Source organism: Pristis pectinata, chromosome 34 (assembly GCF_009764475.1).
Source record: "Pristis pectinata isolate sPriPec2 chromosome 34, sPriPec2.1.pri, whole genome shotgun sequence".
Taxonomy (NCBI): Eukaryota; Metazoa; Chordata; class Chondrichthyes; order Rhinopristiformes; family Pristidae; genus Pristis; species Pristis pectinata.
In genome coordinates, this window is record NC_067438.1 from 5,458,413 (window position 1) to 5,602,591 (window position 144,179).

Genomic DNA, 144,179 nt, shown 5'->3' on the forward strand with positions numbered 1-144,179 from the left:
TTCGCTCCAGGGAAAACAGTCCCAGCCTGTCCAATCTCTCCATATCACTCAAGCCTTCCAATCCAGGCAACGTCCCTTTTCCCTCTTCTTATCGCTGCCCTCTTTTCGTTACTGCCATCGGGGAGGAGGTACAGGAGCCTGAAGACCCACACTCAACAATTCAGGAACAGCTTCTTCCCCTCCGCCAGCAGATTTCTGAACTGTCCATGAACCCATGAACATTACTTAGTTGTTTTTTTTTGCACTATTTACTTATTTTTGTCATTTATGGTAATTTTATGCCTTTGCGCTGTACTGCTGCCGCAAAACAACACATTTCTCGTCATATAACACAGTGATAATAAACCTGATTCTGATTCTGAACGTTCTTGTGAATCTTTTCTGCATCCTCTCCAGCTTAATCACATCCTTCCTATAGTGTGGCGACCAGAACTGCTCACAGAATTCCAAGTGCAGCCTGACCAATGATTTGCACAACTGTAATTGGACGTTCCAACTCCTGTGCTCAGTGCCTTGACCATTGAAGACAAGCACCGATGCCTTCTTCACCACCCTGTCTACCTGTGTTGCCATTTTCAGGGAACTATGAACTTGTACCCCTAGGTCTCTCAGTTCATCAACACTCCCCAGGGCCCTGTTGTTCACTATGTAAGTCCTGCCCTGGTTTAACTCCCTCAGGTGCATCATTTCACACTTGAACTCAAAATTACTCGAGATGTTTGGCACAGTGGTGAAGCGAGGAGAGCCTTGCCTCACACCTCCAGCAACCAGAGTTCGATCCTGTCTGTGTGGCGTTTGCATGTTCTCCCTGTGACTGTGTGGGTTTCCCCCGGGTTTTCCTGTTTCCTCATGCATCCTAGCGATGTGCTGGCAGGTTAATAGGGTGCTGTAAATTACCCTCTGGTATAGGTGGGGGTCAGGAGATTTGGGGGGACTGGAATTGATGGGCAGGTGAAAGGGGGGAAGGTTGTGGGGAGATTAATGGGGGAAATGACGCGGTGGATGTGCTCTGAGAGTCAGCATAGACTTGATGGGCCTAGTGGTCTTCTTCTGTATTGTAAGGATATCTGAGATAATCCTTCCTCCAAATAAATCTATACTCCTTGATTTTTGATTCTGCAACTAAGCGAAATAAGACCTTCCTATTTACACTATCAAGAGTTCCTCATAATTTTATAAACCTCTCAGCCTCCCCTATCCTAAGGATTCTTTATCCCAATCTTTCTTTACCAATGCGACTTTCTGTCCTGGCAAGATCCTTGCAAGTCGCTGTACCCTCTCCAATGCAATCACATCCTTCCTGCAATGTGTTGATCAGAAGTCTCCCCAGTACTCAAGCAGTATTGTAAAATATATTGTATACTTCATCCTAACATAACATAACCCTAATCACAACGCTATAACCACTTTGATCACTTTGCACTAAAATGTCTTTTTTTTGTTCTAATTTTGTTCTTTCTTGCAAAAATTGTGTATAATTTATGTTTAATTTATGTTTTTCTTGTGAATGTTGTGAATCTGACGCTGTGTGCCTGTGATGCTGCTGCAAGTAAGTCTTTCATTGCACCTGTGCATACATATACTTGTGCATGTGGCAATAAACTCGACCTTGACTTTGACCTCCCTGTTCTTATATTCCGTTTCTCAGTTCATTAAGGAAAAGAGCCCATATGGCGTTTTCAGCCCACTTATTGAGTTGTCCTGATTTATACGTCTATGGATGCACTCTCTGTCACTCCACCCTCTGTAATATCCTCCCATTTGCTCAGTATTTCCTCTCCTTGTTGCACCTCCCCAGTGCACCATTGAGTCTCTGGATTAAACTGTGTCACGAACCAGCAACAAAAGAAACACACTGAGTCATGATTCAGTGTTAAAAAACTATTTTATTAATCACTACTTATGATAATAAGAAAAATAAAAGTAAAAATGTTAGAATGTTAGAAGTGAAAATGTTAAACCTTGAACATTAACCCCAAGCACTAAACTCGTCGTGTGTGTGTGGCAAAGTCCCAAACTCCAAGTCCAGGAATGGTTCTTAAAGTTCGGTTCAGCAAGCCATAAGGTGAAACATGAGCAGAGGCTTCTTGAACAACCACCGTTGTCTGAAGATAAGATGTAGATGTAGAGAACATAGAGAGTAATTACGAAATCCAAATGTTCCACAATGGAACCCAAATGACACCTCAGTGTTTACTTGGCAGTGACCTCCTCACCCCAAAAAGCATCCGAATCGTGGCTGTCCACACAAATACCTGTTTCCCTCTACAGTTCATCAGCAAAGTGATCTCCACCAGATTACTTCCAATTTCCATATGTGGATTGTAGTGACAGACACAGTTATTGTTTCACATCCATTGCTAGAGAAACTAGCAGGCTGGTGTCTCTCTCCCTTTTTTCTCTCTCTCTCTTTGAATGACTTCGACTGCCCTCGACTGCCCTCTTCGACAACGTCATTACATCCTTTAACTTCTGTTGACGTAGGCACGACACACACACACACACACACACACACACACACACACACACACACACACACACACACACACACACACACACACACACACACACACTACTAACTCTATCTTAAAGGGACATTCACCGAGTCTGTAACACCTCCCACCTAAAAAGAATTTTTTTCCCAAAAAAAATTTAACCGCGCATACAGTTAGTAATGTTAATAATTATCATTCTACACAATTACAGAATATCAGATTAGTAAAGATACATGTTTCCCATTTAACATCGGGAAAGACAAAGAGCAATCACATTATCTTTGCCTTTAATGTGAGTTATCATGAGATCAAACTCTTGCAAAATTAAACTCCAGTTTAACAGCCTGCTGTTCTTGTTTTTGACTCAGCTCAGAAACACCAATGGGTTATGATCTGTATACACAGTCAATGGTTTCTGAGCGGTGCAAACATATACACTGAAATGTTGCAAGGCTAAAACAAGCGACAGTAATTCTTTCTCTATGGTGGAATAATTCTTTTGATGCTCATTAAATTTCTTTGAAAAGTAAGCTACAGGATGGTCAATATCATCAAGGTTACCCTTCTGCAACAACACAGCTCCTGCAGCTTCATCACTGGCATCTACTGCTAATGAAAATGGCTTTTCAACGTCAGGTGATTTGAGCACAGGATGGTAGCATAAAATGGCTTTCAGCTTCTCAAATGCTTCTTGACAAGGATCTGTCCAAACAAACTTTACTCCCTTCTTCAGAAGATTAGTTAGGGGAAGAGCAATATCAGCAAAATTTTTCCAAAATTTTCGATAATATCCAACCATTCCCAAAAATCTTCTAACAGTCCTCGTACCCGTAGGAACAGGGAACTCAGATACTGCTTGAACTTTTGCCTGAACGGGAGCTAACTTGCCTTGACCTACAATATAACCAAGATACGTCACAGTGGCATGGCCAAATTCACTTTTAGCCAAATTAACTGTAAGGTTAGCTTTGGAAAGTCTTTCAAACAACCTTTCTAACGCAGAGATGTGATCCTCCCATGTATCATTCCCTGTCACTAAGTCGTCAATATAGGCATCTGTACGTTTTAACCCATGAATCACTGAATTAATCATTCTTTGAAATGAATTCACCGAGTCCGTAACAACTGCATTTGCCTCTTGCTGGCCCTAATGACCACCTTCTTGCAGTCTAAAGCTTCCTTCCTCCTTGTTAACAATACAACCAATTTCTGTCTTGTCTGTAAACCCCTCTTTCAAGTCTAAATCGAATACATTTTTACTTTCTAAGCAGTCCCTTTGGATCGTAGGTGACTGGTGTCCACTCCAGTTCTATGGGTTCTGAGGAGGTTGATGAGGCCAATGAACCCGATTCACTAGGGTTTAGCATCACTATGACCACTTTAATCACTTTGCACTAAAAGGGACTGTGTGTTTATTGTTCTAATTGTGTTCTTTCTTGAAAAAATTGTGTATAATTTAATATACGTATGTTTGATTTCTTGTGAAATCTGCTTACATGATACCATGTTCCTGTGATGCTGCTGCAAGGAAGTTTCTTATTGCACCTGTGCACACATGGACGTGCATATGACAGTAAACTCGACTTTGACTTTGACAATGTAGGAATCACAGACTCTTCCATGGATGAGGAAGGAGTTGCCTGATGGGGTGGTGGTGTAGCTTGTGAGGTGGAGCACTCCCTCCACTCTTTGTGCTGGGCTTCAACTTTAAATTCCTGGGCTTTAACATATCGGGTGACCTGTCCTGGGCCCAGCACGCAGACACGATCACAAGGAAGGCGCGCCAGTGTCTTTACTTTCTTAGAAGGTTAAGGAGGTTCAGCTTGTCACTGAACACTAATGAACTTCTACAGATGTACTGTTGAAAGTGTCCTGACTGGTCGCATCCTAGTCTGATGCAGCAATTCGAATGCACAGGAACATAAGAAGCTGCAGAGGGTAGTGGACTCTGTCCAATAAATCACGGGCACATCCCTCCCCACCATTGTTAGTATCTACAGGAGGCGCTGCCTTAAGAAGACGACATCTACCATCAGGGATCCTCACCATCTGGGCCATGCCTTCTTCTCTCAGCTACCATCGGGCAGGAGGTACAGAAGCCTGAAGTCCCACACCACTAGGTTCAGGAACAGCTACTTCCTTTCAACCATTTGGTTCTTGAACCAACCTGCACAACCCTAATCACTACCTCAGTACAGCAGCACTGTGACCACTTTGCACCACAATGGACTTTGTTTTTTTCAGTTCTAATTTTGTTCTTGTATAATTGTGTACAATGTATGTGGTTAATTTATGTTTTTCTTGTGAATGCTGTGTCTCTAATGCTATGTGCCTGTGATGCTGCTGCAAGTAAGTTTTTCACTGCACCTGTGCGCACGTGCATTGGTATTGGTTTATTATTGTCACTTGTACCGAGGTACAGTGAAAAACTTGTTTTGCATACCGATCGTACAGATCAATTCATTACACAGTGCAGTTACATTGAGTTAGTACAGAGTGCATTGAGGTAGTACAGGTAAAAACAATAACAGTACAAAGTGTCACAGCCACAGGAAAGTGCAGTGCAGGTAGACAATAAGGTGCAAGGTCACAAGGTAGATTGTGAGGTCAGAGTCCATCTCATCGTATAAAGGAACCGTTCAATAGTCTTCTCACAGTGGGATAGAAGCTGTCCTTCTGGTGGTACGTGCCCTCAGGCTCCTGTATCTTCTATCTGATGGAAGAGGAGAGAAGAGAGAATGACCCGGGTGGGTGGGGTCTTTGATTATGTTGGCTGCTTCACCAAGGCGGCAAGAGGTAAAGACAGAGTCCAAGGCAGGGAGGCTGGTTTCCATGACGCGCTGGGCTGTGTCCTTGTACTTGTGCGTATGACAATAAGCTTGACTTTGACTATGACTATGTGCTCCCAATGTATTGGCTTGAGGTTCTCAATACCATGTTGGTACATTGACGACTCATAGGCCAGAGATTCCCGAAAGTCAATGACAACAGCCAAATTCAGGCAGGGATGCTGAGCCAGGTTTAACCTCATGAGTAACAGCAGATCTCTACCTCAACAAAAAACCGTGAAAATTCTGGGAATATTTGACAATTCAGGCAACATCTGTGGATAGAGAATCAGAGTTAACTCTCACGTGAATAACCCTTCATCTGATAATTGGTAATTTGTTTATTATTGTCACATGTACCAAGTACAGTGAAAAGCTTTGTCTACATGCCAACCAAACATACCATTCCATACACAAGTACATTGAGTTAGTACAAAAGGAATGCAGAATATAGTGTTACAGTTACAGAGAAAGTGCAGTGTGACCTGTAAAAGTGAGAAAGCAATCTATCGAGATAAAAGCAGAAAAATGCTGGGAACACTCAGTGGGTCAGGCAGCATCCACAGAGAGAGAAACAAGGTTAACATTTCAAAACAAATTATAAGCATCTCCAGCCTTCTGAGAAAATTATAAGCGAATAAGCATCCCCAGCCTTCTGAGAAAGGGAGCCACAAAGATTTATCAGAGACACAAGAGACTGCAGATGCTGAAGATGTCCAGATGAAGGGTCTCAACCTGAAACATCGACTGTCCATTTCCCTCCATAGATGCTGCCCGACCCGCTGAGTTCCTCCAGCGCCTTTTGTGTTGCACAAAGAATCAGAATCAGGTTTATTATCACTGACATATGTTGTGAAATTTGCTGTTTTGCGGCAGCAGTACAGTGCAAGATACAAAATTATTATAAGTTACAAAAATAAATAAATAATGCAAAAGAAGAATAATGAGGTAGTGTTTATGGGTTCATGGACCGTTCAGAAACCTGATAGTGGAGGGGAAGAAGCTGTTCCTGAATCGTTGAGTGTGGGTCTTCAGGCTCCTGTACCTCCTCCCCGATGGTAGTAACGTGAAGAGGGCATTCTGATTATCTTTCTCTAAAGTGACCGACTCCTTATCCTGAAACAATGCCCACTTTGTCTCTCATATGATCTAACGAGTGGCTACCTGACCTGAGCCCGACACTACTTGTTGGGTTCAGGGTGAGTCAAATGCATTTCCTGCCAGCACATTCAGTGTTGTGTCAGTTCATCCAACCCAGTCTGGCTCAGTACTTAGTATTACTGCAAGGGTTCTCAATCAATGTCAATGGATACAGCACAACTGGTCAATGTATTGGTATTTGTTTATTATTGTCACATGTACTGGGATAAAGCTTTTGTTTGCGTGCCATCCAGACAGATCATTCCACACATGAGTACATCAAGGTAGTAGTAAGGAAATAAGAATGCAGAATATAGTGTTACAGTTACAGAGAAAGTGCAGTGCAGGCAGACAATAAGGTGCAAGGGCCATGATGAGGTAGGGTGGGAGATCAAGAGTTCATCTTATGAAAGAGTCTGATAACAGCGGGATAGAAGCTGTCCTCGAGCTTGGTGGTACGTGCTCTCAAGCTTTTGTATCTTCTGCCTGATGGGAGAGGGGAGAAGAGAGAATGACTGGGGTGAGAGGGGTCCTTGATTATTTTGGCTGCTTTCCCGAGGCAGTGGGAAGTGTAGATGGAGTCAATGGAGGGGAGGCCGGTTGTATGATGGACTGGGCTGGGTTCATAACTCTCTGCGATTTCTTGTGGTGTTGGGCAGAGCAGGTGCCATACCATGCCATGATGCATCTGGATAGGATTCTTTCTATGGTCATTTCTTCGGCTCGTCCACAAATCTGTCCTGGTTGGATCAGGTCAGGCATGGAATGAAGTACAAGTCTTCAGGTCAGGTTAGCTTGGGATTGGGCGTGTTCGTTGCGGGTTTGGATAGATTTTAATGTTATACCCAAACAGACCTCGAAACTGAACAAGTCCACTTTCTACTTCTTATATTTTTAAAAATAGAAGCATAGAAAATAGGGGCAGGGGTAGGCCATTCGGCCCTTCAAGCCTGTTCTGCCATTCAATATGGTCATCTAAATTCACTACCTTGTTGCAACTTTCTCCCCATAATGCTCAATCTCTCTAGTCCTTCTTGAAAATATTTAATGATGCAGCTACAAATGTTTACTATCTGGAAAATTCCACAGGTTCAACATTCTCTGGGAGAAGTAAGTTCTCATCTCAGTTGTAAATGCTCACCCTTTTCCCTTGGGCCATGACCTCCAGGTCCTAGACTCTGCAGTTAGTTGAAACATCCTTCATCTATTTACCTTGTGCAGTCCTGTAGGTTTTTATGAAGTTTTCTTCTAAAGTCCTGTGAATGTAAGCTGATTTAACCCTACGTCTCATCAATAGTCAGTCCTGATCCAAGGAATTAGTCTGGCAAAGGGAAGAACTCTGGCACCCTATTACTTTGTCCACCTAAGCAGCCAGGACCTCCCGGTGGCCACCCACTTCAATTCCACATCCCACTCCCATACTGACATGTCTGTCCATGGCCTCCTCTACTGCCACGTTGAGGGCAGACGAGGGTTGGAGGAACAACACCTCATATTCCGCCTTGGGAGTCTCCAACCTGACGGCCTCAACATTGATTTCTCTAACTTCCTGTAACCCCACCACTTTGTTTTCTACCCCCCCCACTTTGTCTTCCCTTATTCCTGTGGCCCCCTTCCCCCACCTTGATCACCTGCTCATCTCCTCTCCTCCCGTCCTCCATCCTTTATTCTGTGGTCCACTGCCCTCTCCTACCGGATTCCTTCTTCTTTGCCCTTTGCCTCTTCTACCTATCAGCTCTCAGTTTATTACATCTTCCCCCCCCCCACCCACCTACCTTCCCCCCCATTACCTGGACTCACCTATCACCTGAACTCACCTGTCACCTGCCTGCGTGTGTTCCTCCCCATCCCCCCACCTTCTTATTCTGGCTTCTGCCCTCCTCCTTTCCAGTCCTGATGAAGGGTCTCGGCCTGAAACGTCGACTGTTTATTTCCCTCCATAGATGCTGCCCGACCTGCTGAGTTCCTTCAGCACTTTTTGCGTATTGCTCCAGATTCCAGCATCTGCAGGATTTCTTGTGTACCTGTGAATATTGTAGGGACTGTTGGATGATTTGAATGAAGTCCCCTTTGTTTCAAACTACTATGCATAACATTTTGATAGAGGAAGGGTGGTTGGTTTAGCTTGTGTTTCACAGAGTCTCAGTCAGGCTGGATCTAGACTTGATCTGAAAAAGGATTAACTATAATACAGACTAACTGTCCCATATCCCTGAAAAAAGTTGGCGCTAAGCCATCTTCTTGAACCGTTATAGTCTTTTCAGTGAAGGTACTCCCGCAGTGTTATTGGGCAGGGAATTCCAGGATTTAGAGCTCATGATGATTAAGGATGTTCTTCCTACCTGCTTATCCTATTGCCACCTGCTATCTATTCATTAAATAAAAAAAATCTCTCCACCCACCTCCTACAGGATGGTGATGAGGAAATACCAAGTGTGTGGGCCACTTTTAAGCATTATGACCAGGAGGATGATGATACCATGGGTTATAACCACTACATTTTAAGGATTGTTTAAGACAATATTTGTATTCCCCTAGTATGGGGAAGATGATTGACCTAGCCAATTAACACTCCTATCCTCCCACCAAAAGGGGGCGACGAGCTGGCTGACCACACACTTTCAGCACTGCGGTATCACCTCGCGTACAAGTGTGAGTCATTGGCATTCATTCGCCCCGCCCACTCCACTAACCAGACATAATCTATGATAAGTAGATGCCGACGTCACGAACATACATAATGACTGCCATAGGCATTCCAGTGGGTGGGCTCGGATAATATAGGTCCGGGGACCGCGCAGGATTGGTCAGGCGGCTGAATAATTTATGCTAATGAGCGGGAACATCGGCGGCCGTTAGTCAGCCGGGTATTTTTTTATAATTTAGGTGGGGGCGGGGGAGGGGGGGACGAGCGAGCGGAAAAAAAAGGAAAGGGAGGCCGGAGAGAGTTAGGATCCGTCTCCATCCGGACTCTTGCGTCGTGTTATTTATTGTTTGGCATCGATATACCCAGAGTGACGGCCCGAGAGAACGAGCCTGGGTGAGTATTGCGGGCGGATGGCCGGCGGGTGGACGGTTATTCGGGGAGTTTTTGAATGTCGGAGCGGCGCCGGGATGCGGGCCCCGGCGGCGGGCGCCATTTTGTTACAAGATGGCTGGTGTCTCTTCCCCCGCCCCCTCCTTCCACCCCCCCCCCCCTCCTCCTCCTCCTCCTCCTCCTCCTACTCCCCCCCACCTCTATCCACGGCACAAGTGCAGCCCAGGGAGGTTGGCTCACCTGGGGAAAGGGGGTGTAAGCAGCCAGAAAGGCCTGGGGACCCCAGACCCCCTTCTCATCCTCATCCACCTTCCTCTTCCTCCCCCCCCCCAGAAAAAAAACCTTCCAAAATAACACCCCATCCAACATAACATTAAGTGCCAGTTTAACCCCAGTAAAGGCCAGGGTTGATTTCATTATAAAGCTGGGCTGCATATTATTATCTCTCAATCACGTTTATTTCTAGCCCCCCTACCCCCTTTCTTCTTTTACTCACAGCAAGATGCTTTAGAAGCGAAAATATTCCTGGCTTCTCTCCTTTTTTTGGGGGGGGGGGTTATTTTTTTAAAAAAGATCGGTTGGCGGTTTTTGCGTTGGGGCGAAATATCCTGAGCTTGCCTCCATTTTCCTGATTTAGTTACTTTTATAACGATGGGTTAAAGAAGAAATGTCCAGATCTTTCTCTTGATCGGGTAATATTTCATAATGTAGAGACAAGTTTGCTTTTTTGTAAGTGGAGACTTTGCTGCTGTTACTTAGGTCGTATATTTTCTTTAAAAGACCCGATTAAGTATAAATGTTGAGGTTTATATGCTTTGTATTTGAAAATATTTGTTTTAGGAAGATTGGTTGACTCTCTTTCAAAGCAGAAATGGCTTGAGTTCCGCCAGGTAGTTTTGTTATTTTTCTACTGGTGTCCTGTCTGAATGTCCACAGACACTTATCTTCGTTGAAACATAATCCTTTTATTTACACTGTCCCAGCTATCCCCACTAGGGCATATTTTTAATGCAGATTATAAACACATGGGCTCCAGTGTTTTATTCTTAAAACATTTTGGCTATTAGGTGAGATATTTTGCTTTTTCTTTTGATATGTGGAGTACTGTGTCTTTCTACATTTCAAAGAGATTCTTCTGTTGCGGAGATAGATATCCCACAACCTTCTTTCACACCCCCCCCCCCCCCTTAGGTTGAATGCACCATTCACAAAGGGGCTGTGTATATTAGCACTGCACCTGCCCCTTCTCTATATAGTGAAGTTCAAACATTCACAATAACCAACTGTATCGAGTTTTCTTGCGTAGTCTGCTTCAGTGTGATTATTTTCTGCTAGAATTTTATTCATAATTGGTAAATAGTCATTATTTCTCTACCTAATATTGATTTGCAACCCCACCTCATACCCCATTCCACTTGTCCTATCGATTGCTTTCTTCCAATAAGTCCTTATTCTGTGGCAATTCTTCCACCAAATCCCCCTTCTTCAGTGCTCTTTCCCTGTGCTTTGAATGCCATGTTGTTCTGCATTGCCTTGATATTCTTTTCCTTCACCCCCTGCTGCACCTCAGCTCTCCCGTTTTCTGAAAAATGCTCCAAAACCTTTGCCATACTATTGAAATGCATGTTGTGGAATCAGTAACAGGCAGACTGTGCATAACTAAAATATTATTTATGCCTATTAATACAAGATCTGCAAACATCCTGTTATAATTTGAAAAGGTAGAACTAACTTGTGTTTGCACCTATCTTGGGATGCCTGAATGTGTTTTACATCCCATGGCTTTTGACGTGTTGACAAGTGTTATTTTGTAGGCGGATGCAATGACCAGTTTACCAGTAGTATGATTTCACAAGTAGCACTGAGATAAATGGCCAGGTAATCTAACATGATGGTGGAGCGATAAATGCAAGCTAGCATACCACGAGATTTGTTCAGCTTCTCGGGTGTGCAGTCAAAAGATCTGGTTTTCACAATTCACCTGAGAGGCGGCAACATGCCTCAACCTATATTTTTTCAGTAGTGCATTGAGCTATTAGCTGAGTTATGTGCTCGAGTTCTGAAGCTTAAACGTGGGCTTCTGCCCCAGCTGAGGCGATGTGTTTTGTCTCTACCAAGGCTAAAATCTTGTCATTCCGTCCAGAATTTTCTGATTAACCAAATGTCTTAAAACGCTGTCTGGTGCATGCGCAGAATGGTGTGGCTGATAGAGTCGCTGCCTCGCTGTTCCGGTGACCCGGGTTCAATCCTGACCTCTTGTGCTGTCTGTGTGCAGTTTGTGTGCTCTCCCTGCGACCACATGAGTTTCCTCCCATGTCCCAAAGAAGTGCAGGTTGTTAGGTAAAGTGGCCACTAAAATTGCCCCGAGTATAAGTTGATGGTAGAAATGATGGGAATGTGGGAAGAATAGGTTACAGGTGTAATTAATGGGATTGTTCTATGAGCAGGTGTAGCTTCCTGCTGCATCATCAGGAAAAATGGGAATACAGAGTGGTTGAAATTCCCCCACTTTTTAGTTCAGCAGAACACATTACTATGGGAGATGAATGAAGCTCTGGTGTCTCTCGACTAGTGTAATGTAATTGTGTCTATCCCTCTTTTTATTTTCCCCTTTCTTCTCCCCTCCCCCATCTGTGGTAATTGTGCTAAACTTTTTTTTAAGGACTATCTACCTCTTTGCCTTGTAGATTGAGCAAGTGAGATTACCATTCAACATGACCTGCAGGCCTTACTCATGGGCTTTATAAGTTATGAGCTAACCATTTAGTCAATGTAACTGCAGCTTTTCACTGTACCTCAGTACAAGTGACAATAATAAACCAATACCAATCACTAGCTTGCAGTTACTGCATATGTCAGGTTGTATTCAGGCAATTATTCTGGAGATCTTGATTTGTAATTCAGTTTGAATTTTCCATAATAGCATAATGGACTTTGATATCATCTGCACAGAACGATGATTTCTTATAACTGGGGCCATTGGATTAAATGATATGATGTCAAATTTTGGGATCAATGTGGGAGACTTCCAATCTTTACATTTTCTCATAAATATTGATATTGACTTGTATTAATGCTGTAACGTGTATTCTGACCATGCATTTAGTGAGTGAGTGGAAAATGAGCAGCCAGTGGACTGATCTGATGGAGTCTTCTCGTGTAAGGTGTTTGTCATGAAGATGAAAAACTTGACTTTTGTTTTGAGATCAGGTTCTGATTTTTTTCTGTCTGGTGGGATTGACTGTGGTTTTTCCTTATGTGACTCTTTGGGTTATCTGACTCATCCGGGGTGGTGGAGGACTGCAGTAGTTGTTGTGATGTCACTATGCAAGGTCTTTTGTTAGTAATACTGGCTGGAGACAGGAACCCAAGTTAGGGCTCCACAGAAACTTTATCTGAGTTGCTTCTTGCTAAAGTAAGCAAAGCTGAAGTTTCACCAACTTCATCTGAGTAAGTAGCTGCTTTTGCACCTCCCGGCTGTTGCTAGCCATTGTAGGTAAAAAAAATGTTGAAGGTTGTATTAGTTGTGTGTGTGGTCACCATTTACTGTGGTCTTTTCAACAGGTGTGGTCAGCTGTAGTCTTTGTGATGTATGAGGTGGGGGATCATTGTTTATGAGCCATGGCTCATTGTGACATGATCTTATATTTGTTTAAAATGCCACACCTGGCTTTTGAATCTTCCGCTTAATTTCTAAAGGCATTTGCCTATGATAAGCTATTGGGTCTTCATAGGTAAATCAGGTTCATTGGCCATGGTGTCATTTTCTTTTATGTGAAAGGCAATCCTGGTGTGGTGTTTAGTGATGTCTTTCTTTTTCCTTTTATTTATTTGGGTACCACAACCCCTTGCACCTACCATGGGAGTTAAGGACAGGCAATCAATTATTTATTGATCTTGCTACTGCCACTCCTGGATCATGCTTAAAAATAGGGTTCATGATATTCCAGCTTACCCAAGAAAGACTGAAATAGTGGCAAGTACTCTACCGTAATGAGCAAGGTATGCAGAACACAGCTTATCTTGCTCTCCTAAGGCACGTGCACTCTTCCAAAAGGTTCACTGGGAATTCTTTGGAAGGATTCCAGGCTGCTAATTTCCTTTTCCCATAAAGACTTCCAGCTATTTTAGGGCTTTCAGGAAGCCCCAAAGTACTTCATGGTCTTTAAAGCTTGGTCAATACTGCAATGTGGAGGAACAATAGAATTTCTATATAATAATAATATTATTATTTTATATATACATATATATAAAAATAATATATATATTGTGGGGTGAACTGATAGAAGTATAAAATTGAGATGAGGTAGATAGCCAGAGTCTTTTTTTCCCCCAGAGTGAAAATGTTGAATACTAGAGGGCATAGCTTTAAGGTGAGAGGGGGGAAATTTTAAAGGGGATTGACAAGGCAAGTTTTCTTTTTACACAAAGTGGTGAGTGAATGCACTGCCAGGGAAAATGATGGAAGAAGATATGATGGCAGTGTTTAAGAGGTATTTAGGCAGACACTTGAACAGGCAGATGTACGGTTTAAGTCAGCATTGTGGTTGGCACAGACATTGTGGGCCAAAGGGCCTCTTCCTGTGCTGTACTGTTTTATATACTCAGCAAGTCAGGCTGCATCTGTGGGAAGAGAAGCAGAGTGACGGTTTCAGGTCAAAGACCCTACATCAGAACTGGACTACAAGGAGGATTCCTGGCTGAAATTGGCTTGGGGTCTTCCTGATGTCAGTTTCTTAATTATACTGGACTGCAGTATGGCTATCAGATGTGCCTTAAGAAAAGAATCTTTGTATTTTAGAGAACAGCAACCTGGCAAAGTAGTTCTCTTGTATAATTCACAAACAAACAAAATTTAGAAATCTGATACTAGAAATGTGAGGTAGCTCCTCTGTTTTACGTAGTGGCTTTCATCTGAGCTCTTGGTAAATATGACTTTCCCAGGTGTTGGAACACTGCGAGTTGTTTTTATTTTGGCACGATCCTCGTGATTTTCTTAATCAGCTGGCACAAAAAAAAGGTGAGAATCTATAGTTGCATAAATTGTGGCAACCGAGATTTGAGAGTGGGTCCTCTTTAAAAGTGATCAACTTTCCTGTGGACAGGCTCGCCCCAGTTGCTGTTTCCTCTTGTGTGTTTACATTTGGGGTTATGGCTCATGCTGTTCATTGAAGAAGTAGGACAGACTTTCCCTTGGCTATTGACACAGAATGCTGCTTTTCTGTGATCTACCTGGATAATAATTGCTTGACCTGTTTTTGTACGAAGACATTCTTGTTGATTGTGGATGGGCTGGCAAAGGGTTGGGTTTGGACTCCCAGAAGAAGTGTCTAGGAGCAGCTGAGAACTTAATAGTAAACGTGGGTTTCACGGCAGACTTTGTTACAAAATTGTATTGGAGAAGTCTTTGTGGAGGATGATTGTGAATGGATAATGTGGGGAAGTGGAATCAAAGTATGGTAACTATATTTGGAGACAGGGAGACATGGATTGAAGATATCCTAAATTAGAGTACCAAAGGACAAGCCATGATTTTATTGAATGACAGAGCAGGGTTTATTTGTCATATAGTCTATTTCTTGTATTTGAAACCAGTATATATCATTGATTTCTAGTTTTAAAATAGTTTAGCAATTCTCTTATTTGCTGGAGCCACCAGCTTGTAAGTCTTGACATTTTTTGCAATGAAGGTTTATGAGGAGTTTGCTACCTTTGAAGATCGCGTACAGTTTGCAAGTATACTATGGGTTACTTGGTCAAATTTTTAAGTAGGTAAGGCACTTTTGTGATTTGACGATTATATCTTCTAATTATACATATCCTTCCAATTAAATCGTAAACCTTGCCAGAAGATCCCGAAGGACTGATTGCAAGACAGTACCACAAGTGACAGCTGCCCTCTGATGTCTTGATTGAATCTTCACATCAACTGATAGAGTAAGGATTGGTTGGGCAATCCACAGTACGAAACTAGCACCCGAGTCTCACCTCCATACTTCACAATTCCATGAAAAATCACAAGAGATGAGCATGTGGAGGGGCTTGGGCTCACTCTTGCCTCCATTTGTATCTGAGGTTAATTATAAGAGTTTATAAGGTATCTTTATTAGTTACATGTACATGGAAACACACAGTGAAATGCATCTTTGCATAGTGTTCTGGGGGCAGCCTGCAAGTGTCGCCACTCTTCCGGCGCCAACATAGCATGCCCACAACTTCTTAACCTGTACGTTTTTGGAATGTGGGAGGAAACCAGAGCACCCAGAGGAAACCCATGCAGACAAGGGGGGAACGTACAAACTCCTTACACACGGTGGCCGGAATTGAACCCGGGTCGCTGGCGTTGTAAAGCATTACGCTAATCGCTACACTACCGAACTGTGTTGGAGACCTCTAACTGAAATGCCCTAACTGTATGGACCTGGGGATTGTAGTCCAAAAAATTACCTCAGCCTTGAATATACCCAGTGACTCGGTATCCACAGCTCTGTATGTTGAGAGAAGAAATTGCTTCTCGTCTCAATCTTAAATGGGTGACCAATTATCCTGATACTGCTGCCTCATACTAGATTCCTCCATCAGTGGAACATCATCTCAGCATCTATCTTGTCAATCTCTTCAGGGTCCTTTATTTTAATAAGATGACTTCTCGTTCTTCTAAACTCTAATGAGCTTAAGCCCATTCTGCTGAATCTTCTCTCTGGAACAGGGGGCAGTGTCAGGATAAACTGTCAGAACTTGACCAAATAACCCATTACTGTACCTTCACACTATGCGCAGTCTTCAAAGGTAGCAAACTCCTCAAACCTTCATTGCAAAAAATGTCAAGACATACAAGCTGGTGTCTTCCCTCAAGATGGTCTTTCACCCAGGAATCAATATAGTGAATCACTTCTCCATTGGCAAGTCTCTCTTTATGGCATTTCAAGTGACAAAACTGCATGCAGAACTTTTGTTGTAGTCTCAAGGCTATGCACAGTTGAAGTAATATCTCCCTACTGATTTATTCTACTGCTCTTGCAGTAAAGGCCAATATCCTATTTGCCTTCCTAATTACTTGTGTACCTGGTATGCTTACACAGAAAGTGAACATATGTTAAGCATAATTTACTTTCATTGTTGGGTAGTTTATTAAATTGGTTGTAATCACATGGTGTGCTTATCACACGAGTTAATGCTCTCCCTCTTTAATGGGCCAGATCTGCTATTGTCTGCGGGCCGTTGTGCCATTGTCTGCTCCATCATGGCCCCAGGCGAGTCTTCCGATAAGAATCCGACTCCCAGCAGTTAAATATAGGTTAGTGCAACATGTGGCTGTCTCGTGCAGACAGCCTACTGCACCTCACGGAACCCTTTTGATAGTCTGTGAGTCTATGCTGCACCCACCAAGACTCCCTGGCTGGTAAAGCTATCGGTGTGGTTGGGGTGATTGAATATCTGACATTCGTAAGTACTAGTTAAAACTTGGGACGAGTTAAAATAAAAATACTGCCTTTTTTGTAACAAAGTTTGTGTCTTGCATTTAAAACACTTTTTTTGGGGGGAGAATAAACAACTGACTAAACGTCAATTTAAATCATTTATGCTAACAAAAGAATAAATGCATGCCTTTCTACCAGCATGCTGGTTTTTCCCCATTCATTTGAGGGGAGACTGTTCTGCTGATGCCAGGTTTAACCCAGCACCAGCTCAGCTTGTGCCAATCCAAGATGCCTTGGGAAGGTCATGCTCCCCTGATGTGGAATTAACCGGGGTAGCACAAGGATAACCAGTACCAGTGCTGGCTTAGCAGTAGATACTGCCACTGACTTGGGCCAGTGCTACCTCTGGATGGCAGGTCTTCCAAGATCAGGTTTGGATTCAGATTAATTTATTGTCGTATACACCAGGGTGTAATGAAATGAGTGAAATTTGCAGAGTAAACAATATACGTGGAAATGATAAATAGTGTGCAAAAGAACAGGATGGTGCAAAGATAGCAGTGCAATCTAAAGTAGTGAAAAAAGAAATGCTAAAGTGACAATGGAATAACCAAGAGGGGTAGATTTAAGAGTCTGCAAATGTGAAAGCGCAACTGGGAAGGGGCTGCAAAAGAGATGATTGGTTCAGAAGTCTGATTGCAGTGGGGAGGAAGCTGTTTGAGTCTGGTCATCCCACAATCCAGCATAACTGCTGGGGTGGAAGATCTGTTCTATCAGCATCATAGAATTGCTTAGAGTCAAGGAAATTCATTAAGCCTGTAGTGCGTTCTTATAAGAGCAATCTATTCCCTGGTTCTTTCCTCTGAGCCTTGCTGAGGAACTTTTTTTTTAAAACTTCCAAATACTTGTCTAATATATGTTTAGAATCTGTTTCCACAGCCCTTTTTTTATAACAATGTGTTAAAATTCATGACACCTTAATGTGTGGAAGAGATTTTCCAAATGTCACTCTCGACCCTTGTCAGTCACCTCTTGTCTTGATCCTTTTGTCTCTTTTTTAATTTTCTCCAGACCCAAAATGTTTTGAGCACTTGCATCAAATTTCATCTCGACCTCTGCTCTGAGCATATCCATACAACTGAATCTCCTCATCTTTGGAATCATTCTATGTGGAGTTGGGCAGTGTGGGCAAGGTGCTAAATGAATACCTCTCATCTGTATTCACCAAGGAAAAGGACATGGATGGTTGTGAGTTTGGGGTGGATAAATGGATAATCTGGTGCGGTTCAGCATTAAGACGGTGTTAAATGTCATGGGACGCATAAGGGTTGATAAATCCTTTGGGCTGGATGAGATGTACTGGAAGCAAGGAAGGGGAAAGCTGAGGCCTGTCAGAGACTTTTGCATCTTTGTTAGCCACAGGTGAGGTGGCAGAAGGCTGGAGTATAGCTAATGTTCCTTTATTTAAGAAGGGCAGCAGGGATGAGCCAGCTAATTACAGGTTGATGAACCTTGCATCAGTGATGAGGAGATTATGAGAAAAAAACCTAAAGGACTTCTGTAATTTTCGGTAAAGCAGGGGCTGATCAGGAATAATCAGCATGGCTTTGAGCTGGGAAAATATTGCCTTGCTGAATTGATTGAGTTTTTCAGGGAGATAACCAAGAAGATTGATAAAGGGAGGCCAGAAGATGATGTTAACATGGACTTTACTAAGGAATTTTTCAAGGTCCCACATGACTGGCTGGTCCAGAAGGTTAAGGCACATTGAACCCAAGGCAGGTTGGCTCATTAGATCCAAAATTGGCTTGGTGATGGGAGGTAGAGGGTAGTGTTGGAAGGATCTTCTGAATAGAAGTCTGTGACCAGTTGTGTACTGCAGGGATCAATGCTGGAACACCATTTGTGAAATATATTAACAATTTGGATGTGAATGTGGGAGAGATTAATGTTTGCAAATTAAGGTTGTTGAAGGCTACAGCAGGATGTGAATTGGATGGAAAGTTGGTTGGAGTATTGGTAGGTGGAATTTAATCTTGACAATGTGAAGTGAAGCATTTTGGAATGTCAATTAGGGGTACAACATGTACAATACATTGTAGGGTGCTGAGGAATGTCGATGAGCAAAGGGTCCTTGGGGTTCAAGTTCCCAGGCAACATGTGGCGAGTGTAGTGAAGGTGGTGTATGACATCATAGTTCAGGGCATAGAATGTAACAGTTGGGATGTTGTGTTGCACTTTTACAAAACACTGGCTAAACTGCACTTGGAGTATTTTGTACAGTGTCACCACACTATAAGGAGGCTGTGATTGTGCTGGAGAGTCTGGAGGAAAATCACCAGTATGTTGTCTGGATTGAAGGCCTTTACTTGTGTGGCGAGATTGGATAGGCTTGGCTTGATTTAGGGAAAGCTTCTTCCCCTCCGCCATCAGATTTCTGAACAGTTGATGAATACTATCTCGTTATTCCTCTTTCGTTTTATTTATTTGGTAACTTGTAGTAATTTTTACGTCTTGCACTGTACTGCTGCTGCAAAACAACAAATTTCAGGACATTTGTCAGTGATAATAAACCTGATTCTGTTTTCCCTGGAGTGAAGATGACTGAAGGTAACCTGATAGAAGTGTACAAAATTATAAGGGGCAGAGATGAGGTAGATAGTCAGAATCTTTTCCCAAAGTGGCTGTATCAAAAACAAGAAGGTTGTAGGTACAAGTAAAAGGAAACAGATTTAAATGAAATTTAAGGGTAAGTTCTTTGACATTGGTTGATATCTTAAACCTATTGCCAAAGGAGGTGGTGGAGATGGATACTGTAGCTATGTTTAAGATGCAATTAGACAGCTATTTAATTGGGCAAGGCATAGAAAGATATGGACCTAATGCTGGCAGATTGGATTAATGTAGATGGACAAAAGGGTCGGCATTATAAACAGTGGGCCAAGCGCCACTTCTGTGCTTTCCAAATCTCTGACTTTTATCTGCACTCTCTGTGGCCTTTGTGTCCTTCCTCAAATAAAGTACTACAAATTCAACACAATACTCTCGTGGTGGCTGGACTGATGTTTATAAAAGTTCAATGTGACCTCCTTACTCTTGTACTCGATGCCCATTTATAAATAAAGTCTAAGTCCAGGATGTTGTTTGCATGTTTTTTGTTTGAACCTCTCCAGCCTATCCTGCACTATTTACAAATGCGAATTTTGAAATTCAGTGTATCCCAAGTCCAAATTATTAACATTTATTAAGAAGAAAATAGCCATGATCCTGGTATCACTGAGGTTTCACCACTGTACATCTTTGTGCAGACTGAGGGGCAATTGTTCAGCATTAGTTTCCCAATCTTAAAACTTTTTATCCATAGTTGCCTCACAGGTGGATAGGGTAGTAAGAAAGCTTATGCGATGTTAGCATTCATAAGTCGTGGGATCAAGTAATGATGCAAGGTAATGATGCAGCTCTACAGAACTCTGGGTTAGACCACACTTGGAGTACTGTGTCCAGTTCTGGTTGCCTCATTATAGGAAGGATGTGGAAGCTTAGGAAAGGGTGCAGAGAAGATTTACCAGGATGCTGCCTGGTTTGGAGATTATGCATTATGAGGAGAGACTAAGGGAGCTAGGGCTTTACTCTTTGGAGAGGAGGATGAGAGGAGACCTGATACATGAGAGTTGTACAAAATATTGAGAGGAATAGATAGAGTGGACAGCCACCACTTCTTTCCCAGGGCACCAATGCTCAATACAAGAGAGCATAGCTTTAAAGTAGTGGGTGGGAAGTTCAAGGGAGATATCAGAGGGAGGTTTTTTACCCAGAGAGTGGTTGGGGCATGGAATGCGCTGCCTGGGGTGGTGGTGGAGGCAGGCATGTTGGTCAAATTCAGGAGATTGCTAGATAAGCATATGTTGAAATTTAAAATAGTGATATGTGGGAGGAAGGGGTTAGATAGTCTTAGGTGAGGTTTAAAGGTCGGCACAACATTGTGGGCCGAAGGGCCTGTATTGTGTTGTACTGTTCTATGATTCTATAGTACTACTGTCCCTTTCTATTCAGAATTCCATTCTGACGAGGCTAATAAGTGGCACTTCTTCAAGTGCCTTTTGAAAGCACACGTGCAGTGTTAACTCTCTCATACCTCAGCAAAAAGATTAAATCATTTCAAAAGAACAAGGCAAAAATGCAATTGTACTACAACTGACCAATGTACTGAACTGTGCAAGGTGTTTTGCAAATTTGAAAGAATGGCACTTGGAACTTCCATATGTTGCCTTTGGAAAGTATTGACTGGCCTTGTGCAGCATTAATCTGGTACGTCTGCTTGCTTCACCCAGTTAAAGCTTGCAGTCACACAGAGAATGGCTTTTACTGTTGTCTGTTGGTTGACGTCAGCGAGTAAGTAGGCAGCTGGCATCCTGACTCTTTTTCAGTCAGTCGTGTAGCACAGAAACAGGCCCTTCAGCCCATCACATCCAGGAAAACCATTTTGTCCAACTACACTCATCCCATTGGCCTGCATTAGGTCCATATCCTTCTATGCTTTCCCTAGTCCAGTCCATCTAAAGTGTAGTGATTTGTTTTTTTGATTTCATCACCTCCTTTGATAGTGAGTTTCGGATGTCAACCACTATGTCTGAACAAAAACTTTCCCCACAAATCTCCTTCCTCTCACCTTAAACCTATGCCCTCTTATTTTTGATATACCTAACATTGGAGAGGGAGAGGGGGAGGGTGGGGGCGGGGTGTAGATTCTGGCTGTCTGCTGCCTTTGCTCCAAGGAAAATTAGTCCAGCTTCTCCAGTCTCCCCCCTTAAGCAAAGTCCTCCAATCCAGGCAACATCCTGGTGAATCTCCTCTGCAATCTACAGTGCAATCACATCCTTCCTGTGGTGTGGCAACCAGAACTGCATACAATACTTCAAGGTCGGTTTAACCAGTGTTTTGTAAAATTGCAACATAACATTCTAATTTTTATATTCCCTGCCCTGACCTATGAAAACAAGCATGCAGTATGTCTTCACTACCTTACCTGTGTTGCTACTTTTAAGGAACAATGGACATGAACCCCAAGTTCCCTCTGTTCATCACCATTCCTTACTATATTGTTGACTATGTACAATGTCCTGCCCCTATTTGACTTCCCAAAATGCATTGCTTCGCGCTTTTCAGGATTAAATTCTCATCTGCTAATGCTCTGACCAACCTTCCATCCGATCTGTATCGTGCTGTAGCTGTGGACAACTTTCCTCACCATCCACAACACCACCAACTTTCCTCAGTGCCTTTCCTCTTTAAAATAATAACTGAAGGACTGCATTGGGGCATTCTTTAGATTGGAATTACAGGTGCAGTTCTTAATTAAAAGCCAAAATTCCTGTGAAATGTGGACGTCTGTAAAACTTCTGATTTGATCTTTGAATATTGAAAGTAAGAACTGGAAATGAGGTATTCAGGTGAGTGGAAATGTCTAGGACAAGGCATGATCATTTGGGGAACGATAGCTTCTTGTCTATAGATTGAAAGGAATTGTATAAATGAAAGTTGTCATCTTTGGATTCATAATTTGAAGTGGGCCTTCTGAAAGATACAATCAAATATGCCATGAATACACTACTCATTTCTACATGAAATTATAAAGTTCTCATTGCGTGTATGCCAGCTCCTGATGAGAGCAAGACTCATGGTTGTACAGGTGGCAATGATCTCTGCCCTGGTTAATGCTTCTGAGACCTGGGTTGCCTACATCAGGTATTTCAAGACGCGGGGGGTGGGATGGTGGGAGAAGGAAATACCACCAGCATTGTTTCTGCAAAACCCTCTTGATTTACCTGAACCAATGAGAGTGCCATGTCTCAGGCCAACATACCTAGCATTGAAGCCCTAGTTGCACTCAGCTGGGCAAGCCACATTATTTGCATACTCAGCATGATGTTCCCAAACAGACAGGCTGTTCCAAGCTCTGTAAAGGGAACAGGTTACAAAATGGAGAGAGGAAAAGATCCAAGTATGTGTTCAGTGTCTCCCTATAGGCATGTAACATCCCCATTGATTTCTAGCAATCTCTGTCCCATGACCACTCTAGGGGAAAGAAGCAGTCAGGATGGTATTTAGAACCTTGGTGTATAAGTAGCAGAAGGAGTGGGCCATCTCACAAACTACCTTTCCTATCCCCTGTCCCATCTGTGGAAGAGTCTAGTTCCCATACAATCAGTGTGGAAGAAAGTCGTCTTCGAGCCTTGGGGCTCAAGATGAGTAGGGGATTCCAATCATTTTTCTGAATGGACCTCCCATGCAAACTCTGTAACAGCACCCAGAGTCATATTACTTCTTATCTGCTCCTGATCAGTGTCTCTGTTACCTCAAGGCATGATTTTACCAATGCATTTCCAACCAGTTTGTCCTCCATAAACTTGAGTATATCCAAAAAATTGCTTCCTGTGACCTAATTTACATCATCCTGTTCACCTATTACCTGTGTTTTGCTGACCTGCTTGACTTGAAGACCTACAGCCTTTTAAAATTTTTTAAATTATCGTAGTTACTCAACGCTTGCAGATATCTCAACCCCTCATTCTGAGTACTTGGAAACTCCAGCTTTAATATCTCCATTAGGAAATGTGCCTTCAGCTAGAAAAACCCCAAATTGTGAAATTAACTCAAACTTTACAGTATCTTCTCTCATTTTCACTTTTTAAGATGCTCCTTAAAACATGTCCCTTTGATCAGTCATCAGCCCGTGTTTCCTTGTTTCTTTGTTCAAAAACTTAACTGTGAGATGCCTTGTGATAATGCTGCTACATTAAAGGTATTAAATTTTATTTTATCTGTGATAGCAACATTTTCTTCGTATCTAACGTTTGTTTGGGTAAACCTTGGAGATATGAAGAGCAAGTTTATCTCAGAGGGTGGTGGTTATATGGAACAAGCTGACGAAGGGGGTGGTAGAGGCAGATATAATTACAACACTTAAAATATGTTTGGACAAGAACGTGGAATGAAGGGAGCAGAGGGATATGAGCTGAATGTAGGCAAGTGGGATCAGTGTAGATAGGTATTGTGGTTGGCATGGATGTTGGGCTGAAGGGCCTGTTTCTGTGCTGCACAGCTCTGACTCTATGACCTTGCCTTTTGATGGAATCCCTTTCTCCCCCACCTACTCTACTATTTGATTAATATCTTGGTGGATTCCAAGGGCAACAGATCACTTGCTCAGACAGAAGGAAAATCAGAATTCCATTTGGATGCCAGTTTATTATTATTTTGGTTGGAGTTGCAGAATCCTTAAAGTGGATGGCTAACACTACCTTGACACAAGCATAGTGCTGGGCCTTGGTGACTATTTTCAAATATCTTAAAGTAACAGAGCATTTGTATAAAATCTTAAGTATTGTATGTAGTTGTAACATAAACAAGCACAGTAAGATCTCAGGTACGTATTGGATATTGACCAAGTAAGGCGTAGATTGATGACTTAGTAGGCAGGACATCAGGAATCAACCTTCTCGTCATTGAGCCACAGCTCTGCCAGGTTATCTGCAAGGTACTGTGGCATATCACTCTTAGCAAGAATTTCCCCACAACTGCTCTGTATAAGACAAGTATTGGTCTTGCTCAATGTCTTCTTTCAAGACAGTATCAATATCTGACACCAGAGAACTTGGTGATTGCTATATTGCATGAGTTGTCTTTTTCCCAAATAAGGTGTTAAAACTAAGGACCTTTTACCCAGATGTCATTCTTGTGCTACTTATCTGAAAGAAGTTGGAGAATTCTTCTAGCAACCTGCACAAACTTTGTCTCATTTCTTTTAATTTGTTCAACTATCTAATTGCTCTTTGTAGAATGTTGCTGTGTGTAAATTACCTATCTTGCAATGGTGAGGTTACTTCAGAAAATACTTGAGGCATCAAGCAGTTCTGCAAGAAATTGTGTAATTAGTTATTTCCCTTTCTTTAGTTTTTGCCTATTTTACCTTTTATTAGCCTTTGCCACCTTCAAGATTTTCTCTGGCGATACTCAGCTGAAAAGCTCCATTTTCTTGAATTTTCTGATGGCTGAATTCTTGAGAGGAACTGTGTGGCTCATTGAACTGCAGGTTTCCTATGGGCCTTCACTTTGTTATTGGGAAAACTGATATCTGGACACAACGAGGATGCTGTGTTTACTGTTAAAATGAAAGAATGGTTTGCGTGCTTTTTACTTATACTTTAATTTGGTGTGGTTCTTCAGTTTGGTATAGTTTAAAAGGCCAGCTCTTGCAGTGAAAGTTCCACTTGTAACTCAACACTTTGACCTACTTATTCTGCCTATCGTCTTGGGACAGAAGTGTCGGCCATGGCTTTGTGAGTAGTGCTCCGGTTTGACTTGAATGGTTCTGTGTTCAAACCTTTAAAATCTAGGCTGGTTTCCCAATGCAGAACTGAGGGAGTATTACTTGAGCAAGGTGTAGAGACAATGAACCACAACCTTTTTAATGCTCTCTGGTGGATTTAAGACATTCCATGGCATTATTTCAAAGAATAACAAAGTTCTTTTCACAATTCTGGCCATTATTTAACCCTTAAACCATAACATAAACACATGATAGGATCACTGTTTCTGTGCTTTTGTAGGATCTTAAATGGGTAAAAATTTCATACTGGGCTCTTTATTATCTAACTAACATTAGACATGTACAACTAACATATGGGAGAAGAAGCATTGCAAAGACAGCATCTCCTAAGAGTTCAGGGCACCCTCAGTAGTATATTGATATTTTTGTGCTCATCTCTGGAGTGGTACTTGGAACTTGTAGGCACCTTGGAGGCAAGATTGCTACCAGCAGCTGCAGCTAACGTTCCTCTCTGAAAATGGCAGGCAGGGTAAACTATCCAAGCCAGCAAGAGCAGTTTTCCTAAAGTTAAAGCATGTATTTGGGTGAATTTGAAAACTAATTCTGACCAATGCAGTACTTGCTATTTGAAGTGGTCGCAGAACGTTCTGTATTCCATATTTAGTGAATATGTTCACTAAGGCTAAGTACATAAATGATCAGCTAAATATAGGGGCGGTACAGTTGCACAGCAGTTGGTGCTGCTGTATCTCAACTCCAGGGACTTGAGTTTGATCTTGACTCTGCATATTCCACATGGACAGCATCCACATTTCTCTACGACCAGATGCTTTGGTTTCCTCCTACGTCTCAAAGGTGTGCTGGTCGGTCGATCTGTAGATTACCCTTCAGGGTACCTTAATAGCAAATAAAATTAAAGGGCAATTAATGGGCATGTGTGAGAGTAAATAAGTTGCAGGGGTACAGGGAAATAAAGGAATTGGTTTGCTCTCCCAGGACCCCACATGGATCCAAAGGGCCCTTTGGATTCCTTCTGTGTGGTTATAAGTTTTTACTTCATAAAAAGATAGGGTCTTGAGGTTACGAAGGATAATAGACTAAATGGCAATTCATTATTTCCATTGGGATAAAAAAAATTTTTTAAAAATTCATTTGTGAGGTGAGTGACCAGCAGAGTGTGATTACACCTCATGGTTTGTGGAGATTAGACGGGGACAGGATGATTTGTGATTCTCTGCTGCCATTATGGAATGCTAGTTGTCGATATGAATCCAAGATGGAACTCCTATTTCATTGCAGGTTTAACTCGTTGTGCTCTTGGATTTCAATAATCCCAAACTACAGGCTTTGTCAAATTGATGTAAACAATTTGTTGTCTGAAAATCTAGTGAAGTATTTGTAAGACTCCTTGCATGACTGGTTAAACGCTCATTGTGTATGCTAAGGTACTAGGCAGATTGAATTTCCATTAATAAAGCCTTTATGGCTGGTGAGTTTTAAGCTTGCTGCTGGATTTTATTACAGGCTTTTGGAGGTGGAGTTACACTTGACAAAGACAAACCCAAAGACTAACTTCCTTTTCAGCCCTTGACATACAATAGATTTTTAATACACCTCTCAACTCCTGAAGGCTGATGATTGTAGATGTTAGAAATCTAAATTAAAGCACAAGATGGGAAACATAGTTCATTTGGCAACTGGAGTGTTAAAATTGTCAGTTCTCACTCTGGAACTTGTACTTCACAATTTAAATTTTAAATAGGGGTGAAACTGCAGAAATGAAGCTACTGTGTGTGAGTATCAGTGGAATGATGATGCTGAATACTTACTATCTTGTACATGTGAACCTCAGCAGGTTGTTCAACCATTGGAGAGCATCAGAGCTGTGGCTGCTGCTCTCCTCATGGGCTGCTCACATACGACAGAACTTCTTGAGTTGAACTTGACGTTGGGTAAACTTTTTTTTCCAGTTTGGGAGAGCTGAAAGCAGTTCCACTGCCTCCATAATTCTCGTCACACCTCAACTGAAGAACAATCGGGGTACTAAGGAAAACCATGAGTTCTTAGTCCCAGCTGAAGTTGGGATACGCAGTTGTATGCAGATGACTTTCTGATGCACAGCCTCCCAGAAGTTAATACTATCAATCTGTTTGACTGTCATGGTACGACAAGCAAGCCAGGTCTTTGTCCTTTCAAGTTGAAAACCCTTTGTCAGAACAAAAGGTCTTTAACCTGAAATGTTAACTCTGTTTCTCTTCCCACAGATGTGGCCTGACCTGAGTATTTCTGGTATTTTTTTGGGTCTTTTAAAATCTTTTTTTCTATTTTACTGGTTTTTGTTCTTTCCTGATAGCCACATCTAGGCTGTGTGTGTGTTCTGGAAAAGAGATGGCAAATACTTAAATGGAAAAAAACTGTTGGCCTAGAGATCCAAGCCTGCACTTCCTAGACACCAGCAAGTAAGTGCATTGTAGAAAATGGGTTTTGTGCCTGACTTTAAGTTACTCAATTCTCCATTAGGTGATGTATCTGCCATGTGAGCTGCTGGACAGAGAAGTTTGTTCAAAAATCAATATATTTCCTTGTAGGGCTGGACTTTAGACCTTGTATAATATTACAGTGGCATTCTTTAGATTTTTGTGCGATCTTTAACTACCTTTTGGCTGTCTGGTTTTAATTCAATAATCCTCTAATTACAACATTCATTTAAGAGCAGAATCAATGATGCCTGATCAGTTCCACTTTAAACTGTATTCAGCTTTGCTCTTCAGAAAATTACTGGCAAATAACTGGTCCCTATGCATTATTACAATCACATGGGATTAAATGGATGTGGATCCTGTCTGCCACAGAGTGGGGTTGTGGTTTAATCTGCCACAGGCCTGGTTAGATAACTTGTGGTCTTTCATCATAGTGATAAAGATCCTGGAAGTAAGAGGAACTCCCATTTCGGTGGTTTTGTGTTCTTCCAGTGGCTGCTCTGACATTCAAATTGTTGTCTGCAGTGGAGTGTTTGTTTCTTTCTACAATTTATGCTCAAAATTATTAAACTTTTCCTCTTTTCCGTTGTACCACCTGGAGCTAAGAGAAATGACTGAGGCCATTTACAACTTGGAATTGCTCCCTCTTCCTTCTGTTACCCTTCATGCAAAGCTGCAATGACTTAGTGGCAAAATCTAGTGTGTAAACCATTCCTACTTCAATTACTGCTTTGCATTCTGTGTTCTTGGAGGATGTCACCACTGAGCTCTGCGGCCAATGAAATTTTACTGCATCTGCCTTTCTATTTGCTAGACTCTATCCACTACTGCGTAGCAAAAGAGACAGAGTATGTCACTTATCCCGGGAGGAGCAAATCAACTGAGAGTCATCCTGTTGATCACTCACTGGTGGAGATGGTGTGGTGGGTGGGAGAGGTATAAATTGCATAAGAACTAGATTGGGTGTGACTGTGGTTCATTACAAAATAGTGTAGCTTTTAACATTGGCATGAGGTTGTGTGCTAAAAGTAACCACTTAACCAAAGTAAAGTTTTCAAAATGGTTGAAAAATGATCATTCACTTTTGGCTTTGGGGGTATTATTTAGAATTTAACACTAGTGCTGGATGTTTTTTTTTACTAAACTCAGTTTTGTAATGTTGCTTCTGAGGTCTGGGGTAGATATGATAATCATTTTTTGATAATCTGCATTCAAAAAAATGTTGCCGTTTTAGAAAATGTTTGTGCTTTGGAGGAAGTGATTCCTTTTGCAACTTGATGGTGACTTTCCAATAGCAGAATTTTCTGACTGTCTTTGGTATCCTGTTTAACTCCAGGCTTTAAGAACATAATGGCTCCTTGCACCTGCTCCTATTTTTTTTATTATCAAGTGGCGGAATAGGCTCAACTGGTGTATGGCCTATTTCTGTCTGTACTAATGTTCTATGCCATTCAGTACAGTGCAATCAGTCTACAATCTCCGAATTCAGTGATATTTTCACTGCTCAAAAACATAACAAATTTGGTCCTGAATATAGTCATTGATTGTGCAAAATGGATCAGTGATGCTGCTTCAGTCCTTTCCTGTCAGTGATGCTCCTTCAGTCCTTTCCTGTCATTCCTCAAGGGTTTGTCTTGGCTTGTTGTCCTGGCATACACTGTACTTTAGCAGTATCATTCATAAGTCTGAGGTCAGCTTTCACAAACATGAAGGCAGCTTCAGCTTTGTCCCGTCATTACTCTGAACTGTCAATCATAGTGCTTTCCAGTGTAGAGTCCAGGATGAAGATAAATTTCCTACTGGCTTGATGTTAACACAACATGCTTGACTTGATTAAATGTTGCATCCACATCTCTCCTTGCACTTGGTGGTTGGGAATTGTGTTTGATGTTGAGCTTCAGACTGGGGTAATTGTGTGATAATTCCATATTTCTTTAGTTTAATTTGCTTTTTAATCATATCATTCCTTTATTCCAGGCGACAGGTGCTTGCAGATAAGGAAACTAATGCAGCTAATTAGCAAAACAGGTGTGCGCCATGGGATTCTTAATTCTGCTGAAACTCGTAGGGATACAGATTTAAAGCTTTTCCTTCCTCTTTAGTTGGTAGTTGTGGCTGCAGGTTCTGGAATGCATAATATGCAGGTTGTGTGTTTGTTGTATGGGGGTGCTTACTCTGGCAGTGAAGTCGGCCTCTTGACTCCAATTAGCAGGAAAATAGAGCCATTCTTACAAAAGATATAACCATAAATAATTCTGATTAGGGTTATGCAGGGTCACGACCTGAAACGTAGACTATCCTCTTGCCTCCACAGATGCTGCTTAACCCGCTGAGTTCCTCTAGCAGATATTTTTCTGCTCCAGTAATTCTGATTAGCTGTTCACTATTTTTCTGGAGGTGAGGTAAAATTTAAAATTATTTAAAGAATATTAAGGTATCTTAACCTAGTTTTAACTATTTTTTTCTGTTTTATGTTCAACCTGGTAAAATACAGATGAAAAACTGTATGTATATGTGTGTGTGTGTGTGTGTATGTGTGTGTGTGTGTATATATATATATATATATATATATATATGAGAGAGATCTATCTTTATTTTTTTCCTCAAGTAATGAAGACTAGGAGATCTGTTTCCTGCCTGCTATCTAGAAAAAGCCTATTTCTGACTTTTATATAAAAATCAATGTTTTTTTGATTGGTATATGTAAGATGGAAATTAAATCAAAAAATCCAGGTTGTATTATTATAACTCTTCTATAACAAACCATAGTTGTTTAATTATCAGCTTAGTTGTTTCTGTGTGACAGGGCAAGTGTCCATATATTGATGTCATGTAAGTCAATTTAGGGGAAGAAGGGAGGAAGATATTTGTTTTAATTGTCTGTGCTTTGCACTGTTTTCCATTACATTGACTTTAATACTTTTGTTTAACTAAATTTGCACCTTCCTCACTTGTCTTTGCCCAAATCACCAAACTTGCCTTCAAAGGTGACTGTACAGCAAACAGTTGTGGCTGAAAAGTGAGGTGACCGTGAAATTAAACTTTCCATTCTCCTCCCCAGGCAAAAGTGTTTGGCAGATAATTACCCTTAAACTGTATACGTGCAGAATGCGTATCAGATGTAATTCAGTGCAGAATTGAATGCTTTGACTTAGTGATAGGAGGCAGAAGATAGTGGTGGAAGGGTTTTCTTTTTGATTGGGAGATCTGTAATAAGTGGTGCACTGCAGAGATTGCTCTTGGGACCATTGTTGTTTGTCATTTATCTAAATGATTGGTGGACAGATTAGTAAATTTGCTGATGACAAAAAAAATTGGTGGAGTAGTAGATAGTGAAGAAGTTGTGAAAGGATACAGAGGAACATGGATCAATTGGAAACTTGGGTGGAGTGGTGGCAGGTGGAATTAAATCCAGACAAGTTTGGGGTAATGCTTTTTTTTTCATGTTAAGTATTAACAGGACATGTAGAGTAAATGCCAGGAATCTCAGGAGTGTTGAAGTACCAAGGGTCCTTTGAGTGCAAGTTCATAGCTCCCTGAAAATGATGACACAGGTGCATGGGGTAGTAAAGAAGGCATTTAGCATGCTTGTCTTTGTAGGCCAAGGTATTGGTATAAGAGTTAGGATGTCATGTTGCAACTGTACCAAACATTGGTCAGGCTGCACTTCGAGTATTTGTGCACAGTTCTGGTCGCCACACTACAGCAAGGATGCGGTAGCATTAGTAAGAGTGCAGAGGAGATTCACCAGGACATTGCCTGGAATGGAGGGCTTGTAAGGAGACAGTGGATCGGTTGGGTTTATTTTCACTGGAACGTAGGAAACTAAGGGGTGACTTTGTGGAGATTTATAAGGGGCATAGAGTAGATGGTCAAGAGTCTTTATTCCTCAGATGGGGATGTCTAAAACTTGAGGGCATAGGCTTAAGGTGAGAGCGGAGAATTTTAAAGGATATCTGAGGGGCAGGTTTTCCCCACAGAGGGTGGTATTTGTATGGAACGAGCTGCTGGAGGAAGTGTTAGAGAAAAGCACAATTACAACATTCAAAAGACATTTGGATAAGGAAGGAGTAGAGGGATATGGGCAAATGAGATTGGTGTACACAGGCATTATGGTCAGCATGGACGAGCTGAACCAAAGAGCCTGTTTCTATGCTGTAGAGCTCTTGACTTTTTCCTCTACTCCTTTTGCACCTTTTTACTCCAGATTGGTCAGAGCACAAATAACCTGACGAGATTTCTAGTGTATGCTTGTGTACATCTTTTAAACTGTCAGTAAACTACATTACCCAGAGAGTTGGGGGATTCTTGTGATTGGCCTCTGAATTGATACCTGGGTGGATACTGCTCAACTGGTTGAAATCAGGTAAATGAGCACAGCCATGGAATTTAACCAAGGGTCTTTGTAATATGTGCAACTCCATCTCACATTCACTTAAAATTATGCTGTCGATATATTTGAATGAATGTTTTTAGTTAATCTTTCAGCAGCATATCTGAATATTATCTCCCCTTTGTTGTAGAAGGAGGCACGTTTCGAGGGGTGCCTAAAGGAACCACCGTACTCAATGACCTTCCAGCGAGATGTCAGATCGTTTGGGGCAAACTGCAAAGGGAAAGGATGGAAAAACCAAGTACTCGTCACTCAACCTGTTTGATACTTACAAAGGAAAGTCCTTAGAAACTCAGAAGCCTACAGGTAATCCGAGAGGGAGATTACTGTGTGATTGTTAATCAAGCCTGCAAGGACTTGTTCCTGCTAGTCTTTGTTTGTGTTTATTCCTAGGAGAGCTTGTGGTCAGATAAATTATCCAGCTAGTAAATCTACTAGACTTGTTTCAGTGTGCTGTGAGGAAAAACACTTTCTTCCTCTTCATGAAAACTTCAGAAATGAAGCAAAGCCAGATTCTGGCCCTGTACACTTTCACTTCTATGGCAAGAGGTCACTTGGCTGGCTTTCTTCTCCAACCCCTGTCCCTCCCCTCCTCCCTCGGCTTTGGTATGTGTCAGTTTTTGCCATGGTGCCAGACAACGCAACAACAGCTTGCATTCAAACAGCATAATGGTGCAATTATAGTGCTGCTGCCTCACAGTCCCAGTCACCAGAGTTTGATCCTAACTTCCAGTGCCATCTGTGTGGAGTTTGCATGGGGGTTTTCCCCAGGTGTTTGGCTTTCTTATGAGTTGTGTGGAATAATGGGTAAATTAGTGACTCTAATTTTCTTTTAATTTAGAGAATCAGGAGAGATGTTCATGGAAGTGTTGGGAAAAATAATATGGGATTTGTGTGTCTGGTGTGTGGATGTAGTGGGCTGTAGGACCTGTTTCCAAACTCCTTTGACTCCATGACCTCTTTTGCATAAGAAAACATTCAATAGCACATCAAACAAAACTTGACACTAAACTGCACACGGGGATATTTGTACAGAGGTAGGTTTTAACAAGCAACTTAAGGTGGTCTAAAGAAGTTTAGAGAAGGAATTCCACAGCAGCAAAATGAATTCAGTTGATCAAGTAATTTGGACAATTGAAGAAACACATCTGGCATCCTCTGAGTCCAAATGCCACATGATATCTTGGTGTTGGAGCCCTTACAGATGTTGTGGGGTTCCTAGTCTGTTCCTCTGCTTTGCTTTTTGGGCATATTTATTGTTTTGAGACCATTTGATGCATTGTTTTAGGCTATTACTAACCACAAGGAGCCACTGGATTAAGCCTTTCATAGGAATATCAATATTGAGGATTGGAGTCCTATCAGAAAAATTTGCACAGCCTCAAAATGCATTAGATTCCTTTCTCTTTCTATTAGCATATTAGTGGTGGACTAACTGAGCCCAGCAATACAGTGAAATAAGCAGATGAGTGTGATATATAAAAGAACTTAATAAAAACACCAGCAAAGATTAAAAGATATGAAACTGGGGGAAGATCACATTTCATTAAATTGTCAAGTTCCTGTTGTCATTTTCAAATTAAATGTTATATGATGTCATTAACTAGTGTTCAAGTATCATTCTGCATATATTAATGCGTTGCAGAACGTTTTACCAAAGATAAGTGTTATAATTGTGTTTAGCCCCATCAGCTCATTTTCTAGTCTGAGTCACTAATTCTCAGTTGGGGACAAGACCTTGCTAAATGCACCTCTCCTTCCTTCCAATCCTTTTGTCAGAAAACAGGACATTTTAGCTGTTTCTGTAGCTGAGACCAAGGATAGATGAAAGCCGAGATGTTCAATCTAAACAGCTTCATTTTTGTCTGGTGGGCTGAATGGTCTTCTTTCTGTGCTATTGAACCTTCTCAGCCAACCAAGCACCATAACCATTATAACACGATGCCAATAATCATTGTGATTAATACTGTAGCTTAGATTGTCAACTCTTGTCAACTTCCACTATTGGTTCACCAACATGTCTATTCTATTAGCACATTGGTTTCCCAAGGTAGAAAGCAAGGAGACACAATCAATGAGATGCTTCCCAGTTTCAGTTAAATGGCTCTTCCTAACATCTCTAGTTTTGTTTTTATAATAAAAATATTTGAGTATCTTTTTTTTTATACAAAGGTCACAATAATGTCCTTTTCCTCTCAAGTAGTGCTCTGTGTCCTGGAGGTGAACCTACAATTTCTGGAGTCTCTGGGGTGGTTGCTTGAGAGGTTATGCTGAAACTATAAAATGCTATTTAGACTTCAGCCAAAGTATTGTATGCAATTCTGTCACAAAACTACAAGCAAGATGTGATGACACTGGAGAGGATACAAAGGATGTGCTGCTTGCTCTGGATAATTTTAGTTAAGAAAGGGGTTTGATCAAATTGGGGGGCTTTTGTCTTGATAGCAAAGGAGACTGACCTGATGTCAAATTAGGTGCTTAAAGAATTGAGGCCGGGCACAATGAACAGTAAGGACCTTTTTCCTTTGAGGAAGAGGTTGTAAGAACATAGAACACTACAGTGCAGTACAGGCCCTTTGGCCCACAATGTTGTGCTGACACTTTATCCTGCTTTAAGATCTATCTAACCCTTCCCTCCCACATAGCTCCCCATTTCTCTATCATTCATGTTGTAAGTTGGCATCTATTTAAAGTAATTGGGGAAAGGAGGGATAAAAGTTTCACTGAGGCTGGTGGGGATTAGTAACTCACTGCCAGAAAGTGTGGTGGAAGCAGATTCTCTCTGATACTTAAATAAAAAGCTCTGACCCCATGAACCACCATAACCAGAACAGACTGAGACCTGAGGTGTGAAATCTAGGCTTCATTCTTGGCTGTTGGGCTAAGTGACCTCCTTTCTATGCTACAGATTTGTATAATAAAGTCGTACTGCACAAAAACTGGCCCTTTGGCCCAACAGATCCATGCTAACCTCTGCCCATCTCTACTAATCCCATTTGCCCATATTGGGTCCATATCCTTCCAAGCCTTGCCTGTCCAATGCCTCTTAAATGTAGTGATTGCATCTGATTCCATCACCTTCCTTTGGCAGTGCATTCTAGATGCTTTCTCCTCTGATCACCTTTTAAAACTCCTTCCTCTTGCCTTAAACCTATGCCTGCTTGTTTTTGATGCCCCTACCATGGCATATTCTGGATATCTACCTATCTTTCTATTTTAATACACACTTTGGCCTCCTCCACCCTTAGCAAGGCAAGCCCAGCCTATTCACACTCTCATAACTAAAGTCATCCAATCCAGGCAAAATCCTGGTGAATCTCCTCTGTTTTCTCACCAGTGCAATCACACCCTTCCTGAGTTGTGGCAACTTGACCTGCACGCAAGACTCCCAAGTGTGGTTTAACCAGTATTTTGTAAAGTTGCAACACGATGTTCCAACTTTCATATACTGTTTCCTGACCTAAGAAGGCAAGCATGCCTTATCATCTTCACCACCCTATCTACCTGTGTTGCCACTTTTAGGGAACTATGGACTTGGACCATTGGGTCTCTCTGTTCATCACCCTACCATTTAACATATGTATGTCATACTCCTATTTGATTTCCCAAAATGCATCACCTTGCACTTGTTAGGATTAAATTCCACCTGCCAGTGGTCCAGCCAACTTTCTATCTGGTCTGTATTCTGCTGCAGCCTAAGACAAACTTTGTTATACACCACGCCACCAATTTTCATGTCATTTGCAAACCTGTTTGTCTTATGAATCCCATAGAGTTAGCAGCCTTTGAAGAATTACTATTCATTTCAATTTCATTCTCCCTCTGTGTCTGCACAGTTGCTCCACGTTATTTTGTCGAGTGGTTGAGAGGATTGAAAGTACCAAAAAGTACTAACTACTTTTAAACCTTTGCCATGTCCTGCTGTGTTGAGGCAGGAAAATGCCCTGATAGGAATGGACACCTAAAGTAACTACTTCATCTGGGCTAAAGCAAGTGATAAACCCACTTTTATTGCCAAATAATGTTATCATTTTGGTGGTTATATTTTGGCTCTGCAGTGGTGTCCTCTTACTTTAAACATTCCATCTGCTAATCTGTTATGTAGTTGTCGTCTTTTAGCTCTTTCAGAACCTGTCAGTTCATTATAGGTGGGTGAGCAGTTCCCCTTCTGATAGAAAGAGTGCCTGAGAAAGAGTTAAGTTTATTCCTCCTTTGAGGATTTTTCACTAGTGCAGCATTAACCAAACTTGCTTCATGGGTGCCAGGGGAAAAAGCTTGCACCAGACTTTTTGAATCACACAGGATACACAAGATTTGGATGCAAAATGAAAATCCTAGAAGAGCTTTGTTTTTAAACATGACTATTTAGGCACTGAGAAACTGAGTCCTGTTGGAGCTTGGATTGGCTAATGGAAACCCAGGATCAAAACTGAGTCATTGTCACTCTGTAGCTTCGTACACACGAAGCAGTACAGTTGCTTACTAAATACCAGGCATTTTCAAAAAATAGTGAGGATAGTGGGTTGTATGTAATTCCAATCAAAAAATTGCACCATTGGTTAGACTGCCACTATTTGATTGTGTCTGTCATTAACCCACAACCTGAGGGTCCTATAAGGCTGTGCCTTGTGCTTTTTAATGGCTCATGCTTGCCCCTATTAATACATTTGATATTCTGTGCAGGTCTAAGCTTCTATAATTCCGTTCGTTTTCCCAAATGAAATAGTTTTAGGACATGTCTTTTCACTCTCTTTCCACTACAGTGTTTCCTTAGCAAGGTACGTGATCTGATTGCTCATGAGTTTTTTTTGCTTTTTTTCTCTTTGACAGTCACCGCACGTCATGGATTGCAGAGTCTCGGTAAAGTTGCCGCAGCTCGGCGCATGCCACCCCCTGCAAACCTGCCAAGCTTAAAAGCAGAAAATAAAGGCAATGACCCTAATATTTCTTTAGTACCCAAAGACGGAACAGGATGGGCAAGCAAGCAAGAATCGCAAGACCAAAAGAGGTAAGCATTTTGACTAGGATTTTGTGAATGGACATACCTGTACAATTTTCCACATTGTCAGGTAGATGCCAGTACAATAACTGTACTAGAACAGCTTGACTAGAGGTGCAGCTGGTTATGGAGAGCAAGTCTGAAGTACTCAAGCTGGGATGTCATCTGGTTCCATGTCCTTTGTATCCAATGCTCCCAGTTGTTTCTTGATATCATGTGGAGTGAATCAAATGGCTGGAGACTGGTGAGGATCTCGGGAGGAACCTGAAAAGCATCATAAATTTGGAACTTGTTTTAATGTGGTTGTGAATGTTTCAGCCACTTTAGCCCTCATGTTCTGGGTTCCTCCATTGTTGAGGATGGGCAGGTCCATGGAACCAGATCCTCCTGTTGACCATTTAATTGACCACAATTCACGATTATGGTAGGATTACAAAGCTTCGATCTGGTCTGTTGGTTGTGAGGTCACTTAACTCTGTCTATTGCATGCTGTTTTTATTGCTTACATGCAAGTAGTTGTGTATTACTGCTTCACCTCACTGATGAAACATGAGCAGTCCAAGGAATGAGAAGACAATAAACCTGAAGAAGCTATCCCTTTGATCATCCCCACTCAATCTTATTGCTGTCTTTTTGTTTCCTTCCTTGAGTCAATTAACTCGTGTGCATCTTCTGCTTCAGTGTCACATCTGGTTTATATTCTCACTTGAAGTGCTGGTTTTGCAAAGTACGTTTCTTGTCACATACTCCTAACTTGTATCAATCTGCACAAATTAAAAATCAAACCAATTAGTTTACATAATATATCCGGATACGAGTTGGATTCAGTAATTTATGCTTTACCTCCATCCATTCATGAGAGTTCATTGTGATCTGTTCCTGCTCGTGTTTCTCGTTAGTTCTAACTTTCAGTTTTAAACCACTTGATAGAACCCAGATTAATGGCAAATCCAGTTTAGATCTGTAAATGGCACATTTAGGATTTATTACAAAATTTCCTCATCAAGGTGTATGAAGCTCCTGGAGAAAGCAGAGGACCTGGGAAAAGCTCTGCCTCAGTGGGAAAATATTGCATCATTCTGGATGGATGAGCTAAGCTTGATCACATAGCCATCTCGTCCATCAGAATTCATTTGCTACTTGCAAATTCCTCTTCGCTTTTGTAATCATTTGGTTTAACTGTTCCCACCTTTGCTATTTTAACAAAGTTATTATTACATTTATTTTGAACACTATTGTTAAAATAGCATGCTAGGCAGTTTCACCTTTGCTCATTGCAAAACTTTTTTTTAGTCTACATTGTTGGCTTGGGCATGGAGGATTGGCAATTGGTTTATTATTGTCACATTTACCAAGATACAATGGAAAAGCTGTTTTGCATGCCATCCATACATAAGTACGTCAAGGGAGCATAAAGGGAAAAGCAAATACAGAATGCAGAATATAGTGTTAGAGAGAGTGCAGTGCAGGCAGACAGTAAGGTGCAAGGGCCATGACAAGGTAGATGGTGAGATCGTGTTTGAACAGACCTTGATCAAGAGTCTTATGACAGCAGGATAGAAGCTGTTCTTGAGCCTGGTGGTGCATGTCTTCAAGCTTTTATATCTTCTGCCCGATGGAAGGGGGTGAGAAGAGAGAATGATCAAGGTGGGAGGGGTCTGACAGCAGGTTCAAGTCGTGCTTCAGACTCTTGTCGATTTTTACAGGTGCACTGTAGAAAGCCTCTTATCTGAATACATCATAGCTTGGTGTGGCAACTGCTTTGCCCAAGACCACACGAAATTGCAGAGTTGTGAATGCAGCACAGTCCATTATGCAAACCACCCTCCCTTCCATTGACTCCGTCACACTTCCTGCTGCCTCTTGAAAGCAGTTAATGTCATTAAGGATCCCTTCCACCCCAGTCATTCTCTCTTCTTGCCTTTCCTGTCGGGCAGAAGTTACAGAAGCCTGAGAGCACAAACCATCAGGCTCAAGAACCGCTTCTATCCCACTGTTACCAGACTCTTGAACGGACCTCTTGTATACTAAAGGATGAACTCTCGATCTCCCAATCCACCTCACTTTGCCTACTTGCACTGTGCTTTCTCTGTAACTGTTACACTATAGTCTGCATTCTGTTTTCTTTTTGCTACCTTAATTATGTATGGTGTGATCTGTTGGATGGCATGCAAAACAAAAGCTTTTCACTGTATCTTGGTACATGTGACAATAACAAACAAATACAATTTTAGCATAAAATGTCAGATTGATGTTCTATTCTTGACCTGGGGGAGTACTGCATTGCTGGCAGTGCTGGATTTTTGATGAGCCGTTAAGCTGAAGCCTTGCTAGTCTGAAGGTGGACATAATTTTTTTTTAAAAAATCCATTGGTCCTATTTTAAAGTGGAGATTTCTAGACATTTCCATATCGCTGTATTGGAAGTTTAACTGTGTTGTTTTCTACAATATGGCAGTGACTACAATTAAGTGAGTATTTTGTTGGCTATAAGGAGCTTTAGAACAGTCTGAAAAGACAACGTAAAAACTAAAGTCTTTTGTCTGTGTTTTACTACTTACTTGAAACTAAAACTTCATCTGTACTTAAACCCTTCCTCTGATCATTTGTATCTTTGAGCTCATCTCAGGATATGGGGGCAGGGGGAATTCCAAGGACCACAAGTGCAGCTGCAACTTTCTTGGCACATTTTAGCTTGTCATCATGACCCAGCAGGTATAAATCAGATCCATTTCCACTGCTCTGGAATTCTAATTTGTGGTTCAGGATGAAATGCCGAAGTAGTTACTGCCATGTTCCAGTTCTTTAAAATGAAAGCTATTTATGATCCTGGATTTGCTGGGTGGCAAATGTTGATTGCTATTTGAAGAAAAAATGCAGTTGCAACTTCTTCAAAGCCTTGTGTTGTACATCAAATGTGCTTCCCTGTTTGATGCCCCATTAATGGGAAAAAACAGTCATCATTGAAAACAAAAATGTTTTTATTCAATTATTTTTATTCTACAATTTTATGCAAATTATAGCTTTATTGTCAGATGTTGCATTGTGCAAAGCATCTGCCTTTTCTGCATAACCTAGCTGTGAATAGAATGATGGAAATCGAGTTTATTTTAAAAAGGAATCAAATCTTTGTGACTGAAGAAAATGCATTCCAGTCTCTCTTTTGCAGCAGACATTAAATTCCATTTGGTCGCATCTGAGTATTACATGCTTTAATTTGGTTTAATCAAGTTCTGGACTTATTTTTTTTCCCGGTAGAGGACAAGAAGATCTCAAACCTCCATTTGTTGCAATTTTTGATTCCAACGGGTTAAGTAACCAAAAGTTTAATTCACAATTTTAAGCATTCTTTTGGAATAAAGCATACACTTGGTTTTTATATTTTTAAAAAAAGACAATGGGAAGAGTACACGAGTGGGAATGCACACCATTTGATTTAAAGGTGCTTAGTCATTATTGGTTGAGCAGCTCAATTTACTTTGCCCATGAAGTCTGCTGGGCTGCCCATGAAGTCTGCTGGGCTGCCCTTGCTCAATAGGTTGAGGTGCTGTTATGAACCAGAAATAAAACTACAATTGTGTGTACAGTAGTCCAGTCTTATCAGTGCTTTGCTTTTCAGTTCTGCTTGTATCTTCAATGCTCTTTTAATGGTGATATGAAGGTTGGTAACTTTGTTTGCCTGCTGCTCTAAATTTGGTGTCCAGTATCTGCTTCCTCCTCCCTGCACACTTAAAATGTTAAGAATGAGTCTCAGCAAATTGAATTTGTTCTTTAGGAGGACCTCAAAACTGTGAAAACACTCCTTTCTAGAAGGTTTTTAAATTTCCAAGCTTGCCACTGCCTTATTTCAAATGAACGTCCCATTTTATTGTTCTTTTTCTGCCCCAAATTTGGTAACAGTGTTATGGGCCTTGGCTGTTACCCACTCAATTTTTTTTTAAATTCTACCTTTTCCTCCCAATTGTTTTTTTTTGCCTTTTCTCAAATATATTCAGCGATTATAGTTTGTGATGGGTAAAATCTGTACTCCGCATTTCAGCTTTCTTTTCCTTTTTCTGTTGTTTTCAGTACCGATGCATCGACATCTCAGCAGCTGGAATCGCAGCTGCCGCCGGCTTCACAGACGTCTGGCTCCAGTCAGCCGAAACGTCCAGTAGCAGCAACAGCAGTGGTAGCAACTCCACAGGAGGTATGACTCAGCATGACTTGTAAGGAAATCCAGTCTGGTTGGGGGTGACACTTGCCCATATTTCATTTTGCTTAATGCTCCTGCTTTACAAAAATGAAGCTGGTCTTTTATTTAAGAAAAGAGTGAGGGTTGGAACCCAACGCCAGCACATGGGCCCAGTCTATCTAGCTTGATACTGAAGAAGGTGCATCACTAGGTTATGCACACTTAGGATTAGGGGTTAAGGTGGGAGCTTTTCAATCTGTCCTGCCAGTGTTTGATGGATATCAGAGATCCCATACCAAAGAAATGGAAAGAGATTTATACTTGTGTTCTGCTGAGATGTTGCAGATGTAGGATGGTTACAAATATTGCACGTGCTCCTCTCTCGTTCTCAGATATCACCGCCTTTTTTAATCCTTTAAAAACATAGGTGTATAGGAATTCATATTTGCAAAGGGTTGGTGAATCTCTGGAAATTTCCACCTGGGAGGGTTGTAGAAGTATTTAAAGGGGGTAAAATTTTGAAAGATATAGGACATTGGCATGGAAGAGTTGAGGTCTAGGGCAGATTTGTCATGTTAGATGGCAGGGCAGGTTGGAGAGCCCAGGTGGCTTACTCCTATTTTTTTTCGTCTGAGAGTCACAAAATGAGAAAAGAGACCTCAGTCACTTAGAGAAACCTAGAGAGCGTGAGATCCTTTTACTTGGAGAATTAATAGATGTTGAAATATGAGGGGGTTTGGGTCAGCACAGTGGTGCATCAGGTTGTTTTATTAGCTCATGCTACAGTGACCCAGATTCCATCCTGGCCTTGGGTGCTGTCTGTGTGGATCTCCCTGTGACCACATGGGTTTCCCCTAGGTGCCCTGGTTTCACTGCACGTCCCCCTGATTGGTAAGTTAATTGGCCTCTGTAAATCTCCCCCCACCATTGTGTGTGGAATTGAAAGACCTGTGAAAGTGAATAGATCGCAGGAATACAAGTAGAGGAATGGGATTCACCTGATTCCTGACACAGACTGAGTGGGCATCCTTCAACATAAGAAAACAGTAAAATATAAAATATGAGAAATGTAAGGTATAAGGAGACATTATCTTCAGTAAGTAGAGATCATGTGTAGAATAATGTACAGTTATTGGGAGAGGGAGAACTCTGTTTACATAGCAAGTTGTGATTTGGAATGCCCCAAAGATATATTTAGTAGGATCATTGGAAAGGGAACTGGCAAAGGGTGAGGCAAGGAAAAAATGATGGCACCAAAGGAAAAGTGAGGTTGAGTGTGGAGGAGTGATACTACTTGGATAGCTCTTTGAGCAGACAGGATAGTTAAAAGTACTTCTGCCATGTAAGCTTGAAATTGCAAGACTTCCTGATTATCTATCTCCCCCTCTGCAACCCTTTCTGACTGTGTTGCTAGCTAATCTATTCAGCTGTTGCTACAGCCTGCAAGCCTCAAGCCTTGATGTCAACTTGGACTCGTTGAAAGTACCTGTAAAGCTCGAGTAACTGTATTGTAGGAAGTTGGGGGTGAGTAGTGAAGTGCTAGAAGTAAACAGCCCCAATGCATTTTCTCTTGCTAATTATAGGCCACCCCTTCAGCACAAAGCGGAACAAAATCCTGGGCACAGGCGAGCGTTACACATGGTGCACAAGGCGATGGTGAGTCTAAATCCTTGACAAGGTATCAGTTGTAAAATGAGTACTTAGTAACTCTGTGGTGGCTGACACTCATGTCTGCTGTATACATGTCTTTTGCTGTGGGTTCGGTATTGTTTCTAATGAGTTTTAAAGATTGCACTCTTATTATGCCATCTTCAGAGTTTGACGACATGTTTAATTCAATGGCGTTGTTATAATCAAATTCTACTCACCGTTGATGTCTTGGGAGCCACCATTGACGTGCCCATAAATACAAGAGTAGGAAAGAGATGGAATGTTATACAATGAGAGCCTTTCCTCTTGAATCCCAAGAGCTTGCCTGCTTCTCTAGATGCAAGTTAGGACTATGATGGAATACTCTCCACTGGCTTGGATAAGTGCAGCTCTAACAACATTGATAAAGTTAACTATCTTCCAGGACAGAGTAGCCCACTTGATTGGCACCCCATTCACCATCCCAGCAATTCACTTCTCCAGTATTGGTGTACTGTTGTTGACAAATGTACCATGACAAATGCACTGTAGTTACTCAGCTAGGATACTCCAGCACCTCCCAAACCAACCCCCTCTACCACAATGAGGAGGATAATGAGTGCATGGTAACTCCAACAGCTTTAAGCTTTGTACCAAAGTTGCACACCAACCTTGCTAGAAAATGTGTTGAAAATTCTCCTTCCCCCACATCTAACTCCTAGATTTCCTTGCCTACCAGCACTATGGAATTCCCTTCACTAAGACTGGCAATTTGGGTAGACAGTTGTTACCACCAGGACGGTTTGGATGGAGATTGAATATTGACCTTGCCAGCAATGCCTATAATCCTGACTTCCAAATAAAACTTTCTGAACTTGCACCAGTACAATCTTTCTAAGCATCTTGATTTAAAATTGGTCCTTTTTAGAGGTAGGAGGACACTTATCTGTACTTGGCATGAAAGGAGTGGCACACTTTTTTTATAATTCACTGCTCAGGATGACAAAATTGAAGGCCAGAGCTCTGGGATCAATGCACAAGTCATGTTCTTCTACTTTGCAACTTTTTTATTTCCCATTTTCTCAGCTAATTTTAAACAAGGAAGGAAAATGAATACTAATTTTCTTGAATGCAGCAGTGTATCTAGTTCCCAGAGATCAATGATCTAAGCTACTGTGCTGCCCAGTCCAGAAAGTGAAAAGATTGTTTTGCCCAATCTGTGTACCTCAATATTTCTCAAACTAGAAATAGTAACCCTGAAATTGTCTGCTCAGCAATATTATGATGTCATAATGTTGCTACCTGATTGGTTGGTTTTACTATAGTGGCTATGTTGCCTGGTGTGCAGGTGAGTACTATTTTTAATAAAAATAAACTTATCACATTCAACTCAATCTAGTTCCATTGGGTTTTCTCACAAATAATGTCCAATATCTTGTATGTTTAATTTTTAAATAAAAACACATGATCTGACCCGATGTTTGGGCCTCTCCCCACATTGAGATTGTATCTCCATAATAAATTATCTGACTATTTAATTCAGTTGAAAGAAATGCAGGTACTGATTCAGAACTTATTTTTTTGCTGACAGTTTGAACATTTTTTTTGTGTTCATCTCAGCTACCAGTTGGAATTCGGAGCTGGTATTTGCACAGACTTAGACTGACTTGTGTCCACCGGTTCACTCCCCTCTGCTTCAGAAGGCTCTGGGCAGAGAACTGACAAGTTTAGTTGCAAGCATAATCTGGTTGGCACTTCACTGTGTGGGAGCCTAGCTGCATTGTTTGAGGTGCTGATTTTTAAACTTTGGGTTACAGAAGATCACCTTGCTCTGTTTGAAGGACAGGAAATTCTCCTGCTGTCCTGAGCAATGTTCCCTCAAGTGCTCAAACGTCACTTTGCCCTTTGTAGGAAAACTGAAGTGACAAACAAGACATCCAGTGTACAATAAACATTGCATCTTTTAAATACAAAATGCACCACTTGAGGTTAGTGGAAGGGGTTTAATTATCCAGTTGCTTTATGAAGCTATTTAATTAAGAAGCTGAAACTCTAAGCAAAAGAGTGGGACTAATGAGATGTTTCTATCAACAACGTGCAGATTGCAAAGGATAGCCTCCTGTGCTGTATAATTCTTTGTATAATGATTCTTTTTATGGAAATGCAGTGCTTTGAAGAATTCCTGTTTTAAAGGGGCTCTGAACGTCCTTGCCCGCTCAAAGTGGGACTCTGTTTAGGATCCAATGGAATTTTTTAAAAAATAGGAAACACTTTTGTGCTCAGGTGGAAAGGGATCAAACCAACAGTCGCCATTCTCTCGCGAGGAATTTCCAACCCTGCAAGCGGCTGGAGATCAGGACAAAGTTGGCAGAGAAAGGGACATTGCAGATCAGTCGTATGGGCCCGGACCAAGCCTCCGCCCTCAAAGTAAGTCTCTGAACTCTGTGGATTTGTGGGTTTTTTTTTTCTTGCTTGTATGAGATTTTGTGTGATATCAGCAGGAGAACCTAAATCCAGTTCTTTGACTTTGATCACTTGGAATTGGTGGCCACTATCAGGACATGGAACTACTCTTCCATTGTTGTACCACACAAGATGTGATATTTGAGATAGCAATGAACAGGCACTAGGAATCTTCCAGGTAGCATTTACTCGCATGTGATGCTTGAAGAGAAGTCTTGGCAAGCTATTCAACTCTGGGAGAAATGCAGTCATGCTCTGCCATTCCATGTAAAGACCTCCACTTTATAGAGCTCACCAGTCCTTTTGGTGGGGTGGGGGGGGACTTCTTCACATAAAGGATGGTGGAAATTCAGAACCAATTCAAAAGCAATTGAGGATGGTAGTTGGCTCAAAAATTTCAATTGATTTTTGGTATTTTAAGGCTATAAAAGGTTTAAGCCCCAAGTATGTAAATAACAGATATGAAGCAACAATAATCTGGTGAATTGAATGGAAGAATAAGTTTAAGGGCTGAATGCTATACTCTATTCTTCACTGGCATTAGGAGCGGGGATTTGAGCAAGAGTTCAGAGCAAGAGCAGGCCACTCGGCCTCATAGCTGCTTTGCCATTCAACATGGTCATAAAGTTTCAATTAGAAACTGCACTGCTGCCAGTACCCTAGTCACCTTTCCCCCTCTTGTTTATCAAGAATCTATCTACTGTCTTAAAAATATTCAAAGAATGTTTCCATTGCTGTTGGCAGAAGAGGGGTTCAAAGACTCTCAGCTCTGAGGGGAAAAAAATTCTTTCCTACCTGTCTTTCTGTCATCAACTTTATTTTTTTAAGACCAACCATTCTCCTCCAATGGATGCTCATAGGAATTTCTGCATCTTTACTGACACCCTAGTTAAGATTAATTATACACATAGTGGGCAGCAAGCAGGTTGTTTTTTTTTTTTGATGAAGCAAACATGTATTTTGTACAGCAACAGGTTTCTAATAATTGGGGACCAATGGAGATTTTTGTCAAAGTTTCCAACAAGATGATGATGGAATGTGAATAACTCTGGCAAGACTAGTGTTGTTGCTATTCCTGGTTGAAGGGAGAGCACATTATTTAAGCAGTGGTTTAAATAATAACAAATCTTGGGTCAATAATCAGGATCTTTCACCTATTGACCATTTATTTCAATAAGGTGGCATTGTTTAATAGAAACCCTGACAGCAGTAGCAAGATAACAGAAACCTTAAAATACTGGAATTCTGAAATATGTTGAGCATTCACAACACATCATCTGAAAGACTAAATGGCAGAGTATCCATCTGACTGACCTGTACTACACAATACATTCTATCTCTGTGGAAGTTGACTGATCTGTATATTTCAAACATTTGTTTTAGATGAAATGTTCTATTATTAAACTATGCCAAGGGAAGTATAAAGTAATCGTGTTGTTGCTGGCTTCTCGCATCCAGCTACCCAAGTCATAGATCTTTCATTGAAGGATGAAATGCTCATTTGCACTAGTGGTTGGGTAGCCACATAGCCTCTAACTTTGGGGTGAGGGGGCTGGGTAGCAGGTAAATCTAGATATAAACGTGAATGTTAATCAGAAGTGAATTATGGCCACACTAAAATCAGGGCTCTGATTTTTAGAACAGTACATTGCGAGAGTTCTTAAACTAATGTTTTTCAGTTAAAATCTATTCCAGGTGCACTTATGGTAATTGTGTGTGTAAGAGGTGGGGGGGGGGGGGGGGGGGGGGGGGGGGGAAAAACATTGAATAGTTAAATTAAGTTTATATTTTAGATGAGGACGATGTAGTTAGTTTTTATAAATAGAACAAAATTGGTTCAAAAAACATGGAAACTTCCAAAGCAGAGAGGTGGAAAGAGTTTGGTACCAAGATAGAATAAGTGAGGTTACTGGGGCATAAGGTTCTCTGGATTAGGGAAGGGGAAAAGCCAACCAGGACACTCTAGATCATGGGGCACTAGACCTCGATTAGTTTCAGATTTGCCACAGTCTTAGCAGCTTGCACACACTAGCAAAAAAATCCTATAAAGAATGATTAATTTACAAGGTGCTGAAGGGTTGCAAGTTCCAATCTTATCAGAAGTCAAGAGGAATTGGTGACTTCAGGAAAGCACATTCCAATTTCCACTCCAAACAAATAAGACTAGATTTAGAATATAGAACAGGACAGGCCCTTTGGCCCACGATGTTGTCAGACTGATTAAACCAATGACTCTTAATTAATCTAATCCCCCTCCTCTGCATACTCATGTGCCTATCTAAGAGTCTCCTAAGTGCTCCTATGCTATCTGCCTCTACCACCACCCCTGGAGGTACATTCCAGTGTGTAATTAATAAATAGAAAGAACTTGCCTCGCACATCTTTGTACTTTACCCCTCTCACCTTAAATATATGCCCTCTAGTACCAGACAACCCTGGGAAAAAGATGCTGGCTATCTACTCTTTCTATGCAATTTTATAAACTTCTATCAAATTGCCCCTCAGCCTCTGCTGCTCAAGAGAACACAGCCCCAGCTTGTTTAACCTCTCCTTATAGTGTGTTTCCTCCAAACCAGGCAGCAGCATGGTAAACCACCTCTGCACCCTCTCCAAAGATTCCACACCCTTCCTATAATGAGGCAACCAAAACTGAACACAATACTCTTAAATGTGGCCTAACCAGAGTTTTATAAAGCTGTAACATAACTTCCTGTCTCTGAACTCAGTGCCTCAACTAATGAAGGCAAGCATGCCATACGCCACCTTTACCACCCTATCAACCTGTGCAGCCACTTTTAGGGAGCTATGGACTTGGAGACCAAGATCCCTTTGTTCATCAATGCTGTTAAGGGTCATGCCATTAACTGTGTACTCGCCCTTTATTTTGGGTCTCCTAAAGTGCAGTATCTCACACCTTGCCCGTATTAAACTCCACCTGCTACTTCTCTGCCCATACCGGCAACTGATTGATATCCCACTGGATCTTTCGGCAATCTTCTATGCAATCCACAACACCGCCAATCTTTTGTCTTCAAAATTACTCACCCACCCTCCCACATTTTCATCCAAATCATTTATAATACATGCACATACATGTATGATAAACAACAGAGGTCCTTGTGGAACACCAGTAGTCAGACCTCCACCCAGACCCATCCACCACTACCCTGTCTTTTATGGGCAAGCCAAATTTGGATCCAAAATTTAACGACACTACTGCACAGTCAACGCAGCTTGGTACGTTAACTTGAATCTTGCATTTGAAGCAAGCTGTTATACTTAAATTCTGTAAGTTGATTTAACAATTTTACTCTTCTCCTTCCTCAGATGTGACCAGCTGGAGGGAGGGTGGTGGGCGGAACTTGGGTGCTCCGGGTGCCTCTTTGATCGAGGGGGAAACCAAAGAGCTAAGCCCAGAAGAAGCAGCAAGCTCTATAGCATCCTCAGCCGACCAGAAGGTGCCCGCGAGGATGGCCGAACAACCACCTAGATCAGGGACCGGTGTGCCACAGCAGGCAGTTCCCCAGCCATTCCCTCCACCATACAGGGGGATGATGCCAGCTTTTGTAAGTAAATCAAGATCCTTAAGGGATGAGGATTGGAGGGTAAAGGGAACAGGAGGAAATGTCCTGATTACAGTTGTAGCAGTTTATCTTGTTGACTGAACATATTTGGTTATATGTGAACTAATGAAATGTATTGTCCATTAACTGTTCCACAGTTCCTTAAACCCAGGTGACATCTACTTTGGTGGATAAATGTGTGTGGTATGACAAATAGGCTGATCTCTAGCTCCATCACTGGGTCTGCAGGGTAGTCAAATGTTAGAACCTCGACCAGTAATCTGACTGCAGTAGGCTTGGTGTCACAAGATTAGCACAAGGATGGAAGAATCCATGTTGTCATCCAGTGACACCTGGAAGGAGCTCTGAAGTCTGGTGAATGTTGTGCTGATACTTTATCTAGTTAAATGTGTAGAAAGTTGAATGAAGAACTGGTGGGTAATTGGCTTTGGGGAAATATATCCATTAATGTCTGAAGAGAAAGAGATGTAGTAGAAATGGGGGAGAAAAAAAAACACCAGTTATAAGAAAATTATAGAAGTTAAAGTAATCTTTAATTGTTTCTGAGGGTTTATCCATTTTTCCCCAAAAGTTTTGTCATGTTGTAAAGTGAGTACATTACAGGAGTTGACATCTGTGGGTCAGTCATTTGGGTTTACTCACTGGTTGCAAATCTATCCCACAGATTTTCATAATGGATCCCCTGTTTAATAATAAGGCTATTTTTCCTGTTGAGAGAGAATTGTGTCTGCCAGTTTCTACTGTGTTGGTGTGTGTCCAGTGATTAAACTTCCTTGATAAATAGCATCACTGTTTAACTGCCTGAACCTTTTCACATTTAATGATAAACATGCTGAATGAAAGAATTGCCTCTCAACTCATAACATTTGCCTGAGCTGTTTAAGAGCATCATCATGATCTTAAAGGCTTGGTCAGTTTTGAAATATTCCTATACAAAATCAGAGATCATGCTGGCAGGGTTGCCCTGGAAGGGTTGCCAGGAAATCCATGAAGGGGCAGCTGCTGCATTAAGTTCTAACATTAGCTTTCCTGTTGAAGTGTTGGAACGAAACTTATCCTTTTATTAATTAAAGCACTCCGGTGAAGGGAAAAGACCAAGCTAGCAACCAATAAAAGAATAAAGGGCAGGTAAAGCATGATTTTAATAACCTGTAGATTGTAGAGGAATGACTAAGGAAAGATGGGCATTTCAGAGTTTTGAATAGAAAAGGTGCTGTGGGTTTTGAAACTGCCACATTCATAAATGTTATTGTCCATGGCCAAGGCTATATCACTTGTTGACTGTTCTTTGTGTGAGCTTCAAAGTTAACACAATTTCCAGTGCAGCTGGAGATCAGCTTCAAGTATTGAATGTTAAAGGAAGGGCATTCTGAAAATGCAATATCCCATGTCATCTGTGACCGAATCAAAACTTAAACAAAATAGAATAAAAAGAAGTGCTGACCCAGGTGATTTCTCTTCCAGCCTTGAGCTACATGCATTGGCTTGATTCAGTTCATAACAGTTTGACCTGAAGGCCTGAATGCTGTTTCAGCCTGGCTCTGGAAATTGCATTTCATTGCTTTGCCTTTGTGCTCAATTCTGATAGAGAGTTACCTTATGAAAAGTGCTGTGTGATTGGGGTTTCAAAGAGCAGAAGGCTCAGATTTTACTAACACATTCCTGTCTTAATCAATGCCATCAAAAGCAAATTAACTGTTATATCATTCACTTGGTGGACAAAATGACTATTGTGTTTACTGGCATATCAGTAACTCAGTTATAAATTGACTGTATCTGGTGCAATTTGGAATGTCTGAAACGTGACAACTGTACAAAAACAAATGATTTTCTTTTGAAGTACTGCCAGGTCAATGGTTACCTTTTATCTAGCTTGAGGGCTTTCATTTAAAGACAAAATCATGTGATTCAAACCTTCTTGATCCTTGCCTTTTCTTTGTATTTTTGCTCTCTTCAGATGTACGCTCCATATTGTAGTTTACCGTTTCCAGCACCTTACGGACCACAGGGACATTACAGATACCCATCACCCGATGCCAGCAAGTAAGTTTTCTATCTGGTTATTCTGAGGTGTGGATGTGATGTGGACTTTGCAGTTTAGTTCTCTTACGGACTGGTGCCAGCATTGTCCCAATGGTAGTTTTCTTGCATCTGAGCCAGAAAATTAGTTTCAATCCCCAAACAGAGGGTCCAGCAGCTAACTGTGGCTAATATTTCGTAACTGAAGTACTGCATTGACTTTCCCAAAAACTTGTTAAATTATGGTGTTTATATGTTCCCTCACTCAAATATAAAATGACCTATGTCATGATTTGAAGAACAGTTTTTCCTCAATCTCAAAAGAAAATGGTCAGCTGATCTTATTACTGTTTTTTTTAGTCCTCTGTTTCTTTGTCAAGCTTCAGTCACCACAATCCCAAAATTCCAGTCAAGATCCTTGTGCTAGAGCAATAGAGTTGTACAGCATGGAAACAGGCCCTTTTGCCCAATTCGTCCATGCCAACCAAGATGTCTATCCAAGTTAGACCCATTTGCCTGTGTTTGGCACATATCCCTGGCCCAAATGTCCTGATATAGACAATGTTCAATTGGTAGAATGCATTTTTGAATGAAACATTCAACCTCTCTGACAATTTTGACAGCAATTTATCCTGGGGTTGTGGCTTAACCAGCTATCAAAGCTTTTCCGTGTGAATTACAGTGAGAGTGCCTCACACTGGCCAGGGCTTAAACTGATTTGATTAGAGCTGCCTTAAAGTTCATTCCAGGAGATCCACAGGCAAGACCCAATTTTACTGGGAAGGCAACCTAGAAGCAACTTTGTGGAAATTTCAGGCTGTACTTTTTCCATGCTTTTGCAGTGGATTTCATTGGGCTTTGGGATTTGTAATGCATAACTAGTGCTTTGTCCTATACTAGCGTTCATGTTTCATCCAAGTGAACACGTTGTGCTGAGGGTAGTTTCTTAGTTCCATGCTTGTGCGACTTGGTCTTCTGAACAGAGCTATTGAACTGTTATTGGCCAGTTGGACCACATCATGTTGTGATTGAGCCAGTTCAATCCCAGGTTCTGTTTCTTGTGTCTATGCCAGTAGTCACTTACAGGTTGGAGCTGTTGAAATTAGGAAGGAGCAGGAGATCATCCTGTTGTTGGTTCACCAGCTGGCAAGTTTGCTTGTGAATGTGAGAACAAGAAATGGGAGCAGATCATGTGGCCCCTTGAGCCTGCTGGACCACTCAGTAAGATCACGACTGAGTTGATCATTGGCCTCTCTCCACTTTCCTGGGTAATTCCTGTAACTGTTGATTTCCCCTGTAATTCAAAAATCAGTCTGCCTTAACTATGGATGTTCCCAGTGACTGGCATCTACAGTTCCTCAAGTGGAGAATACCAGAAAGTTCACAACAGTTTTGGAGAAGGAGTTCCTCTTAGTCTCAGCCTTAAATGGGCAACCCCTTACACCCCTGAATTGTAGATTCTCCACCAAGGGAAATCTCCCAGTATCTGTCCTGCCAAGTTCACTCAATGTTGTATATGGATAAGATCACATCAAAATTACATTCACTGAACTGCAAAGAGTTGAGGGTTAGTACAGGGCTTAAGTTTCTGATGTACTTGCCACAGAATAGCCTGATATTAATCACACTTCTTTTTTCCTCCATGAACTTTGATTGTTATATAGTTGAGAAAATTGCCAATTTGTGGTGCTTGTCAACCATATCTTGATGTTACTGAGCAAGCAAAATAAGGGGAGAAAACTGAAAGAAGGTACAGGGTGAATTCTGAAAGCATCATGTTTATCTAGTAGTGGACTTGCCTATAAGATGCACCATCTTTTCTACACAGGTTTCCTCGTGTTGCAGGACCTCGATTGCCTCAACATCCAACACGGATGTCTGAAGCAGTAAAGCGACCCTCCATCCTCAAACAGGATGACTTGAAAGAGTTTGATGAGCTTGAAAATGAGACTGATGATGGCTGGGCAGGTAAACCTCCTAAGGACTGGAAGAAAATCCACAGTTACTACCTTCTGCTGGATATTTCAGTCTCCCCTGCTAATTGCAATTTAAGGTTGTAGCTCCTGGCAGTGACACTGAGACATTTGCCTTGCTTTTTATTGAAAACTGGTGTTAGCCTTAAACCATTAAAGTCCTTCAAATAAATCTAATTAGAAAGAAAATTTGCCATTTTAACACTGATTCCACCAGCTATTTTACTGCTCTTTTGTTCCCTTTCCTCTTCTTTCTTAAGAACTTCAACTAGATGGTCGAACCTGCTTGTCCTTAACTTTAGCCACTGATTTTTTTTCCCCACACTTTGATTTCCATCATTGAATTTAGAAATGAAAATTGCAGCTTTATTGATTTGAGGGTGTATCATTTTAGCACTCGGTATGCTTCCAATTTTGACTTTGGGGGGGGGGAGTAGATTCACGGCTCACGTGCTTTCATGTGTTATCACAAAGTAGGTTATTCTAAGAAATAAGTTCATAAAAAGCTGACGTAGCCCAATAGCAGAGTAACTTTTTTTAAACCGTAGTACGAGATGCACTAAATTTCACATTAATTACAAAGCTGCTACTCCGCCCATTCTTTGTACTCTGGAGGGCTTACAAAATTAGCACGGTGCTGATGTGAGTCTCTGGGAAAGACCTGTGTCATGAAATTTCAAACACGTAGGTTAGAGAAAATGTTCCTCGAATATTTATCGTAGTGTGAACTTCAACATGACCACGTTCTTCTGCTGCGTAATAGGAAGTGGGGGAAGTTTCTGTCACAAAGTTGGGTAAAGCACTCTGTAGTGTGCCTTGTTTATTCAACGGGATGAAAGATGAGCAACTGGACATTCAGCTTGTTCCACTTAATTACTCTACCTCTACTTCCACAGGAGCACACGAGGAAATAGACTACACTGAAAAGTTAAAGTTCAGTGATGATGAAGACGATGATGATGCTGAAAAGGGAAAATCTGATAATTGGTCAGTATGTCAAAGGATTGGTCAATCCAATTTTTTTTATGTATTGAATCTAAAGGAATGGTTTCTTAACACTGATGTGCTCTGTCTCTTCTGTGCCAGTTCCCCATAGCCCTCAAATCTCCCATCCTTTTAAGAATTTATCTGTTTCCTCTTTAAGTTCCACCAGCACCCCCACCCCCCTCCCCCAAAGTGATTTAGCCTTCAGAACCCTCAGGTAGAGAGTTGTAGAGATTCACCCACCCTCTGAGAAGTAGTTCCTGTTTTAAATAACTGCCCACCCCTAATCTTGTAACCGTGTCCCCTTGTTTGAGATTCTCCCACTAGTAGAATCAACTCTACAACTACATGCTCCATCAGGATCTTGTATATTTCAATAAGATCATCATTCTTTTAAACTTTCAAAAATACAGGGTTTTTTGTATTGAACTCTAGTTTGTTACGGACTAGATGTAATGGAAGCCACGTATAATATCTGCTTGTGCACGTCACTAAATATTTGTTCAATGTATTGTAGTAATTAACTAAACAAAGCAAGATTGTGGAGGTGAAGACACAAGAGACTGCAGATGCTGGAATCTGGAGCAACACACAATCTGCTGGAGGAACTCAGCGGGTTGAGCAGCATCTGTGGGGGGAGGTGGGATTGTTGATGTTTGTTGTTGAACTCCTGCATCAGGACAAAGAGTGGAAAGGGGGGGAAATGGCGAATATAAAGAGAAGGGGAGTGGTGAGATTGGGGCCAGGGGTGTTTGTAGACCAGGGAGGGGGGTGAAGGGTGCCGAGTAGATCGAGTCAGTGAGGGGTGAGAAACAAGCAAGGTGGATGATAGATGGAAGCAGATGGAGACAGCTGGGAGTGTGATAAGCAGGAATACAAAGCCTACCAGTACTGGAATTTGATAAGTAAGTAAGGTGATGATAGGAACCATTAGGAGAGAGGTTGAAGGGCAGATGAAACCGAAACTAGGTGGGGGAGAGGGGGAGCCAGTGGGTGAAACGTGTGGGTAGTAGGTGAATGGAACAAGAAGGGAATGGGCCAAAAATGGATGATGGGGGCTGTAAATAGGAGATATGGGAAAGGGGACAAAAATGGAAGGACTGGCAGAGGATTGGAAGGAGAGAGCATTACGGGGGAAAAATGCACCCAAGATGAGGGTCCCTTGTAATTGGAAAATTCAGTGTTCACATCATTGGGTTGTGGACTACCCAGGTGAAATACGAGGAGTTGTTCCTCTGGTTTGCATTGGTCCTTAACCTGGCAGTGGGGAAGGCTGAGGATGGACAGGTTCAGTGTGGGAGTGGGTAGAGGAATTGAAATGGCCTGCAAATGTGAGGTCCGGGTGGCCGTGGCGAACAGAACACAAGTGCTCTGCAAATCTGTCGCCTAGTCTGCACTTAGTCTCACCGATGTAGAGGAGGACACATCGGGAGCACTGAATGCAGAAGTGGTTAGAGGAAGTGCACATGAATCAGGAAGAGCTGTTTGGGTGTTGGATGGTGGTGTGGCAGAAGGTGTAAGAACAAGTGTTGCACCTCTTTAGATTACAGGGGAAAGTGCCAGGGGTCAGGGAGGGATGAGTAAACGAGGGAGTCACAGGGAGTGATCCCTGTGGAAAGAAGAAAGGGGTGGGGAGGAGTAGCTGTGGCTTGTGGTGGGATTTTGTTGCAATTGGTGGAAATGAAGAAGGATGATGCACTGGATGTGGAGGCAGGTGGGAGTGAAGGGTGAGGATTAGGGGGTCTCGGTCTCTTTTCTGTTTGAAGGGAGGTGGGGTGAGAACACGAGTCCAAGAAACAGGAAATGTGAGAGAGGGCTTCATCAACCATGGTTGAAGGGAAGCCACATTTCCTGGCAGATGAGTATTGGTGGTGGGGAGCTGGGTGGACCTGTGTTGCAAATGGAGGGCTTTAAGACTGGTGTGATGGAGGGGTATAAAGGCAGGACATGCATAGTGAAGATGAGACAGTGGGGGTCAGGGAATTGGAGTTTTTCAGAATGGCAGAAGGTGTACGAGCTGTCCCGGATGTAGGTGGGAAGGAACTGGACGAGGGGAGATGGTATAGAGCCAAGATATGAGGAGACGAGTTCAGTGTAGACAGAAATAGTGGGCCTACCAAGTCAGTCCTGTTTGTAGTTCTCATGCAAGAGATAGAAGTGGGAAGTGTGAGATTGGGGCACTGTCAGGTTGGAGGCTCTGGAGGGGAGATCGGATGTGCTGAGATCTGCGACAGTGTGGGAGATGGTGGCTTGTTCATTGGTCAGGTCACGGTCAGGGGTAGTTATGAGAGGTTGTCTAAATGTTGCACTAACTGGTCAAATTTCCTTCGGAGAAGGCTGTTTACTGCTTCAGTTTTTGTTTGGACAAGTATATTGGTTCCCTCAAATCTGCTTTGGGCATAGCCAGTAAGTTCTGTTCCCTGCTTGTATATTCTCCAGCCATTCAATTCTTTAGGTTTTAATGCTGCCACCACAAATTGCTTCTCCAAATCCTTATTCCAGCAATTTTGCTGCTTTGTTCTGGCTTGATGACTTTCTGGTATTGTGTCCATCTGATTCCTAAAGACTTTTTTTGTGTAATTGCACTTGTCTTAATGCAAAGATATAAGACTGCAGGGAATGTTGCTAAAAATGATCTTGTTTTGTAAAGGGACGGCCAGCTGAGTCGGCCTGAACGGCAAGAGTTGCGCAACTCTGAGCACAGGAAGGAGGCCCCCTTGGAGGAGCATTCATCCGTCAAGGCAGCCAGGGGTGAAGGTCCAGCCACTGCTTTGACAGAGCTGGGGCCACCCAGAGTTCCTGCCAACTGGGGTCCTACTGCAGATTACCAGGTACAGCATTTGTGTGTGCGTGATGGTTGCTGCTACCAATCTTGGTGTGGGGTTATTATCCAAGTAAATGAAACCAACGGGTATCATAAGCTGCAAGTGGTTTGTTTGAAGCTGATTTAATCAGTGGGATTACAGTATAGGTGCTCTGCTGTAGGAATAAACTTCGTGGTGGTTTTAAAGTCAGTTTTTTTTCTTTTTTTGCCATTTGGGCATGTTGGAATTAAGTTGGGACATTATCATTTTGCCGGTAGATGCTTAGTAAGGTGGATTATACTTATGTTGATGCATCCTTTTTCTGTAGCTGTGTCCAAGGATGGAACTACTGCTGGCGAGCATCCAGGCATTACCTACTTGGAGGGGGGAGTGTTACAACTGGTACAATAATGGAGTATGCTCTGTGGTGGGGAGGTGGGGGGGGGAAACAGCTTTTTGGGTATGGTAAGTGGCTTGTAAAGCTCAAAGTAACAAGTGGATCTCTGCACTATTTGTTGTGATACTGGTTGGCTGATGTTGATCAAATCATTTTTCCTGGTCCCTCCCTGTCAAACCTGGCTTATCTGCTGGGTGAAATTATATAGAACGAGCAAATTTAAAGACTGCAGGCTGTCAAGTTTATATTTTTAAAATAAACTGCCTGGGTACAAATTAAACCCAAACCAACCAGGGCTAATTTGAACCCAATCCAAGTCAAAGGATAGATTTTCAAGTAAGTTTTTCATTGCACTTATACATACATGTTCTTGTGCATACTACAATAAACTCAACTTTGCCTTGTATTTATTTTTATGTACAACCTGGTCCAAACACTGCCATAATCTTAATGGCTTTGAACTTGTTATTTCCCAGAATCCCATCCTATGGTCATCGGATGTCCACTTGTACAAGAGCCTTGTCGTGAAGGGTCATGCCCAAATTTTAAAACTTCATCCCATGCAGAACCCAAGTATTTTTTTTTTCTCCTCCACTCTTCAGGTCAAACTCATCAGCTGTCCTTCCCAGGGATCACCTGAGCCAGAATTGCATATCCTTGGATCTTTCCATTTCTTTTGTCAGTTTATTTTTCCCCCAGTACCTGGTTGGATATGAGACCTCCAAGAGTGATCATTTGCCTGAAGCAATGCTACTTCGCAGAGCCTGCGTGGTGACAGAGTACCTGGAGCCAAATTGTGAAATGCTGACACAACCCGGGGCTTTTTGAGACCCAGCAGGACTTGAACCCTGCACATAGTCAACTCCCGTCAGGCCAGTTGAATAACCGGGCTCTGCTACTTGCCAGTGCCCTGAATGGATTGTTGAGGCACCATTAATGTAACCCTGATGGTTTACTGGGCTAAATGCAGCATACAGTGTGGCACTGGGTCAAGATGCATAGGATTCCTGCACTCCCCTGAGTCAGCTAACCACGACTGGATCAGCAGCTCAGAAGTTTATGCTGCAATTGATGCCAGTGCAGGGATGGAGAAAGATGCTTCTAGTTGCTCTTCGCCACTTCACTCCCCCTCCCCAGGACTCCATGGATATCAGTGAAGTGCACAACTGAGTTGCTGCTCATGATCAAGTAGCATATTTCTTGAAACCTAGGCTTACAAATGTAGGGTGGTCATCTGGGAAATGTTATCTGTGTACTAATTTTCACCCCGCTTTACAATACCCCAAGGTGCAGGAGCATTGTTACTTGACTGGCATTCAGAGGCTCTGACTAATGGCCCTCAGTTGAGAGTTCAAATCCCACTGTGGCAGCTGCAAAATAAAAGTTCAAGTAATTAAGTTATTTCTATGATTGAAAAGCTATTATCAGCATTGGTGATCATGAAACTACACCCATTTGGTTCAATAGTTCCCTTGGGTAGAAATTGCCTCCCTTACCCTTTCTGCAGCATTGTGACTAACTCTCACTGGCCTTGGAAGGCCACTCGAGGCCAATTAAGGGCAAGCTATAAATCCCAACCTTACTGGCAATGCCTGTATTCCTTGAATTAATGTAACTTTTTAGAAAATTGACAGTGGGTATAAGCAGATTCTATCTTTTGTTTATAACAGCATGAGGCCATGTAGCCCATGCAAGGCACTGGGGAACAATTCCCTCCCACTGACTCCCCTGCCATTTACTTAAACTAGGGATAATCCACAGCAGCTAATCAACCCACCAGCAAGTCCTTGGGATTTGGGAGGAAACTGAACCACTTGGGGTAAGCTTGTGCTGATGGGTTACCAGATGCAAATAAATGTCCCTTATAAACAGCATCTCTGTGTGATATATCTGGCTTGGGTATCTCTCAGTGTATAACTATCTCAGTTTGATGTCTTAAACTGAGCTGGGAGTGTTGGGTGAGCCATAAAATGGGTTGGAATCCATAAAATGATGTGGATCTGTTTGATTCTGGTACTTTGTGGGAAGTGTACCCTTCGTAGTAACATCACTGAGGGGAGAAGTTTATGAAAAGTGATGCTGTGGGAGTTTAATGTGCTGCCTGTTTTGACTTATGATTTCTCCTTTCATTTCCCTTCCTCCTCTCCAATGCCGTCTACTGGGCTGAAAAATATTCTAACGTATTAAACTAGTAACTGTGTCTTTTTAGGGTCGAAGAACAGTGACAGGCATGGGCTCGTCCCATGAGCATCAGGTTGCTCAAGGGCTGTACAGCATCTTCAGGCAGGCTTCTTCCCCCAGAATGCACCAGGTTTGTAGGGTTAGCAATAGGTTAAGACAGAAGACCGGTTCGTTCAAGTTTCACAAAGGTGTGTCTCAGGTTTCAAGTTGAAACAGTTTTTAAATAACTTTTCATGATGAAGGACAGGTCCAGAGTCCAGATAAGGTTTAAGAAACTGCTCAGTATCTGTTTAAAAAAAAAAGCAGGGCGTCACTGAGAATTTTGTGAATGAGAGCCAGGAGGCAAACTTCCTGGGAGATCCAAGAGCATGTAAATCTTTTTTTGTGGTCTCTTTGATGCTGTAATCTCGTGTAAGAGACCTAAGCCTTGACCAATGAGGCAGCTGGCTGTTGAAGCACACTAGGTGTGTGGCAGAGGCTTCTTTTGGGAACAATGGCAAGGGTGATGGGGGCTACAGTTTTGCACTTCCCCAAGAGCCTGTCCAAACCTGCACAGCCCCCGGAAAGTGCTGGAGAATAAATAAGTTGATGAATAAGATATTAAAAAGTTTCAAAATAATTCTCTCCACCTTTCTCCCCAATCCTCGTCTTCAGCATTTTTCTTCCCCGACATTGGTAGCCCACCTCCCTCAATACCTTTCCCCTTCAATTTTTTTTTGTTTGTTACGGCAAATTATGTGCATCTTCTTCATCCCAAAGGCAGTGTGTGGCCTGAGACAAGGAAGTCTTTAGTGTGACTTTGCAATGCTGATCTTGACTCTGCTGGTACCATGTTTTTAGTTTGTGGACCTAAACTAGTCAAGCTGCCTTGTGCAACTCCCCTGTGTTCAGATGTCCAAATCACACCAAGAACATTGTGCCCTTCCCCTTGGCTGACTAGACTTTATGCCAGCACATTCTGATCGGTTCTTTCTGCAGTTCTAGGTTTATAGAATGTTACGTACCAGCAGCAATGGAAACACAGAACCATGTATAAGTGTTAGAATCTATTTATTAATAACTACTTGTACTAATAAGAAATAAAAACATTAGATATTAAACATTCACCCCAAAAATAAACTCGAAGTGTGTGTGTGGCAAATTCCCAAACCCCAGGTCTAGGAATAGTTCTCAAAGTTCAGTTCAGTAAGTCCTAAGGTAGAACGATGAGCAAAGGCTTCTGAAAACCACAGTAGATTGTAGAGAGAATGTAAGTTCCACAATGGAACCCATACGATACCTCAATCACCGTTGATCTCCATTGCTTTTGTTCTAAAGTATCTGCCACACCGAGGGCACTCGATTTGTGGCCGCCCACAGATATACCTGCTTTCCAGTACAGGTTAACGACAAACTGGACTCTACAGATTGCTCCAAAAATCCATACATGGATTGTATAGTGACAGTCACAGTGATTGTTCTACATCCATAGATACAGAGACTGGCAGTCAGTGTCAGTGTCACTCTCTCTCTCCGTCTCAGTGCAACAGCCAGTATGCTCCAGTTATAGTTTTTTTTCCACTTGCAGCAGTCAGATAACCTCTCCCTCTCCCTCTCCCTCTCCCTCTCCCTCTCCCTCTCCCTCTCCCTCTCCCTCTCCCTCTCCCTCTCCCTCTCCCTCTCCCTCTCCCTCTCCCTCTCCCTCTCCCTCTCCCTCTCCCTCTCCCTCTCCCTCTCCCTCTCCCTCTCCCTCTCCCTCTCCCTCTCCCTCTCCCTCTCCCTCTCCCTCTCCCTCTCCCTCTCCCTCTCCCTCTCCCTCTCCCTCTCCCTCTCCCTCTCCCTCTCCCTCTCCCTCACTCTACTGTCCAGGTGCCTTAAAGGGACATTCACCAAGTAGCAACCTGGCTCGTAACAAGAACAAGCCTACTGCTCTGCTATTTTATCCATCTGCATTAAGCTGGAGTAGTTCTAATACCCAGCCTGCTGAGGGTGGTCCCTGTATGCATAATCCTGCCATAGTGCACTAGAAACCTATCTCAATCCTTGTGCACAGCTACCTGTGGACAGCCATAATTTTAACAGGGGCCTCCCCCTTCTTTCCCACTGACAGGCTGCAGCCCCCCAGGACAAACCCAGTCCCGCCCTGGCCAATCAAAAGGCACCGGTGGGTGAAGACGAAGACGAGGCCTGGCGTCAGCGGCGCAAGCAGTCCTCCACAGAGATCTCCGCCGCTGTGGAGCGGGCGCGGAAGCGACGCGAGGAGGAGGAGCGCCGCATGCAGGAGGAGCGGCGAGCTGCCTGCGCCGAGAAGCTGAAGCGCCTGGACGAGAAGTTCGGGGCCTCGGAGAAACGTCAGAAGTCTGAGCAGGAGAAGGAGGAGGCATCGGAGGGAAAGGAGAACGAAGAGCCAGTCGGCTCCAACAAACGGCAGCGAACGGCCAGCAGCAGCAGCTTTGAAATGACACAGGGTATTTAAACCTTGTACTTTCCAATCTCCAGTTAAACACACAGAATGGTGGAAGAACTCAGCAGGTCAGGCAGCATCCATGGAGAGAAATAAACAGTCGATGTTTTGGGTCGAGACCCTTTAATTAGGACTCCTGATGAAGGGGCTTGACCCGAAACATCGACTGTTTATTTCCCTCCATAGATGCTGCCTAACCTGCTGAGTACCTCCAGCATTTTGTGTGTGTGTGTGTTGCTCTAGATTCCAGCATCTGCAAGTTCTCCTGTATCTCCAGATGAACTTGCTTTCTGTTTTCCCTCAACCCACAGAGGTCCACATTCCCCAGCTGGGTACACAAGTGACTCTCTGCTTGTGTCCTATTGTAGTGCATGGAAATAATTTGTGGACCTTTGGTCGTTTCTTCCCTCGAGACGAGGCTGCTGTTCCTGCACTTGGCGGCCTTCTTTTCTTAAAAAAAAGGAAGTGAGGAATTTGCTGCATTAGGGAAGCTGACAGCCTGTGTGTGTGCTCACATTTTGTTTAAAAAAAAATTAGGATCTTCAGCCACAAACTTGGCTCTTTTATGTACATCTCCTGCCCTGTTGCAGTGTCATTGATCTGTTGGAGTATTTCCAGATGGCTTGTCTCTCTCATTTCAGACTGCTGTGATGTATGTACATATTTTGACAGGTGTGGCCATTGCCCACATCTCCATTCCACACACTCATTTAGGCTCTGGCATTTGGTGCCCATCCTTAATGCAGTGTGGTGCTTCCTCCTAATTGCAGCAGTCCATCTGGTAAAGGTACTGCCCCATTGCTGTTGGGTAGATGTGTAACTACCAGATGTGGGCATGGGACTTGCCTGATCTGGCTGGAAATGATGAGTGGAGGGAATACAGTTAAATACTAATTACTCTATTAATTTTTTATCATCTCCAGCTGAACCCCCACCTCCCCCTGAAAAGGAAGCGGTTGAAGTGAAAGAGGAGACAGGGGTGGCAAGAGTTGAGTCTAAAGTAGAAGCGGTAGTTCCAGGGAGGCAGTCACAGACTTCACAGGGGTACTCCAAATACCAGAAGTCATTGCCGCCCAGGTTTCAAAGACAGCAGCAGGTAAGCTTTGTGCTCAAATCATCACTGGTACATTTCTTTCATCCTGAAATACAGCACCTAGTGATCACTTTGAACTGCATTGTGGTTGGTTGCCTTGGAAGACCATGCATGGAAAAACAAACATCTGTTCAGTTTTTAGATCTCGGTGTGTTTAATATCAAATAGTAAGTATTCCAGAAGTGCTACCCACACACACTTGTCTACGCAACAGACAAGCTGCTGGAGGAACTCAGTGGGTCAGGCAGCACCTGCGGAGCAGGAAGCACAGTTGACGTTTCGGGTCGAGACCCTTCTTTAAAAGCTTCATATGGTGACTCTAGTACTCGCCAGAATGGACGTGATGGATCCCATCTTGTTATTTATTTTACTGTGATGTATGTAATTTTGACCCAAGTTTTTATTTAGGTATAAATTGCATATGTCACAGTAACTTTCTTCTGCACATTGCATTTTTCAAGAGAAGTAGCCCCACTTTTATCTGAACATGTCACGCTGGCCTTAATCAAGGATTTAATTTGCTGCTCTTGGTAGAGGCAGTTTTTTTTAAATATACTGAGTCCAGATGAAGGGCCTTGACCTGAAATAACAACTACTTCCTTCCACAGATGCTGCCTGATCCACTGAGTTCCTCTAGCAGTTTTTTTTAACTCCAGATTCCAGTATCTGCAGTCTCTTGTGTCTCCAGATTCTGGACTGTTTGCAGTAAAGTACACTGCTCTGAGACCTGCTTTCAACTGTGGCATGCTATTGTCAGGAGATGCCCTAAATTATGTAAAGGTGATGTCTCAGTTGGGAGAGACTTTATGTGTGTCTGACTAAAATCTGCAACTGCTGTGAAAGTGTCAGGGGAGAAGATGATAATGATCAGAAAGTTTTGGGAAAACTGTAAAACTCTCCACTCCAGTTCTGAGGAAGGGTCCTTGATCTGAAATGTTAACTGGTTTCTCCTTCCACAGATGCTGTTTAACTAGCTGAGTTGTTTTTACTTTTTCTGCTTTTGATCAAAGCTGTGTCCGTTTACAAAAGTTTTAACTGGTTTTAATTTGATGACCCGCTTACCACTCGTCAGAACGTACAAGAGTGAACAGTGTCGGTCGCCTGTAATCTATTCACTGTATAGATTGGCGAACGAAAGTCGGTCTGATGCAAATGCCAGGTACTTCCTTGCTTGTTTTGTTCCAACAGCTGCCTCTTGAGGAAAAATTGGATGTTCCAAAGTTTTAAAGACTTCTGTTATGTGTTAACGATACCACCCTACCATGCTCCACTGTAGTCTGTCTATCTTCTTAATTTAGGAACAACTGCTCAAACAGCAGCAGCAACAGTGGCAGCAGCAGCAACAACAGCAGCAGCAGCAGCACCACCACCAGCAGCAGTCCTCCCAGCAGGCCCCACCGCAGCAGCCTCCTCTTGCCATGGCCCCGTCAGCACCCATGCACCCACAGCAACAGCAGAAGCCCATGTACACTGGCTCAATTGGCCGCCCGCCACCACCTCCCATGCCCCCGTTGGGCTATGACCCACGCTGGATGATGATGCCTACTTACATGGACCCTCGCATGATTCAAGGCAGGCCCACCATTGACTACTTTCCACCTGGTGTCCATCCATCAGGTAAGCAAAACTCGCTCACCCCTCCACCAGTTTTAACAAATGCAGGGCTTTGACCCTGGATGACACTCTTCAGGGGATATTAAGAGACAAGTGGATATGGATGTGAGGAAAATGGACCAATATAGGGTTAGTATAGGAAAGTGGTGCTAAGGTGCAGCTCTACAAAACTCTGGTTAGACCACACTTGAAGTACTGTGTCCAGTTCTGGTCACCTCATTTATAGGAAGGATGTGGAAGCGTTGGAAAGGGTGCAGAGGAGATTTACTAGGATGCTGCCTGGTTTAGAGAGTATGCATTATGAGGAGAGACTAAGGGAGCTAAGGCTCTACTCTTTGGAGAGGAGGAGGATGAGAGGTCACATGATAGAGGTGTATAAAATATTGAGAGGAATAGATAGAGTGGACAGCCAGTGACTCTTTCCCAGGGCACCAATGCTCAATACAAGAGGGCATGGCTTTAAAATAATGGGTGGGAAGCTCAGGGGAGATATCAGAGGAAGGTTTTTTTTTACGCAGAGTGGTTGGGGCATGAAATGCACTGGGGCGGTGGTGGAGGCAGGAACATTGGTCAAATTCAAGAGGTTACTAGATAAGCATGTGGAGGTATTTAAAATAGAGGGATATGTGGGAGGAAGGGGTTAGATAGTCTTGGGTGAGGTTTAAAGGTCAGCACAACATTGTGGGCAGAAGGGCCTGTATTGTGCTGTACTGTTCTGTGATTCGATGAAGGTTAAAGATCAGCTGTGATTTTACTGAATGTCTAAGTAGGCACAAGGGGCTAAATGGCCTTGTTCTTACGAGCTTGTTCGAGTAGAGAATGTGTAGGTTCCTATGAGCACCAATATGACCTGTGTTCCTGGCTGTGGTCTTCCCTCTATCTTGAGGGCAGGCATGGGTGGGGCTGAGAAGGGCACAGTGTATTTGCAAATCGGATTGGTCAGCACTGGATATCCAACTGCGTCCTTTGGTTACCTCCTGCACTGGCTGAGAGGGATGTTTTGCCTTAAAGCAAAATGAGACTAGTGTTTTTCTCTGATCCAGTAATGTGAAAAAGATGCAGTTGTAGGCAAGAGGGTGCATTCATATGTATTTTTTTCCACCATCTTAAAACCACACAGGCAATCGATTGCAGTTGTACAATGGAAACGGTAACTGGTGAACTGGTTCCTCAAAGCATCCTCATTTACATACATTTGAACAGCACAGGAACAGGCCCTTAGGTCCTCATTGTTTGTGTCCAGCATGATGCCAGATTAAACTAATTCTCTTTTGCCTGTATGTAATCCATTTTTTTTTCCATTCCCTGCATATCTAACAGCCACTTAAACACCCCCTTTGTATCTGCTCCCAGCACTACCCTCAGCAGCCTGTGGCATGCACCTACCACTCTGTATAAAAATAAAACTTACCCAGCACTTCTCCTTTTAGATCCCCCCCCCCACCTTTAAGTGCATGTCCTCTAGTATTTGACATTTATACCCTGGGAAAAAGATTCTCACTGTCTACTCTATCCATGCCTCTTAAAAACTTCTATCAGGTCTCCCCTCAGCCTCCACTCCAGAGAAGAGAACCCAAGTTTGTCCAGCATCCTCCTTGTAGCTTGTACCCTCTAATCCAATTAGCATCCTGGTAAACCTCGACACTCTTTCTAAAGCTTCCACATCCTTCCTGTAATGAGGTGAGCAGAATTGCAAATAATACTCCGTGTGTCCTCACTAAAGTTTTATGTAGTTGAAGCATGACTTCCTTACTCGTGTACTCAATGCCCCAACCAATGAAAGCAAGCATGCCACATGCTGCCTTTACATTTATAAAGGATCTGGGTAGTAACATCTCATGACAGCCTACTCGTAATGCAATCACCAAGAAGGCATGCCAGCCGCTCTACATAGTTAGGGGTTTGAGGAGATTTGGTATGTCACCAAAGGCCTTAGAGATTTCTATAGATGTACAGTGGAGAGCATCCTGACTGGTTGCATCACCGCCTGGTGTGGAGGCTGTGATACACAGGATCGCAAGAGGCTGCGGAGGGTTGTAGATTCAGCCAGCTCCATCATGGGGGCAACCCTCCCCACCATCAAGAACATCTTAAAGAGGCCGTGCCTCAAGAAGGCAGCATCATCAGTAAGGACCCTCACCATCTGGGACATGCCCTCTTCTCGTTACTACCATCAGGGAGGAGGTACAGGAGCCTGAAGACCCAAACTCAACAATTCAGAAACAGCTTCTTCCCCTCCACCATCAGATTTCTGAACAATCCATGAAACCATGAACACTACCTTGTTATTGCACAACTTATGTTTGTAATTTATAGATTCTTGTCTTGCACTGTACTGTTGCCACAAAACCAGTTTCATGTCATATGTCAGTGATAATAAATCTGATTTGAATCTGTCTACCAAACATTGTTCCATAAGATGTTCTTGAAGTTGAAGCTGTACCATGACAGTGGGGGGGAAAAAACTATTGATAACTATAAATCTATATTGAAGCTAAATTATCTCAGGGATCTGTTCTGACACCCTTACTCTTTGTGATTTTTTAATAAACGACCTGGATGAGGAAGTGGAGGGATGGGTTAGTAAGTTTGTGGATAACACAAAGGTGGAGGTGTTGTGGATAGTATAGAGAGCTGTCAGAGGTTACAGCGGGACATAGGATGCAAAGTTGGGCTGAGAAGTGACAGATGCAGTTCAACCCAGATAAGTGTGAAGTGGTTCATTTTGGTAGGTCAAATATGATGGCAGAATATAGTATTAATGGTAGGACTCTTGGCAGTGTGGAGGATCAGAGGGATCTTGGGGTCCGGTCAAAGCAGCAGCACAGGTTGACTCTGTGGTTAAGAAGGTATGGTGTATTGTCCTTCATCAATTGTGGAATTGAATTTAGGAGCCGAGAGGTATTGTTGAAGCTATATAGGACCCTGGTCAGACCCCATTTGGAGTACTGTGCTCAGTTCTGGTTACCTCACTACAGAAAGGACGTGGAAGCCATAGAAAGGGTGCAGAGGAGATTTACAAGGATGCTGCCTGGATTGCAGAGTAAACCTTATGAAAGCAGGTTGAGGGAACTCTGCCTCTTCTCCTTGAAGCGATGAAGGATGAGGGGGGAACCTGATAGAGGTACACAGGATGATGAGAGGCATTGATCAGGTGGATAGTCAAAGGCTTTTCTCCAGGGCTGAAATGGTGGCCACAAGAGGACATAGGTTTAAGGTGCTGGGGAGTAGGTATAGAGGAGATGTCAGGGGTAAGTTTTCTTTTAGCTCAGTGGTGAGTGTGTGGAATGGGCTGCCGGAAACGGTGGTGGAGGTGGATACGATAGGGTCTTTTAAGAGACTGTTGGATAGGTACATGGAGCTGAGAAAAATGGAGGGCTGTGGGTAAGCCTAGTAATTTCTAGGGTAGGGACATGTTCGGCACAGCTTTGTGGGCCAAAGGGCCTGAATTGTGCTGTAGGTTTTTCTATGTTCTAAATGGACTTCCATTTGCCAGAATAACTGGCTTTCACATGTAAAGGGAGGGTAACAACATTTTTTTTGTGTGGAAATTGTTGGAGATAAAATAAAGAGAAAGGAAGAAAATAAATGAAACCTCAAATGATTTTGGCGTTTTAGTCATTTATGACTGGAAACTCGCCCATGTCTAATTAATGTGCACACTCAAAATCTGCTGAATAGACTTTATGCCAGTTACACAAGGGATCTAATACTTAGAACACCCACTGCACATGATGACAAGAGTACGTTCAGTTTAACATGGTTCTCCTGCTTTTGTAGGTTTAATGGCTCGTGAGCGCTCGGACAGTGGTGGTTCTGGATCTGAACCCTTTGACCGACACCCTTCAAGGGGAACGCCTCCTATTGACCCCAAGCTGGCCTGGGCTGGCGATGTATTCCCATCAACAGAGATGCGGCCTCTGGCTTCACCGATAAGACCGCGTGAAGAAGATGACAAAGGCTTGAGGTCTGTTCGTGTGTGTGGTCTTTTTTTTAAAAAAAATAGCAGCATGACTGTGGGTAAATGAGTCACTTTTGTGTAGAATTCAGCCATACCAACCAGTAGGTCCCATACTTCTTGGCCAGTTAATTGGAGTCCAGAGGGCATCTAATACACATGTCTGAAGGAGGAGAGTGAAATCTTGGAAGACACAAGTAGGGAAGCAGCTGATGTATTTTCAAGGGTGACTTGGCGTGGCAGAAGCTGCTGGCACTCACTAATTCCTGTCTTGATCACAGTTTCAGTGTCTTGCTTTACCCCTATAATGGCTTCCATTTCAATACACCAAAATGCAGTTACTTGTGTTCTTGTAAGCTAAGGATAATTTGATTTTTTTTTCTCTGTTGCTACTTCGCAGTGAAAACGCAGATTTGAATTTTTAGCAATAGGATGCAATGTTCTGTCTAAACCACTAAACTTGCTACCTTAATTTGACAAGTCGTGCTTGTTGTCTTTATGAAATGATATGGTGTTTCTTCACTCAGAACCACAGAAATTTACAAAGCAAAACTAGATCTTTCAGCCAGCTCCAAAATTTATCTCGCGCTGTTAAGGAAAGAATAAATATGGCCATGTGATGCGCACCTCAATGGCTACTTGCAGCCTTCACATCAGCTTAGTCATTTGAGTAAAGAATATTCAGAATCATGACAGTCTGTTTACAATTTGCAGAGGTGGGTGTTGGTGCCAAATCTTCTCTCAGACTTTGTGTACACAAATCAGTAGTGGTTACTCAGTCCAGACACAGAGCCTACGGCCTTGCAGTTTCTAAAGATTTGTCTTAATTACTGTGAAAAGGTAAAATGATCTCTATCACAAATACTTTCCATAACTTTTTCTGTTTTGACTACATTCTAAGAAATTGCTGTCTCAAAGTTGATGGTGTTGTGGAAAGGTTGTTTAAGGCTACAGCATGATATAGATCAGCTGGAAAGATCAATGGTATATGGAATCTTATCCTGACAGTGATGAACCCTGATGAAGTGATACGACTTAAGAAGGTAAACGCAGGTAGGATGCACACAGGGAATGTTGATGAACAGAGGGACCTTGGGGTACAAGCCCATAGATCCCTGACAAGTGGTAGCACAGGTGGATAAGGTGGTGAAGAAGGTGAATAGGGTGCTTTCCTTCATTAGCTACAGCATGGGATACAAGAGCTGGGAGATGTTACAACTTTATGAAACGTTGGTTAGGACCACACGTGGAGTATTGTGTACAATTCAGGTCATCATGCTATAAGAAGGATTTAAGAGCACTGGACTAAGTGCAGAGGAGATTTGCCAGGATGTTGCCTAGATTGGAGTATTCTAGTTATAAGGAAAGACTGAATAGGCTGTTTTGTTTACCCTGGACCAGAAGAGGCTGAGGAGTGACCTGAATGGTCTATATTTAAAAAATGATGATAGGGAGATAGGAAAATAATTTTTCTATGGTGGGAGTGCCCAAGACGAGGGCATAGGTTTAACATAAAAGGAAAGAGGGATGGGGGGGGGGGGGGGGGGGGGGGGGGGGGGGGGGGGGGGAGATATTTTTTACTTAGAGGGTGCCTGAAATCTGGAATGCACTGCCCATGGTGCTAGATACTCTCATGTCATTTAAGAAGCATCTAGGCAAATACCTGAATTGCAAAATCCTCTTTGAACTTTGTTTTGATTCCACTTCCACTGCTGCAGTAACATGATCCCAGTATGTCAGGTTTATTTTATATAGACTGGTCCTGTGCAATAATGAGTTACTAACAAATGTTAGGTAAATTTTTTTAAGCTAACTTTACAATAATGATGAATTAAAGATTCCCAATTCAATTATCCCTTATGCTGCATTAAAGAAATGTGGATTTTATTTTTAAGATGACTGCCCTGCACAGCTGCAACCTTATCCCACCTTAAAAGAAACCAAACACAGGGCACCTGAGGATTCTGCAGTTTGGTTACTAAATCGTAATTACCTGGGAGGCCATAAATTTTCTCCAAAGTTGGCTAAGGTAGTACAAGTGGAAATAGGAGCAATTAGACTAAATGTCTGATTCTGTTTAGTATTTATAAGATTTGGGCAAAGATTTGGATGTGATATAGACTTCTTCCACCTCCTTGAATTGTAAGCATACCATCAGCACTCTGTACGTTCTTAGTCAGTTGGATAAAGGCTGCAAGTAGCCATTGAGGTGTGGGTCAACAGCTGTAAGTGTGTGAACAAGAAAAGGCAAGTTTAAGTTTCACATCAATGATATCTTAATGTAATTCTATCTGAAGCTTCATAAGGCATTGGTCAGACTGCATTTGGAATGTTGTTGTGAGCAATTTTGGGCCCTGGGGAGTTGGGTGGGGGGAGGAAATCTCATTGAAATGTACCGGATACTGAAAGGTCTGGATAGAGTAGACATAGGCTGTTTCCATTAGGAGGAGAGTCTAGAATCTGAGGGTGCAGCCTCAGAATAAAGGGACATCCCTTTAAAACTGAGATGAGGAGGAATTTCTTCAGCCAGAGGGTGGTGAATCTGTGGAATTCGTTGCTACAGAGGGCTGTAGAGGCCAAGTCATTGGGTGTATTTAAGCCAGAGATTGATAACGTCCTTGATGGGTAAGGGAGTTGAGGATAATGGGGAGAATGCGGTTGGAAAAAAAATCAGCCATGATTGAATGGCAGAGCAAGACTCAATGGGCTGAATGGCCTAATTCTGCTCCGAAATCTTATGGTCTGATCTTTGAAAACTGTTTGTTTAGAATAGATGATGGTTCTGAGTGTTTTGGCATATTATGCAGTTGTTTATTATTCTATTGGCTAATGCTTTTTGTTTAATGCACAGGAGTGAAACACCACCTGTCCGACACCGCGATGCTGGGCCCCCGCAGTCCTTCATGAGTGGTCTCCAGCAGGTCTCTGAGAGTGGTCCTCGGCATGTTGCCCAGATGCAGCGCTATCAGCTGGTAGAACGGCTGGATGAGCAGAGGCAGAGCCCCTGGCAGAACTCGCTGCCCAGTGTCCAGGCAGAGCTGGGAAGGGATAGGCGGATCGAGATGTCCGCCCAGCTTCAGCATCCGCAGCGCAAGGCAGACCAGGAGCCAATGCCCGTCCGCAGGGAAGCGGCCCAGTTGTCGCACGAAGACAAAAAAGTGGAGACGCACGTGATGCACCTACCCCGAGAATCCACACAGCTTTCCAACAGTGTGAAGAAGGCAGGGCCACACCCTCAGCCTCTGGAACTCCTGCAGCACAAGGAAGACCACTCAGCCAAAGAGAACAAGCTGGATGAGAACCGGAAGGGAGACAAGCCCGGCCGTCAGGATGCGCACCGGCCTCAGAGGAAGGAATCCAAGACTGAAACCCGCTGGGGTCCCCGCCCAGGCAGTAAAAACCGTGACGAGATGGGGGAGAAACCTGCCCGCAGAGCTGGCCCTATCAAAAAGCCAGTGCTGAAGGAGCTGAAGAGAGAAGACAGCGAACAGGAGATTGAAAAGGGAAAGCTAGCAGCTGGAGAGAAAGCCACCGTCAAAGGGAAGGACAAGCCACAGGAGTCTAAATTTGAAACTGACCCTTCCAAGCCCGATTCTTCCTCTGCCAGTTTGAAATCGTGCCAGCCCAGTCCTTCTGTGGCTGGCTCTAACAAGTCTTTGCCAGGCCCTCCCGTGGTGAACTTGCAGGACGATCGAGGGAAAGCCAAGCCTTCTGGAAAGGAGCAGAGGCCTGAGAAAACGAAACCGTCCAAGCCACCTTCGAAGGACTTTGGCAGTGGGCCTCCGCCCCCTCGGCGCAACAGAGACCGCGACCACTCATTCGACCGCGGTTACTCCGGCCGAGGCCGAGCCAGGGGCCGCGGGGAGTTCTTCTCGCGGGGCAGGGGCTACCGGGGCGCCTACGGTGGCCGGGGTAGAGGCGGCAGGGGCCGCAGCCGGGAGTTCCGCGGCTACAGGGAGCCCATGTACAGGACTGACGAGGACGGCGCTAAAGGCTCGTTCAGGCCCCGGAACCCCAGTGAGACGCGCAGCGAGGGCTCGGAGTACGAGGAGATTCCCAAGCGCCGACGCCAGAGGGGGTCGGAGACTGGCAGCGAGACTCACGAGAGCGCCAGCGACGTGGCCCACTCCGACAAGGAGGTCTCCTCCAACTCAAAGGAGCCGCCAAAAGAGTTCCGGAATTCTGACCAGGGCCGAATGGACAAGAGGAACAGGTCCGAGCCGCCCAAGTTTGGAGACAAGATGCCGCCCAGGCTCAGCGACTCTTCCCGGGGTAGGATCTTCACTCCGCGGGGTGTGCCCTCCAGGAGAGGCCGAGGGGGTATGCCCCGTGGTGGCAGCGGTGGTGGCCGTCCTCAGCAAGGTGGCTGGGGCCCTTCTTCGAAGATGTCCCCTCCCAAGAAGCAGCCGTCCAAGGAGCAGATGAAAGCCCCAGAAAACAAGCTGCTGGATGCCCCACCAGGCAAGGAACACGACAAGAGCCTGCCGGATAAACAGGTGCCAGCATCTGACCCCAACTTCCCCGAGGGGCAGCCTCACCGACCGGAGAGGCCCCTCGACAGGCCGCCAAGGCGGCGGCGCCACGGGCGGTCGCAGCAGCAGGATAAGCCGCCCCGGTTCCGCCGCCTGAAGCAAGAGCGGGAAGTGGCGGCCCGGATGAACGGCGAGAGGAACCCTTTCCCAGTTGACGTCTTGCCAGCAAACCCCCCTCCCAACCCCCAAGCCGAGGAGATCAAGGAGGTGGTCCGCAATGCGGCTGGCACCAAATCCCCGGACCTGTCCAACCAGAACTCCGACCAGGCCAACGAGGAGTGGGAGACCGCCTCTGAAAGCAGCGACTTCACGGAGAGGCGGGACAAGGACGGCGTGTTTGTGAAAAACTCTGGCGGCATCAAGTCTATGGACCCCAACGCTGCCCAGAAGAAGGAATCGTCCAAACGCAGCTTCTCCAGCCAGCGGCCCGGCATGGACCGACAGAATCGGCGCTCCAACCCCGGCGATTCTGGCGGCAAGAGCAGCCGCAGCAGTGCTGGGTCTATGAGGAACGAGAAGCGCAATTGGTCTTCTCCGAAGAATAGAAGGTTGGTGAAAAAGGATATGGAGATAGGATCAAAAGGAGGTGATGAGGATACAGGAATCAAGGGATGTTGGTTGCTACTACATTGCAGAGCAGGTTCTAGGAACGTTATTGGTTCTACCTCTTGGCCAAGTAGGTTCTAAGAATATTATTGATCCCATGTCTTGTGTTATTAACAGTCTGGCCACTGTTGGGAGGCCTTAACTGATCTGAAATTGTGTTGGGTTCCCTGGTTTGGGGAAAGAATGTGCCATCTGTACAGTCAGTATCCCCTGCAGAAAACTACACGGGTGTTTCAAGTAAAATCAGAATAACATTGATTGTAATTATGCCCCTCCCCTTAATTGAAAAACATTAGCAGGAGATGTGTACGGGATTACAGTGACTATGCAGGACAGTGGAATTGGTTTCAAATTTCTTTCACAGAGAACTGGCGGGTTGAGTTCTTCCCTGTGAACTCTAAGAATAGTAGAAGTTTAGAACAGAGGAAGGGACGATTCAGTCCCACTTGTCCATACTGTGGGCTTGTAAATAGCTCAATATATCTAGATGTACCAATGATAAATAGCTTCTTGAGGTGTGCTGGAGGTTTTTCAATGTCTGTGAAACCATAACTTGGTATAAATCAGCTACTTCAGAAGAGATGGGGAGTGGGGGAGAAAATTACTGCCTCTTTATGGCACAGTCTGGAATTTTGTATTGCTTTCTGAGGTGAAGGAAGGAGGATATTGTCATTGACGGTAAAGCATTTACACCATCTAATTGGCAGGCCGGTGGAAGAACGTGCGCCTGCCCTACCTCCAGCTCTTTCTCAGAACGCCAGTGCCGTGTTCAGAGTGGACAGGATCATCCCCAGCGATTCTGCTGCCATCCAGCAAGCCATTGCGGAAGTCAGCAGTAGGCAGAAGGACCGCAAACTGGTGCCCGGCAAAGTTAAGGAGAAGAGTGACATGCTGACACAATTTGACCTGAATGATTATGCAAGTAAGTCCAGGAGAAATGTTCTGTGGCTCTGCTGGTGGAATTGCATGGTTTGAATTTGTCCAGGGTGTGTTGGCAACATTGACATTTGCACCTCTCAAATGCTGCACTATTTGATAATTGGTGCTCTCACGTGACAAGGGACCTGGTTGCATGTGATAATTAAACTTCTCTGCAGCTCAGTAAGTAGCATGGGCGAGTATGGAAGGGAGCTGCACAGGCTAGGAAGGTCTCAATGGTGTGACTACTATCCCATCCCACTCTGTTCTGTGGTAAGTGGAATTCAGCCAGGGCAATGATTATCTTACTGTTAAGATGATATTTTTAATTAGTCATGTGTACATCGAAACACACAGTGAAATGCATCTTTTGCGCAGAGTGTCCTGGGGGCGGCCCACAAGTGTCGCCACACTTCTGGCGCTAACATAGCATGCCCACAACTTCGTAACCTGTACGTCTTTGGAATGTGGGAGGAAACCAGAGCACCTAGAGGAAACCCACACAGACACTGGGAGAACGTACAAACTCCTTGCAGACAGTGGCTGGATTTGAACGCAGGTCGCTGGCGCTGTGAAGCTTACACTAACCGCTACACTACCGTATTGCTGCTCTGAGCCCCCGTCCACCACACTGTTAAGGAGGATGGGAAATAAGCCACGGTTTCTGTGCCTGAATTTATCCAGTGATTTGCCAAAGAGTGCAACTGGGTGATGATGCAGTTGTCTATTCCTTCTCGTGTATGTACTTCAAACCAGCTGCAACTTCACGGGCAGAGCAGCTGGCAGGCATGGAATTGTACTTGGAAACAGTTGGCATGTTTAAGAGGGAAGATTTAATTGAAGGGGATAAGCAGTTTGGATCTTCTGTACTACATGGCTGTTAGACGCAGTCCCTCTGACTGCTTGAACAAGATGAAAATTGTTCACAGTAGCTCTGTGATCTGCTTTGTGTTCAGTTGTCAAAGCTTGCTCTTGTGACTAAGCTCAACTGACCTTGAGGTGCGCTTGCTGCTGTTGCCTCTGACGATTAAAGCTTAATAGATATTCAAAGTAGATCAGGCTCCTGCTCTTCCTGTATTGATTGATCCTAATGAAAGTGCTGTGCTCCAGTTATGAGCCTGATAATTGAAAATGTTGAATGTCATTCCTCTGGTTAAATGCTGTGATCTCCATGTCAAATTGGATTTCATTGACTTTCGTTCAGCTTTTTAGATCTTAAATATTCGTAATTTTATGGCATTTAAGTATCCCAAATGCTTGGAGCATTTATGTGCTTTGAAGTTGGGGGAACCTGCAGAAGGTATTCTGTGGCACCATTGGTCACAAGTAGCAAGAATTATGGGTGAATTACCTGTTACCCTTCTGGTTTTTTTAATCTCTACCTAGCAGGAGGGCCTTTCATCTTAATTTCTTGTTCAAAGGACAGCAGACTTCAAAAATGCACAAGGCAGCTTGTATTATAGTCTTAAAGCTCAGCTGGATTGACACATCCACGATTGACAAATCGTACAGTGACAAAGGCTGTTCAGCCCATCGAGTCCACACCAGTTCTTTTGAAGAGCAATCCAGTTACACTAAAACTCTAATCTGCTGTCCAACTATTTGGAAATCCTGATGGTTTAGCATCTGGCTCACTAGACGCTACCTTTTCAACTCGCCAGGTCCCTGGTTCCCACACTCCCTTTAAAATGACCTCATTTCCCACATTCTTTAAACTGCCCGTGGCTCTGTTTCCTGTGTTCTCTTTAAACTTTGGTTCCCTGGAAAAAATTTATTATAATACAATGTGACAACTTGAAAATAAAAGTGGGATATTAATAGGGAATAACATCCAATAGTACAGAAAACCAAACTGTCTGGCACTGAAGTCCCAGACATGCCAGATTATCTGTAGTTTCATTGCCTTGACTGCTTCGCCACAGCCATCTCATGGTGGGGTGTCTTCTTTAAGTTTAACTTCATTAATGCCTAAAGAGGTATTACAAGCTGTTTTGACCTAGTGTTAGAGAAACAACTTGCATTTATTTGGTCCCTTTTTTAGTGTGGGCACAAGTGGCTTCTGTTTACACATGAAGTCCCATGTACCTGGAGAGCTTGATCTACTGCTCATTGAATAATGCTTGGGCACTTTCAAATCTCCTTACAGCTCTCTCCAGAAATATTAGTCTACGGCTTTGATTTGGTCTTCAAAGAGAGCTTCGCCCACGTTATTTAATAAGTCCGTGGCTAATTGATGGATCATGGATGGGTTTTAAATCATCGTGCTATTATTGATCTGCCTCGTGGTAAATGTTTTGTATGAGGAGGTTGGAGAATAATTGCATCCCTGTAAGATAGTAATTGTGGGAAGAGCAAAAGTGTTAGTTTAACATTATTACCTGCCATCAGAAACATGATTGACAAAGAGACTTGAAGAATTAAATTTTTCTGTCTCTACAGAGAGAGACTGTTGTGGTTGCATGACTTGAATATCTCTAACATCTTCTGTTTTCGTTTCAAATTTCTGACATCTGTAGTCCTTCTCTCTTCACTTTTATTTGTTCCATGTCGTAGGTGTGGTGATCATTGATGATCACCCAGCAGTTTCTGCAGACGATGGGACCATGTCTCCCTTAAATGACGGTTTCACCCGAGTCATTTCAAAGCGGCAAAAGAGAATTCTGGATGATGAACGACGCAAAAAAGAAGAGCATCTTCTCCAGGTAATGGAAATGGGCTGAGCTCTTGGCAGAAGTCCTGCCCAACTACATCAGTAAATAAGTCCAGAGAGCTAATGTTGTCAGAGACCATGTGAAGTATCTGACAGCCTTGCTGGTGGAGGCAGTATAAAAGGGATCAGCTAAGAAACCAGCTCAATGCTGATGAAAAGGATAGCTGCAGGCAAGACTGATGATGGTTACAATGCTCTCTGCTGTGAAGTAGCCTTGATAGTTATTACTTGTCTACCTGGTTAAAGCTCTGTAAGACTGACTTTCATTGAAACCATGTTTCAAAACAAATTGAGGCTTTTGAGAAAGAGCGCCCTGAATTTCAGCAACAGAAGAATCCTTTTTTAATTTTAAGGAAAATGTAGCAGCTATCTTTGTATTTGGAACTGTGTTGCTCTTGGGTCAGTGACCCAGTCATGGCACATGTAGGTGTTCCTTAACATTAGATCTGGTTAATGTGTTAAAAGGCAGGCAGCAGATCTGTTGGGTTTTATAAAGTCAGGGAGACAGCACAGAAACAGGCCCTTCAGCCCACCAAGTCCATGCTGACCATCAAGGACCCACTTACACTCTATCCAGAGCTCCATTGCATGCACAGCCACTGGGAAAGTGCCTAAGACCACTGTGTTGCCAGTAGTTGCAGGGACGAGAATACAGACAGAATCTAGTTTAAACAAATTCATCTTCTAGCACCTGCAGTCCCCTTCTCCACCCCCCATCCTTCCTCATCTTAGCCCTGTGCTTGTTTAAATTGCTTTTGAACACATCTTGGACTGAATATTTTGTTTCTTAGCTGTGGTGAAACAGCTAGTTCAATTTTTTTTGTCTCTAACATGTACAGTACTGGCAGATTACACTAGATTTTGCCAGTGGTTAAAGTTTGCACCAGAGCATGGCATTCAAACAAAAACAAACTGCTGGAGAAACTCAGCGGGTCAGGCCGTATATGTGGATGAAATGAACAGTCAGTGTTTCAGGTCGAGGAAGGGTTTCGACCTGAAACATTGACTGTCCATTTCCATCCACAGATGCTGCCTGACCCACTGAGTTCCTCCAGCAGTTTGTTTGTTTTACTCCAGATTCCAGCATTTATGCCTCTGTGGCATTCTGTACCAGTTTGTTGCTAACTGAAAACTTGCTGTAGTTATGGTACATATGCCTGAACGCTGATTTGAAAATGGCAGATGTCAAGAGAGAAGTGTGAGAAGATATTGCTTAAGAGCTGAAAGTTTGAAGAGAACATTTTGTGCTCCAGCCTTCCATTACATACCAGCAGGTTGGAAGGTCCTGATTGCTAACTGAGACTGAAGGTGGGGCAGGAAGTGTTGTGCAGCAGGGGCAATAAAGCAGAAGCCTGCAAAATTCTTGGAGTGATACATTGAGGGGTATGTGGTTCTCTCTAACACAAAATGTGCTCTTTACTCACTAGAAGGCTGTTAAAATCTGTGGGATGGATACTCTGCAAGCTTCCTTACCTGGTTTCTCCAAAAAGCAGTCAAAGAAGGTTACTCTCTCAACCACCAAGTCCGAAGAGAGCAACAAGGGTCAAAGTAATGCAACTGATCTGGGAACTCGAATTTGGAATACCACACATTCCGGTACGTCATTCTGCAGTACAAATAGGAAGGTAACATGAGGTTGTGGACATGTTTATTTTGCATAGAACGTTACAGCACAGTACAGGCCCTTTGGCCCATGATGTTATGCTGACATTTTATCCTGCTCTAGTATCTATCTAACCCTTCCCTCCCACATAGCCCTCCATTTCTCTATCATTCGTGTGGCTATCTAAGAGTCTCTTAAGTGTCCCTAATGTATCTTCCCCCACAACCTCTGCCAGCAGTGCGTTTTACGCACCAACCACTGTGTGTAAAAAAACACTTTTTCTGACATCCCTCTTGTACCTTCCTCCAATCACAAAATTATGCCCCCTTGTGTTAACCATTTTCACCCTGGGAAAAAGTCTCCTGACTGTCCACTTGATCTATCCTTCTTATCATCTTGTACACCTCTATCAAGTCACCTCTCATCCTCCTCCTCTCCAAAGAGAAAAGTTCTAGCTTGCTCAACCTGTCCTCATAAGACGTGCTCTCCAATCCAGACAGCATCCTGGTAAGTCTCATCTGCATCCTCTAAAGCTTCCACATCTTTCCCATGATGAGGCGACTAGAACTGAACACAATACTCCAAGTATGGTCTAACCAGAGTTCTGTTGAGCTGCATTATTACCTCATGGCTCTTGAACTCAATACCCTGACTAATGAAGGCCAACACACCATACACCTTCTTAACAACCCTATCGACCTGCTCAGCAACCTTGAGGGATCCATGGACGTGGACTCCAAGATCCCTGTTCCTCCACACTGCTAAGAGTCCTACCATTAACCTTGTATTCTGCCTTCTGATTCGATCTCCTGAAGTGTATCACTTCACACTTATCCGGGTTGAACGCCATCTGCCACTTTTCTGCCCAGCTCTGCATTCTATCAATATTCTGTTGTAATCTGCAGCAACCTTCTACACTATCCACAACACCACCAACCTTTGTACCATCAGCAAACTTACTAACCCACCCTTCCACACCCTCATCCAAGTCATTTATAAAAATCAGAGAGCAGGGTCCCAGAACAGATTCCTGAGGAACACCACTCGTCACCAACCTCCAGGCAGAATACGCTCCATCTACCACCACCCTCTGTCTTCTATGGGCGAGCAAATTCTAAATCCAGGCAGCCAAGTTTCCCTGGATCCCATGCCTCCTGACCTTCTCAACAAGCCTTCCATCAGAAACCTTATCAAACGCCTTACTAAAATTCATGTACACCACATCCACTGTTCTGCCTTCAATGTGCTTTGTCACATCCTCAAAGAATTCAATCAGGCTCATGAGGCATGACCTGCCCCTCACAAAGCTATGCTGATTGTCCCTAATCAGCCTATGCTTCCCCAAATGCCCATAAATCCTGTCTCCAAGAATAGTAATTTGCCCACCACTGAAGTAAGACTCATTGGTCTGTAATTCCCAGGGTTATCCCTACTCCCTTTCTTAAACAAAGGAACAACATTTGCCACCCTCCAATCATCTGGCACTACTGCTGTGGCCAGTGAGGACTCAAAGATCATCGCCAAAGGCGCAGCAATCTCTTCCCTCGCTTCCCGTAATAACCTTGGATATATCCCATCCGGCCCCGGTGACTTATCTATCCTAATGTTTTTCAAAAGTTCCAGCACATCCTCTTTCCTCACGTCATCATGCCCTAGCGTATCAGCCTGTCATACACCATCCTCACAAATGTCAAGGTCTCTGTCACTAGTGAATACTGAAGCAAAGTATTCATCAAGGACTTCCCATACCTCTCCAGACTCCAGGCACATTTCCTCTTTTATCCCTGATCGGTCCTACCCTCACTCTAGTCATCCTTCTGTTTTTCACATGCGTGTGGAACGCCTTGGGGTTTTCCTTAATCCTACTCATCAAGGCCTTCTCGTGTCCCCTTCTAGCTCTGTCCATTCTTAAGCTCCCTCCTAGCTACCTTGTAACTCTCCAGAGGTCTGCCTGATCTTTGCTTTCTAAACCTTCAGTAAGCTTCTTTCTTCCACTTGACAAGATATTCCATGTCTCTTGTCAACCATGGTTCCTTCACTCTACCATCGTTACCCTGCCTTAATGGGACAAACCTATCCAGAACCCCATGCAAGTACTCCCTAAACAACCTCCACATTTCCACTGTGCACTAGAAAGAAAGAAACTTGCCTTTGCCTCTTCTCGCTGAAACCTCTTGAGCCAAAGCCTCAGTCCCCCACTCTAATACTGGTCCACTCACACAATGGTCGCTCTCAAAATGACTGCTCCGCTTATACCTACCTCCCTTTTATTTGCTGCTGTTAATCAGCCAGTCAACTGGTAACAATTTGCAAATGTGCCTCGTTTGGACTCTTGCAAGGTGAAACTCACAAGCACACGCACAGAGACTCACCTCTTTTCAAAGGTCCTACTCCAAATCTCGCTCCAACTCTGCAAGATGAAACTGAAGGTTAAATCAGTAACTCTCAAAAAAAAAACTACTGCAAATGCTTAGAACTCTCCAAGGTGATATGTGGTTAGGGCAAGTTAATTGCCAGTGTGTAACACATCATGCAACAAGTCACGGGAGCACCTTTGCTTGCCAAGCATATCTTAAATTACGGTTGAAAGGCCTTGCAGAAAGATACTTCAGGTGCATCACCAGTAGGCTGTAAATAAAGATTACTGGCCTGAAAGCATAACTCTGTTTCTCTCTTCACAGATGCTTTCTGACAGCCTAAGTATGTCCAGAATTTTCTGTTTTATTTCAGATTTCCAGCATTGTTTTGTTTTATGCACTTAACTAAATTATGGCTAAATATTTTCTAAGATGGTTGAAGATGCATTTTTTTTTAAACTCGCAAGGCATGAGTTTCACGTTGATTCTAAGTGAACAGTGGTCAAATTTGGGTCTGACCATGCTTTTTCCAACCCTTGTTGCCTCCACTCCCACGTTAAAAATGCCCACTAGGTTGCTAAGAGCCATTTGCATTAATATATTAACAGACCGGCCTTTCTCTGAGTCTTTGAGAAAGATGTAATGTTGTTTTAAGATTTTTTTGAGAAAGGTTTAATGTTTGGCATTGAACAAATCTCGTATGAGGTGTTGGGGTTTGGTTGGTATTTCTTGATGTTTTAGGGTAAGTCTCCAGAGCTCCCAAGCTGCTCACAGCACCATAACCAAGCTGTTTGGATATTGCTCCAAGCCTTTACAATCCAAATTCGTGCTGCCAGCAATTTAAGTGTACAGTAAAAACTAGATTGACTGCATCAGTGGTTAGCACCTTTGCTTCTCATTCAGTCTGTCCCTGTGCGTCTTGGCTGATAATTGGCCAATCAGCAAATTTAAAAGTGATTAAACCAATAGTTTTCATTGCTATTTATGGGATCTGGCTATTTTACTGTTGATTGCCATGATACAACACTCCAGTGCTTCAAAATAGATTTTGTTGACAGTAAATTATTTTAATCCTGTGCTCCTGAGAAATTCAGTTTGAGGTTTTGTTTCGTTGTAGCAAGGCGTACACTTTGTTGATGATGCTAGAAGATGGCAGGTTTTGGGTGTTTAACTGCAGGTATAGCTGACTCCTAACTCGCAAATGCAGTGTACAAGAGGGAAGCAACATAGTTCCTCTGTTAAAACACCTGTGTGACCTGACGATAAAACCTCCTGCGTGCAGTGAGCTTTGTTATTTATGTCCTTGAAAGTTTGGAAAAAAAGACCATCTAACTTCCCAACAGCCACTATTCTAGTTTGTAAATAATTGGAATTCTGCTATGTTTCTGATGTCTTCTGTTTTTTCTGTGTCTGTACCAAGTCATTGTCTTTATAATGTCTTAAAAAAAATTTCCACCCAATCTTGCAGTTGCCTCCCTGACTCCCCCAGCAAACTCTGGTCTGGAAACTTGGATCAAACCTCTCAATGTCTATGCAGAGGCAGTCAGTGCTGAGGTAAGAAATGTTCCCTGACTTCTTGCGATCACTGGGGTAAACAGTGCTGGATTGCTTTATTCTGAATGAAGTGATGTGTAACCTTGCGCCTGTTCTTCTGCAATCTGTATGATTAGTGCAGGTGACGTAGACTGCCAAATATCAGTGATGGGTATCCCCTTCAGATTAGCTGTGTGGGTAGTAGTGGGCGGCAATTAATTGAGCACTGTAGCATGTGGGTCTGTATGGCTTTTCCGCAAGCATAGCCATACTAAGGAGTTGGCTATACTTTTGTCCTCATCTACTTTGTTTAGGTGGATGTTAAAAGGTTTAATATGTTGTTCCCACCAAACACATACACTTGCACACATTCAGTGCTTCACGCTGCTGTCGCACAAAGAAGTTTCATTGCTTCATCGGGCAAGCATCGAGTATAACATGTAAACCAGAAGGAATCTACCATCACCCCCACCCCTTTTGTGTTTTCCCATTTTCTGACACCATTGGTGAACTAAATGAGCTCAGCTGAGATGGCAGTTAGATCCATCCGCTGGTCTGCGAGAGGATATGAGCCAGGGTTCCTGCTTCTGGCTGCTGTTTAGTGACCCATGCTGACCATGGCAGGGGCTTCAATTTTGCATGGGTTCACCTGTGTGGTTTGTTTTCTGCACCTACTGCCCCCATCCCCCTACAACCCCCCCCCCCCCCCCCCCCCCCCCAAACCAGGTCAAATAGCCTGCTGGCACTCACTGTCTAGGTTGAAAGTATCGAGAATGGTTACTTGAGCGAGGTATTGGAGAGCAGGTGACACCTACAAAATGATAACCACACAAGGAGCCAACGTCTTCAGGTGGGGGGAGAAGTGACGTAGGTTTTTGTTATTTGCTCCAAGAAATGTTGCTCCAGACCTTCAAGGGTTAATTAGATTTGCAGGTGGACTTGAAACTTCTGACAGCTGAAGCCACTGGCCATGATTTACAGTTGCTTAGGAAAAGCTGATGAGTTAATGCCATGCACTTGAAAAGGACAGTGTAGTTTGCCTATTTTGATTAAACTGCTGCGTGTGTATCTCTGTTTCAAGGCCAGCCAGACTGACAGTGGGGTGGATTTGAGCAGCGACTGTCAGGTCTCATCAACCAGTTCCTCGCAGCGTAGTTCTCCAGACGGCAGCCTGAAAACAGACACCGGGGAGCGTGTTGGGCTCATTAACCGGATCAGCACAAAAGTGGTTGATATGCGATCACCAGAAAACCAGCTCCCAGAACCCAAAGAGCAGAGACAGAGACCTGCTAGGACAGAAGCACTGAAAGAAAATAAGGTATAGCACTTGCACTCATGACTTAGTTTGACTAACCACCTTGTCTTCCCACAGCATCTCTCCTGAGGGAATTTATTCTACTGGTTACCAGATACTTCTCTGACCCCACTCTTCCCTGTCCTTGGGAGACATTCTTGCTATGTGACCCTAAACAGTGAGCTTCAGCAGGCTATTTGCATAGGAAAGGGAATCTTAATCAAATGTTATGTTTTTAATTTCTGGGAACCTGGGGGAGCGATTTGGCACCAGCATTCCAGTTGATCATTTGAGAAACCCGGCCCAAACCGCAGTCAAATGAAAGACCTTCTGGTTTGCATATTGTGGGACAATGTGAAGGGAGAGGAGGTCTGAGGATGAGCCAGAAAGCTAAAGGATGTCGGGAACTACTAATGAGGCATTTTTGAACAAATAAGGCATTGGGATGTTGTTGGAACAGCATGATCCCAAATCATTTAATAGAATACTGCACCATATAGATAAGAATAGTAGACCACCAACCTGCAGAAATGTACAAGCTTTCAAATTGCATCTTGCTATAATTGTTCCTGGTCAACGTGCTGCACACTTGCAGTTAATCTGTGTATTGCCGGGGTACATTAGCTGTCATACATTCAGTATTTCTTCTCGTGTTTCAGACCCTTTTGTGTACTGCCCTGTGCTTATAACTCTACAGTCCTCTCTCCATTCTCTGTTCTTCTGTCTCTGACCTATCAGGCAGCTCCATTTCCTACCCCAGCATTGGCAGCTGTGCTTTCAAATGCAGAATCCTCACACTCTGAGACTCCTTCCCTAAAGCCCTCTTCTCCATTTCCATCTCCTCCATGTGTTAAAGCTCTACCTCTTTGACCACACCTATTTGATGACATACTTTTCCCCTATTGAGTGATGTTTTTACTCTTAATAATTTTATAAATTGGTATTCAAATGGAAATGAGATGGGAACTGGTATTGCCATGAATTGGTAAATGTCAAATTGGGTAATAAAAGGCAATTTTTGTCATATGATGCTGGAGCTAGGATTCTGGTTACTTGAGAATCAGTTTTCAAAAGTTGTGTGTTAGTAGTAAAAGTAAATAGGTGGTGGAGTGGAAGCAAAGGTGGATGGCGAAGAGTAACAGCAATTCTAACAAAACCGTTCTTGAGGAATGATCAGTGAGGGAATTCGATGTTTTATTTACTTTGGATACTTATCCTTAATGATTGCAGTTTAGTTGCAAGTTTGTTATGCTGCTTTGGAAGTTTTGAACGTGTTTGAGGAGTGGAGTGGTGAAAGAATCAATTCAAACTTTAACCTGTACCATCTCATAATGAGAAGAATTTTACTTTTCTCCATGTAGGAATAAATAAAAAAAGTTATTTTGTTTAACTTGTCCTGTTTGCCCAGTTAAGAGAGGGAATCACCTGAACCGTGTGATCATTTTATGCATTTGGAGTGTAGATGTCACAAGCAATGTTACCCATTCTGTACCCCTCAAGCCAGTGTGCTTGCTGTGCCATTTTGCCAAGCATTTAGAATCAGCCATTTAAGCCAGTCTGCAAGAATGGCAGATTTCCTTCCCTGGATATTGCAAGTAAACCAGATGGGCTTTTACAGCAATCCAATACTTTCATGGTCACTGTTACCGATGCTCTTTTTTTTATATATGCCAGTTATTCAATTTAACTGACTTTTAGTTTCCAGATTACCAAGGTAGGCTTTGAGCAGATGTCTCTCAGATCTTTATAATTACTACTGTACAGCCTAAGGTCCTTGAGCATTTTTACCAACGTGTTGATTTCAAATTCAACTTTGTGCGTAAGTGCTTAGTGATAATGACGTCCCAAAGACGTTCACGTTGGTAGGTTATTTGGCCGTGATGAGTGGTAGAATCAGGGGAGGGGGTGCACTTATGGGGAGAATGGGTCACAAGGAAAATTAGTGGGGGAATGGAATGGCTCTGTAAACTGGCATAGAGTCAATGGGCTGAAATGGCCTCTTCCTGTGTCATTAGGAAATGGAAATTGATGGTGCTCAGATCCCTGAGTGCAATTGGACTGCACATTGAACTCCACTGATGACGGGGATTGACTTGAGCTAGCCACCTGCCATGCTTAAAAGTACAGCTATCTGTCTGTCAAAATGTAACTGTCTGCCCAAACTAGCAGCAAAAATCTGAGTCATGTTCATTAGTTCGGCTAATGAACTCCCAGAGTTAGTAAATGCATTTCTGTATTGTTCATGGAAAAGGAGATGAATCCAGTTCAACAGCTTGTTTTCCCTTCCTCCTGTGAGGATGCTTAGTCATACCTTTTGACACTTCTCTATAGCCACCAGACCACTCTCTGGCCTTTGAACATCAAGAAAAAAATTTGCAGTTTCCTGGAAATAGAAGATCCAGGAAACATTCAGCAGGTCAGGCAATGTCTGTGGAGAGAGAAGTGGGATTTTTGACCTGAAATGTTAAATGTTTTCCATTCCACAGATGCTGTCTGACCTATTGAGTGCTTCCACCATTTTCTGTTTTCATTCATCTCTTGTGAAGCAGTCATTTCTGATCCAAGTGTATTCCGGGACAGACCATGTCTGTCATCAGTTAAAATCCTAGCTTGAGTTGTACATTTGGGTTTGTGCACAGCATGTGGATTTCTTTTCCTACTCAGGCTGAAATTGGCATGTTTAGTACACTAGACCACAACTGAAGTACTGAGTCCAATTCTGGTCCCTGCTAATGAGAGAGTGCAATTGATTTATTAGAATTGTTCTGGGAACAAGCGATTTCAGGCATGTTGTTGGACTAGAGAATTTGGGGTGGTTCTCCTTGAAGCACAGAAGTTGAGAGTAGATTTGGTCAGGGACTGCAAGATCATGGCAGGTTCCATTCCTGTTGTCACAAATGCAAAGGGATCTCAAAAATAATGGGGTGAGGTCTTATGCAGAATATGGTGATGATCTGGAGTTGCCTGCTTGTAAGGGTTGTGGAAGCTGAGTCAACTGGGTCCTTCAAAACAGAATTGCCTATCTTCGATCTTTGAGGGAAAGAAGGGGAGTGTGACTATGTCCACTTCAGCTCTTTGTAGAATTCTGAATTTTGCTGAATGGTCTCCTGTGATGTGAAGTCTTCACCAGTATGCAAAATCGTATCCTATTCAGTAAGTGGCCTCTCTAATCCATATAAATGGATATTATACAATTTGTATGACTTATTGCATTCCCTTTCTTAATTGTTGATGCTTAATGCAATATGGGAAAGGGCAGTAATCTCCTTCCATTGGTAGTGACACTGGCACTCACTAGCTTGTTGTTTGCTCAGAGGATTTTTCTCCTGAATAGAATTCATGTGATTCCGAAGGAGTGATGTTAGGTCTGTGCTGGTGATTGAGAATGCAGCCTGGCACTGTGTATTGTACAGATTTTGATTGCAGAAACTGCCTGGGTTCATCCCAAAGATGCTGGCTTCTGCACCATGTTGCTCTCAGACTGACCAGGCCAGCAAGTTAAACTGTAGTCAGATCAGCTACTTTTCGGTAAGTTAGTTTATTATTGTCACATGTACCAAGGTACAGTAAAAAAAACACTTAGTTTTGCATGCCATCCGTACAGACCATTTCATCACATCAGTACATTGAGGTAGTCAAGGGAAAAGTAATAATATAATGCAAAATAAAATGTTACAGAGTACAGTGCAGGTAGACAATAAGGTGCAAGACCATGACTGGGTAGATTGTGAGGTCAAGAGTCCATCTTATCATACAAGAGGTCCGTTCAATAGTCTTAAAACAGCGGGGCTATTGATGTGGTCTGCTCATGGACTGTTGAAACTGAAATATCCAACTGCCTCAATTTAGAAAGATATAACAGCACGTGGTTGGAATTTTTAACTTTTTCATTATTAAACAGATTAACTGACTTTAATGGAATATACTGTTCTTGTTTTGAATAGAACAATGATTAGATTAATACCGTCTGTCTCCCTTGTAAGCCATCCACTGAAAGTCTGCATTTCGTCAAGTTTCAGGAGTCTACCAGCGAATTGGGTAAAGAGCATAAACCTGGGCCGATAGGAAATGAGCGTTCACTGAAAAATAAGAAAGCAAGAGAAGGACAGCACAAAGCAAGTCCCGATAGGGGTGCAAAGGCTGTTGGCTTTTCCGTAAGCAGCAGGCCAAAATCAAAGCCTGACCCCGACTTGCTCCTGGAGACGGAAGTCGCCATGCCACCTATCCAGTTTGGAGTGAGTGCAAAAGTGAGTCATTTTGACATTTAAATGCCTATTGGCTTTACCTGGTTCAGCTTAAAGTCACTGGTGAGTGGAATGGCCTCAGCAACAGTAACAACTGTATCCTCCTTCAATGTTTCGGGTGTAAAGTAAAGGGGCAAATTCAAGCAGGGAAAAGGAGAATGGGGAAAATGGTTGTGGTTATTGATTGGGTTAAACTTGCCACCTTTAAACATGGTGAGGGATCCAGGTCAGGACTTCCACTGGAAGGAGACACCGCAACAAAGTGCCCATTCGCAGTGAAGTATGAGAGTACAAGAAACTCGAGGTGGTGTTGACAGATGTCTGCAGGTGTGTTGATGATCAGATTAGACTCTGCGTGGTTAGGAAATTGTTTCTACGCTAAAAGAGTAGTTAGTATAGGGGAATTCACTCTTCAAGTGTGCATTTGGATAGACCCTAATGGCAGGTGTATAAAATTAAATGCATTTTTTTAAGAATTCCTTTGCTTTACTTTTGTATTTTAACACCCATTGTCCTTCCATTGTGCATCCTATAGACAAATAACGTGCTTCATTTCCATTTTTTTGGAAATTAGATTTGTTTTTGCTCTTTTGTTTTGCACTACAGGTAAATAAGGTACTTATTTCTCTTGGCAGAGAGGTCAGTGACTAGAAGTATTGATTAAAGCTGATCTAAGAGCTAGAAGGGAGTTGAAGTAAAAATATTTCACTAAACTGGTGGTGGGTGGTCTGTTACTCACTGTGTGAAATGGCGGTGGAGCCAGAACAGTCAGCACATTTAAATTTGCCTTGAAGGAGCACCTGCCATCAGGGCCACACACCCAACAGCTGGCAAGTGGGATCATACCCAAGTCTATTTCTGACTGATGTGGACACACCGGTCTGGGTGGCCTCCTGTGCTGTAAAGTTACATGAAGGAACATGCAAGTGTTGTGTTGCGTCTCTGATACTATGTACCTGTGATGCTGCTGCAAGTGAGTTTTGCATTGCACCTGTGCACACATGTACTTGTGCATATAACAATAAACTCGACTTTGACTTTGAAGTGATTTGGGAGGATCCTCAAGTTTGAAGTGGGTCCATGCAAGCCATTCAGCCTTTCAATGCAGTTCCATCGTTCAATTAGATTGTGTCTGTGTTTTACTTCCATCTACCCGCCATTTGCTGAAAGAAACCTTTTAACTTTGTTCTCCGGATTGGGGAATGCCAGAAACATGCAGACTGAGATTGCTCCTTACTTCCACATTCACCCCCTCCGCTTTGATCACCCTTGTCTGTTCGTCAATGCCCTATACCAGGAGTTAAGGGCGTAAAGCAAAACACTGGATTCTGGACGCACTGGCAACACCTTTTGAAGGGAGAAATTACTAATGCTTTGAGTGGGTGACCTTTGATTATAAGTAATGGAAGCTTCTGATGAAAGGTCATTGACTTGAAATGTTAATCTGCATTATCTCAGTCACTAGAAAAGATGTTGGCATTCTTGCCATTTGGGGAAATTTAATAGATTGGTCATCAGGAAAATAATGAGAGTCGCATGTTATGCTGAAGTCTGAGGCATAGTTCATTTATGCAGAGGCTGCAGATTGTGTGCAGTACAGAGGTCTCCAGTTCCACAGCAGTGAACCTCCATATGTTTTAAAAAAAACAGCTTGCTCTCACTGGCTGGATAACAGATGTTCCCTAATGTTGTCACTGTTAATAGCCCGTGAAGAGAAATTGCCTTTTGTTAGCTTAACCTGAAAAAGAGGCAGTAGTTATTTTTAACAATTACCAAACAAACCATCTTGAATGTCATGTGCCGGATGACTTTATATTTCTTCTGTGTCCTTCCCTTTCAGGATTCTGATTTCAGTCTGGCCGTGAGTACTATGCCCAAATCCACAAGTTCATCGCCCAGTACTCTGCAGAATGCTGCCAGCAACGATGTATGTACAATATCATTTTGTAAATCCTTTTTCAGTACCTCATCAGTTTAATGCTTTAAAATATGTAACCACTTCACAAGCTAGTTTTTGTTTTTGGACTAACTTCCATCCCCTTTCTCTTGCAGTCTGTCACGAATTGCCTTATTCAAAATGGTCCTGAGATTCATAATGCACATAACAATTTTAGCAATATAGAATAGAAACTGGTACAGTGCTGTTATTCAAAGTGAACAATTGTTAAAAAAATACCTCAACTTTCCACTCACCACCCTGCCCTCCCTATATTGTGGACCTCTAAATTCCCTTACTCCATGCGAGACTGCCCTGGCAATCAAAGCAGTTTGGTAACTGGTGTTGGTTTGTAAAAGTTAAGGTGATCTCAGTTAGCCCCTGTATCCCTGGATTCACCAGTAAGGAAAAGGAAGAAAACTGATACTGCTTCTGTCTGAAAGTACACTGGGGTGAGGACAAAATTACCTACCATTGCAGGTCTGGTAGCCTTCTGGTACTACCAGCTCGTAGAACATTTCCGCTTCTGCAAAGCATTTTGAATCAGAATTCTTCACAATAACACACTCTGCTGGAGGAACTCCAAGTCGAGCAGCATCTGTTGAGTGGAGGGAGGGAAGGAATTGTCAACGTTTCTGATTGAAACCCTGCATCAGCACTGTTCCTTCCCCCACCCATCACACCCCACAAATGCCATTCAACCTGCTGAGTTCTTCCAGCAGATTCTGTTGCTCCAAATCCCAGTATCTACAGTCTCTTGTGTCTTCTTCAGAATGGTTGGGTGGTGCACGGAATGTTGGATGGCTACCAGATGACTCTAAAACATGTCACCAGCAGCACAAGTCCTTGCGGAACAGATTCCGTGGGCTTTGGGGAATAAGTCCCGATAAAGTGCAGAGCCCTAACCTCACCTGATTTGCCACTTGCAAACAGGCACTTTGCAGAAGGAATGGCATTTGATCACTGCCTCCATCCCTTTTCTATTTCAGCGCCTAATGATACTGAGGCCAAATGCAGTAACCCAATTATCATTGCTAACCTAGATCTGCAGATCTTAGGTTTCCTCTGTGTACTGTATTTACTAACTGGAAAGTCTTAACTGTATTTTTATACATAAATTTACACTTCTCCATTTTTGGTGAATCGATTGTTGTGCCACTGGTCACCATGGCAGAACCATAGGGAAAGATCCAACATCCACAGTAGTGTGTTACCAAGAGTAGGAGTGAAGTTGCAGGAGGTTGTGATCCTTGGCTAGTGCTAAGATTTGATGCTGGTAATCTACAGGTTATAAGACGAAGGAAATCTGAAGTGGGCTTGGGTAGCGGTGAGATATGTCCAGCTAATCTGAGCAACATGTGGGAACATTGAGTACTGTGCATTTTGGGAAAACGGACGATATCATAAAGTGCTTTTACAACATACATGTTTAATTAAAATTCAGGGAGGCTGTTGGCAATAAAGCTATTTAATTGTACTGCGAAATCTGGCTTCTGTTTTCCTGGTGGCAGGTTAATAGATCCACAAAGCAATCTCTCCAGAAATGGAGAGCTGGATTTAACACAAACCAAAGGTAGCTGCCACACAATTCCCAGTCTCCTGGAATCCAAGTAAAATAATTCCCATTGGGAAAAGCAGCTGTAAACTCTGTAGAAGAGCATGTTAGTCCCATTCATTATTTTACCACTTAACTTTGCGTGTTATTTCTCAATTCGACTGTCAGCAAAGTTGACTTGCAGCATCAAGCAAAGCACAGCTTTCGAGATGTCAAACCTTTTGCGCCCGGGTTAAAGGCCAGCAGGGTAAAACCCTGGCATAAAACGGGTCTGTGGGGTTCCAAGCTAATCAACTTTCCAGGATTCCAGATTGGTTGCATCAACCTTGGTTGTTGCATATAATTGTTTGATTTGTGTGCACACTGCAAGCCCATTTCCTCACACCCCCCCCCCCCCCCCCCCTCCGGGCAGGAGTCTTGTGAAGCCAGCCCTTGACTGCAGTGGCTTAATCTGGCAGCGTATTGTTTTTAACAAAATGGATAGTGTTGCATCTTGTTGGGTGTCAGAGCTGCTGCTTCATAATTCTGCGGGTTTTGGGCAGTTGATGGCAGGTTGAAAGTAAATGTATCTATAAGTATAGAGTCATTCCTCTTTCTGATTTGAGCCCTGTTTCCCATCCCCTTTATCCTGTCAACATTGTCACGGGGGACATGAAGGAAATCAGTTTTATTGGTGTGGCTGCCAGCACCTAAAAATGAAGCCCCTGCTTTTTAATTTAAAAAAAATGCACTTAATATGTTTTGCATGCAAAACAATCATTGCATCAACATTCCTCATTCAGTAACAATTCTGTATTTGTTTAAAAAGTCACTGTTAAAGTATGTATTGCTGTCAATTGAAAAGGATGGGGAAAGGAATGGATAACTGTTTTGGTTTGCAATTAATTCTTTTATGTAAACCACTTCGTGTTTTGTTTTTCATACTGAAGGAAATGAAACATTAATATCTGCAATGGGATAACGTTGTTTCCTATTCTAGCTGCTCTGCTATTTGGTAATTTTTCCCTTTCTGCTGCCCTCCTCTCACCCAACGGTCCATCGTAAACTGCTCTGAATGCAGAGTATTCTATATCACCTGAAGTAGCGATTCATTGCATGTCATTTGAGGTTGTGAGTGTAGATAGGAATGGAATATCTGCCAGCTTGCTGTTTTAATAGGCACAGGCTGTTGAACTTTTTTTGTGTGTTATCCTTTCCAGGTGCCTTTACCTCCCCCACTACCAGTCACTACTATTGAGGCCCCACCACAGAACAGTGAGATGGCTCCTGCATCTCATCCCGGCAATGAATTGACTCTTAAGGTAGGACTTCTGATCTGTTTATAAAAGGCGGTCTGTTCCCTAGACTATATCAGTAGCCTGCATCTCTATCAAGTAAAGAGGGACTTGGATTAATACCCATCTGTCATTCTGCAGAAACCTAAGGAGCACCATTGTGGAGCTTGTTGATGTCTGAAAGCTGTGCTGGCCTCTGCAGTTCAGATAGAAATTGCATCCCCACTGCAGTATTGATCTGTACCTCTAGAAAGGACTGCCCACATGCTCCCCTTTTGGACACACATTTCCCTCATAGTGTAAAGAGAAAGGTGCTTGTTATTTGATCTGTGATTCAGGGGATCCTTTCCATCATACAAACCCTTTAGAGAGCACACCCAGTCCCTCCCCCCAATGTGATACTCACGCCCACCCGCAAGCACGTAAAAGGTTACAGGCTTGTGCCAGCATTGAAGTAGTGGTTGAGCTTAAATACTATATCTGTATGGGTTTATCAGAGCACCTCACTGGCAGGATGCCCTCAACTGCTTCATCTGTAGAACCAATACTTGAAGGGCCCTGTGCTGGCTTCTGAAGGTTAATGGGAAGGACCTTGGAGCCCTAAAGCCATTACTCTGTCATGGAATATTGTTTCCTGCTTAAATGCTGTGATTCTATCTGGCTTTGGTGTTTAATTGCCAAGTCTGCACTCAAGCAGGTGGCTTGGTTCCAAGTTTCGTTCATTTGCAGAATGTGGGTATTGCCAGTGCTGTTGGCATCACACATGTGAAGGTGGTGGTGAGTCATCTCTTCGAACCGCTGCAGCCAATATGGTGAAGATGTTTCTTCAGTATTGTTAGGTTAAAAAGTTCCAGGGTTTCGACACAATCGCAGAGGGAACAGCAATATACTTCTGAATCAGGAGGGAAACCTGCAGGGAATGGAGTTCCGATGCACAGACTCATCCTCCTTGGTGGCAGACGTCATGTGTTAGGGAGATGCTGTTGGGTCCTGGTAAAGTTCTGCAAAATTGAGGGACATAGAAACGTCAAGGGGGGGAGGGGGGGGGAAGAGGGGTGGTGTGGTGGGGGTGTGGAGAAAGAGTTTCTCAGCATCTTCTCTAAAGGAGAAGTAGGTTTAGGATAAGTGGCTTAAAGATGGATCTGAGGAATTTTTCAGATGGCGTTGAAATCTGGAACACACTTGCCTAAGTGGGTAGTAAAGGCAGGTACTCCTACAATGTTTAAATAGTATCCAGATGAACATCTCAATTGCCAAGGCCTGGAAGACCACTGTCCAAGCACAAGCCATCCCTGGGTTACAAGCACCTAACTTATGGACACTTGTACACATGAGCTCCCATAATATTATTGGACTCAAAAGTTCATATGTTTGTTCCTACGAATGGCAGTTCTAGTTTACTCTCTCCACTTCTAGTAATTGTTCTTATCAGTCTTGTGTGCTTTTAATGCCATTCATTACAATACTTTGGATGTATGGTTACCATATAAAGTGATTTTTGTCTATTTTCTGACATGGGGAAGATAGACTTAAGGATGTCAATAAAAACTAAATCCATTCATTACCCAGGGATGGTCCATATTGGTAAATGAGAATAGTATAGATGGATATCTGGCATGGATATGGTGGGCCGAAGGGCTTGTTCTTGTGCTGTATGACTCTTTCAGGGTTCCCAGATTTTACTTGAATTAAATCTTGTTCTGTCTTCTCCTTGCCACTTGTACGTTCCCAATCACCTCTCATACCTTTTATCAATTGTATGAATTTTAGAGCTGGCTTGATTCTGAGGGACACTGCATAGGGCGCATGATCATGAGTCTAGACAATTGATATACCTGGATTTGACCCATTGCTTGGTGGGCACGAAATCCTACAAGATCACAGGCAGTGTGGTATAAAATCTTGTGGACCTTGGCACTTTTTCCTGCTTGCAGCAGAGAACATACCATTGAATTTTGAATGGGTCGTCCACTCAGAAATGTAAAGCTTTATCTTCATCTGTCATTGCTGGATATTAAGCATTAAAGTAAGAGCAAGAATTTTTCAGTAACATTTTCCAGCTACTATTGCACCAGGTTTTCTCATTGACTACACCATAGACACTTGGCTTCAGTATGTAGAAATCATGTGTGATGCAAGGTTTAACTCTGCCAGTTGCCTTGCTATTTCAGACATTGCAGTGCTACCTCACCAACCATTTAATCAAAGACCTAGTGAACAGAGGCGTGCAGGTAATGAGGGAAAATTCTGAAGTTCTAGTTCTTGCGCATCTGTCAGGTAGATGCAGTTAATTCCCTGCTACAAACAGGGCTGGTCCAGGTGTTATGAAATACTTAAGAACTATACAGCAGTGGTGGCCTTCCAGCCCTTTACATCAGAGTTCTGCTTTGCCCTTTAAATTTTAATTGCTTTTTTTTTAATATAGTTAAAAATTTGTCCAATTCCACTTTTTTTTTGTTTTCCATTTTTGTTCAAAGTGGTAGGGGTCTGTCCCAACTTGGAAGTATGTGGCAGTTCCTTCATTGCTGGGTTTAAATCTGTAGCAGTATGGGAGCACCTTCATCAGAAGTTCTGCAGCAGTTCGAGGTGGTGGCTCACCACTGCTTCGAGGGCAAATAGGAATGGGGCAACAATTGCTGGCTTTGCCAACATTATCCGCATAAAAGAAATCAATCCTGATCTCCAATATTTTATGCTACCACATCTTGTGATGGAAAATATAACCAGGTTGTCGGATTTCCTTACTAGATACAACAGGAAAGAAAGAGAGTCAACCATGTTAACTTTTTTTGGTTAATTGCTTTGTCACTTGAAACTACCCTTTCCATTTGAACCTTGTTCTTTTAATGCACTGACCATGTTAGGAAGGTGGGACCTATGGTTGCACCCTGTGTATTACTTTTCACAGGGTGCGTAGAAATTTTCCAGTTGCTACCCTTTAAGGAAGCCTGACTGGTAACGCTGGGCCTGTTTTGTGTTGATTGCTGTTCCAAAATGATTAGCACTGGAGTCTATTTTGCTTACCATTCTCTGGCCCTCAGATGGAATCTGCTCGCAAAGCGTGGGAGAAGTCGCCGAGTGTCACAGAGAAGGAGGCTGCTGCAAGTGTGACCAACACGGATGTGCCCGAGATTACTGGAGGCTACCATTCTTTCGTCACCTCCATTCCAGCGATACCAGTGGCCTCTGTGGCCCCATCTGCCACGCTGTCAGGTTGGGTAATTCAGTACTTCATTGTAACACTATCCTCTCTCACTACCCTGCCACCTTGTATATCATCTCTGCTTCCTGTCCACTTTCCCTCCTACTTCCTGTTCACCATTTCACCTGCCTATGCTTGTTCTCCTGTTTTGTATTACATCCCACTTTACTTGAATTAAATCTCGCCTTGTCTTCTCCTTGTCGCTTGTACATTCCCAATCACCTCTCGTATCTTTCATTTTGTGTACCTGTCCTTTTGCTGGTCCCTTGCTCCCTCCCACCACCTGTTCTGTTTTCAATTATCTGCAATGTTGCCTTCTGTCCTTGGGAAAGGATTGAAAGCCCAAAATATCAACCTGGCATCTTGGCAAATGGTGCTTGACCTGCTGAGCATCTAACTTTGCAGCATGTATGATATTGTGGTTTCAATTTATACAGGCAGTGCATTAATCACTTATTACTTTCCAACCCCACCCAGAGGCTGCTGAGATAACAGCTGTGCTGACAGTCCTACATTACCTCATCCAGCTCCATGCAGGTTATTAGATAGAAAGAAGACTTAAATTTCAACTGTGCCTTTCAGTCTCTGTGCTTTACTCCCAACCTAAGAACAGTAGTGGCAGTTGTAATATTGGAAACAAGGCCGTGTCCCTCGTGACAATGACTGGAAAATTCATTATTGACGTTGGAAGTATAAATACCTGCTGGAACTCTCAAAACTTGCCCAGCCGCTCTTCATAATGGCATGTGATCTAATTGGACTGTGCCTCAGTTTTTCCTCACGTGAAAGCCTCTGATAGTGCCGTATGCCCTCGCTGGAGTATAAGCCCAGATTGGACATTGAAGACATTGGCGGGGCCTGAACCTATAATCTTCTGACTGTCCTACTGAGCCATGGCTGGTGAGCAACTGTACAGGGTACTGGTGAGGCCGCAGCTGGAGTACTGCGTGCAGTTCTGGTCTCCTTATTTGAGGAAGGATGTACTGGCTTTGGAGGCGGTGCAGAGGAAGTTCACCAGGTTGATTCCGGAGATGAGGGGGTTAGCCTGAGGAGAGAGAGAGTCCCTGGGACTATGCTCACTGGAATTCAGAAGAATGAGAGGGGATCTTCTAGAAACAAAATTATGAAAGGGATAGATGTGACAGAGGTAGGAAGGTTGTTTCCACTGGTAGGTGAGACTAGAACTAGAGGACATAGCTTCAAGATTCAGGGGAACAGATTTATGATAGAGATGAAGAGAAACTGCTTTTCCCAGAGAGTTGTGTATCTGTGGAATTCTCTGCTCAGGGAAGCAGTAGAGGCTACCTCATTAAATATATTTAAGACACAGTTAAATTTTTGCGTAGCAGGGGAATTATGGGTTATGGGGAAAAGGCAGGTGGATCTCAGTGCACGGCCGGATCAGCCACGATCTCATTGAATGGCGGAGTAGGCTTGACGGGCCAGATGGCCTACTCCTCGTATTTCTTGTGTTCATTAGTGTGGTTTACAGTTCCAGCCCAGCCTGGATCCTTGCATTTTTTTTGTCATCCTTTGCCTTGGATTATTAGACAGCACCCCACTCCTAATCTACTTCCTCCCACTGCTGTCATCTCAGGACTTGTCTGGGATAGGTCAGCTGCTCACTGAGTATATCCAGTATTTTAAATTTTAAATTTTTAAATTCTATTTACAGCGTGGTAACAGGCCCTTCTGGCCCAACGAGTCCGTGCCGCCCATTTTAGACCCAAATTAACCTACCCGTATGTCTTTGGAATGTGGGAGGAAACCGGAGCACCCGGAGGAAACCCACGCAGACACGGGGAGAACGTACAAACTCCTTACAGACAGCGGCAGGAATGGAACCCCGATCACTGGCGCTGTAATAGCATCGCGCTAACCGCTACACCCAAGTGTGACTGTCACTGCACTCTTAATTTGGGATGTTGTTAAGTAATCGATGCATTGCAAGAGCAAAGCAGTACAGATCCTCCCCAAGTTACAACACTGTTCCATTCCCGAGAATTGTTCCTAACCTGAACAGTTCACATGTCAGAAATGCAGCCACCCAACAATGTATTTAAATGAAAACATAGCCTAACCAAGGGCAATGTATAGTTAAACTAGGGCATTTAACTCATCCATTCAGATTTCTCTGCAAGATGCAAAGATATTGCCCCAAAATGAGTTCCCACACAACCGAAGATGCCTGCAGCCCTGCAAAAGCCAGCAAATGCTTCCACTGCTCTCCCAAACACTTGCTCGTGTGTATACAGGCTGTACGTAAGTCAGTTGTTTGCAACTAGGGGAGGACCTTTAATTTTAATGCTTTTGGAGGGAGCATTTGTTAATATAGTGCAGTAGCACCACCTGCTGGTGGGAACTGTTCCCACAGAGGGAAATTGCACTTCTGGCTCTGCACTGCACATAGCTGTAATTGCTATATTCCCTACCATACCCTTTAATCATAACGTAGTTCCTCTGAAAAACTGAGTTGAGCCCTTAGGCTGTTGTATCTTGTTCCCAGCCTTCTAATCTGTGCAGTTTGTGTGTTCCTGCTGGTCTGGCAAAAGCAGACTAGCTTCATGATTTGAGAACAGAAATCAACATTTTCGTTCCTGCCCCACAGCCCCAGGTGGCCAGATTCCACCCTGCTATGTGGAAAGTCATTACTACGGAAGTCAGCCTCGAGGAATGCCTCCCTCCATTTCTCAGCATCAGGGGTTCCAGCCTGGACTCTCACGGGTAAGAGCTTCGTAATCCCTTATTGCATTGCCACTAATGTGGTCTTGCTGCTCCTGATATTCAGGGGCTTGACATTTCGAACTGGTTCATCGTGCAATAGGTATTGTCTTTCAATCACTTGTGCTTTCTATGATAGAGAGGAACAGAACTGCATGCATTTGTGCAGTGCTTTTTGTGACACTGCAACCAAAGCTGTTTACAGCCAATGAATTGACTTTTGAAGTGTAAGAATGTAAAACAAAAAAAAACAATAAGAGTGCTCCCTGAGGCTGCTCCACCATTCAGTAAGATTGTGGCTACTCTGATATTTGTCCTTAACTCCACTTTCTGTCCAATGTCTCCTAAAACCCACCCTCCCCCATTTCCCTGCAGTCCAAAGATCTGCCATTCAGGTCCTCACTGGAGGTCATTGGGAAGAGGTTACCCCACTGGCTTCTTCCCTCCCATCCATGGGGTCTCGAGGCCAGTTGCTGTGTCTCTGCCATTCCATGTTAATCCCATACAATCAGTGATCAAACCTGAAGCCTCTGCAGTCGGGATTGGCTTAATCTATATGGAGAAGCAGTTTCAAAATTTATTATCCAAGACCTTTTCTTTGAAACAAAGCATGAAGAATTTGTCAAAGGACTGCCAGCTTGTGACAGTCCTTGCTACTGTTCAAATGTAATTCTTTAATGTAGTTTCATCATCTGTGAGCCATTGCATCAAGGATAAACAGGTTATTCAGTTCAAGGTTATAGACACTGCTTCAAGTATTGTCTTTAAGTGTTTCCATTACAAGAAAAAAGATTTTCAAACAACTGAATCAAAAAAAAGGCTGGATTGTTACAAGCTGTTGTCTTGTATCGCAGGCAATGCCAACACAGCAGATCACACTTCCTCTTCACACTCCTCTCCAAGGCCAGGCCCAGGTTTCTGCTCTTGCATCCGACAAGGAAACACCGGTCTCCCAAACACAGGATATGTTCACTTCTCTCCAGTCTTTCAGGTAAGGCTTAGTCATTTCAGTGTGTGCCTTGGAATAAGAACAGCAGGACTGTCTTTCTTTAAGTAGCCCTTCTGGAAGAAATGGAACAAAGTGTGAAGGCAGTCTGACGTGTCAGCTTATGACAGTCCCCACTACCGTTCAGGTGTAATTGTTTAATATAGTTTTATCCTCTGTGAGCCATTGCATCAAGGATAAACATCATAGAAAGTTCAAGGTGATAGACACTGCTTGAAATATTTTGCATCAGATGTCATTTTGGCTGAACGAATAGATTTTTTTAAAATTGAAAGTAGAAGTGTGGGTTTCTCTTTGTACAAACTGCAAAATTTAAATAATGCATTTCAGGGGAAATTGGGTGCATGTGAGAGAAAGGAATAGACAGATACATATGTCAGAAGCTTGTGATGGAGCGTAGGATGAACCTGTTTAACTATGCTGTAAGTTGTAGGAAAACATGCTTAACCACCACCACAAACTACACCACCCACAGAAATATTTTTTTTATCCCAGGTCCGTGGAGCTTTTTATCTTCTTGTTTCCGTTCCCACTTCCCAGCTTTCCAAACCTGTCCAGTAAATGAGCTGAATGGGCTTTGCCTTTGTGGTCTCACACTCTCTGCTTCAGCCTGGCACAGTCCACTCATTGACATGGATTGGGGGGTGGCAGGGGGAGGGGTGAGCTGCCTGGCAAAGGTCATTTTCTTGAAATGGAAAGCAAACAAACTGCAGGAGTGGTGGGAGGCTGCTGAGATTTGTGGGTTGGAAGGAGTAATGGAGCTTTTTTTATGAAATTCAGGTATAAATACTACATATTTAGATATTTATTAGTCACGTACATCGAAATATAGTGAAATGCGTATTTTTGCATTACTGAGAATGTGTTTGGGGGCAGCCTGCAAGTGTCGTCACTCTTCCAGCACCAACATAGCATGCCCACAGCTCCTAACATGTACTTCTTTGGAATCTTATTTACAGTAGGGTTCTATTCTCATTTGTTTGCCATTGAATGTCTGAACACGAGTCTGTCTTACTCAGCAGGTCCCAACAGTTGTACCTCCAGCCTGGACTGTCCCCACCCTCGGCAGCCATGGTTCAAGGCTCCACACTAATATCTGGGGGTCCAGTGAAGGGTCAGTATGTCGGCTTCTCAGCAATGCAGGCTGGGGAGGTAACAAAGACTCCAGCAGGGTTGCCCTACCAGCAGGCAGCTTGCACTCCTCCGATGTCTCTCATCTACAACACACAACTGGGCAACTCCCAGCTCATTGACTCTCAGTTAATACAGGTAAGGAGCCAATACCATCCAGGCATGAGGTATGCTCATTGTTAGAATCTCAACCATGTGGAGTCAGCTAAGGGATTCATTCCCTTTATGGATCCATCCCGCCATCTTGTCCTGTTTCTTGATCCCATCTCTTTAGAGCCACATCCATTTGAAACCATTTCTCCGGTTCCCTCCTGTAGTTCTTTCTTCCCACCATATTTCCCCCATGGTGTAGAATGAGGCTGTTCTGCCCATTGAGCTTATACCAGCTCACCTGAGTCATCCCATTCCCCTGCTAGTTCTTCCTGTAAACTATTGCACCCCCCCCCCCCCTTACCTTAAATGCATGCCTTCCAGTATTAGACATTTCGACCCTGGGGGGGAGAGATGCTGGCTGGATAATTAACATACAACGCTGACATGGCTAAACTTTCTGCGCAGATGCGGCAAGGTTTGGCCCAGCCATCCGACTTCTACTCCTCTCCACTGCAGCAGCCCAGTCAGAGCAACTACTTCACAGCACCGCCGATGTCCAGTGGCCCCCTCCACCAGGTAATCCTCAGCAGTGACTTTTACTGACGTAGAGGTGCTTGAGTGTTGCTTGAAAAATCACTCTTAAACCTGGTTGTGTTTGTATAATTTCCACCCCTCACATCCAAGGCCATTGCAGGTCCATATGATTTAAGGTCTGGAGGGAGGTGGTATGAAAGGTAGAATTTCTCTCCTGTCACGAGCCTTAAAAGCACATGAAGTGCAATGGCTGCTGTACGCCGTTACCAGGTCCACATCACTTCAACAGTGAGTGGGACTTAGCTGAAAGTGGGGGTTAACTGTTGGTGTGTTTGGGGAGGAGACCTGGTGACCAGGAAAGCTTGTCCCTTGAGGCAACACTCACTCAATCTGATCAGAAGCAGAGCTTGGTTAAAATTTCATTCAAAGAACGTTGCAGTGCCAGTGTGAGTGTCAGCCCAGACCTTGGCTAAGATCCTGCACTAGGCTTTTGAGAATGTGATGTGACTTTAACCTTGATACTAGAGGTTGAATATTTGATTTGATGTCTTTATTAGTCACATGCACATCAAAACACAGTGAAATACATCTTTTTGCGTAGTGTTCTGGGGGCAGCCCGCAAGTGTCGCCACGTTTCCGGCGCCAACGTAGCATCCCCGCAACTTCCAACCTGTTCGTCTTTGAAATGTGGGAGGAAACCGGAGCACCCGGAGGAAACCCACGTAGACACGGGGAGAACATACAAATTCCTTACAGACAGCGACCAGAATTGAACCTGGGGTTGCTGGCGCTGTAATAGTGTTACGCTAACCGCTATGCTATACCGTGCCTGCTATTTCCAGGCTTGCTATTATAAAATTGGAAACAAACATAAAACCATGGTTCAGACAAATTCTACAGTGAGATTACTACAATGTAAGGCTTTGTGAGGAGTCCTTGTTATTTTGTTTTTGTCATTGTTCAGTGCCTACTTTGAGACCCTTGCCTCTGTTCTCACTTCTCTTTCCTGTGCTCACTGTCGAATGCTTTTTTTCAACAGATGTTGGTGCCAATGTTGGGCTCCCAGTTGTCGGTCCCTGGATTCGATCCATGCAGCAGCCCCTGGTTCAACTTCCGCAGTCCTCTGCATCATTCACAGCCACAAACCGTCCCCCCAGGGGCCCCGAGACGAGTACTTCACTCCAGCTTTCATACCACTGCACCAACTCTAGGAAGAGAGGTTGAGGAAAAAAATCATCAGTTCACCTTTTGGAGTTTTTTAAGAGCTTCAAATTTCAGCATGAGGTTGCACGTTAACCAAAATGCTCCTTTTAATGCAGGTTAATCCAGTGGATCATAAGACATTTCATTTGGATAGGAAGATGAATCAGTCTCCTGGTGCACTTGGATATACTGTTCCATCGCCTACAATGTTCAGGTGAGAAGTTGGAGATGTGTAGCTTTCATTATTTGTACCATTCGTCTGTCTTTCTGTTTGCAAAGGGGTTGGAGTTCAAAGTAACACAAGTTATGCTGCGAGTGTGTGAGACTGAGGTCATACTAGGAGTCCTGTATGCAGTTTTGGCAGATATGTCGCCTTGGAACTGGCACAGCAGAGGTTCACTACATCCATGGATGAGAGGGGCACAAGAAACTGCAACCGCTGGAGTCTGGAACAAGCAACAAACAATCTGCCGGTTTATGTTCCTGCTTATCACCCTCCAGCAGGTGTCTCCACCTTCACCTTCCCCATCCCCTCCTGGTTCCTGTTTTTCTTTCCACTGCCTCCATCTATCGTGTCTCCCAACTCCTCCCCTTCCCCCTCTCCGACTTGACTCAATCTGCCCGCCATCCTTCAACATCCCCTGCTCTACCTGCTGAGTTTCTCCAGCAGATTGCCCAATCTCTCCTCATTTGAGAACGCCCTTTCCCGTGAGCCACAAATAAAGTCTACCCATAGTCACTTGGGTATGGAAGAAAAAAGGTGATCTCACTGAGCCAGGCAAGATTGAGGGGGATGGGTAGTGAGGGGCTCTTTCCTCTGGCTGGGCAGACTCAGCGATGCTCCTAGGATAAGAGGCTGGGCACAAGACTGAGATGAGAAATTCCTTCATAGAGAAGCTGTCAATCATTGAATGTTCAGTTGCTGACTATATTCAGGACAGTGTTCACGTAAAACAAGGAATCAAGGGATATCGGGTTTGGTTAGGAAAGTGGGCAAGGTAGAGGATTGGTTGTGATTGTATTGAATGCCAAAGCAGACTGGATGAGCTGTTCAGTGTGATCTGAACTTCTGTACAGCACAGAAACAGGCCCTTTGGCCCACAATGTCTGTGCCAAGCATGATGCCAATTTAAACTAATCCCTTCTGCCTGTACGTGATTCCTCCATTCACTGCATATTCTTGTTCCTATCCAAAAATCTCTTGAACGCCACTTTCCAATCTGCTTCCACCACCTCCCCTGGCAGTGTGTTCCAGGCACCCACCACTGTTTCTTTTGGAAAAAGAAACCTTAAAGGTGATGTGAGTTTTTTAACTTCCCCCTCTCACCTTAAAGCTATCTAGTGTTTGACATTTCTACCCTTGGAAAAAACTTCTGGTGATGTTGTTCTTGCTTTTATGTTGTGTTCTTGTGTTCTCTTATCTCGTGTTCTTTTATATTTGCACTGTAACTTGAAGTCTTTTGAAGTTTTTGGTGTTATTCACAAAAACTCTAATAGTTTGGTCTTGAACAAACTGGCATTCTGTAGTCCCAAGCTTTGCAAACAGTACAGTACCGATAGTAGGTCACGGGTTTGGAGAGGGGTAGAAGAATAGACTGAAAGACCTCCATCTATTGACTACCTCCAAAGCCCCATTGCGTAGATTTCCATCCTGCCACCCAGCGCTGTTTATCAGGCTTGCGTTAAGTTTTCACTGACAGGCATGTGGTGCAGACAAGATCCAGCTTGTTCTGAAGTCCCACCTAAATAAGTAACCTGATAATGTGCATAACTGTCCCAAGCACAAGGTTTTGGGGGCGGTGATGGTTGGGCATCTCAGTGCAAGCTCTGTCAGTGGGAGAGTTTTTGTTTCTTTTTAAGGAAAATGATTTCCAGTTGATTTAGTGAGGATATAAGGAAGAATATTTTACCCAAAGTGTGGTTGGAATTTGGAACACACTGCCTGAGAGAGTGGTAGGGGCAGAAACTATCGTAACATTTAAGGATCTAGACAAGAACCTGAATCACCAAGCTGTAGAAGGCTATAGATCAAGTGCTAGTTAATAGGATTAGTATAGATGGTCAGCATGGACAAGGTGGGCCTAAAGACCTGTTCCTGTGCTGTCGGACTCTACCTTATAGTCCTTGCTCTAGCACCTTCATTACATCTCTAAAGGAAGAGTGCAGGATGAACGGGTGGCATCAGACTTGTGTTCCTTCACTGGAAGAACGTACAAAGTTAACCATGTCAGCATTTCCCTCCTCCCCAAATGATTCTTGAAGTTTTTACCTCCATAATCCTAACAATGGAGCTGTTCCAAGTATTAGACATTCAATGCATCCTTCCTCCTGTTGGACCTGAACAACGCAGACAACCTTTCTTGGAGTGGGGCTGCTAAAGTAGGGTGAATACAGGAACACCGGGTAACAAAGCGGGGTGCATCCATGTGGGGCTGAGAACGAGAAGGCATCCCCTGAACCTTTCACCTTTTTTTTAATCCCCCCTCCCAGACCTGGCACAACAAGTCCGAGGGGAAAGTCCCCTGGACCAGCCCAGTGTGGCATCAATCCTTTGCCGTGTTTCCGAGGGAATGTTTCGCAGCAGGTAAGGATCTTTTTTTCTGTATATGTTCCTCCTTGGACATTTGCCCTCCATTTGAATTGATTGAGAAGAATATAAAACCAGTTCTGTGAGATTCCCACCTGGTAGGTTAGGTTAACATTACTTCAAGATCGTCACTGTTATTTTCTACTTCAAAGAACTTTCTGAATTCCCTTCAATACCTTTGAAAATGTTGCAATAACCTATCTGTGACTCCTTGATTTGCACTGTATTCAAATTTGTGGCATACTCCACACTTCACCTCATCGGTAGTGATCTCTGTACAGGAAGTGCTCCAAGTGGCTTTTGAATGACTCCGCTTGAATTCTGGTGAAGCACAATTAGCAATCACTGGTTGCCTGAAGCACACTAACCTTTTGCCTGTGCCATATTGGCCCCATATATACATTATTTTATCAGTAGGGTCACCTTTCCCTTGTTGCAAGATTTGCCCTTAAAACAGCCTGAGGTCAGACAGGGCTGTGAACAGTAGGACAAGCAGGCATCTAACTAAAATAGTGCAAGACAAGAATACTTGATCCCAGATTTTTCATTTCTTTTGCACAGCCAAATTAATGAAGCCAGTGCAGTCTCTTGCAAGCATCATCAATCTGTAGATTGCAAAGAGTGATGTATAAGCATGTGTGGATGCTTTGAGAAATGCCAGCTTCCAAACTGAAGTGGTAGAGTAAGATGTTTGCAGGCAGTTGGTGCTTGTCCACTTTACCAACGGGTCCTGGTTACACTGAGCTGCCTGTTTTATATTTGCCACCCTTTATTCCAGTATCACTTGTGACGGTGGTCAGGTCTGCAGCCTAAGCAGGACACTGCCATGCTTCATTGCCAAGTGTGCCCTGCACTCAAGACTCTAAGCTGTGTGACTGGGTTATATCAGAAGCATGCTGGTCCTTGAAGTTGGTGTCATTTGCAGTGGAAAAACTATGGACTGCAGCACAAAACTATTTGGAAATCTGTACACGTCACTTAAAGCTAATTGAACAAAAGTAATCAAAGAGCAATGAAGTATGGGCCTCCTCGCGAGAGAGCAGAGTTACAAAAGGCAGGAAGTGATGCCGCAGTTGCATGGAGCTCTGGTCATGCTCCATTTGGTACATTGTGTTCAGTTTTGGCCACTGAACTTATAGGAAAGCAAAGTTTTCAGCTGAAGAAGTTTTCAGAACGTTCTTCAAAATGATGCCAGCACACACACAGACCATTAAATTGAGAGCAGGTTGCATAAGCATAGCTTTTAACCCCTGAGTTAAGAAGATTGTGTTGATCTCACCAAGGTCTGAGGTGTAAAAGAGTGGGCTCGAACCGCATACAGTATGCTGGGATTGAGGGCAAAATCTTAAAAGTAGAGGAAAGAGAAAAGGGTGAGTGAAAGGGGAAATTGGGAAATACTTCATCCAAACAAAAGATGGAAGGAATGTAGAATTCTCTCATCTTCTCTCTCCCCCCCCCCCCCCCCCCAAACCCCTCACCACCCTCAATGCATGTACGTACCTCCAAAAATAAGCTGTGGGTAATAGGGGTGTGCAATTTAAGATGGGTAAAAGATGTTGAACAGATCAGCTTGCATATAACTAAACCAGGGAAACTCAAGGGACTGAATCATCTTGGACTTTACGGATCTGCTCCTCCCTTCATTGTCTTACTCAACACCTTTGCACATCATGCACGCACATTATCACATAGAAGGCAGAGTTGGAATAAATGGGCATTTCTCAGAATGGAAAGATGCAGCGAGTGGAGTGCCCCAAAAATCATTTCTCACCTATTTACTATCTATATTAGAGACTTGGAGGAGGGAGCAAAGGGAGAGGTATTCAAGTTTGCTGGTGACATGAAAATAGGTGGGAGTGAATGCTGCAGTGAGAATATTTGAACTCTGCAACGTGATATAAATGAAGTGGGTGAAACTTGGCAAGTGGAGGACAGTGTCAGGTCACACAATTCAAGATCCATCAGAAGGCAGACTATTATGTAAACAGAGGGTATCTAGGTATTCCAGTGCATGAAACAAAAAGTTAGCATGCAGATGCAGCAAGTAATTAAGCCAGTTTGCATATTGGGCTTTATTGGTTAGGGGCTTGGAGTTTTTAAAAACAACTGCAGTGTTACAACTGTGCAGGGTTATTAATGAGGCCACACCTGGAGGACTGCGCACAGTTTTCATTTCCTTGTTTGAGAGAGGATATATTTATACAGAAGAGACTCACTCAGTTAATTCCTGGGCTGTGAAGATTGTCTTACCGCAAGCGGCTAAAAACTGTATTCCTTGGAGTTTAAGAATGAGGGGTGATCTTACTGAAACATCCCCTAGTGGAAACGAGGGGGACATAGTTCCCAGATATCATGTTGATCATTTAAAGTGGAAGTGCACAGGAATTTCTTGTGGAGGGTGGCGAATCTCTAATTCTCTACCTTCTGATTGTGGAGGCTGGATCACGGAGGTATTTGAAGGGGCTTATGGATTTATTTGAATGGATAAACTTTTTTTAAAGATCGGGGAATTGAGAGCGATGTCGAACTGGCACAGAAGAGGAGTTGAAGCCTGGGGCAGATCAGCCATGATCATATTGAATCGCAGGGCAAGCTTCAGGGACCAAGTGGCCTAATCCTTTTTCTCACTTTCTTCTGTGTTTATCAGCATGTACTTAATGCTTTTAGGAGGGAGGGGATGACTTAGGAAGGGTGAGGTGGATATTACTTGTGGTACACTTCCTGTAAAGCAAATTCCAAACATGGAGACCATGGAAGAGCCAGCCATGAGTGTTGTACTCGCTACTAGGCATACATGGGAGACTGTGACAGTATTTACAGGGCAGGGGAATCCAGCTAGTGCAGACTGGTGGGCTGCTTCCACCCAGGGCAACTGACGAAGATGCAACGGTACCAGTGGGGTGGTGGAGTCAAGGGTGTGGGCGATAGGGAACATTGAATTGCGCTGCTGCAGTGCCGCCTTGTTGAGGAAGAGGTCAAGTCTGCCAGCAGTGGATGCAACAAGGCTTATTCATTGTTGGAAAGTCCCTGATAGAATACATTAACCACAGTTCAAAAATGTAATACTATTAGATGAGCAAATAGTGTTGCACAGAGACTACACAAGTTACACTGATCGCAAGTCTCAGAGCTATCTTAAGTAGCTCAAACTGCTCTCTCTGGACATTACTAAACTCCTAAAGAAATCATCCATAATTGTACTCCAAGTTTTCCCCCTCAAGGCTGTCTTGGGGGAAATAAGATTGGTTTCAATTACAATAAAGCAAGTTAAGAACAGCTCTACAAGATGGAGACATGAGACTGCAGATGCTAAAATTCTGGAACAACACACAAAAAGCTGGAGGAATTCAGCAGGTCAGGCAGCATCTATGGAGGGAAATGGACAGTCGATGTTTCAGGTTGAGATTGCCCGTCCAGATGAAGGGTCTTGACCCGAAACATGGATTTCGATCGACTTGGAAAGTTGGCCAGGGAATGGCAGATGGAATTTAACTCTGACAAGTGCGAGGTGTGCAGGGCCCTGGAAACTGTCATAGAACAGAAGGACCTAGGGGTACAGGTACATAGCTCCCTGAAAGTGATGACACAGGTGGACGATGGTGAAGAAGGCATTTGACATGCTTGCCCTCATCGGTCAGAGCATTGAGTACAGGAGTTTGGACGTCATATTACAACTGTACAGGACATTGGAGTGACCGTACTTGGAGTACTGTGTGCAGTTCTGGTCGCCCAGTTATAGGAAGGACGTCATTAAGGTGCAGAAATAAGGACGTTGGAGGCTGGAGGACTTGAGTCATAAGGAGAGATTAGATAATCTGGGGCTTTTTTCTCTGGACCGTAGGAGGCTGAAGGCTGACCTTGTAGAGGTGTATAAAATCATGGGGGATCGATAAGGTGAATGGTCACAGTCTTTTGCCCAGGGTAGGGGAACCTGAAAAACTAGGGGGCACAGATTTATGCTGAGGGGAAAGACTTAAAAGGGACCTGAGGGGCAACTTTTTCACACTGAGGGTGGTGGGTGTGTGGAATGAGCTGCCAGAGGAAGTGATGGAGGAGGGTATAATTACAACATGCAAAAGACCTTTGGACAGGTACATGGATAGGAAAGGTTTCGAGGGATATGGGACTGGCTCAGGTGGGCACCTTGGTCGGCATGAATGAGTTGGGCTGAATGGCCTGTTTCTGTGCTGTAACTCTGACTCATTTATATGGAAATTACTTGGCTTTTCACTAGAATGCAGCTCCCTGCTCCACCTTTACGTACTGACGGCAAGTTGGATGACACCATGCCTCAGGATCTGAGTGTGTGTGGCCACTCTGTTGCTCACAGCCACATCTCCCTCGTCCTGAATCCCTTGCCATGCTGGGTAGTGAGTGGTAGTGGTCATGGAGCAAGTTGTAATTGCCAGAGTGCCTCACTCATGCACAGCTCTCCCTTGGCAGTAGGGCTGTCAACCCACTTCAGGGTGAGAGTGGTGTGGAGACCCAATAATTGTGCTGTTCAGTCAAGAATATTTGATGTGCAGTTCTGCTTTTTGCATATTTTTCTTTGAGTAATTGATTCCACATTAAATGCATTTTGTGAGAAATTTTCCCTTCATGAAAGCTGTGCTTTATTCTGTGTCAGTTCAGATTTCAGGTTCCCCGGTGGTTTGCTGCCACTATGTGGGGCCTTACCAAACATTCTTACTCTTTTTTTTGTGTGTGGTGTACAAGGCAGCTGTTCAGTCTATTGAATTGACACTGGTTCTCTCTCAGCATTACAATCTGTCCACTTGCTTCCCTGTAACCTTTTTCACAAGCCCATCCACTTCTCCTGCCTCCTACCTACACTTGCCGTAATTTACAGTGGCCTACCAGAAAAGATTTTGAGATGTGGGAGAAAACCAGAGCACCTGGCGGAAACCCACATGGTCACAGAACATACAGACAACACCAAGATGGGATTGCGCCTGGGTCACTGGAGCTGTGAGGCAGCTACAGCTGTGCATTTGACAATGTGCAGTTTCTCGTAGGAGGACTGGGCCAAGGGTAGTGCGTCTGGCTATCTTTACATTAAATGTAGCCATCTGCAGGGCTGCAGCTGACCAGATGGTGCCTCAGGCAACTGGGATGTTGGGGAGCTTTCAAATGTGTTCTTCCCCATCTTGAGTGTGATACCTTTACAGGCAAAGGTGTTTTTGCTCTTAAAGGCACTATGATAAGATTTGCTTTCAAAAACTTTAAAAACATTTATATTGTTTGCCCATAATGTTTGTGAAACCAGACCAGGGTAGTTTAGATGATGTGGACTGGCTTCAGCAAAACTGTGTGCTCAATTCCTTTTCGATTCTGCCTCCGTACACTGCCTACTGTAGTTGTATTTCCCAACCTTGATAATATGACCCCAAGAAGAAAGCAAACTTTTGTAAGATTTGGATGAGAATATTGGGCTTGGTTGTAATGATCTTTTGAGTTAAGTATTGTGCATTCACGCTCTGGGGCCTTGCTTGTCTCAAGCTATGGGATGCTTGCTGGACCCCATACAGGCATGCACCAATAAGAGATTTAAATTACTGTTTTTTTAATAACTTTGAGAAATACACATTTTTCTATTCACTTCGGGGCTGACTGTGTTTCAGGCAGGAAAACCAGGATGCTGATTTAAACAGAGGCAAGTCGCAATAAACTTTTCCTTTACTTTTTTGTTTGTTTCGAACTTTCCTGGCAGGCAAGGCAACGAGCAGAGGTGCTGCAGAGCACCCAAAGGTTCTTCGAGAGAGTGACCCCCCACAGCAGCAGCAGCAGCAACCCCAGCTCGCTCCCTGCCAGCGAGCAGCAGGAAGGAGACAGCCTGACATCACACAAGGACGAGAAATCTTCTGGCAACCCCAAACCAGTGCGAACCGGGCCCATCAAGCCCCAGAGCATTAAACCGCAGGATGAGAAACTGTAACAAGCAACTAGAGACTGCAGCCTCTCAAAACTGAAGGAATCTACATCTAAGGGGTTTTATTTGTCTGTCTCAAAGGAATATGGCTTTTTGTTTAGAAAGGAAAAAAAAGATGAAATGTGACTGATTTTTCAGTGGACTACACAAGTGGTTTCTGACCGAGAGCCAACTCCAGCAGCTTTAACCAGAATGAGAGTGAAGCTGAGCTGGGAGAAAGGAATAGGGGAGAAGAGGCTCCTAAGTCCTTTTTAAGAAAAGAGACGTCTAGATTTCTCTACCATAATGAAGCATTCATCTTATTGGTAACTAGTAAGTCCTTGTAGATCCACTTAATAAATGCCAATCCCTTATAAGGCAGCTGCTTTCTTTGAGGGACAAACCGTATAAAGACTAGAATCGGTTTGAACACAAGGTGTTTAGAGTAAAGGGCCACTCAGTGAGTCGAGCATTTCAAAAGTAATGTGGACAGATCTCTCTAGCTTCTGTCTTGTCTATGTTCCAAAACAGTTGTGAATGTTTGCAAATGGTGGTAGATGGGTACAAATGACCAATTCCATTGCTGCTTTTTTTTTTACTCCGTGGCATCACACTATTAGGAGGCACGTTTGCCAGTGCCGAGCAGTGTGATAGACACCAGATCAGCAAGATGTCCTTCATTCCTCTAACCCATCCTCTGATGCCTTTTTTTTCGTTCTCCCCTCCCATTCCCAGCTTTCCAAAGTCCTGCAAATATGTAACAGGGCTTTGCTTAAAATTTCTGTTTGTTGGCTATTTCCCTTTCTCCCCCCCCCCACCCCTTCCCCCAAAGGATATTGTGTGTTGTCAAAGCACAGACACAGTTCAGAGGAGATGAATGTAACAAGCTTCAAATCCAGTCCTAGTGTTGCCGTTGGAACTCGGAGGGTTTAGAAGTCTTGTGTGGTTGAAATTGTCAGCTCTCCTCCAAGGAAAATGACACCCAGGCTGCAGCAGCAGGGGCAGATTAACTTGAGATTAAAAATGAGCACATCTCCCCAAAGAACGTCTACGCCAGTGGTTATACAGTAGCTTCACCTGCTGTCCTGTAAACTGAATCTTCCCTTGTATAGCCTGTACAGCATTGAGCAAAGCATGTGGGTATGTTACTCCTCCCCAGTCTCTGACCTCTGAAATAATGTGAATTAGTTACAGGTTCTGTGAACTGAAAGCAGTGGGGCTGGTGAAGGATTTTCAGAGTGGTGGTCAACAATGAGTGTCCTTAACAAAGCAGTTGCATCCCAAGATTAGCCTGTGCAGCAGCAGTGTTAAAATCAGCAGAGAAAGATACCCTTAAAATATTCTGCAGCTGCCTGTGCCCATATCTGCAGATCAGTGGCAATGTGAGGAATCTGTAATCTGTCCCATGGATGGTGAGGAGGTGGCCAAGGATCTTTGTAATGTTGAGAATTTAACAGATCGCTCTGTGCAGCTGGCTGTGGTTCCCTGGTTACCAGATAGGAACCCATTTGGAACCTCTGTCTTTTCCTCCTCTGACTTGGAAGCCGAAGCTCAAATGATCCAATATTTGAAAGAAGTTAATTGACAATGTTCTCGGAACACTGGAAAAACAATTGGCTGTAATTCAAAGAGACCACCTCCCTCATTGCCACCCTCCAACTTGTCTACGGGGGGGGGGGCGCTACAGCAGTTAATAAATTCTTCAGACCAAGCAGCTTGCTAGCTTGTTATTTTGGAAAATAGGGCGAGGGTGTTGGTATGGCAGAAAACTGGTGGCGTGCGTCTCCTGCTTTTGCTGTTTTATATGGAATAGTTTAAAGGTGGGGTTTGAGGAAGGCAAGTATATGTACAGACCAGGCACAAAAAAAATTATGAAGTTCCCTTATTTTATCTTGAATGATAACTGCAAGGAAAATGACTTGTCTTGCAGGTTCAACTCTTTAGTAGGAGATTCATGACTTTGTGAACTTAATAGAAATGGTTGACGAAGTGCATTTTGCTACCTTAGTTTTTGATTTGGTAATGAATAGATTATCCAATTTTTAATTTATACTCTGGGCATGAGGTGCACCTTTCTCTAGGAGAAGACAACCTGAGGCAAATAGTGCTTGGTTCAAAAATGGTGTCTGTGGGTGGATAAGTGATGTTCCTCAATGATACCATTTACTACAGCATGGGGTTAAATAACTGACCACTGCAGTACACAGGCGACCCAGCTCCACAAGAAATTGAAGCAAGTGGTCAAGGTGGGGGTTAACTGGTTTGGTTCCCCTCTTCACATGGCAACTTGGAAGTGTCATAGACTGTCACCTCTTGAGAACAAGTAGTGCACGGTTTTGAATAATATTTTTCAAGCACACTTCTCACTCCAGTGTTGCTCATTTTCTCCCCCAACTGCACATTGTACCTTGAATCTTCTACTGAGTGATAGGGGTGAGTTTCCAGCTGTTGAAGAAATGCCTGGTTGCAACTTGCCCTTGTGCCTCCATCTCACTGGAATCTTAAGGCTCATTTACAGAACATCTGCTGGGTTGATCCAGTACTGAGGAGGTTATTTTTTACCATTCCTAGATTCTCCCCCAACCCCTTCCAAGCCTTGGGCCCCAAGAATCCACAGGCAAGCCAGGAGAGAAGAGATGCTAACAGTCCTTCACTCTCATCTCCCTTGGGCTAGCAGCAGCCAGTGTGTGAAATGCCTGCTCCCAAGCAACCAGTAGCCTGCTGCCCTGAGGCCAGAGAGAAACATTGCGTACCTGGACGACATCAGTCATCAAGGGGCACTTCATTGTATTTCTTATCTCAGCCCCCGCCTTGTGTGACCCCTTGAGCCTTGAGTAGCCCGTAAGAAGCTTTGAGTAACCTTTAGACCCTCATAGCTGCTTGGGAGCAGCACATATTCCTCATCCAACACTTCTGTGGCAGTCCTCATTTCTTAGTTATGAAAGCACACCTCATGTCATTGAGTGATGTGCGTCACAAGCATCAGGTGCTTGGCAATGCTGAGGTGCTGTTAAGAATACAGGTAAGGAAGGAGAGGTTGCCATATCTGAGCCACCGCTATAGAATGTTTGCTCTGTGCTGGACCTGTTGCACTGCCCAGAGCTGGAGTTGTAAGTTGTTAAAATTATATATAATTCATTTAGACAGTTTGCAACTAATGAAAGAAATTGAACTTCACTTTATGGATCAAAACCTCAACTGTTTGAATGTGTGCTGACAAGTTGCCTACTGATTGATTGATGCCTTTCCATCTCTTGGCCACATCATTTGAGCTGACAGCAGTGGTGGGAATACAGTGAGCAGCACAGGGACTGAGTGTGGACGAGCTAAATTCCCTCAGTGTGAGATGCAGGGGATATTTTTTTTCTTTTTAAAGAAAGCCAAACCAACATTTGTACCGACCTATCACTATTTTTAAACCTTTCATGTTCAAAGTAAAATAAAAAATTAATGGGGAGGGAGGAAATGCAAGCAAAGGGAGAGAGATGGGGTGGGGTACTGGGGGAAAACAAATCCTTTTGGTGATTGTGTGTGACCTCATTTGTGATGGGCCAGAATTGTTCTGTGAAGATTCACTAGTTGAAAAGCTCTCTGCTGCATTGTTTGCCTGGCTCCAGTTTCATGTACTGTCACACAGTGTAATTTATAATCCTAATAAAAGTGACTGTTTCGAGGGCTGCAGCAAACTCGCTCCTCAGTATTTCAAACCACTCCTTCTGTTTGTTTTAGCAGCTTGGGTGCAGTGGGGAGGGAAGCAGTCACCATGGACTGCATTGTTTGAACCATGTGTCTGCCTCTTGGGACTGGACCTTGTACTGAAGGCTGCAAGTTACTGGGCGTGTTGCCTGGGTGAGTTCGAGTCCAGGTGGATTTAAATTCTAATTCCAGAATTTTTTTTAATTGAATGGTCAGCATTCAAGTCCAGTGATGGTATAAACACAGAAAATACTGCAGCCACTCGGGTCAGGCAGCATTGGCGGAAAGGGAAGCAATTGACGTTTCAGAAACGTTAGCTGTTTCTCTCTCAGCAGATGCTGCCTGACCTGCTGAGTGTTTCCAGCATTTCCTGCTTTATTTCTGATTTCCCGCAGCTGCAGTTTTTTTTCTATCCATTTACAGGACAAATTTGGATCAGTCCACTCTTCCTCATCAGTAGTGAAGCAAACCGTGTCTATGACAGTGCGTCTTGAGCAACATTTGCTCAGCAATAAGCTGCTCCATGTCCACCTTGGGATTTTACCAGGAACACACTGCTCCAGACCCCATCACAGCCCTGGTCCAAACTGAATTGCAGAGGTGGGAGCAACTGTTACGGCAGTATTGGACCGACTGAGCTAAAACTGAAGTCAGTGAGCAACAACACTCCAGTGGTTGGAGTCGCATCTCATGCAAAGGAAGGTGGTCTGTGGAAGGTCAGTTATCCCAGCCCTAGGACATAACTACAGGAGCAATATCCTGGGTCCAACTGCTTCGTCAATGACCTTCAATCGTAAGAGCAGGGAGGTTATGCTGCAACTGTACAGGGTACTAGTGAGGCTGCACCTGGAGTACTGCATGCAGTTCTGGTCTCCTTACTTGAGAAAAGATGTACTGCCTTTGGAGGCGGTGCAGAGGAGGTTCACCGGGTTGATTCTGGAGAGGATGAGGAGCAATTGAGTCGCCTGGGACTATACTCGCTGGAATTCAGAAGAATGAGAGGGGATCTTATAGAAACGTACAAAATTATGAAAGGGATAGATAAGATAGAGGCAGGAAAGTTAGGTGAGACTAGAACTAGAGGACGTGGCAAGATTTTGGGGAATAGATTTAGGATGGAGATGAGGAGAAACTGCTTTTCCCAGAGTAGTGAATCTGGAATTCTCTGCCCAGGGAAGCAGTAGAGGCTACATCATTAAATACATTTAAGACACAATAGATTTTTGCATAGTAGGGGAATTAAGGGTTATGGGGAAAAGGCAGGTAGGTGGATCTGAGTCCACGGCCAGATCAGCCATGATCTTATTGAATGGTGAAGCAGGTTCAACGGGCCAGATGGCTGCCTCCTGCTCCTATTTCTTATGAGGTCTGAAGTGAGGATGTTCACTGCATAATGTTTACTCAAGATATAAAGCAGTCTGTGCCTGTGTGCAAAAAGACCTAGGTGGCATTTGGGGCCCATCTGCTAATTGTATCCATTTCCTTCCTTCGAAGCTTTGATTTCCTGGTGTTTGACACTGGACCAGCTACCACTCGCCTTCTCCCTGCGCTACAATCCATCCTTGCATCTTGTGCATCCCTGACCACTCCACCCTGGGTGACCGTGCCTTCAGCAACTTAAACCCAAGTCTCTGCTCTACAGTGGGAAGTGAACCCTCCCCAACCTGGTGAGAGTGTTACCCCTCTTCCCACCTACTGATAACAGCCAAGACACAAGAGACTGCAGATGCTTGGAAGCTGGAGCAACACACTCTGCTGGAGGAACTCAGGTCAAGCAGCATCTGTGGGAGGGAGAAAGAATTGTGATGAGGTTTTGACCCAAAACATCCACAATTCCTTCCCCCACAGATGCTGCTCAACCTGCTGAGTTCCTGCAGATTGTTGCACTGATAAGTCCCTGTTCTACCATTTTGAGAGACAGGCAATGCACTTTAAGGCATCACACAGTGGAATGAACCTTGCAAGCAGTGTTGCTTCACAGAATCATGACAAGTTAAAGTTTATAAAATTTGAGAGGCATAGATAGGGTAGACATCTTCTTCCCAAGGTAGAAATATCAAGTACCAGAGGACATGCATCGAAGGTGAGAGGGGGTGATTTTAAAGGAGATGTGCGGGGCAAGTTTTGTTTCCTCCCACACAGTGGTGGGTGCCTGGAATGTGCTGCTGGGGGTAGTGGTGGAAGCAGATACCATCATGGTATTTAAAAGGCTGTTAGATCAACACATGAATAGGAAGGGATGTGGATCATGTGCAGACAGAAGGGATTTAGTTCAATTTGGCATCGTGTTCAGCACAGACATTGTGGGCTGAAGGGCCTGTTCCTGTGCTGTACTGTTCTATGTTCAATTTACAGCGCTGGAGATAGTTAGTTATTTGGCCCATTATGTACATGCTAGCTGAAAATGCCATTTGTTTGAATCCCACTTCCAAGCTCTCCAGCTTATCATTCGGTGCTTATCCAGGTTGTGTTAGTGCAGTGAGGGTTTCAGCCTCCACCATCCTTTGACCCCCACCATTCTAATCCATCCACCAATTGCCCTGAAGCTATACCACCACCTCCCAGCACCCCACCCACCCCCCCCCCCCCCCCCCCCAGTCATTGTCCTCTGCTGGAGTAATATCTACTCGGACTCCCACTTCTGCAAGCCTGACCACGTGGGCTTCTCCTATGTAAACTAATTGTGACCATCCCTGGTCACACCTAAGAGTCTCCACTGAGGTATAACGTGAACTCCTGAACCTTGGCAGAAAAACAGAACATGCGCAAGAGGCCAGAATCCAGGTGAGGTGAGGAAGTATGGAGACAGACAGACGGAGACAACCCAATATCAAACCACATTTGTGATTGTGGGAGGAATTGGGAACAACAATCGAATTGAGGAAATTTCTCTTCCTCTTTTTTTTCCCACCCACGTGCTCACTCCTAGACAAGGACATAATCATCTGTTTATGTACGTTGGCTTGCATGACTAAAGGAAGGAAGTACTTGTTCACAACACTGTATCAGGTTACAGCTGTTGTTTTGACAGCCACATTACTGACTGTCCTAAACCTTAAAAATAAATTCTGCTGCAGGAACTCAGCAGGTCAAGCAGCATCTGTGGGCGGAAAGGAATTGTCGATGCTTTTGGTCGAAATCCTGCATTGACTGTCCACTCCACACAGGAGCTGCACACAAAATGCTGGAGGAATTCAGCAGGTCAGGCAGCATCTATAGAGGGAAATGGACAGTCAATGTTTCAGGTTGAGACCCTTCATTTGCACTTGCCCTGTCCAGATGAGGGGTCTCGACCTGAAACGCCGACTGTATTGGTTTATTATTTTCACTCGTACCGAGGTCCAGTGTAAAGCTTGTCTTACAAACCGATCGTACAGGTCAATTCATTACACAGTGCAGTTACATTGAGTTAGTACAGAGTGCATTGATGTAGTACAGGTAAAAACAATAACAGTACAGAGTAAAGTGTCACAGCTACAGAGAAAGTGCAGTGCAATAAGGTGCAAGGTCACAACAAGGTAGATCGTGAGGTCATAGTCCAGCTCATTGTATAAGGGAACCGTTCAATAGTCTTATCACAGTGGGGTAGAAGCTGACCTTAAGTCTGGTGGTACGTGCCTTCAGGCTCCTGTATCTTCCACCTGATGGAAGAGGAGAGAAGAGAGAATGACCCGGGTGGGTGGGGTCTTTGATTATTCTGACTCCTTCACCAAGAACAACGAGAGGTAAAGACAAAGTCCAAAGAGGGGAGGCTGATGTCCGTGATGCGCTAGGCTGTGTCCACAACACTGCGGTTTCTTGCGGTCCTGGCCAGAGCAGTATTTCCCTCCGTAGATGCTGCCTGACCCATTGAGTTCCTCCACCATTTTGTGTGTTGCCCTAGATTCCAGTATCTGCAGTCTCTTGTGTCTCACACAGAAGCAACTGATTCTATTGGTATTGGTTTATTATTGTCACATATACTGAGATATAGTGAAAAACCCTAGTTCTTTAAGCCATCCATTACAGATCATTTTGCAACATAAGTACTTTGAGGTAGTACAGAGAAAAGCAGTAATAATGCAGAATATACTGTTACAGTTACAGTGAGAATTGAGTGCAAGCAGACAATAAGGTGCAAGGGCCGTGATGAGGTAGATTGTGAGGACAAGAGTTCATCTTTAATATAGAAGAGGTCTGTTCAAGAGTCTTATAACAGTGGGATAGAAGCAGTCCCTGAGCCTGGTGGTACCTGTTTTCAAGCTTCTGTATCTTCTGCCCGTTAGGAGGGAGGAAAAGAGAGAATGTCTGACTTGGGAGGGGTCTTTGATTTTGTTGGCTGCATTCCCGAGGCAGTGACAAGTGTAGATAAGAGTCTGTGTAGAGGAGGCTGGTTTCTGTGATGTGCTGGGCTGTGTCCACAATACTCTGCAATCTCTTGCGGTCTTGGGCAGAGCAGTTGCCGTACCAAGCCATGATGCATTGTGATATTATTATGTGATGCTTTAGGGGGCAACTGGGAGATTACTGCCTGAAATTCCCTTGCTTCAGGAAAGGTGCATTGCCCTTGGAGTGCACAGACTCTCCTGGGATGGAGAGGGATAAGTTAACAGACTTGAGTCCCATTACCTTAGATTATAACCACTCAGCACTTTCAAAGGGCTTTCAGAGTATCATTTAAGAAGCACTTGGACGGGGCTCAGGGGGATACAGGCCAAATGCAGGAAATTAGAACGAGATGGGTCAGTACCATGGCCAGCATGGATTCATTGGGCCGAAGGGTCTGTATCCGTGCTGTATTGCTCTATGATGGGGACAGATGTACTTTTCCAGGCAGTGGGACAAGGTTTGGGGAGATGAGACTGTCTGAAATGCTCTACCCAGAGCCAGCATGGACCTAGTGGGCCAAATATTTACCTTCTGAGGCATAGATAGGGCAAATGCGCACTCCCTTTTTCCCAGGAAAGGGAAACTTAAAAACTAGAAGGTGTAGGTTTAAGGTGAAAGATTTAAAAGGGGCCTGAGGGGTAACTTCCCTGAGGATGGTGTGTATATGGATCGAGCTGCCAGAGGAAGTGGTTAAGCAGGTACAATAATATTTAAAAGACATTTGGATAAGTACATGGACAGCAAAGGTTTAGAGGGATACGAGCCAAATGCAGGCAAGTGGGACTACCTCAGTGCATACCATGGTCGGCATGGACAAGTTGGGCTGGAGGGCCTATTTCCGTGCAGTATTACTCTCTGACTAAACCAGGGAAAAACAAAATTAAGTGAGGCAGAAACCACCCCCACCACATTTGAGCCTCTGCATCTGCACTTTATCCACAGGAGTGTGAATAGAACAAGGGGGATGAAAGTGAAAGCTCTTCCTTGGCACAAACACTCCTTTGTCCTGTGAATTTCCCCAACTCCAATTAGCCAATGTGGCAGAAGGAATTTGAGATCAGGTTAGTGAAGTGATTAGTCTGGCTGCCCAGTCAAGTGCAGAAGGATCGAGGGACCCTGATCCAGAGATTGCAGTGGGACAGGTGCTTAAGACCCATGATGGTTTCTTTCAGTGGCCAAGGCATGAAATACAAAGTCTTGGCCTCCTCCTACCAGGTAAACCAGCTGACAAACTCAGCCAGAAACATTATCTCTCTTTGTCTCCACTCATGCTGCCTGACCTAGTCATACAACACAGAATGAATGCCGACAGTGTTGCCCAGCGAGCTAGTCCTATCAGCCCATGTTTGACCTCTCCAATCCATGTACTTATTTAGATGGATTCTAAATGTTGCTAATGTGCCCACCTCAACCACTATTTCTGACAGCTCATTCCAAATACGCACCACCCTTCACGTGAAGAAGCTGCCCCTGATGTCCTTTTTAAATCTCTCGCCTCTGAGAATGAGAGGAGATCTTATGAAAACATATAAAATTATGGAAGGGATAGATAAGATGGAGGCAGGAAAGTTGTTTCCACTGGTAGGTGAGACTAGAACTAGGGGACAAAGCCTCAAAATTCGGGGGAATAGATTTAGGACAGAGATGAGGAGAAACTGCTTTTCCCAGAGAGAATCTGTGGAATTCTCTGCCCAGGGAAGCAGTAGAGGCTACCTCATTAAATATATTTAAGACACAGTTAGATTTTTACATAGTAGGGGAATTAAGGGTTATGGGGAAAAGGCAGGTAGGTGGATCTGAGTCCACAGCCAGATCAGCCACGATCTTATTGAATGGCGGAGCAGGCTCGATGGGCCGGATGTGGCCTCCTCCTGCTCCTGTTTCTTAAGCCTATGCCCTCTCGATCTGCTGAGTGTTTCCAACATTTTCTGTTTTTACTTTATTTTGGATGTCTAGCATCTCCAGTTTTTTTTAAATCTTCATTTTATATAAGAATTCCCCTGGTACTCCTGCAACATTCTTTCTCAAACACACATCCAGCAACTCCCCTTTAATTCTTTTGTCAATTGCCTACACTGGGGGCAATTAACAGCGGCCAAATAACCTACCCACACGCCTTTGGGACGCACGAGGTAACTGGAGAACCACATGGCCACAGGAAGAACGTGCAAACTCCACACAGACAACGCCGGAGAACTGGGTGGAACCAGAATGGCAGTGCCGTGGGGTAGCACCGGCTGCTGCGACAATGTGTCGTCCCCAGCACAGGCCAAGTCAGCTCCCCCTCTGCCATAACTTTGAAGCCGGAGAGACAGAAGGAACTGCAGATGCCAGAATCTGGAGCAACAAACGAGCTGCTGGAGGAACTCAGCGGGTCAGGCAGCATCTGTGGGTGGGGGGGGAATGGGCAATTGACGTTTTGGGTTGAGACCCTTCATCTGGACTAAAAGATAGAGGGGAGATGGCCAGGGTAAAGAGGTGAGGGGAAGGGGTGAAGCAAGAGCTGGCAAGCGACAGGTGGACGGGGAAGAGGAGAGTGGAAGTAGCAACAGGTGATAGGTGGGGGTGACGGAGGGCTGCAGATGGAATCTGATGGCAGAGGAAGGTGGGGAGGGGACCCAGTGGGAGGAGTGTGTGGGTGGAGGAGGGGAAAGGAACAGGCTGATGGGGGCTGGAGGAGGAACTGGGTAGGTTAGGAGGAGAGAAAAGGGACAGGGGGAGAACGAAGAATTCAATCTTCATGCTGTTGGGTTGTAGACTACCCAAGCAGAACATGAGCTGCTGCTCCTCCAGATTGTGTTTGGCCTCGCCCTGGCAGCAGAGGAGGCCAAGGGTAGACAGGTCGGTGCGGGAACAGGGAGGAGAATTAGAATGGCCGGCAACCGGGAGCTCCAGACGGCCGTGGTGGACGGAGCACAGGTGCTGTTTCATCCAGAGGGTGGTCGGGGGTCTGAACCTTGCTACTTAACAGGCTGGTGGATCCTGGATCCTGGACCCAAGGAACCTGGGCTGTGGAGGACAGACGAGAGCTAGCAAGTGGGATAAGTCCCAATGGTTTGAGTAGTGACATGGTGCAGACTGTGCTGTTAAACGTCTTTGGGTTCTACACTTCGAAAAAGAACATTGGACAATAGAGAAAGGCAAAAGAAAATGGAACTATTTTGTCTGCTTTTTCAAAGAACCAACACCAATACGGTGGTCTGAATGTCCCATCCGGGGCATGCCCTCTTCTCGTTACTACAGGAGGTACAGGAGCCTGAAGACCCACGCTCAATGTTTTAGGAACAGCTTCTTCCTCTCCGCCATCAGATTTTTGAACAGTGCGTGAACCCATGAACACTACCTCGTTATCTCTCTTTTGCACTATTTATTTTTGTAACCTATAGTAATTTTTACGTCTTGCACTGTACTGCTGCGGCAAAACAACAAATTTCACGACATACGTCAGATAATAAACCTGATTCTGATTCTTGTATCATTCTATGATTCTCTGCTTAAAAAGGGGGGCTGGAATGTCTGGGGCCATTCTTACCAATTTGAGAACAATATGTTACCTGCCCCCCATTCCCACGCTAACTCCCTCAAAACAATGCTCGCTCATTGTAATCTGACGCAGTCTTTTACATCCATCCCCAGTTACCCCACGAGCAGGTAGTCAGCTGCTGCCTTAAGCCGCTGCAGTCCTTGTGGTGAAGGTGCTTCCCACGAGAGGTGTTGGACAGGGAGTTCCGGGACTTAGCCCCATTGACGACGAAAGGCTGGCAATACATTTCCAATGGAAGATGGTGCACAACTTTAGAGAGAAGGAGGGTGAGAGGTGACTTGATAGAGGTGTACAAGATGATAAGAGGCATAGATCGAGTGGACAGTCAGAGACTTTTTCCCAGGGCGACAATGGCTAACACGAGGGGACATAATTTTAAGGTGATTGGAGGAAGGTATAAGGGGGATGTCAGGGGTAAGTTTTTTACACAGAGAGCAGTGGGGGTGGGGAACGCACTGCCGGCAGAGGTTGTGCGGGCAGATACATTAGGGACATTTAAGAGACTCTTAGACACATGAATGATAGAAAAATAGGGGGCTGTGTGGGAGGGAAGGGTTAGATAGAGCAGGATAAAATGTCGGCACAACCTTGTGGGCCGAAGGGCCTGTACTGTGCTGTAGTGTTCTACGTAACTTGGAGGGGAACCTGCAGGTGGTGGTGGTCCCCTGTGCCTGTTGCTCTTGTCCTCGGACGGAGAGGTCACACCTTTGGGAGTTGTATCAGGGAGGAGGTACCGGAGCCTGAAGACCCAAAACTCAACGATTCAGGAACAGCTTCTTCCCCTCCGCCATCAGATTTCTGAACGGCCCATGAACCCTACCTCATTATTAATTTTTTGCACTATTTATTTATTTTTGTAATTTATAGACCTTTATGTCTTTACTGCTGCTGCAAAACAACAAATTTCACCTCATATGTCAGTGATAATAAATCTGATTCTGCTGTCGGAGTAACCTGGGCAAGTAAACTACAGTGTGTTGAGAAGACGGTTCACGCTGCAGCAACACTGGAGGGTGGAAGTGATTCACCCAAGAACCTCATTGCAAGAACTCATTTACATTACGTCATAAATTAGTGAAGCACAGGAAGGTGCGTCAGACTGATGTTATCAGATGGGCGGGTATGAGGGCAGCTGAACAAAAGCTCAGTGAATCAGAGGTAGGTTCGAAGGTGTTAGACAAAGGAGAACAGACAGGCCCAAAAGAAATTCTGGAGCAGGTGGCTGGAGACACAACATGTTTGGAGATGGACAAGAAATGGAGCCATATGGCTACAGATAAATACAGGCCACACGAGACATCAGTTCTACGCATTGCTGCCTTTCTCTCTCCCCCTCTCTCTCTCACCCGCACATGGCACACTGTGCCAAGAAATGAAAAGGTGTGCATAAAAAAACCTCTTCCCTGCAGGACCTGACTACAATGACATTGCACTCCGTTCTGCGAAGAAGCAAGGACACTGCTGCTCGGCACAGGGACAGTGAATGAACACAGAACCCGCTGTAAATGCTCAGCAAGTCAGACAGATTCTTCAGCCCACTGAATCCACACCGACCGTCAACGTCACATCTACACCAATCCCATTCTATTCTCCCCACATTCCCGTCAACTCCCCCCAGATTCTACCCCTCCCCTACACACCAGGGGCAATTTACAGCAGCCAATTAACCCACCAACCCGCATGTCTTTGCGTCAGATGTTCTGATGAAGGGTCTTCAACCTGAAATGTTAGCTCTGTTTCTCTTCCCACAGACGCTGCCTGACCTGTTGAGTATTTCCAGCGTTTTCTGTTTTTGTTTCAAGAGGCAGGTCTTATTCTATTCGTGGTACAGGACAGGGGCATCACAGGCAAGGCCAGCATTCATTGCCCATCCCTGAAAGCTCCTTGTGGGGTGGGGGTGGAGGAGGGCTGGCGAGAGTCCTGAAGGTGCCCTTCAAGAGGAGTAATTGGTGAGGTTCATGGGGCAGCATGAATGTAAGCAGCAAGAAGGTTGAAGCAGAAAGAATAAGTTGGGGCAATGTCAACGAACCGGTACTGCATTGGTATTGGTTTATTATTGCCACATGTACCGAGATACAGTGAAAAGATTTTGTCTGCATACCATCCAGACAGATCATTCCGTACATAAGTACATCAAGATAGTAAAGAGGAAACTGAATGCAGAATATAGTGTTGCAGTTACAGAGAAAGTGCAGTGCAGGCAGACAAAGTGCAAGGGCCATGACAAGGCAGATTGGGAGATCAATAGTTTAAAGTTTTGTCATTCAGCATATGAGAGGTCCGTTCAAGAGTCTGATAACATTGGGATAGAAGCTGTCCTTGAGCCCGATGGTACGTGCTCTCACACTTTTGTATCTTCTGCTCAACGGGAGAGGTGAGAAAGAGGGAATGACAGGACAGAGGATTTTGGGAGTATATTTGAGTATCAAGGTATTTGAGTACAGCACAACGACAGGCCATTTGGTTGACAACATCTGCATCTAATATGATGCCAAACTAAACTAAATCTCTCCTGCCTGCACACGATCAATATCCTTCCATTCCCTGCATATTTATGCGTCTGTCTAACAGCCTCTTAAACACCACCATCGTATCTGCCTCAAGAAGGCAGCATCCATCATCAAAGATCCCCACCATCCAGGCCATGCTATCTTCTCGCAGCTACCATCGGGCAGGAGGTACAGAAGCCTGAAGTCCCACACCACCAGGTTCAGGAACAGCTACTTCCCTTCAATCATTTGGTTCTTGAACCAACCTGCACAACCCGAATCACTACCTCAGTACAGCAACACTGTGACCACTTTGCACTACAATGGACCTTGTTTTTTTTGTTCTAATTGTGTTCTTTCTTGTATAATTTTTATATAATTTATGTTTAACTTATGGTTTTCTTCTGACTGTTGTATCTTTAATACTCTGTGCCTGTGATGCTGCTGCAGGTAAGTTTTTCATGGCACCTGTGCACACATGTACTTGTGCTGTGACAATAAACTTGACTTGACTTGACTTGCTTACCCAACTACCCCAGCAGCTGTTCCAGGCACCCATCTCTCTCTCTCTATGTAAAAAAAATCCTGCCCTGTACATCTCCTTTAAACTTTCCCCCTCTCACCTTAAATACCTGTCCTCTAGTATTTGACATTTCTACCCTGGGAAAAAGATTCTGTCTATAGATTCTGAATGGTTGAGGGACTATAATTGGCAGGGCCTTGGGACAGAGTGGATTGCTCTGCAGTGGGGTGCCACAGATCTGATGGGTGGAATGGCCTCCTCCTGGAACTCACATTGTGGCCAAGAAAGTACACCAGTGCCTCTACCTCCTCAGAAGGCTAAGGAAATCCGGCATGTCCCCGATGACCCTCACCAATTTTTCTAGGCACACCACGGAAAGCATCCTATCAAAATACATCCCGCTTGGCACAGCAACTGCTCCACCCGTGACCGCAAGAAACTGCAGAGAGTCGTGGACACAGCTCAATCCATCAAACAAACTAGCCTCCCCTCCATTGTCTACACCTCGCTGCTTTGGGAAAGCATAATCAAAGACCCCACCCGCCCCAGACATTCTCTCTCCTCCCCCCTCCCATCAGGCAGAAGATCCAAAACCTTGAAAACACGCACCACCAGGCTCAAGGACAGTTTCTATCCCGCTGTTGTAAGTCTATTGAATGGACCTCTTGTACGTTAAAGGCGAACTCTTGACCTCATAATCCACCTCGTCATGGCCCTTGCACCTACCTGCACCATAATTTCTCTGTAGCTATAACACTATATTCTGAATTCTGTTATTGCTTTTCCCATGTACTACCTCAAAGTACTTACGTTTCTAAATGATCTGTATAGATAGCATGCTAAACTAATTTTCTCGTCGTTTCTTGGTACAATTCCACTCCCAATTTTATGATTCGACAAGCTAGGACAGGGACAAGACGTGACTCGCTCTGGGCTGTGAGGCCAGGTGACTGGAGCCGAGCGTGGTTCTGGTTTGAGCACCTTCACTGATCCCAGGAAGCAATCAGTAAACTGGCGGTTCTCCAACCTTCCTGACTCTGAAGGGTAAACCAAAAGTCAACAGCTAAACTTTGCCCTCAGGCAACCTCCAGCTCCCTGGTCCGTTGCTGAATGACGCATTCAGTCAAGATAATCCTGAGTGATTTCCCCATGAGAGGTCCACCCAAACCTGCTTAACCAGATGCAGAGAGATGCAGATACTAGAGGCTTGTCTGTGCCCTTTGTAAAGACATTGAAGCTCCCTTCTCATCAGGCCTCTAATGCGCTGCGTGAATCAGCAAGCCAGCTTGCATTCTGAAAATATCCTGACTGGATGCATCATGGTCTGGTGCGGCAATTCGAATGCGCAGCAACAGAGAGCTGCAGAGAGTAGTGGACTCAGCCCAAAACACCAGGGGCACATCCCTCCACACCATGCGGCACGGTGTAGTGGTTAGCGTAACGCTATTACAGCACCAGTGACCCGGATTCAATTCCCACCGCAGTCTGTAAGGAGTTTGTACATTCTCCCCGTGAATGCATGGGTTTCCTCCGGGTGCTCCGGTTTCCTCCCACATTCCAAAAACGTACGGGTTAGGAAGTTGTGGGCATGCTATGTTGGCGCCAGAAGCGTGGTGATACTTGCGAGCTGCCCCCAGCACATTCTACGCAAAAGATGCATTTCACTGTGTGTTTCGATGCACATGTGACTAATAAATAAATATCTAAAATATCGATATATCAGTGGTATCTACAGGAGGCACTGCCTCATGAAGGCAACACCCATCATCAAAGATCCCCAGCATCCGGGCCGTGCCATCTTCTCACAGCTACCATCGGGCAGGAGGTACAGAAGCCTGAAGTCCCACACCACCAGGTTCAGGAACAGCTACTTCCCTTCAACCATTCAGTTCTTGAACCAACCTGCACAACCCTCAGCATAGGAACACTAGGTCCACTTTGCATTACAATAGACTTTGTTTTTTATTGTTGTTGTTCTAATTGTGTTCTTTCTTGTAAAACGTGTATAATTTATGTTTATTTTATGTTTCTCTTGTGAATGTTGTGTATCTGATGCTATTTGCCTGTGATGCTGCTGCAAGTAGGTTTCTCAATGCACCTGTGTGTACATGTGCATGTGACAATAAACTCGATTTTGACGTTGATCCTGCAAGTTACATGGCAATGCTTCTCCATATCTTGGAGTAACTTTGACAGGACATTTTTAACCTCCTCCAACAGTCTATGGGAGGCTGCCTGGGACTGACGCAATGCCTCCCAAGTCTGTCATCTCAGAAGACGCCGGGGGAACTCAGCAGGTCAGGCAGCCTCTGTGGAGGGAAATGGACAATCGACGTTTCAGACCGAGACCCTTCATCTGGATTCTTTTAAGAAAAGGGCAAGAACAGGCGGAGATAATGGGCCTACCGGGGCAGTGAGTCTTGCATAGGAGGTAGATATGGTATTGGTATTGGTTTATTATTGTCACTACAAGGTACAGTGAAAAACTTGTCTTGCACACCAATCGTACAGGTCAATTCATTACACAGTGCAGTTACATTGAATTAGTACAGAGTGCATTGATGTAGTACAGGTAAAAACAATAACAGTACAGAGTAAAATGTCACAGCTACAGAAAAAGTGCAGTGCAATAAGGTGCAAGGTCACAACAAGGTAAATCGTGAGGTCATAGTCCATCATCGTATAAGGGAACCATTCAATAGTCTTATCACAGTGGGGTAGAAGCTGTCCTTAAGTCTGGTGGTAGTGCCCTCAGGCTCCTGTATCTTCTACCTGATGGGAGAGGAGAGAAGAGAGAATGTCCCAGGTGGGTGGGGTGCTGGCTGCTTCACCAAGACAGCGAGAGGTAAAGACAGAATCCAAGGAGGGGAGGCTGGTGTCCGCGATGCACTGGGTTGTGTCCACAACTCTCTGCAGTTTCAGAGGGTGAAGCAGTGCGGGGTTGGGGAACGATCAGGTTGGAGCCTGTGGAGGGGAGATTTCCAGAAGTGATGTGGTCTGTGATGGTGTGGGGAGACAGTGGCCCGTCAGAGTCCTGATGACGGATCTCGACCAGAAACGTCGACTGTCCATTTCCCTCCACAGATGCTGCCTGACCTGCTGAGTTCCTCTGGCATCTTGTGTGTTGCTCAAGATTTCCAGCACCTGCCATCTCTTGTGTCTCCAAGTCTGTCACCTCTCCCGCCACCGCCCGCAGGTTCCCCCCCTCCCCAACCCTCCTTCCCTGCACCGCCCCCCCCCCAACAAGCCGGTCACAATCCTGCTTCCAGAATGGACTGCTGCTCTTCCACTGTGGTTTGGTCTGAATCCCGGAATCCTCAGCACCCTGGGAACACATTCACCAGCAGGGCAGCACAGTGGTTCAGCGGGTCGAGCCGCTGCCTCCCAGCTCCAGAGACCCAGGTTCGATTCCGACCTCTGGGCGCTGTCTGTGTCTGGAGTTTGCACCTTCTCCCCGTGTGGAGTTTTCATCGTTCTCCCTGTGACCGCGCGGGTTTTCCCCCGGCTGCTCCGGTTTCCTCCCACATCCCAAAGGATCATCGTGCGGGTTGGTTAATTGGCCGCTGTATGTGAGTGTGCGGGTGAACAGTAGAATCTGGGGGGAGTCGATGGGAGTGCGGGGAGAATAAAGTGGGGTTAGTGTAGATGCAACAATGATGAGTGTTCCAGTTATATGGCTCTGTGTCTCTAGAAACATTCACTGGAATGGATTGCCCTGCTCGAAGCTAGCATGACATCGACGGACCAAATTACTTCCATAGTAAGTCTATATCTTCCAAGTACCGCAGAGGTTCAAGTTGGTGGCTCCGCACCAATATATCAAGATGCATTTAGGGGTGACCACTAAACGGTGGCCACGCCAGCGTTTCCACACAAACTATTAATGTACTAACAATAACCAACACGGGTGCCACCAGAACCATGAAGAAAGATTGGACAGGCTGGACGAAAGTTGCTGGGAAGACTCAACGGGTCAGGCAGTTCACAGATGACACTGGGCCGGATCTCAAAGGATGAGACTGAGTACAGGAAGGAAGTAGAGAGCCGAGGTCATTGTGTCAAGACAACGTCTCCCTCAATGACAGCAAAACGAAAGAGTTGGTCATTGACTTCAGGAAGTGGGGCAGAGTACACGCCACTGTCTGTATCAGTGGTGCTGAGGTGGAGATGGTTGAGAGCTTCAAGTTCCTGGGTGTAAGTATCGCCAACAATTTGTCCTGCTCTAGCCACTTGGACCAGGGACAAGAAAGTACACCGGCACCTCTACTTCCTCGGATGGGTAAGAAATTTCAGCATGTCCCTGATGACCCTCACCAACCTTTTACAGGTGCACCAAAGAGAAGCATCCCATCCGGATGTAACACAGCTTGGTAGGGCAACACAAATGGGGCCACCAAAATGCAACTACTCATCTAGGAACAGTTTGTCTGAGGGTTTCTGTCTCTGGGGGCCTGCCAGGCAGTGAACTCCAGGCTGAATATATTTCCCCTCATCTCCCCTTGTACTTCTAGCAATAACCTGTTGTCATCAGCTGCTGGTGACTGCCCTTCTACACAGAATGACCCATGTGTGGTTCACTCTCTCTTGGCCTCTCTGAACTTGGTTCCAAGGGCAGATCAGGAGTGTACAAACCTCTTATCTGGGCTTTATTCTGTATCTAAACTATGCTGTTCCTGACCAGGGAGTGTGTGATAGGACAATGTAGAGGGAGCTTCACTCTGTGTCTAACCCTGGGAGTGTGTGATTCGACAGTGCAGGGGGAGCTTCACTCTGTGTCTGACCCCAGGGGTATGTGATGGGACAGTGCAGAGGGAGCTTCACTCTGTGTCTAACCCTGGGAGTATGTGATTCGACAGTGCAGGGGGAGCTTCACTCTGTGTCTGACCCCAGGGGTATGTGATGGGACAGTGCAGAGGGAGCTTCACTCTGTATCTAACCCTGGGAGTGTGTGATGGGATGGTGTATAGGGAGCTTCGCTCTATGTCTAACCCTGGGAGTGTGTAAAGAGACAAGTGCAGAAGGACCTTCACTCTGCGTCTAACCCTCGAAGTGTGTTTTGGAACAATGCAGAGGGAGCTTTTTACTTTGTATCTAACCAATTGTTTGGGATGAGACAGGCTTACACCTTGATCAGTTGGTCCCCAGAGGTGCTCCCAGCTCTGCTGTGTGCAGAAGGGTGTGTCAAAAGGAATGATTCTCCCCAGGTGACTGTTCACCTCACCAGAAGCATAGAGCAAACAGGTCATACACCTCTGACAGGCCTTCCATCATTCCCACTCCCAGTGGGTTTCCTGTCCTGAGAGTTCCCTGCACATTGGGGCAACACACTTCCCATTCCAGGCACCCCCAGTGGAGGTCTCTCTGTGCGGGAGTCCTCCCCCTTTACACTGGGGACCTTGGGGTCGAGATTCTGCCACAGGGCAGTGCCGTGAAACAGGTTTTTAAGCCTCCCCTCCATGGACCCTTTCTTTACCTCTCGCTGCCTTGATGAAGCAGCCAGCATAATCAAAGACCCCACCCACCCGGGTCTTTCTCTCTCTCTCCTCTTCCATCAGGTAGAAGATACAGGAGCCTGAGGGCACGTACCACCAGACTCAAAGATGGCTTCTATCCCACGGTGATAAGACTATTGAACAGTTCCCTTATACGATGACCTCACGATCTACCTTGTTGTGACCTTGCACCTTATTGCACTGCACTTTCTCTGTTGCTGTGACACTTTACTCTGTACTGTTATTGTTTTTACCTGTTATACATCAATGCACTCTGTACTAACCCAATGTAACTGCACTGTGTAATGAATTGACCTGTACGATCGGTACGCAAGACAAGTTTTTCACTTTACCTCGGTACAAGTGACAATAATAAACCAATACCAATACCAAGTTGGCTCGCGGAGTCCCAGGCTGCCTGCCATTTCTGTGGCCTGGAGGGGACCCTGTTCCATCTATGTACCAAATGTGAGAGGTTGCAGCCCCCGTTTGAGTAATTGAACTTGAAGTTTATAAAAATCTGAAGCTGATAAAATCATGGATAAGGTGGACGGTCATAGTCTTTTCCCCGGGGTTGGGGAGTCAATAATTAGAGGACACAGGTAGAAGAGGGGAGACATTTAAGAGACCTGAGAAGTAACTCCTTTACACAGAGGGCGGTGAGTACCCGGAATGAGCTGCCAGAGGAAGTGGTCGAGGTGGGTACAATTGCAACATTTAAGAGGCATTTGGATAGGTACGTGGAGGGGAGGTGGTTGGAGGGTTATGGGCCGAACAGGGGCAACTGGGACTAGCAGGGAGGAAGCAATGGTCAGCATCGACCAGTTGGGCCGAAGGGCCTGTTTCCGTGCTGTATGACTCTGTGAAAGGGGCTGCTCCTCAAGTTCTGGCTGCACTTCAGCCCCCCCGCCCCTGACCTTTGGTACCCGGTGCAGAGGTGGGGGAGGGGTGTGTGTGAGTCAGTCGGGAGAGGTTGGGGGGAGCCTCCCCATCGGTCTGCTCCTGGGCCCGGCCAGGGTGGCCATCCACGGGCCCAGGCAGCGGGTCGTCGGGGGTTGGAGCCAACTGCTTGTCCCTTTCCCGGGGTTACGTCCGTGCCTGGGTGTCCCTGGAGAGGGAGTGCACAGCGTCCACTGGCTCTCTGGAGGCCTTCCAGGAGGTGATTTAATGTGAGAATTATGTAATTATTCTGATGGAACTGATGTAATTATGTAAATGAACCCCTTTTTGTTTAAAAAACTCTTTGCACTGTCCTATCACACACTCCCAGGGCAGCAACAACATAGTAAACAGAGTAAAGCTCCTTCTACACCGTCCTGTCACACACTCCCAGGGCAGCAACAACATAGTAAACAGAGCAAAGCTCCTTCTACACCGTCCTGTCACACACTCTCAGGACACAGACAGCACAGGTTAGACACACTTGCTGTACACAGTTCTGGTCGTAGGAAGGATTTGGAGAGGGTGCAGAAGAAGTTCACCAGGATGCCGCTGGATTAGATGGTATTGGTATTGGTTTATTATTATCACTTGTACTGAGGTACAGTGAAAAGCTTGTCTTGCATACCGATCGTACAGGTCAATTCATTACACAGTGCAGTTACATTGAGTTAGTACAGAGTGCATTGATGTAGTACAGGTAAAAACAATAACAGTACAGAGTAAAGTGTCACAGCTACAGAGAAAGTGCAGTGCAATAAGGTGCAAGGTCACAACAAGGTAGATCGTGAGGTCATAGTCCATCTCATTGTATAAGGGAACCGTTCAATAGTCTTACCACAGTGGGGTAGAAGCTGTCCTTAAGTCTGGTGGTATGTGCCCGCCGGCTCTTGTATCTTCTATCTGCTGGGAGAAGAGAGAATGACCTGGGTGGGTCGGGTCTTTGATTATGCTGGCTGCTTTGCCAAGGCAGTGAGAGGTAAAGACAGAGTCCAAGGAGGGAAGGCTGGTTTCCGTGACGTGCTGGGCTGTGTCCACAACTCTCTGCAGTTTCTTGCGGTCCTGGGCAGAGCAGTTGCCGTACCAAGCCGTGATGCATCCAGATAGGATGATTTCTATGGTGCATCGATAAAAATTGGTGAGTGTCAAAGGGGACATAATGAATTTCTTTAGCCTCCTGAGGAAGTTGAAGTGCTGGTGAGCTTTCTTGGCCATGGTATCTACGTGATTTGACCAGGACAGGCTATTGGTGATTTTCACTCCCAGGAACTTGAAGCTCTCAACCCTCTCGACCTCAGCGCTGTTGACGTAGACAGGTGCATGTACACCGCCCCCTTTCCTGAAGTCAATGACTAGCTCTTTTGTTGACATTGAGGGAAGGGTGGTTGTCATGACACCATGTCACTAAGCTCGCTATCTCCTTCCTGTACTCCGACTCATTGCTGTTTGAGATACGACCAACAAAGGTAGTATCATCTGCAAACTTGTAGATAGAGTTAGAGCAGAATCTGGCCACACAGTCACGAGTGTATAGGGAGAAGAGTAGAGGGCTGAGGACGCAGCCTTGAGGTGCACCAGTGTTGAGAATAATCATGCTGGAGGAATTGCTGCCTATCCTCACTGATTGTGGTCTGTTTGTTAGAAAGTCAAGGATCCAGTTACAGAGGGAGGTGTTGAGTCCCAGGTCTCGGAGTTTGGTGACGTTTGCTTGGGATTATAGTATTGGAGGCAGAGCTGTAGTCGATAAACAATATTCTGAGAGGTTGGACAAACTTGGGTTGTTTTCTCTGGAGCGTCGGAGGCTGAGGGGAGACCTGATAGAGGTTTAGGAGTGGCAGAGATAGGGTAGACAGTGAGAGTCTCTTTGCCAGGGTAGAAATGTCAAATTGTAGAGGGCATAGCTTTAAGGTGAGAGGGGGTAAGTTGGAAGGAGATGTGCGGGATAGGTTTTTTCACACAGAGACTGGTGGGCGCCTGGAACACACTGCCATGGGAGGTGGTGGAAGCAGACACGATAGTGGTGTTTGAGAAACATTTAGACAGGCACAAGAACCAGCTGGGAATGGAGGGATACAGATCACACGCAGGCAGATGTGCAGTTTAAACTGGCATCATGGTTGGCACTGACATTGTGGGCCGAAGGGCCTGTGCTGTTCTGTTCTATGTTACACACTCCCACGGCAGGTAGACCACAGGGTGGATGACATCCTTGTCTTGGTCACAGAGAGAAAGAAAGTGGGTTACATTCAGGGACTGAGTGCCTCCTGGCCAGTAAGGACAACATTTTAATGCGAGTGTTTTGTTGGTGTTTTAAATAAAGTTCTTTGAAAACAAAAAGCACACAAAATGAAGGCTTGGAGATAAAAGGCCAAAACAAAAAACAAAGTTCCCTCTGCACTGAGTTATCACATGATCCCAGGGCAGGAACAGCATGGTCTGATAAAGAGTAAACCTCCCCCCTTCATTGGCCTGTCAAACACTGCGCACAGGTTGGTGACGAGAGGTCGCAGGCATAACAGACACAAGGAGAGTGTGGTTGGAGTCTGGAGTGTATTGTCTGCAGACGTGTTGGAGGGAAATTCTGCCTTGGGGAAATGGATAAATTGGTGGTGTGGGAAAATGCGCAGGGCTGCAGAGACGGAGCTGGTGGCTGGAGTGAGGGAGTTGCTCTGGAAGAGAGCTAGCGGGGACAACGATGGACCAAATGGCCTCTTCCCCAGCTGCAACCTTTCTCTGATTCTACATTTCCTCATTTATACAGAGGAATCCAGCTCCTACCTTGGGAAATTATGTACAACTCCACCCTAGCACAAGCATTGACAATCAAAGATCTGGAAGTTTTTACTTTTTTTCAAATTCCAGCCTCTAACTCACGCCAGGGGATTCATTATTCTATAGATAAACCCCTCGATCAGATTGCAGCCTGTAACTCACGCCCGGGGATTCATTAGTCTATATAAAAACCTCTCATTTAATTTCCAGCCTGTAGATCACTCCCAGATATTGATTATTCTACACACTGTATAATTCCAATAATCCACTATCCAATAATTTGAAAAACCCCATGCTTTGGCACCAGATAATGTTTGCCACTCACCCTTTACACTCACTAGGACCAGGGTTCCCATTACCTGGTTATGTCACTTTGGAGATCCATTATTCTATATATAAACCCCTGAACTGCTCGATTAGATTCCAGCCTATGACTCACCCCTGGATATCCATTATTTTATTGTATACATAAACCCCCTGAACCCCTCAATTAGATTCCAGCCTGTAACCTGCTCCCAGATATCTATTATTCCATATATAAACCCCTGAACCCCTCAATTAGATCCCAGCCTGTAACCCACTCCCAGATATCCATTATTCTGTACACAAACCCCCTGAACCCCTCAATTTGATCGCAGCCTGTAACCCACTCCCAGATATCCATTAGTCTATATATAAACCCCTGAATCCCTCAGTTACACCAAGTCTTTGCAGGATGTACTTGCGAACAATTGCCGTCAGGTCACGGGAGGTTACTAGCAGGAGGCACTGCTTGAGGTGGAGGGACCTTGGGAGACTGACTGAATGCAGAGTGTTTTCAGTGTTTGCAGCAAGTCCCCAGAGAGCCCGGGCAGAGTTCCTCAAGTTGGATCAAGTCCAAGGAGTGCTTTCTCCTGCATTGGGACCCAGCAGGTGAAAGGTGGGCCAGGATTGCACCCCAATCCATCACCCTGTGGCGATGTCCCTGCACCCCATCACCCAGGAATAGTGAATCCTGCCCTGAGCACTGGGAGCAGGAGGGGTTACAGCGCTAATCCCGTACAGTGTCAGAGTCAGCTGAGAGGGATTTGCAGAACAGAGTATCTGTTCATCCGCATCCTTGAGTAAACCAGAGCATTCTTAGGATTTTATTTGTGTTTTTTTTATATATATATAAAGTACTTGTCACAAATACAGAATGGTCCAGAAAGGTGCAGCGCAGGTGTTACCCTTCTTGACGCTGGGGTGTAGATTCCCAGGAAGAGGCCCTATCTTCAGCCTGGTGACCGGATCTTCTCCCCAGGGCAGGAACTGGTCATGCCACCCCATGCCAACTTGCTGCCAGGCTATCGATCTCCCAGCCAACTGGCGAACCTTCAGCTGCCAATCAATCGAGCTCCAGGCTGTGTGAGAGTCAGTAAAGCCTCAGCGACACCAGGGTGGGGCATCCGCCAATCCAATTTGCTGGTCCCGTAAGTAATTTTAAGTTAACGAGGTGGGAGAGGGAACATACTGCCCACAACAAAAAATGGCCACACTGTAGACATCCTCGCACGTACCCTCATCGGGTCTCCGGGCACTTGCACGCAGTCGAATCTCGCCACGGCCCAAGGTTGGTCCCTGTTTGCATCATCGACGTCACCGCCACCTCCATTCCAGCCCTTCCCCTCGACCCCCTTCACATCTCCTCGCTCAGGGCCAGGGTCTGGATACGGGAGGGCAAGCCGGACAAGGAGGTGGTTCATGGGCTGCTGGGCCTCTGGGTGGGGTGGGGGGTGAGGTTTCACAGGGTGCACCAGGGGGGTGGGGGCAACACCGTCACACACACAATCCACCCCTTCCATACTTGGATCAAGAAAGCACTCTGCTTTTTCCAACCTTCCCTCCTTTTTCTAACCCCAACTCCCCTCCCATCTCCCCTTTACTGAATCCCCTCCTCTTCCAACCCTTCCTCCCTCCATCTCCCATCCCCCGTCCCGTCCCCACCTCCTGCTCAACCCCCCATGGTCTCCTCCCCCCTCCTCCCACTCTCCCTCCACCTCCCACCCCCTTCTCCATCTCCCCCCTCCTCCAACGACACCTCCTCTTCCAGCACCACCCCTCCTGCCCCGCCACTCTCCATCTCCCACCCCCTCCTCCTCTTCCCCCACCTCCAATACCTGACCCCCCCGCCCCAACCTCCCCTTCCTTTCCATCTCCCCACCCCTCTCTCCCTGCTCCTGCCCTTCCAGGAGACCCGGGACCCTCCCGATGACAGACAAGCGCACCCCCTCCTCCCAGCCCACCACAGCCCCCCTCCCTCCCTCCCTCCCTCCCTCCCTCCCCCTCCCTCCTCCCTCCCTCCGCCTGTCCGGGGTCCGGCCAGCTCCACCGCAGGTCACTTATATAAAGAAGTTGCACTCGTAACGATAAAAAAGTTTAAGACGTGTGGCCTTTCAGTCCCGGCGGCTCTCCGGCCGCCTGTTCCAGCCCGGGGGCGCCTCCTCCGCTATCCTCCGCCGTGTCCGGTGGCCCTTGGTGTCCCGGGCGCAGGCTGACGCCCAGCACCAGCAGCTGCAGCGCCCCGTAGACCAGGACCAGCTGGGCGAGGTAGGCGTGGAGCAGCCACAACACCAGAGCCATCCCGTAGGAAGTGACCAGGAACAGGCCCATGCCGTGCAGCCAGAGGCCGGCCAAGCCCCGCAGTCGCAGCACGTCCAGAGACACCCGAAAGACGGGCGAGGCCAGGCAGAGGAAAGCCACGGCGCACATGTCGAAGAGGTGCCGCACCAGGTTGAAGGAGATCTCCAGGTGGTCGCCGTCCAGGGCGGTGTGCCGGCTCGAACCTCCCTCCTCCCTCCGCCGCCTGCTCCTCCTCCCGGCTCCCGAGGAGGCTGGGCGGCCGCCTCAGCCAGCTCAGCAGTCCGGCCAGGAGCCTGGGGAACAGTCGCAGCCACCCGGCAGCCTTCCTGGTCCAAGGGGTGGTGCGGGGACGTGGCCCGGGCTGAGGTCGGCGTTAGTCTGTTCCCCATGGCTGGGCGCTCACACACACAAACTAATCCATGGGCTGCAAAACTTCCAACGGAGCTGACACAGAGAGGGTTGGGGGGGGGGGGGGGGGGTTGGAAGAGAGGAAACAGCTGAAAATCTCCTGCCTTTACCCCTCCTCTGAAAGGCATTCCTCCTGACGTTTCAGCAGGAGGTGGTGTTAGCCCACAGCACAAAGCTGGATGCTTTCCAGCGACTAGAATCTGCAACCAGGCGCCCGGGGAGCGGGAAGAGGCAAAGGGAAGGGAGCCCTCTCTTCCCCACCCCCTCCCCCAGCCCCCACCTCCTCCCCTCCCCCTCGTCCATCCAATTTCCCCACCGCTCCAGTTTTCAGCCCACCTCCGGAACAAAAGGTAAACTGTTTCTGTATAATTTGCACATAATTACAGCGCATTCTGGCTCGCCGATCAATCCCCTTCCCAGTTCATTCCCCCCCCCCCCCCCAACATTCCCATCAGATTCTAACACTCACTTCCAAGAATGCGCATGTAAAAAAATCTCCACGTTCACATTCCAGTCAGAATATGCTCCACCGTCCAGCACGTTCAATCTGGTTTACCCTCAAACACGGTTTCCAGCAGACTCCACAGAGGGCACCATAATGGGACACCTCGCAGAATCAGATTTATTAGCACTGACATATATGGCGAGATTTGTTGTTTTGTACCAGCAGTACAGTGCAAGACATGAAAGTTACTATGTTACAAAAGTAAGTAAATTGTGCAAAAGAGGAATAGCCAGGTGGTGTTCCTGGGTTAATGGACCATTCAGACATCTGATGGCGGAGGGGAAGAAGCTGTTCCTGAAACGTTGAGTGTGGGTCTTCAGGCTCCTGTACCTCCTCCCCGATGGTGGTAATGTGAAGAGGGCATGTCCCGGATGGTGAGGGCCCTTAGTGATGGATGCCACCTTTTTGAGGCACCACCTCTTGAAGATGTCCTTGGTGGGGAGGGTTGTGCCTGTGATGGAGCTGGCTGAGTCTACAACCCTCTGCAGCCTCTTGCGATCCCGTGCATTGGAGCCTCCATACCAGGCTGTGATACAACCAGTCAGAATGCTGTCCTCTGTACATTCATAGAAATTTGCAAGAGTCTTTGGTGACATACCAAATCTCCTCAAACTCCTAATGAAGCCTCACAGTTCCAGCGACCCAGTGTCCATACTGACCTCCAGTGCAGTGTGTGTGGAGTTTGCATGTTCTCCCTGTGACCGTGTGGGTTTTCCTAGTTAATTATCCACTGTTAAGTTCAGATGTAGTGTAGGTGAGTGGGAGAGTCTGGGAGGAGCCAATGAGAATGGCGAGGCTTTAAGTATAAAAGTCAGGAAGTCACATTGCAGCTACATAAAACTTTGTTTTGGGCCGCACTTGTGTGCAATTCTGGTCGTCCCATTGCAGGAAGGATGTGGAGGCTTTGGAGAGAGTGCAGAAGAGGTTCACCAGGATGCTGCCTGGATTAGAGGGTATGAGGTGTCAGGAGAGGTTGGACAAACTTGGGTTGTTTTCCCTGGAGCGGCAGAGGCTGAGGGGAGACCTGACAGAGGTTTATAAAATTATTATAATCAGAGTCTTTTTCCCAGGGTGAAAATGTCAAATATACTACAGGGCATAGATTTAAAGTGAGAGGGGGAAAGCTTAACGGAGATGCGCAGGGCAAGTTTTAAGATAAGATCTCTTTATTAGTCACATGTACATCAAAACACACAATGAAATACATCTTTTGCGTAGTGATTTTGGGGGGGCAGCCTGCGAGTCGCCACACTTCCGGCGCCAACATAGCATGCCCACAACTTCCTAACCCGTACGTCTTTGGGATGTGTTTTCTTACACAAAGAGTGGTGTGCACCCTGGAATGCACTGCCAGGGGAGCAATGAAAGCAGATACAATAACAATGTTTAAGAGGCATTTAGATCCAGGCACATGATCATGCAGGGGATGGAGGGGCATAGACCATGTGCAGGCAAATGGGAACAGTTTAAATTGGTATCATGTTCAGCACAGACATGGTGGGCTGAAGGGCCTGTTCCTGTGCTGTACTGTTCCATGTTCTATGTGGGGAGAATAGGATTCCTCTATGAACTAGCATAGACTCAGTGGGCTGAATGGCCTCCTATGTGGAAGTATATAAAGTGAATCCGGAGCAGGAGAAAACCAATTGGTGCCCCGAGCCTGCTCCACCGTTCTGTAAGGTCATGGCGGATCTGGTCCGGCTCTCAGCATCCTCTTCTTAATCTTACCATTGGAGTCATATCAGCACGGACCACCCTCTATGTAAGATAAGATAAGATAAGATATCTTTATCAGTCACATGTACATTGAAACACAGTGAAATACATCTTTTGCGTAGAGCCCGCAAGTGTCGCCACATTTCCGGCGCCAACATAGCACGCCCACAACTTCCTAACCCATACGTCTTTTTTTTGGAATGTGGGAGGAAACCGGAGCACCCGGAGGAAACCCACGCAGACACGGGGAGAACGTACAAACTCCTTACAGACAGTGGTGGGAATTGAACCTGGGTCGCTGGCGCTGTAAAGCGTTACACTAACTGCTACACTACTGTGCCTGCCATTAAATCTCTCCCCTCTCACCTTAAACCTGTGCCCTCTAGTTCTTGATTCCCTGACCCTGGGAAAAAGACAGTGTGCATTCACCCTATCTATACCCCTCATGATTTTATGCACCTCTGTAAGGTCACCCCTCATTCTCCTACACTCCAAAGAATTAAGTCCTTGCCTGCCCAACCTCTCCCTATAACTCAGGCCCTCATGTCCTGACAACATCCTCGTAAACCTAATTCCATTCCCATTGACTCACTTGTAGTTCAGTCACGACCTTGAATATACTCAATGATGTTATCTCCACAATCTCTTGGGCAGAGAATTCAAGAGGATTCTCACCCTCTGAGAGAAGAAATTGCTCGTCAACTCTGTCTTCAATGGGTGACCCCCTTTATTGTTAAACTATTCCTTCCCTTCCCCTCCCCTTTTGTTCTATAGGTACCCCCACCAGGGGGAAAACATTCTCATGCCTATCAAACCCCCGAGAACTTTTATGTTTCAATAAGATCACCTCTCATTTTTCTAAATTCCAGTGAGTGTAGACCAACTTTTCTTCATACATCAACACCTTAATCTTAAGAATCAAACCTGTCAACCTTCCCTGCAATGTCTCCAATGTTATTGCATCTTTCCTGAAATAATGATCCCAGAACTGTATACAGTACTCCACATTCAGTTTTAATAATTGTTAAATTGGTTTATTATTGTCACATGTACTGAGATACAGTGAAAAGCCTTTGTTTGCCTGCCATCCAGACAGATCATTCCATACATAAGCACATCGAGGTAGTACAAATGGAAAACAATAACAGAATGCAGAATATAGTGTTGCAGTTACAGAGAAAGTGCAGTGCACATAGGCAGATAAGGCGCAAGGTCCATGATGAGGTAGATTGAGAGTTCATCTTTATCACACAAGAGGTCAGTTCTAGCAGTGGGATAGGAACTGTCCTTGAGCCTGGTCATACGTGCTCTCAAAGGATAACCGCACTTTTTCTCCATATTAGAACACAGAACAGTACAGCACAGAACAGGCCCTTCGGCCCACAATGTTGTGCCAACAGAGCTAATCCCTCCTACCTACAGATTGCCTATATCCCTCTGTTTTCCTCTCATTCATGTGCCCATCCAAGCCCGTCTTAAAAGCCCCCAATGAATTTGCCTCCACCACCCTATCAGGCAACACATTGCAGGCATCCATCACTCTCTGAGTTAAAAACCTACCCCTCGCGTCTGTTCTGAACCTACCCCCTCTCACCTTCAATGCATGCCCTCTGGTATTGGATCACTCAATAATGGGAAAAAGATATTGCTCGTCCACCCTATCTCTGCCCCTCATAATTTTATACACTTCCAACAGATCACCCCTCAGCCTCTGCCGCTCCAGAGAAAAGAGCCCAAGTTTGTCCAGCCTCTCCTGACAGCACCTGCCCTCTAATCCAGGCAGCATCCTAGTAAACCTCCTCTGCACCCTCTCTGAAGTCTCGACATCCTTCCTGTAGGTGAGGTGACCAGAACTGCACGCAATACTCTAAATGTGGCCTAACCAATGTTCTGTAGAGGTGCATCAGAACTTCTTAACTCAGTACCTCGATTAGTGAAAACAAGCCTTCCATAAGCCTTCTTAAGCACCCTATCTACCTGTGTAGCAACTTTCAATGAGCCACGGACTCCATTTGTTGACACCTTGCCCACTCTCTTAATCTGTCCATATCCCATTCATATTTTGCACAGTACTTTTCTTTCAGATTATATTCCTTCTGTCTGACACACACTCTGCCTCTCCACTTGCAAGGATGACTTTATATCAGGAGGAGATCCCCCTTTACGAGCAGTCCGTGATAAACAATCCAAGGGTTTTGTTTTATACAAGTTCCACTCTTGCAGCCTACAATGGTGAAGAGTCTTAAAGTAGGCTTGGCTGATAATTCTGCGTAGATATCTTGTTAACAGGCTGTGACCAGCTCCCAGTGCAAGGAGAGACCTCACCCTTGAGTGGAGCCAGTCTGTGCAGGAAGGGGATAAACCACTTCCCCCCCTCCCCCTGCTGTGTAATTAATCCTTTAAATAATGCCAAGACTTGTAGTTATGCAGAGAGCAGGAAGCCAGGCTTGTTTCTCCCAGTTGGGCCAACAAAGAGATCTGTAGCTGCTGGAAGATCTGTGACTCAGTTTAGGAGATTAGTCACAGTGGAGCAAACCTTGTGGAATTGAACATGAGAGTTCTTGCAATACAGCAGAGGAACAGGCCCTTCGGCCCACGATGTCTGTGCTGACCACGATCCTAATTTAAACTACACATCTGCCTGCACGTGGTCTATATCCCTCCATTCCCTGCCCGTCTAAATGTCTCTAAAACCTTGCTATACTATCTGCCTCCACCACTTCCCTGGCGAGTTCCAGGCACCCACCACTCTCTGTGTAAAGAAACTTGCCTCGTAAATCTCCTTTGAACATTCCCCCTCTCACCGTAAACCCATGTCCTCAATTGCAAAGTCTTGTTTGATTAGCTGTGTGGTTTTACCTGATGCAGGTTTCGACCTGGAATGTCAACAATTCCTTTCCTCCCACAGATGCTGCTCGACCCGCTGAGTTCCTCCAGCAGGATGTGTGTTGCTGTGGTTTTACCTCTTTGGCTACCTGTGTCCCCATCACTTAATCAGAAACCTCTTTTGATTTAAACCCACTTGGTTTCCAGCTTGCCTTATTGTTGCGTCTTATCCAAGCAGGCGTTGAAGATTCACAGCAGTGGCAGGGTCACCATTTAATTGCATCTCTATAGAACTCTGGTCAGACCACACTAGGAGTATTGTGTTCAGTTCTGGTCACCTCATTATAGAAAGGATGTGGAAGCTTTAGAGAGGGTGCACAGGAGATTTACCAGGTTGTTGCCTGGATTGAAGAGCATGTCTTATGAGGATAGGTTGAGTGAGCTCGGGCGTTTCTCTTTGAAGAGAAGGAGGATGAGAGGTGACTTGATAGAGGTGTACAAGATGATAAGAGGCATAGATCGAGTGGGCAGTCAGAGACTTTTTCCCAGGGCGACAATGGCTAACACGAGGGGGCATAATTTTAAGGTGATTGGCAGAAGGTATAAGGGGGATGTCAGGGGTAAGTTTTTTTTCCCACAGAGAGTGGTGGGTGTGTGGAACGCACTGCTGCCAGAGGTTGTGTGGGCAGATACATTAGGGATACTTAAGAGACTCTTAGACAGAGACATGAATGATAGAAGAATAGGGGGCTATGTGGGAGGGAAGGGTTAGATAGATCTTAGAGCAGGATAAAAGGTCAGCACAACATTGTGGGCCAAAGGGCCTGTACTGTGCTGTGGTGTTCTATGTTCTAATTCCAGCCCCCTAATATTTCAGGGGGTGGGGGGACTGGTGTTTATGTGTAAGCCAGACCTA

At 44.5% G+C, this 144,179-nt stretch overlaps 1 protein-coding gene across 6 annotated transcripts; it reads left to right on the plus strand.

Moving 5' to 3' along the window:
• The first annotated feature begins 9,356 nt into the window (after nt 1-9,356).
• LOC127586138 (protein PRRC2A-like) lies at nt 9,357-115,070 on the plus strand. 6 transcript variants are annotated; one of them, XM_052043999.1, is made up of 34 exons: nt 9,358-9,503; nt 30,045-30,127; nt 32,254-32,429; nt 36,954-37,131; nt 41,190-41,310; nt 42,879-42,951; nt 45,208-45,351; nt 48,715-48,953; nt 50,929-51,014; nt 52,819-52,958; nt 53,860-53,950; nt 56,598-56,778; nt 61,419-61,776; nt 62,696-62,868; nt 64,164-64,482; nt 68,260-68,446; nt 71,289-73,517; nt 74,283-74,497; nt 77,047-77,195; nt 78,631-78,799; nt 82,632-82,717; nt 83,778-84,014; nt 88,004-88,237; nt 90,075-90,161; nt 92,925-93,026; nt 96,041-96,212; nt 98,810-98,925; nt 99,777-99,913; nt 100,948-101,197; nt 101,618-101,728; nt 102,726-102,905; nt 103,006-103,103; nt 105,380-105,473; nt 111,187-115,070. In XM_052043999.1, the coding sequence occupies exons 3-34, from the start codon at nt 32,315-32,317 to the stop codon at nt 111,409-111,411; spliced, it is 7,296 nt and encodes a 2,431-aa protein (XP_051899959.1). In that variant the 5' UTR covers nt 9,358-9,503; nt 30,045-30,127; nt 32,254-32,314; the 3' UTR covers nt 111,412-115,070. The 6 variants fall into 6 exon arrangements, with proteins under 6 accessions (XP_051899958.1, XP_051899962.1, XP_051899960.1 ...); XM_052043998.1 differs by lacking the exon at nt 30,045-30,127 and having other exon boundaries at nt 9,357-9,503; XM_052044002.1 differs by lacking the exon at nt 30,045-30,127 and having other exon boundaries at nt 9,357-9,503; nt 105,380-105,472; nt 111,182-115,070.
• Nucleotides 115,071-144,179: the final 29,109 nt, after the last annotated feature.

What these genes read in the sequence shown, in the direction of transcription:
- LOC127586138 (XM_052043998.1), top strand. Translation starts at nt 32,315, where the DNA reads ATGTCAGATCGTTTGGGGCAAACTGCAAAGGGAAAGGATGGAAAAACC. An exon ending in ACTTCTCTCCAGTCTTTCAG is followed by an intron (nt 99,914 to 100,947) that starts GTAAGGCTTAGT and finishes TGTCTTACTCAG; the next exon opens with CAGGTCCCAACAGTTGTACC. An exon ending in CACCAACTCTAGGAAGAGAG is followed by an intron (nt 102,906 to 103,005) that starts GTTGAGGAAAAA and finishes CTTTTAATGCAG; the next exon opens with GTTAATCCAGTGGATCATAA.